The 144,179-nt window shown below is 31.8% G+C and overlaps 4 protein-coding genes and 1 pseudogene across 5 annotated transcripts; 2 read left to right on the forward strand and 3 right to left on the reverse strand.

The window, feature by feature from the left end:
- Positions 1–869: 869 nt before the first annotated feature.
- Positions 870–6,010, reverse strand: LOC112692981 (protein O-mannosyl-transferase 2). The gene is made up of 17 exons (XM_025567826.1): positions 5,708–6,010; positions 4,452–4,541; positions 4,277–4,361; positions 4,106–4,210; positions 3,929–4,037; positions 3,763–3,871; positions 3,540–3,699; positions 3,280–3,469; positions 3,092–3,201; positions 2,811–3,017; positions 2,556–2,707; positions 2,379–2,467; positions 2,115–2,263; positions 1,883–2,033; positions 1,666–1,812; positions 1,435–1,546; positions 870–1,065 (listed from the first exon to the last, which is right to left on the reverse strand). The coding sequence occupies exons 1-17, from the start codon at positions 5,770–5,772 to the stop codon at positions 960–962; spliced, it is 2,136 nt and encodes a 711-aa protein (XP_025423611.1). The 5' UTR covers positions 5,773–6,010; the 3' UTR covers positions 870–959.
- Positions 6,011–14,861: 8,851 nt separating this feature from the next.
- LOC112692927 (WD repeat-containing protein on Y chromosome) lies at positions 14,862–25,072 on the forward strand. The gene is made up of 4 exons (XM_025567750.1): positions 14,862–15,401; positions 17,158–18,444; positions 18,974–19,712; positions 24,915–25,072. Exons 1-4 carry the CDS (start codon positions 14,862–14,864, stop codon positions 25,070–25,072), a joined length of 2,724 nt encoding a protein of 907 aa, XP_025423535.1.
- A 1,400-nt stretch (positions 25,073–26,472) lies between these two features.
- LOC112692928 lies at positions 26,473–27,605 on the reverse strand. The gene is made up of 3 exons (XM_025567751.1): positions 27,470–27,605; positions 27,199–27,315; positions 26,473–26,576 (listed from the first exon to the last, which is right to left on the reverse strand). Exons 1-3 carry the CDS (start codon positions 27,591–27,593, stop codon positions 26,473–26,475), a joined length of 345 nt encoding a protein of 114 aa, XP_025423536.1. The 5' UTR covers positions 27,594–27,605.
- A 6,294-nt stretch (positions 27,606–33,899) lies between these two features.
- LOC112692984 lies at positions 33,900–89,441 on the reverse strand. Of its 2 annotated transcripts, none has more exons than XM_025567830.1 (15): positions 89,201–89,441; positions 88,893–88,995; positions 79,877–80,181; positions 46,473–46,752; positions 45,080–45,384; positions 44,866–44,988; positions 43,736–43,990; positions 42,810–43,066; positions 42,370–42,511; positions 40,071–40,216; positions 39,822–40,014; positions 38,846–39,274; positions 37,096–37,327; positions 36,027–36,340; positions 33,900–35,417 (listed from the first exon to the last, which is right to left on the reverse strand). In XM_025567830.1, the coding sequence occupies exons 3-15, from the start codon at positions 80,139–80,141 to the stop codon at positions 34,894–34,896; spliced, it is 3,465 nt and encodes a 1,154-aa protein (XP_025423615.1). In that variant the 5' UTR covers positions 80,142–80,181; positions 88,893–88,995; positions 89,201–89,441; the 3' UTR covers positions 33,900–34,893. The 2 variants fall into 2 exon arrangements, with proteins under 2 accessions (XP_025423615.1, XP_025423616.1); XM_025567831.1 differs by having other exon boundaries at positions 89,197–89,441.
- A 41,424-nt stretch (positions 89,442–130,865) lies between these two features.
- Positions 130,866–144,179, forward strand: part of LOC112692929 — a 20,869-nt pseudogene continuing 7,555 nt past the window's right edge.

The following is a 144,179-nucleotide window of genomic DNA, read 5'->3' on the forward strand; positions in this document are numbered from 1 at the left end:
ATAATTAATATGTAGCATTTAATTTTTAATACAGAGGTAAGTGGTACAGGTATAGGCTTATTGCAACAATAACCTTTAAATAATAAAATTGTTATTAAATGGTTCATACTTGTAAATTAATATATAAATAAATAAACGATTTGCGATTTTATTTAATTTTTTTATATTCAATCACAATTTTATTTACTTTGGGTATACCTGTAGATGAATTTTTATTTTGAAAATGGTTGTACTTTAAAATATTATAATACTTCAGGCTAAGCTTTTATTTATATATTAATAACTTTTAGTATTGAATTTGTATTATATATGTGTATGCATAAATAATTTTAAACTTTTTTGTATCAAATTTTGGCGAATTTTAATTAATTAAATTATAAAATTTCATAAAATAGAAAAGTTTACATATTGATAATTATTTTATCGTTAAACTAAGAATTTTTAATCAAACTCAATGACAAACCCAAGCTGATATTTCCTATTTTATCATCACTTCTCCCACTCTAAAGTAATTTTACATATATTTACACATTAATATTTATTAAAATTTAACTCTTACTGTTTTTGTGAATTTTATGTTTATAAAATATAATTCTTATTGATTTTCTTAATTTTGAGCTTTTACTTCACAATATTTGGTATATTTTCGAAATATTTTTATTATTTCTAACTTTATTTGCAATCATGATTTTGTTTTACCATTTTAGTAAATAAATAAATATTGAATACTTCAGCTACACTATAAATAATTACAATTTCATACAAAATTAAATTTTTAAATTTAATAAAATACAGCATAAAAAATACAACCATTGAATCCAATAATAAAATAATATAAAATTTAGACAACAATACATAAAAATATTTGTAAAAATAATACTGTTAAAAAATTGTAGGTTTACAATAAATATAAATTAAGTATATTAAAAAAGTTGCAGTCTTGTGTAAGTAGCATTGTTCTAGAATTCCCATGAATCAAGCCAACGTAATCCAAACATTGTACTGTTTTGTTCAGTCGATAATGGTCCTGACATACCGTAAGCAAGAGGAGAATATAAATAAAAACTGAAAAAAAATTTTAACTTAACTAAATACATTTGCTCATCTTTAAAAATGGTCACATGCATACATATGAATCAATGCTCGAATACAAAGTTTTTAGATGAATAAATGAAAAGTACATAAAATGTACATTAGTATTAAAATTAAATTAAATTAGTACAAAAATTGTATTTAAAATTACTTTAATATTATACAAAGACTGAATTTGTAAATTAATTCATATTTCACATTTTATTATGATGCTAAAATGTTAATTGAGCATATTAGAATAAAAAAATATAGATATAGAATATCAAAAAATATAAGATCCAGGATTCTAGGACTGAATATGTGTGCACTTAAATGAAATATGAAGTAATTAATTTAAATTACCTATAAACAACTGTTGAGTATATAATTCCCATAAGCACATCATAAATAGTTTTCCGTAAAAGGGTTGGTCTGGAAGTCTTAATAGTTTGTAATAAGTAGCTGATTGTAACGCCTTGAAATAATTTTAGTTAACAAAATTTTAGTTTATATTTTTGTAATATGTGATAGTTAAATATTCTCTATAAGCAAATCAAAAAGATTAAAATATTATTTTTTTTATTTTACACTAACCTGTTAACATTGAACTATACAAAAAGGCTGAAAAATAGTGATGAAAGTACAAGACTCTTCCCATAGCATAAAATGGTATATAGTGCAAACACCATCCAATAAATAACCAATTACTAGTGGTCAATAATATTTTATCAGAGTCCTCAACTGCAATTTTAAAAACATGTAGGTAATAATTTATATTATAACTATAAATAGTAACATTAATTATTCTTACCAGCAGTATTTTCACTATTCCTGCGTTTATTTACAATAGCTCTATAAATTGAAATACAATTAAATAGCACCATAAAAAATATATTTCCCCACCATATAACTGGATTTCCAAGCAAATAAATTTTATAATTGTTACCAGAAAAGAATTGTCCCTGCAAGTTAAAATTGTGTGTTATAACAACATTAAAATAATACTAAAAAACACTTTGAATTTATATTTAAACAAAACAAACCTTATAGTTAATAGGCCATTGCCATGGTTTAGATGTAACTTCTCCTTCTTTGGGTTTTAAACCAGCATTTCCTTGAAACATTACAGCATGAGATTCAATAAATCTGGCAAAGAAATTTGGAGAATATACTTCAAAACTGACATTTGGGACTAAAAATTGTAATAAATATATCATAACACTTTATTTTATTATTATTAGATCATTTGATAAAAATGTAATGATTTAAAGAAATTTTGAAATTTCATTAATAATAATTTTACATACGTTTTGGATTTATATTATCCTCAACATTCCAAAAAGAATTTGTGTCTCTCAGATTTGGACTACATGTAACCTCATGCTGTTCAAATGCCCTAAAAATAAAATAAATCAAGCACATAAAAATAAAAACAAAATATCTACCGATAAAAGTCGTGTTATAGTATAGAAATATTAAAGTACCATTTCGGTAATTGTTTATTGCTTGTAGTCAGTACACAATGCTGAAGAACATGAACTAATTTAATTTTACTAATTACAGCTGAAACCAAAGAACCATCTATACCACCATCAACAAACACTCTCCATACATCATTGTAATCACCAGTACCATTCTATGAACATAATATAATAATTGACTAATGAAATAATTTATATATTAAAATGATTTTTTTAAGCAAATAGTAAGCAATAATGGTAATCATTTAATGCTAATACCTCTCCATAACCAGTAACTTGATAATGTTTTTTTGTTATTGGAGCCGGTTCACGATGTGAATGCAAATTTCGTCTAGTTGGAACATGTTCTAGTCTAATCATATCTCCATGTTTTACAAATCTTACAGTATCATTTAACTGTTCATCATTATTGTAAAGTTTAACCAACCACCGATTGTTTTCATCTTTGTGTGCATAGGTAGTTATCTATATTCAAACAAAAAAATATTAATCCGATGTATTTTTATTGCTATAAATTGTAATATAATATTTTTACTAACTTGTTGTTGCCTGGCACCAACATTTTCTGGATAAAGATGCCAATGTGAATGTAAATATCCGCCACCAGTTCTATGATTTTTTAAAGTTACTATTGCTCCAAATGCTACATCTATACAATATATAAAAAATAGTTATTTTTGTGGTTTTTAAAAAAACTGTAGATGTATGAAAATTAAAATTATACGACCTTTTGGCATACTAGCGTTATGCAGGGAATTCCCTTGCAATTTTGATTGAAAAGCCGAACTATAGAATCCATCACCATTACCACTTTTATTGAGTATAACAAGGTGTACATAAAAAAATCCTACATACACTGTTATTGGTAAGATAATGAGACAAATAAATCTTGCAACAAAATGTTTCACTGTGTAGCTCTACATTAAAAGTAAAATAATAATATTATTTATAATAATATTAAACATTCAGAATGATTACAAATATTACAATAGGTTTTGAAAGTTTTCCAAGTATAAACCATATATCAGCTATTGTCATCAATCCAATAAAAGTTACTTGAAATAATCCAACAAATTTAACACTCACACAGCAGGCCATGGTTACACCAGTAAATATTAACCAAAACCACCAGTTAACACTGAAGTCACTAAAAAAATAAATCAATATTTTTAAATAAATAAGAACACAAACATAAAACTTTATAACTTACGATGCTGTTAGAGATCGAAACTTGCAAATTCCAACAAATGATGCCAACATGAAGAACAATAGTATAGGGTCCAGTAAAATATATTGAGTTAATGTTAATGTTCCAACATCTGAATTAATAACAGTCTAAAGTTATAATTATACAAATTAAGCTTGTAAATATTTACCGAATAAAACTAAAGTTGATGATAAAGTTGCAGCATTTAATGAATGTGTCATTTCCCAAATAGAAATAAAAGTAAATGGTATTAATGCTCCACCTAAAATTGAGCAAAACTGGAAAAAAGATATGTTTTTTTAAAAAAAAAAAAAACTTATAATTTTTATAACAGTTTTTTCAAAACCTCTCTCATTCCAACATAATTGACGCCTTCATATTTGTCACCAGGTTTTTCAAATGGAAAGCTACCATTATATCCTGTTAAAACTCCAGATAAAGCAATCAACATCTAAAAATGTAAGGAATTAAAATTATAGTGGATTGGTTTATATTATAAAACAAAATAAGTACTTACTTTACCCAGTGGAGGATGTACATCAAAAAAAAATGTTCTATTTATGTACCAACTACCCATTTTTCCAAAATGTGTTTCATCCCAACTAAACAATAAAAATAAAAATAAAAATAAATTACTTTTGGCATAATTCCGTTTCATTGCATGATCTAAAATTTAAAACAAAAATACTTACCAAACGTGATCTGGCTCTTTCACTTTATATAATCGGGTTCCAAATGAAATAATAGTTACTACTATAAGCAATATCCACCATGATGAATCTCTAAAAAAAAAATAAAACAAACATTTTTTAAATTTAGAATTAAAATGAGTATAAAATATTAAGATTTGATACTTCAAAATTGTTTGAACTATTTAATGATTTAAATTTTTATTTATAATTATGTACTATAAGATGCATAACATACTTAATCAGTAAGGAATAAGAAAAGTAAAAATAAGAAAAATTATAAATGCCTAGTAAACAATTTTTTTTCCAACTATGCTTTGACTTAATTTTCTTGATTATTTGAATTATTTATTTATTTATAAATATTTTCATCATAAAACAATTGAGAAAAAATAATAAAAGAATTTTATTTTTAAGAACAGAAAATATTTTTTTTTATAACGGTAAAAGCAAAAATTGATTCAGAAATAACTAATCAGTTTTTTTTTTAACTCATCTATAAAATCAATAAACAATTAGGTTTATACTCAGAGCCAATCCAAACTAAATTTTGCTGCTAAAAAACAATAATACAGTTGATTTGAGTTTGACAGAATTTAAAATTAAATAACTTTAAATGAGGAGTAAAAAATATAATTAGGTCAAAGGCTCATATTGGTATGTAATTTTACAATCAACCTGTAATGAAAACAATTATGTTGAGTATTAATTTAATCAATAATGTTTGTTTACAAATTACTGGATACATATACATATAAGTAGGGTTGTCAGTTTTTGTAATCTCTAAACTGAGACATATAATTAAATTACTTTTTTTATTTGTTTTCTGAAGTAATGCTCATATAGAAATAAAAATAAGTATACCCATTTTTGATTTAAATATTAATCACCTTATTCAAAGATTTATTATTATTGTATACAAGCAAGCTGATTAGATTTAATCATTTAGACAATATAAAACAATTATATCATAATTTGAGGATATAGTATACAATAATTTACTGTTTTATTGTTAAATGTTATTTTCTCTCAGCTTCTATTGGCTGGAACGAATGACAAGCCTAGGTAAATAAGAGTTATTGGTCGAAGAATCCGCTACGCATTGGAGTGTTGACGCATTGAACAGCATTGTCCATACTCAGATAGGTGAATTAATGAAAAACTAATGCGAAAAGGAAAAGTGCGTGGCGTATAAGTGGATGTATATCACCATCAAGGCGACCACCGAACAGCGCAGGGAAACGACGAAGACTATTTACCTTTTGGTCTTGTCCATTGTCGACGGAGGGACAGCGGTTTTTGCGGGTGATGACGCTCTTGCCATGGTTTGCGCACCTCGGCTAATCAACGTTGCTTGACGGTCGTCACGTGTAGGTATGAGTCGGCTACTAAGTAGGCTGTCGAATCCTACAAGACACGAACATTTCGGTAGACCCCGGACATTTCGTGGTGCTCGGATGGTTTTCAAATCGTCATCGATCGCGACATACTGATAACAGCATAACGGTACTCGGTGAAACGTCACAAGAGGATTGCGGGACCAACGCGAGATATTTTTCGGAGTTGGTTATCACGGATTTCTTATCATCTTAGGGTTTGCTACCATTAAAAATAATATTCATTATTGCAAATTGTAATACGCTATTTCATTTTCATTTCGTGAGGTCTCTTTTCAATACTCTAAATATATTTATTATATAATATTCCACTGCCCTCCGTGAGTTCATGCGCCCGTTCATCATTGGCAGACTTACCCGAAGACGTCTGTGTGGTCCTGAAGACTAGCCTGCACTTGATGCAAACATCCAAGCAGCGTCAAAAAGCGTCAGGAACGCTTTAGTGAACATGATATATGTCATCTTGTCCTCTAAGGAGGTGAAGAACGCGAAGCCGAAAGATACAGGGCATCCATGAACGCGACTTTCAGGCTGATGGGTTTTGGATACCGGGCCGTGAATAACTGGGCCACAACAGGAGTCTAGATCGTCTAGTTCTGGACACCGAGTCGAGAAAAAGCCATATTCAAAATTATAAATCGCCTTAAGCAATCTTGTAAATATATTGTGAGGCCATCGAGATCCCCACCGGATGCTCCTAGGCAACTAAGGTGTATTGGTTGGAATATAAATGGAACAATTGTAACGTGTAATTATCTTTATCAATAAACGATAGGGACTAAGTGTGCAATAATGTGATAAACGGCTCCCGATCGGTTCTCGGTTCAACCATGTAAAAAAATAAATGTATATTTATTATATGTACAAGGTAGTTAACAGTTGTTATGATTGTTGGTTTTCAATTTTAATATATTAGGTATTTATCGTGTACACTTCTAGACTATTTAATAGAGAGCTCTAGTTAGAGTGACTTGTTGCGTACCAAGTTGTTATATTCAACTCAACAATATTAATGCCGGATATAAAATAGAATTATAATACTAACTATTATTTACTTTAAACAAATGTTTTTAATATTTCACAATACTATATTCAACAATTAATCTTCAATAATACAAATAAACTGACGTCAAAGATGTATCTCTACTGCATAGCTGGATTGTCTTTGAATAGTGACTGCCCCAGTTAGGTTAGGTTAAGTTAGTTCAACCCCCTTATATATTGGTTGCAAAAATTTACAAAGTATTGGTATTTTTAAAGAAATTACCTATCAGTAGGAAAAATCAAATATTTTATTTATTATCTTTTTTAAGTTCACATTGAAGAATATCCAATTTCCTTTCTTGTATTTTAGATAAATTATTTGTAGGTGGGTACTTTTTGGAACTATTATTAATATACTTAAATCAAAACATATTTTTTGTCCCAACCTCAACAATCATTTTCCAGAATAACAATAATTATTATCAACAAAAATTTTATAAGTTCTGTATGCTTAAAAAAAAAAAAAAATGTTAGCTTCTAAGACTATTGGAATTATTTGTTTAACTCTTGAACATATATGTTCTGTTTAAAACTTAATTTCTTACCTAATTAAAATTATTTTTAATAAGCCTAGATTACATTGTTCTAACTAATTTTATTCTGAGTTTAAATTTTAACTTTTATTCAAAATTATGAACAGGTTTTATTATGTATGTATAAAGTTATTATTTAGTAAATTTTGGCTAACATATTGTATTAATTAAAATATTAAAAAAAAATTATAGTTTTATTATATTATTTAATCATTCTACATTTGGGCATATTCTAATAATAAAATTAATTTCTTTATTTATCTTTATTATAATATACTTATTTAGTTATAATCTATACTGTTTTAAGCTCTTAAAAATATTATACTCTTACTTTTTTTGTTAGATTTGTTAGATATATGTAATATTTTACAACCTATTATATCTGCATTTTTGATTCTGAGCCCTAAGGAAAATAATATAATGAAACCATAACAGAACATTAAAAAAAAAAAAAAATATATTCATCTCAATAAATTATAAATTATTAAAAAAAATTAAATTAAATTAAAAAAGTTTTAAATTGTATTTTTAAAACTGTATATTAATGATTTTTAAATTATGTTTTTATTTTCTTATAATTAAAATAATATAAGTATCTGGTATTTCTATCTTTTTTCATATTTCACTAGAAACAAATAGATATGATGACAACTGTTTTATAATTATATGGCAATACTTTATTTTTTAATAAATGAGTGTTTTAAAAGGTTGCATTTTATAAAACTTTTTTATTATTTTTTTACATAATTGACATAATTGCTAAGCTCAAAAGCCGAATAAAAATAATATTATTGTAATCGTTTTCTAATATTGTATTAAATTTAAAATAATAAAGAATAATTTAACTAACAATAAATTTATTTACATATATTGTAAGAGATGTGGTGTTGTATTAATTAATTTTATTTTTACTTTGAGATAGGATCCCCAGGTAAGTATTTTGTTTAAAACGATACCATGATATTTCATATTTTCAAATTATTTTAATAAAGTTTATGGTATTTATAAGCACTCAAAATCTTCCAAAAGTATTCTTTTTTTTTCCGGAAGGGATTAATACTTAGTTCAAAATTTCTTTTAAAAAAATTTGGTTTTACTATTATACAAATCATTTTTAAAAACATAAACTGATCTACTAGACCTTTTTCACATATTTTCTTGAGGTTTTTTCGAGATCAATGGTACTTTTCATGTAATATTAGATTGAAACAAGTTTAAAAAGTGAATGAACACTTAGAATTGGTTTTTCGATGGAAATCTTACAATAGTTTTATGTTTAAAAGAACAACAGAGAAATACTAGTCACCTATCCTTGCATCTTAACCGACCTAGAAGTCTCGCCTTTTTTTATATTTTTTTAAAAATCTTAGACCATTGAAAGCACAAGATATAAAGCATAACGAAGATTGATAATTTAAATTTACTTAAATACTAAGATTCTTACAATTTTTTTTTTACAATGGTTTAAGCTATTTGAGTCTATGTAGCATAATACAGGGTGGCGGAACAAAAACGACACATTTTGAGATAAGCGTAACTTTGAGAGGGGACATCGCACAATATTGCCGAACGTCTCATTGTGTAGTACGTGACAGGAAGTTTAGTTGCAATGCCGCAGTGGAATATTTAACATAATTAACGCAATTTAGTGTGCGCATGTTGGAAATTTTACAAGACCAATTTGCACTTTTCATGACATCGGACGAGGCTCATTTTCATTTAGATGGCTACGTTAATAAACAAAATTGCAGATATTGGGCACATGGTAATTCAATACAATTCCACCAACAGCCAATTTACAGTGAAAAAGTTACAGTTTGGTGTGCATTGTCAAAATTTGGAATAATTGGGCCTAATTTTTTTGAAAATGAAAGAGACCAGACAGTGACGGTGAATTCTGAGCGTTAGGTTGCTATGCTCCAAGATTATTTATTTCTTTACTTAGAGGAAAATGAAATAGACACTGAAAATATATGGTTTCAACAAGATGGTGCCACTGCACACACAGCGAGAATTTCCAAAGTTCTCATGCATACTAAATTTCCCGGACGTCTGGTCTCTCAAAACGGTGACGTTCCATGGCCAACTCGCTCCTTGCGACTTCTTCCTGTGGGGTTATTTGAAGTCAAAAGTTTATGTAAATAAGCCACGAACATTAGCTGTTTTACGAGATTCAATCAGAAGTGAGATCAATTACAATGGAAATGTTGGAGAAAGTGATGACAAACTTTGGTAAGCGCCTCCAAGAATGCGTCACCATGCACGGATGCCATTTATCAGACATTCTATTTCACACATAAGTTTTTTTCATTTTTAATAAAAACTTCCCGACATTTACTAAACTTGGGTTTTTTTTTCATCTCAATGACTCAAAAATTAAAAGTGTGGCGTTAATTTCAAATGTGGTCGTTTTTGCTCTGCCACTCTGTATAAAAATATGTTCAAGTAGAGAAATGAGAATATAATAAAATACATATATTGTAAATTTAAAGACAGTAATTATTTACAATATGACTGTCTATGGCAGTGGTTTTTAACCAGTGTACCGCGATAAATCTATAAATTGTTTTATACGAGTAAGTATGTATTTACTAATATTACTATTGATATTCAATGAAAACTGATCGAAGTAATCGTAGATACATATAATACTATTTATTGAAAGTATGCCCATCGCAGCCGTCTCAATCGATCGATTGTAATAATATATTTCACAATAATTAACCCTCTAATAGAGTAGATTATAAATATATAAAATATGGTTCCCATATTATATCGATTGGTGTGCCGCGAAAATTTTGTTGGAGATGAAGTTCGCTCATTGAGTAGCACTCCACGAGTGTGCCGCACCATCAAAAAGATTTAAAACCACTGATTTATGGCTTATTTTACTCAGCGAGGAAAGTTGGCTTTTGACCGATAAACTCCAACAATTCTAGTAGGTAATAGTTATAAATACACTAATTTGATTATCTCAATATAAACGATATTGTTATTATGTATTTGGCGGATTATTGAGTGGCATATTAGGGCAACACATTTTTATTAATTCATTTTTTTTTTTTTTTTTAGTTCATGCTATAGCATCAACAACTTAGGTTAAAGAAAAAAAACAGCTTAAAATATTAATAAAAAAAAAAAAAAAAAAAAAATAAAAACAAAAACTTCATAATATCGTCGAGATACCATGTATAATATTATATTGGCCCGTAATAAAAACAATTAATTACTCATATTAAAAAATATAAAAATTCACGCAGATACTATTCGTATGGTAGGTAACTAACCATATACTAACAACACAATAGTGGTTTTAATTATTTTGATTTTCAAATCAGTGTTAACGAAATTTAAAATATACTGAACATTGTTATTCAAGGCATTTTTTTCTCATCAAAATCGTGGTAAGATATAAAACCCTTACAACAATTGTTATTTTTGTTATTATTTATTCTTTCGAAAAGATAATAGGCCCCAATGAACAGGTTGTTGAACCCATAAGTTCATGATTTACAGTATTTTATAATTAAGTACCTATACGTTCATATCAATACAGTTTATATTTTAATTATCTTAGATTTATAAATATATAAAATATAGCTAATTGTAACTACAATTTAGGTAACAATTATTATTATAAAAAACTTACAGTTTAATAAAATATATTATGTAATAAATTAAATTAAAGATAGGTATAAAATATTTAAAATTTTATATTTTGTTCATGCTGCAGCCAATTACTATTTTTTTTAAACTAATTAAAGATATTTTGATTTCTACTGGTAGCATATTATATATTTTTAGTCTTATATATTGGCAAATAACCTAACTAAGAATTACCCAAAAATAACTCAAAAAACCCAAAAAAAATTATCAGCAATGTCGAGCAAAGAAAACTAAAAACGTTTCTAGATAAAGATAAATGATAAAATACTGTTTATCTGGATAAAAAAAAAAAAGATAAAATTGTTTTTATTTATTAATTAATCTACACTTTTTTTTTTATAAATTTATGCTTAAAAAATAATACTAAATTAAAATTAACTTAACTTTGATCTAATAGGTACCTCCAATATAAATAATGAACAAAAAATATTTATATTGTGTACGTTTTTGTAAGTACTTAGTTTAAAAAAAAAAAATTCTTTGTAGGTATATTATAATTTTATAAAACAGTTAATTAAAATTTTTATAGTACTTATTATGGAGTAATATTTATGGTTATAATATTTTAAAGTTAATTCAACCATTATCTGTATTATTTAATTATCTTTCTTAGGAATCAAATATTGTAAGAGTAGGTAACTAGAAAGTATAAATTGAATAGTATTTACTAAATATGTAAATAATTCTTAAAAATAATACTTATAAGCACACTTTAAATAATATATCTAAACATATACTGCAATAACACAACTTTTAAAATAATAGAAATTAATTATAAATTTAATAAATCAATAATATTAATAAAGTTTTCATTAATTTTAAATTTTTATTAGTTTTTAATTTTCAATTTGTTGAATTTTTTGATTAAATATACTCGTATTTATTTATCTGGATGAATTTCGTTATATTACTTAAGAATTCATCAAAGATAATTTATCAGATAATTAACTTTGCTTATTATCTTTATATGATAAACAATAATTATTATTTATCTAGATAATTTATTTAGATAATACTCAACACCGATCATCAGCGTAACAGACTAGTTTTCCATGTACCTTTAAGTCGTTTATTTGGTTAATTTGTATATTAAAATAGGATGAGAGAAAGATTGGTACTTCGAGATAATCCACATAAAGTTTGTTTTTCTAGACATAAAGAGTTATTTACTTGAACTTAATGTTTCTTATTTTTTAAATACGAGCTTAATAGATTAATAAATCTTAGGTTGGTCCTCTGATACCAAAATTGTGAAAATGATGTAATAATATACAATTTTTATAAGTGTCAAATGCTTTTGCTAAATCTATGTAGAAAGTTACATATTTTTTTTTTTTTTACTCAAATGCATTATATATATATATACTTTTTGATGAATCAACTATAGTTCTAAATTTAAAATTGACTGAATAAGAGTCACTTTAATATTAATAAATAATACATTTTTTTATTATTCTTAAAAATGCATAAAACTATTTATAATTTTTTATTATTAGTTACTTTTTGAATATTTGTACGTATTTTTTTTTTTTTATAAATGTTATAAACAAGACTAACATAATATGGATATTAAATTATTTATTAAAAATCGAGGAGGTATCTGCGTTTAGACTAGTGATGAACGTAAAATCACGTCGCCGTTACTTTGTCACCGTGACAACAGGGTTGTTGTTAGTCACTGCGACAGTTGCAAAAATTAATGGTTACTAGTGACTTTGGTGACTCTCCTGGTTACCTGGGATTACCATTAAAGTATTAAACAATAAACACTGATCAGTGGCACTGCTGGCGCTTGAGACTGGTTATCAGTTTTTCATTATCAATTTCTAAGCCAGAAATAAGTAACTTTAATAGAAAAAGCCTTGTATTGTATTGGGAAAATGAATTGTTACTATTACTTCCCTAACTAACGATCGGGGTTTGATACCCTCTCACTGAAAAAAGTTCTCGTTGTTTCCCTGTTGAGGTGAATTTACACTCGTTGTACCGGCTTGCGTACACTAAACAGTCAGTCCATATGTCTGTCCGGAGTACTTCGGGCAACTCACATAGCCGTTCGGCATCCATCTTTCGTTTTAGAAAGAATGACAGGAGGGAGGATACATCATCTTGATACATTAATTTTGTTTTACTTTTTAACAATTAGGTTGAAAATAAACTAATATAATATACTGTATTCTTGTAGTCTGTTTAGCAGTTACGTGATTTTATGAGCATCATTAAATTTATTATTGGTTACTGAGTAACTTAAATATATATTATGCAAAACAAGTAGTGACCTGTCATCAAAGCCAAAGCAAAAATAGTACACCAGACAAAATCAAATTTTGCCGCCTCTAAAAAAAAAAAAAAATTGAGCTCTTATTTTAACTTAGCCCCTCCCCTATTTTTTATGTGACATATTTACTTAAAAACTTTTTTTTATTTTATGGATAAAATTATATGTAAAAAGACTTAAAAATGATTTCTGTTACTATTACTCAAAACCCATCACTACCACGACTATCGGATTTGTGATTATTTATATTTTTTGAATAATTGAATATGCCCAGCGTAGGCCGTAATATAAAATAATATAATAACTTTAGACAATAATATTTTATTATATAGGTAAGTGGTTTTTTCGAATGAATTCATTTAAATATTTTTCTTATAAAACACCAATAGAACTAAAAAAATGTTTGGTCAATTTTGAAAATTGATTACTAAAGTGCCGCTCTAGGCAAGTGCCTAGCTCGCCTATACCTTGAGCCGGCCTTGCCTGTCACCATTAAAAGTCATTGTCACCCATGTCACAGTGACCAAATTTTGTCACTGTTAACCATCTATAGTTCGGACCGAGTGCTCTGTCTAGGGTGTTGGGAATATTGAGTTTGTAGAGTTCAGTGACGCAACCAGGGGGGGGTCCCCGGGTCCGGACCCCCACCTCCTTGAACCGTGTCATATCTTTCTAAAATGATAATGACTGGCAAAATTGAATAATTAATTCGAAGATTGATTTAAGAAATTCCACATCTGAAAGAAGATGCAATGGATTAGCTACTCTTAATGTCCACTACGAAGTTAGTGTAACACCTGAAGAAGTAATACAACATTTAAGCTATACAAAACATTGCTTAGATTTCAATTTATAATCTTGTACATACCATTTACCTTTTTTTTTACATAATACATTTAATTATCATTCAGTTTTACATTATAATTACAATATTTACATTAATCAAACTATAAAATAATAATTAAATTTGCTAGCTACTTTAAAATAATTATATTTTTAGAACCCTCCTTCCCCCCTTAAAAAAAATCCTGGTTGCGCCACTGGTTGAGTTCCTCTGTGTGCTGGAAGCGTTTTTTAAGGATATGGTTGACTGATAATTCGATACCGCAGGTAGTGCACATAGTTTTTTTCATATTTTGCCACGAGGTATCCATGTGTTAGTTAAGTGTGTCCAATGCGGAATCTGTTTAATATTAATTTTTCTCTTCTTTTTGTGAGGAAGTTAGGCCAACTGGAGATAGAGTTTTTAATTTTTCTGAATTTGGTATTTTGTATAAGCCAGTGTATTTGTTATTTGATTTTAATCAGTTCTTTAATTTGGGGATATCTGTGTATTTTATTGCTTTCTTAGTTTCTTAATCTGTCTTTTCGTTGTCTTTTTATAACTTGTTTATATAGATAGTTATATAAGTAGTTATAGTTTGTTTTTAAAACTTAATGAGTGATAATTATGTCCAGTTTTACACGTATAAAATTATATATTTTTATTTAATAGATGGAAAAAAATGATGAAGATAATATTTTAGATATTAATGGTGTAAATATATATCTGCACAAATTTTGGAAAAATTTGGATGAAGCGAAGTTGGATGATATAAAAAACCGATTTCAAATGTATAAAAAAGGGAGAGTGAACAAAAAAGAATTGCTTGATATATTAGAATCGTACATGATAATTTTGTCTGATGAAGACTTAAAACCATTGTTTGCGAAAATAGATAATAAAAAACAAGGCTCAATAAATTTTTTAGAATTCATTCAGTATTTGACATACGAGATAAAAACACATTATGAAAATAAAATATTTTTGAAAAAGAAAGAACCACTGTCAATGCCTAAATTATTAATTAAAGAAGCAATCGAATATGACAAGAATCTTCCGAATAATATCATCGGTATAGAGATCATACCGTTGACCAAACAACCATCGGAAACACTGTTCGACCACGATTTATACGTGCTTATTAATGAAAACGGAGGGTTGCAGTTTTACTCGCCAAACATGACTTTTATAAAGACTCATCAATTAAGTGAGGTAGTATAATGTTTTTTTTATGATTTACTGTTAAGAATTTAGGTTTAAGTGTTTTAGCAGAAAATAAGATACCAAGTATACTCAAATAACCGTAGTTGAAATAATTTTAAATAAGCTTATATCTTTATTAACATTGGTGACCACATAATCCAGAACCAACTCAAAGTCAAAGTCCTAGATATAAATTTTGACTCCAAAGCCTCATAAATCCCCCACATGTAACCTAAAAAACTCAACATGATAAAAATACTTATACATACCACATAAGGCACCCAGTCTCTTACCCTCTTGAAAATACATAAATAATTTATTCTCTCAAAATTTTACTACTGGACTCCAATATTTTTAACCGCCAAACCTTCCCATTTAAAAATATTGGAACCAATCTAAAATACGAGAATCCGACTTTCCATCGGTGAATTAATTCTAGCCCAATTCAAAGTATCCAAACAATAGCGGGCATTCCATTTCTAGCAGCTCAATGAGAAGAAAAAATGGCCATAGTAGCTTAAATTTCAAGACTTGGCCTGAACATTATATCTCATCCAAAATAAACACTAGATAATACACACAAAAAATATGGTTTCGATAACATCATTGCTACCGAAAAATCTTTATTTTTGTACACACTCCCCAAGAAACCAACATAACCTAACATATTTAAAATTTATTTAATGAAAAACTCTACCTTACACATATTTATTTATTTATTTATATATTTCACAATCCCTTACACAATGTATATGGACGCGTCTCTTATTGAAGGTCGTGTCGGAATGACTATCATTCACGAAGATAACCAAATCTAACGGAGACCCTCCGATAAATGTCCCATATATACAGCTGAAGTTTTAGCTATTCTCAAAGCTACGGAGTATACTATTTCAGAAATTAATTATCACAACATCACGACTCATAGTGATTCTTTATCGACCATCACAACATTTTCATAAACCTACCGAAATTGTTAGGATAATTCAGAACGTGCACTATAGAGCGCAATTATCCGTGCGCGCACACACAATTGCCAAACAAGCTCATTTATCCTCCGATACTCGTAACTCCCATATCTTCACCTACAGTGACATACACAATGTTATCAACATTGATTCACTATACTAATGGAGAAAAAATGGAATAAAGTTACTACTAAGCTCTATAAAATTAAAAAATCAATACTACCCTAATACTTCCTCGTTAACACTCCGAGAAAATATGATTCAGCAATCAACCGTTTCAAAATCAGACAAACACGACTCATTTACTTACATTTAATGATGAAAAATGACCCCAATATCTGTGTTTGCTGTTGGGTCCTCATTGCTTAACATATTCTCACTAAAAGTAGTCTATACAAACTATTGATGCCCTAGCTGAAACACATCAAGTCCAAAATTAGCCAACATCTTCAAACTCTGCCAATTTGTTTTGATAACTCACTTTATCGAGCTTGTGCAACAAACTACCATAAACCTTCCAACAATATGATTATATTTCAACCGTTATAAGCCTCGAAGTATACCACCATACATATATCTACACTTAATATATATTTATACACATATACTTTATTCTATCCGTAGATTATTAATTATTATACATTGTAAAAAAATAAAGAAATATATAAAACTATTCGTTCTATTCGTACGCGACAATTTCGTCAATCCATTTCGTTTTGCGAGCAAAATAAGTACGCGAACGCATATAAACGTGCACACCCGGTAATTATTGTCCTTATCGGTTATATAACAAAAAGGAGAATTTCTCGGTGAAAAGTATGATCGTGTTGCCCGACTACGACGTGATATGCGTGGCGTTGCTGTACCGGCTGAAGTTCTACGACCCGTCCAATTTCCAGCTGCGGATGACCGTGAACAACGTGCTGTTCACCTCGTGTCTGTCGTACGTGTACGAAAAGAAGAAGAGGTTAGGCCTGTCGCGGCTGGCCGTGGGCACGGACAAGGGCAACGTACTGGTGCTCGAGCTGTGGCCGCGCACCGCGGAGATGAATCCGTTTTACAAGGACGCGCACAAACTGTTCCAGCCGCCGCCGCCCGAGTACGAAGTCAGCGATATGCTCGACTACAACCCCATCGTCCGCGATAACTCCAACAACAGCCCGCCGTTTCGCGCCATCCAATACGCCGACCTGCACCCGGAGAAAGTACTCGGGGTGGCGTTCAGCGACGCGACCGGCCGGTGGTTCACGTCCGTGTCGGGGTCGCGACACCGGTCGATCGCGTACTGCCGTGTGGACCACAATGTCCATCACAGAACCGTGCAGTACGCGGCGACCACGCCGAACGGTGCGCTGTGCGTGTGCGTGGCGCATGTCGGCCACGCGGCCACCGGTGACCGAATGGGTCGGCTGACGCTGTGGAGAGTGCACGCGTTGGCCGTGCAGGCCATCGTCAGTTTGGATGGGCACCGGACGGCCATGCGTCGCGTGTTCTACGACCCGAAGGCGGCGCATCTGATCTCCGTGGCCAGCGACCTGACCGTGATCGTGTGGGATGCAGTCAAGCCGTCGCGGCTGGCCACGCTGGACGTTTGCGCCGGTCTCGTAGACCACCACGCGTACTCGGCCGCGCACTTCGACCGGACCATGCTCGCGTTAACTTTGGCCGTCGGCGACGCGCTCGTCGTCTACAATTGCGAAGAGAATTTCGGCGACCAGGAGCCCGAACCCGTGGCCAGCGGCCACTCACACGACGCGCCCGTCCTGAAGACCATGTACAACGCGCTGTTCCACGTGCTGGTGTCCGTGTCGGCCGCGGACTCGATGATCACCGTGTGGAACCCGAGCGCCGGGCGGCCGATCGTCCAGCGGCCCATGGCGCACACGCGCCGAAGCGAGTCCGACGGCTCCATAGTACCAGTCGAGATCACCGCGGCCGCGTTCGACCCGTCCCAGACGCTGCTGATCACGGGCGCCACGAACGGCACCTTAAAGTTGTGGAGCCCCAGCGATTTAAGGCAGCTCAACAAGTTCTCCATACCGTCCCGCAACCGTATATCGGACATAATCTGGACGCCTCATCAGGTATATATGCCCGGTGTGCACCAAATCTGTATGTCATATTGCACTTTATTCGTTCTGTAGACAATTCCTTAATAATTTGAAAAATATTAGCTAGGTATATTGTTAATACCAGTGGTTCCAAAACTTTTTTGGTTCGCGCATCCTAAAAACAAAAAAAAAATAAATAATCGTGCCTTCCATGAATAAATAAAACAACGGTTTTTTTTTTTATTATTTTAATAATAAGAACAAATTACTGTCAATCTAAAAGTAAATATATGATTGTGTAATAAACAATATAAATATTTGCCTTGCGCCTCCCTACAGAGGCGTATATCACAGCTTGGGAACCATTGGTATACACTCTACCTAATTATTACTCAAGAAAAATATAAACAAACTCAATTAGTTTCCAAAGTCGGGGTAAAGATGGTTTTCCATCGTTGAACTCGCTATTGAGTTCGTAATAAGTTTTAGTTTTTGTAAATCATTTGGAAGAAAAACTGGACGATATAATGAGAGAAATTGTGTTGCGATTGGAATGCACTAGCTGTTGATAATGGTCAGTAATCGGCGGGCGACGAAGATTCTAGTAACTTTCGAGTTGCGCCACGTGGTAACGTGGGACATGAAACGCGACGAGTACGTGTTGAGCATGTGCATGAACTCGCAGTCGAATTTGCTGGTGATGACGACAAGCGCAGGCTTAATAGTCTTTTTGTATTCGCTGAGTATCGAGAAAAGTTTGCGGAGAGAGCTAGGTAAAGGCGTCGGGGTAGCGGTCACGTCACGCTTCCTGCAGTCAAGACCCGAGGCCGTCGGAGTCGGTAAGCTGCTGTTAGCCACGTCTGACGGCGTGGTGCAGTTGTGGTGCACGCACGTAATGCCTGTGTACGTGGCGCAGTTCGTGGCCACGCACGAGCATGGCGACCACGTGACGTGCATGTCGTCGGACGTGCGCGACCGGTACCTGTTTACCGGATTCAACAGCGGCTACGTGAAGACGTGGCACGTGTCCGCCTTCGGGCATCCGCATCCCGCGGACACCGTGAGCGCTGATACGCTTCAGCTGCGCTTTCCGTTCCTGCAGAATTCGCCACGCATCGGACGCGCCGAGCGCGCGGCTGCTGTGAACGTGGCCGGGCCGCAGCTGGTCAACTCGTACCGCGCTCACACGCAGAGGGTGACGCATATCGAGTACGTGGACAAACTGGAACTGTTGGTGACCAGCAGCGTGGACCAGAGCATTCGCGTGTGGACGCTAGCCGGCCACTTCGTCGGCATGCTAGGTGAGTGCTGCGTCGCTGGGACATCCGTGGTGTGGTTGGTTGTGTGTGTGTGTGTGTGTGTGTGGAGGTAACTAGTTGTCGCTTGAGCATTGTCTGTTGCACAGTACAAATACGTCCATGTCACCGATCCCCTACCACGAAAACTTTAAAAAAATTTTATTCAAATATTTTGTACATGATTTATATGAATTTATACGATAGTTTTCAGAATTTGTACGACGTTGTTATTAGACATATATTAAAAATACTGAAGAGGGGCCAGAGACATATGTCTCCGGCCCTCCTAAGGTAAATAAATCAGTTTTCTTTTTTTGAATTTACTAAAACTCAATAACTCAATTTGTATGAATTTGTACGACCATTTCCGGAATTTTTACGCCACCCCCAATCCTGTAATATGCGAAAAACCTTTTTTCCATTGTTCCCGCCCATCTAAATTTGAAATCTAAACTTATTCTTTTCACAAACCATTTACTCATAATTTGTATAAATTTGTACGACCGTTTCCGGAATTTTTATGGCAACCCCTCTTCTGTAATACGTGAAAAAGAAGGTGACATACAAATTCTAGAAACCGTCGTACAAATGCATGTAAATCACATATTAAATATTGACGTAGAAAATTTTTGGAAAAAATTATTTTTCCGCGTAGGTGAGGCTGGAGAAACGTTTCCTCCTCACCGCTGATAGAAAATTGTTTTTTCCGGATAAACAGGTGCCGTACAAATTTCAGAAATGGTAATACAAATTATATGTAAAATATTTGAATACAATTTTTTTAAAGTTTTCATGGGGGAGGGGGTGATGTGGATATCAGTACAAATACAATAATAACTTTGATAGTTGTAACATCGATGCATCGATGGCAATAAATCGAAGGTCAATAAATGCCCCAATACTGTAATGCGTTACGAATGTGAAATTTTTGGGAAGCCATTCAAACTTTTTAAATTCACATTGGTTTTTTATAAATTTAATTTACATCTTAAATATTCTAACCATATGTATTGTTTTATCTATACTTACGATAAGATAATATTTTTTTAACACAATCCAAAAAAATATTGTATGTTTTTCTTCAAATAATTCTTGAATAGAAAAAGAATCATTTATTTATTTTGTTTATTTCTCAATATGGGCTTATCAGTTTTTTTTTTTTTTGGTCGTACAGTGATTACCGCTTATAGTGATCATATTCGTTCGAGAGAACTGTGATCATTATAACCGGAAATCACTATAAACGGTGACTCGAAAATACATATTTTTTACACTAATTGAAAGCGTGCCCTTACTTGTCATAATACAGTATACAACTACATACTATACAAACAGTACACTGAACGACGGAAGTAAACAAACTAAATATAAAGTGTAAAAATATCGGTGCTTGTGTGAACAAAAACGGTTCAAGCATGTACGAATGTACAATATGAAGTGTCGCTTATTACGTGGGTTACATTAGATAAAATTAGCTCGACTAAAGTTCACGATTAAGATAATTGTCATTCGTAATCGTTTTCTCCATACACAAAAAGAGGTGATATTATTGTAAATTATAGTTATATTTCATATTTCTGATCACAATAACCGAAAACCCGAACACTGTAAGTGACGAAAAATGCACTTATAACGGCTGTTTGTTCCGTTCCTGGCATTTTTGATCACTATAAGCGACTGATTCTTATAACCAGTGAATACTATAAGCGGGGACTACTGTATTAGTTAATAATGAACTCTAATTTAATCTAATTATTAGATTATTAATGTTATTGTTAAAACTTGTATTACCGGTCATATTGCGTGGTTAAAATAAATACCGATGTAAACCTCTATTTAATGACATGTCACAAATTTTTCGTGCATTTAAGAATATGATGAATTCACAAGATTCCATTTATGAATATATAAGGTGGTTCACATAATTTTGAACACTTTATATTTAACAGTTTTTGATACACGAAAAGACATAGATTTATTGATTGGACATATAAAATCAATTTTTATTTTAAATTAGACGAATCATATTTTACCTTAAAGCCATTGATATCGATACATAATTGATTAACTATGTTATAATATTTTTTTGATAGTTTAAAAGACACTCATCGAATAAATTGTATACACAAGTCGAATCTACGAATGTGTTGATGAAAAATAATTTTAAAATGTCAAACTCTGTATCCTCTGTACTTGTAGGCAAGGTTCCCGTCAGTTCTTTTGCACCAGAAAAACATTTTCGGAACACATTTATTTTAAATGAACTTAAACGTTTGTAGAAAACATATACCCAACTTGAACAAATCGAAAATTAAAAGCCAAAAACAAACAATATGTTAATTTTTTATTTAAGTACTTAAGCACTGAAAATACAATAAAATATTTTAAATCTCGAACAGCCACTAGTTACTTTATACAAACAAGGTTAAAACGATAAGCTCATTTGCCCACCGGTATACAATCAACTTATAGAGTTTACAATATATAACGTATCACAAAACCGTGAAGATACGAGTATACTCGTATTATATTTTTTTTTAATTTTTTTTTTTTTATTTGCTTTACACAATCTATAAAATTTGAGTACAATAAGCGTAAATGATAATATAGAAAAACAGACATTGAATTTAATTTGGAGAAGCCACCCATTGATGACACTTTTTAGGGCGTTATATTTTCCATTATGAGATTAATTAAAGAGAAGGTCACGGCACCATTTTCTTTTCAGTCTTTTGGAAGGGTTTCCAGGGATAAGTAAAGTCAAATATTTTGCGAGGTTGTTCGGATGATTTTTTAAAGAGTTGTGGTATCGAGTGTAATAATTTGTAGCAGTTTGTTTGATTATTTTCATTTTTAGGCCAGAATGTAATGTTTGATTTGTTACGTAGAATGGAGCATTAGTAATTAGGCGGAAGATTTTATTTGGGATATTTGGATTTTATTCAAGTTTGATTTTTTGGTGGATTCCTAAATCTGAATACCATATGTCTATATTGGTTTTAAGAGGAGCTTATAGAGATTTGTGTGAAGAGTAAGTTTCGACTTTGAATGCAGGATTTGTCTAAGTAAGCGTAGACAGGCGTTTACTTTGAGTTATTGGATATGGTGTGACCAGTTTAGTTTTTTACCAAAGTGTACTCCATGGTATTTCGTTGTATTCGAGATTGGTATTATAATATTATTTGATGTTATTGGTGGGCAGATTTCATGTTTGAGTGTAAAGGTAATATGCCATGATTTCGTTTCGTTAATTTTAACTTTCCAGTTTTTGTACCAAGATTCTATTTCATGAAAGTGGGATTGGAGATTTTCAGAAGCCGTGAGAGGATTTTCGTAAACGAAAAGAATGGTTTTGTCGTCAGCGTATTCAGCTACTAAGGTATTTGATGAGGTCGGTTGGTCAGCAATGAATGTATTAAAAAAAAGAGGGACAGCTATTGCTCTTTGTGGGACTCCAGCGTTGATTGTGGATAAGGATGATAAACTTGGCGATATCAAACAGCGAATTGACGTTCAGTGAGGTACGATTGGAAAATTAAGTAAAACGAAGGTGGTAAAATCTTTTTAAGTTTATAGAGGAGGCCGGCATGCCACATTCGGTCAAATGCTTGTGCGTTGTCTAGAAAGACTGCGGTACAATATTGTTTTTTTTTTTCGGCGTAGCTGCGATTATGTCCGTTATGCAACCACTAAGCTTTTCCACTTTAATATTTGTGTGGAGGATAGAGGTGTTATCAAAAATTGTTTTACAATTTTCATATTTTGCTAAGTTGACGAAGAAAAGCGGGAGTGCTATTTTGTATGCCGTTGTCGAACGTTCATTACTAGTAATATGTTGAGATTAAAGTTTTCCAAATCTGATTTTATATTTTTGCAGGTTGAAGAAGGGTGGATGTTGTGAATTACAACTCTGAGAGGCTTTTCGCCCTCGAGTTGAAAAGTATGAAATTGCGCATTGCTTAAATGAATAATTTGACGATAGTCGTCAGAAGTGTTGGCTTGAAGCTTTATGTTTTTTTTGAGGAGTCTTGCAATAAAAATCGTTTTTTTCGACAATTTCTATGAGTGATTCACAAAGAAGTTTGTAGTTAAGGCTTTGGTTTGAAATGAAAATTGGTGGTATTTTGACTTTTTTTCCCGTCTCATTTGATGCAGTCTTCTCTATAGGGTCGGTACGGTCGCGGTTATGTAATTCATTTATATCAGTATAAGTAGTTATATCGTCAAAATTAAAAGTACTTGTGCCTTGGAGAACTGTGTAACGGTTTGGTGACGAGAATATTTTCGGGGTGGTTTGTGGTGGATTTTTGTTGTGAGAGATTCGTAGAGAACGAAAGCCGTTTTCATCTTCGGATGAACTTTTTTTGTTACTCGGCTTATTTTTACTATTAGCGGAGGTACTATTTGCGTTGATTGCTTTGGCATATTTGTAATGAAAGCGGCAGATGTAATAGTAATATGGTTATGATTATTATGGTACGGTACGGCGTGACAGTGTATGTGTGCGAGCTTGTGGACTGTGCTATAGATAACGACGGGATGGTTTGCTATCGTTAATCGGCGTTGTGCGCCGCGCTATCGCGCGTTGGTTGCGTAATATTGTGGACTATTATAAGTGAATTGTTTTCTTACCGGTTAGTTAAAAATTTTTAGTTTTTATTTTTGAAGAGAACCAGGACGCTTAGAATAGTATAATATTCGAGTATACTTGAGTGGAAAATTAACTGGTTATTCACGTATACATTTCAACGGGTGAAGTGAACTCGAGAGCGAAAGACAGAGAAATCTGACAGAACGGTGAAAAACACGTGCATGTATGACGACTGTTCGTCGGAAAGTTCGTATTATATAGTAACGAAATAGATAAAAAAAAAAAAAAAACCAATGTGTGTTTATTCAACGCACTATAACGAGTGATATCGAATTGCCGAATCAATCGTATGTTTTTTAGTGTATACTACTGAAGAGAACGTTTCACTTAAATAATATTTTTACTGTACGGTCTTCTCGGTCGATTCGAGTTTTGGTACCATGAAAATAGTGCTCGAAAAAATTGTTCCCATTCTGGACACTAGAAACATCCCCTAGCCACTGGAGTGAACGTGACAATTCCGAACACAAATGTAGTCGCGCTGTCGGAACGGGTGTCGCGATTGCGCGTTTCGTCAAAAATCACACACCGACCGTAACTCTTCTCATGCACAGGTACCCCGTGGTCGGCCATACCGAAAACCGGGCCGGTTCATCTGACGCAATACGCCGCGCCCCCGGACATCAAGTGCGAAGCGTCGTACACAACGTTGAAAGTCTTGGAGGGCACTGCGGACTCGACGGCGGACAGTGAGACCGAGATAAGTGATTAAATAGTTAAATGTAATAGTAAGGTAATTTAGGGGCTTCTGGGTGTCCTCCCCCTTAAAAAGTCTTCCCTAGCAACCCACAATACACTAATAATTTCTCTCTTAGAATACGACCCTCAACACAGACAAATCTAACAAAAACCATGACCCTCCCCTTAAAATTATATTATTTTCAATGATGAAATACGACATTACCCTTTCTCAACACAAACAAACATAACGAAAACCATTACCTTCTCCTTAAATGTAATCGGCAATACATAAAATCCGAGTGAAAACCATGACCTTACCCTTACCCAACACAGACAATCATAACTATAACCCTCCGCCCTAAACTTCTTTCATGAATTTTTTGGTTACGTCTTGGTGTGATTCATTATCATGGAAAATAATTGGTTTTTGAGGTATATTGAACTTTTCTAGCAGATCTATGGGAACGTTTTTTGTAGTCTTTACGAATATTCCATAGCTCATTGGTTTGTGCTTTTGAATAGCTGATGTATTTTCGCCTTTGTTTTCCGTACATTTTACCAGAAGTGCTTCAAAATCTGCGTAAATAACTATCGGATGCCGTTGAGTCTTACTCCACCCATCAAACTCTAGCATTGTACTAGGCATCTGAAGTAAAATTGGTTTGTGTACTCCGCTTATCAGATTGTGTTAATCTAGTGCTGCTTGTCCATATAATGTATTTTTAAGGGGTTGATTATCGAATGATGTGAAGCATCTATTGCAGAAAAGAACTTTTTCTTTATGATACGTTTTTTGTGCTCTAACAAGGCGTGAGAAATTTGAAATGTATGTATAGTGATTTTATCTCCATCGGTAATCAGTAAGAGATCGAAATGATCTGATTTTTCCTCATCCACAACTTTTAATGGGTAAATAAAGTGATTTTTCTTATTTTGTTTTAGAACATACACATTTATTGAAACATTCAAGTTATTCTGGATAAATATTTTTATATCTGTAAAGGTGTTGGGAATTTAAGATCTGAAAAATCGTAAAGATGTTCTTCATCTATAAACATGGTTTGATTACGATATTCATCGATATGTTTTGTCAGTATTGCCCATTTAAAACATTGTTGGTTTGTATTTTGTGTATTTTTGTGGTATGACGAACTACCCATAGGTGTATATTAGTATACACCTAGAAGTAATCCATCGATACATTCGAATGTGAAAATGTGTAATATTTTTCAATCACATTTCTTTTATCTGTATCTGTGAAAATCTCCTTTGCTATGGTTTTGAATGATCTGTTCTTTGATGAGTTAATGTGGTCTTTTGTAAGTAGCTTCAAGTTTCATATTATATTTGATTGGGTGATTAACTGATAGTAATTAAGTATTTATTAATTCATCCGTTGAAGATTCGAGGAATATATGATAGTTAAAACAATTATCGATATTCTTCTTGTAATATCAAACTCTTACGAGCGTGTGATGATTTGGTTTCAACAAATCCCGATGTTTTAACTAGTTCCATACGAGCCTTTTTTTTTGCTTTAACCGCATTAAATGAATTTTCAATATAATTTGTTCATTTGCTGGTTGGTGTAATCGATGAGAATGGTTCTATAATATAACAAATTTAGATGATTAAAATAAATAATAGTATAATACAGGTTATTATCAATAGACTGTGAATTTGTGTAGGAGAATGCTTTACTTTTTTGTTTAGTTCGTCTTAGCACAAAGTTTAAATTAAGTACCAAGAGTTTGATTTTAAAAAATTACTATTTTACATTTTAAACATTCATTTATTTTTTATCTCATCTTTGCGGTGTTTTTAATAATTTATTTCTATAGACATTTTATTTATTTTTTTCTACTAAATATTAAGAAGCAAATATTGATATTTTTGATAAATATATTTGTTTTTATGATAAATCAAATAGAATAATAACATTTTTTTTTTTTTGTAAAAATATTGATTAAAAGATTAATTCTAGACTAGAATACCAAAAGTTTTATTTTTCTATGTTTTTGCCGTATATTGTTATTATAATTTGTTTTCATTAAAATTTGTTCGTTTTTTTTTTTTATAATTTTGAATTTTTTAGGGTTTTAGTATAATAAATTCACAGTCCTTATGATATATGTAAATATATGTAAATAAACCTACCATCATTACTGTAGAAGTTTTCTGTGTTCTCTGTTGAGAAATATTGATACATTTCATTTTCTTTGATTTCGCATTGAATGTTTGAACGTTTTTCAGTTTTTATTGATCGAATTAAGGCTGAAAAAAAACATTATAAATAAAATCATTAATTCGGTTGAGATTTAATATATTGTATTTATTATGTATACATGAACAACAAACTAGATTTTATAAACCTAGTATAGTATTCAGATTACATAAATTAATATATTGCTAATTAAATAATACTTACGATGTTCTTCATGAGTAGGTATGTCTGATGAGGTTATCTTTACGTGTTCACACTTGACGACAGGAGCTGCATATAAACTTGATTTTATTGAGGGATTTATCATTTTGATGTAAATTAGAACCATTTGTAAAGGATTTGGTATATACGGTGCAGACGAACATTATTAATTCGTTGAAATAAATCAAACGAGGTGCATTAACTCCAAAGAAGCGAAAAAAACTGAACTCGGAAAACACGTGTTTATCCTTCAAAGTACTTATACAGTACTGAATTTAAAAATGTGTGTACAGATTATATTATATGTAGTATGAACGAGTCAAAATCTGTGCGTGATCTTCTGTATATCGTTCGATGCGATGATAGCGCTCCTAGCAATACTGTATGGTACTATAATAATAACACTGTTATAGTATGATAGGGTAGGGGTATATGACCGACCAAATTCGACAGGTTTAAACCAAATTTGGACATGTTTCTACTGGCACTTAATTATAATAATGGAAAAAAACAATACTTGAACATTACTGTGATCACTGAATAATGTGATTTAAGTTATAATTATCCTTTACGCTATGTATGACGAATCTATCTTCACGAAATTATTATGACATTTGTTTTTTTTCCTCAAGTTATAGATACTTATGATTTTTCTTGATAATATATTATAAAGATCTGTATTAACTGATTTAACAAATCGTGTTTTGTATAGAATGTATATTATTGCAGTGAAATAATATTACATGTATTACCATTATCTTCGGTTGGTGACGCGTAAAGGGGCTGATGAGCTGTATTTAGGAGAGTGGCGTGTGGTTTGAAAACACTGTATAGGGAGGAGGGTTATAGTTAGGATTGTCTGTGTTGGGTAAGGGTAAGGTCATGATTTTCACTCGGATTTTATGTATTGCAGGTTACATTTAAGGGGAAGGTAGTGGTTTTCGTTATGTTTGTTTGTGTTGGGAAAGGGTAATGCCGTATTTCATCAGTGAAAATAATATAATTTTAAGGGGAGGGTCATGGTTTTTGTTAGGTTTGTCTGTGTTGAGGGTTGCATTCTAAGGGGGAAATTATTGCGGTATTGCGGGTTCCTAGGGAGAACTTTTTAAGGGGGAAGACACCTAGAAACCCTCAAATTACTCTACTTGTAATAAAATAATTACAAATTATTGAATAATAATACGTTCACGAATACTGGCCGCACGTTTACAGACTAGGAATCGCACCTTAACAGCGACTGTTGAGCCAGATGTGGCAAACGGAAAGCTGTCATACTGTTATTGGACATTAAAAAGAATACTTTTTGTAAATTATATTTATCATATGTGATTTGTATGAAAAAAAATTTTTTAAAAAATATACCGTACATAAATTACTGTAAATCTGACATTTGAGTGCTTAAAAATAATCCAAATTAAGAAATGTATATTTTTCTACTTTAATTAGGGTTAAATAGAAAATATTCTTAAATAAGATTTTTATGCATTTTCGTTATCATTAATGTTAATTAAGATCTGATGTAAATTGTTAATATATCACTTTAATTTAAGGGGGCTGTAGACGATACAAAAAATCACGTAAAACAGGTCATAAGCTAGACAAAACTGTGGGACTTGGGTTCGACGGATTTTAATTTTGAAAACAAATTAAAAATCTTGAACGTTTTTACTAAAATTTCTTCGAAGGAATTTTTATTATTACAAAAAATAATGGTGTACTTAAATACTAAAATACATAAATTTCTGTTTTTTTAAATTGTCAATATCTTATTATTTGATTACAATATAGAAAATTCTTCTGGTCAATCCCTAGCTAACATAGTGATTTAATTAAATCTGTTTTCAACATTTAAATTCATCAATCCCAAGTCTCCCAATTTTGTCTAGATTTTTGGCGTTTTTGACATTTTATTAGCGTGGTGTAAATTTTCTTCGTGTTCATTGACCTGCGCATGCGCGTATGGGAATCAGAACATTTCTAAGAATTTAGTACCTAGCCATAACATAAATATTAAATACCACCCTCATTTCAAACGATTATCAGTCAATTAGAACTAATGGCTACGGAAATGAAATAATAATGTATTATAACAATTAAAATCATTGTAAAGTATAAAATAGATCATAATAAATTAATTTATGTTAGCACAAATCAAATAGAACTAGTTGTTTTCAACTATTCAAAAAGTCAAGTTTAATTTTTCTCGTCAGTAATTTTTTTTTGAATTTTAAAATGAATAAAGACTGGCGTTTGAGTAAAAAAGGACGTCTCAGGCTATGTGCATTACGGAAAAAACCTAATTTTGCCAACTTGAAACGCAAAAAACGCGAAGATCATAAAAACAATGATGAGGTAATTATAATGTATATTGATTGATATATAGTGAATATATTTTTTGTATTAATTTACAAATTAAAATAATTTTGTAAGTTTATTTAGATTGATAAATTTATTGATTTTACAATGGTGTTTGTTTTTTTACTTTTTACTTATAACAACTTTATAACGTTTTTGAGTAGAAATAATGCTTTGATTTTTTACTTCAGTCCTTCTTTGAAAGGGAAAATTCATCTAGTTGGTACTTTGGGGAGTCAAAAGTAAAAGATCAAGAAGTTTTCAAAAGCGTTAGGAAAAATCACAAAAAAATAACGGAAAAACGTGAATTTTTATGTATAATCAGTTTTTGACAAAATCAAATTTTTTAATTTGCTGTACCTCAAAAACGAATCATTGTAAATACTTGAAATTTTCATCAAATGTTTACATTAGCCGTATTTATTTACGATTACATTTTCAAAATATTTTGACTTTTTTAAGATATTTATAGACAATTGAAATTTTTGAAGTTTTTTTGTGTCTATAAAAAAAATTTAGCTATCCAAAAAATCTTTAAAATTGAATAAAAGGTTTATTATAAGTTTTACTTATTGTAGTAAAAAAAAAAAAAATCAAAAATCGTTAGTTACAATTTTTGTTTATAAGCATTAAAGTTCAAAAGTATTTTCTTCGTATATATTGAATTGTGCATGCGCGTATGGACGCTAGAGCATTTCTAAGAATTGTAGTATTTCTAGCTATAACATAAATATTTTATCGTTTATATATCATAGTACCAAATACATTTTTTTTTTAAATTTTCTTTTACTGTATGCTTATAAAAAACGAATAAATTAAAACAATTATTTTTCACAAAACATAGACAAGAGAGTAAAGTATTCAAATGTGTTTTCAAAATTAAAATCAGGATTTAGTTACCGGATGAATTTTTCTTCAGCTTTTTGGTTCGAATTTGTGAAAAAACGACCAGCTCTCAGCAGGCTTAAATGGTTAGGTAGGTAATTAAATAATAATATATATGTATATATAAAATCTAGATTTTTACATCCCATTGTACAGTCCAAATAAATAAAGTCCATATTTATACAATCCAGATTTTAAATTCCATATATATACGGTCCAGATTTATATGCGCTCCCACAGTATTATTTATGTCTTATAGTACTATACTGTCCAAACTACTGCCTATATTGTAATAATATTGGATCATCAAAACGTGAAGTTGTGCAAATTAATATAATGTAAAGATAAAATGTTCATTTTGATTATTATTGTAGTTCCGGGAATTCGATGTACAGTGGTATGATAAAAGCGATAACGGATTAAAAACCCTTATGTTCATTTACTACTCACACATTGGCACAGCCAAAATGTTCATGTGATATAAAATTCCTCCTTAATATTACTCCTTAAAACATGCTACGCTCCGGCCCCCTTAAACAATTTTTTTTGTAATTAACTTAACTTATTAATTGAAATTAAGTTAACGACATTTTTAACTTAATTTATGCAATTCTCATGTAAATTAACTTAATTGAACATGAACTCAATCAACTTAACTGAGTTAAAAAATATCATTAACTTGCCCAGCCTTGGCTAAAATTAAGTTCATACAAATTTGGGGAATGGCATACAAATTCATACAAATTGCATACTAAATGTATAGTAAAAAAAAAAAATATATGAATTTCGTTGGAGGGGGGGACGTGTTTCAGCCAGATTAACAATCTACGCTCGTTGTATATTATTTTAAACCGTAGTAGTTCACCACAATTTTTAAATAGATATCGTGCAATGGTTTTGAGCATTATTTCATCAATTCATCTTCCCTATCATTTTGACATACTTTTGGTTGTTCGTGAGTTCCACAGGTTAGTTTCACAGGTATGATAAAATATGGATTGTTTTTTGTGCATGAAAAGTATAATTAAAATTATTAGTTAATTTTATTATTTTGTGATTAAAAATCCTGAACCGAATTGAAGTATCAGTTAATTAATTAATTTTTTTTAAATTTTATTTTAAATTAAGTTAAAAGTGTGTTTTCCCTTACAATTTTGAAACGCTCCGTCTTTGATCAATATAATTGTGACTGTTTTTTATTTGTATTTTATTAATTTATAAAAACTCTCTATACACTGAGTCATATTGTTTTTCTATAAAAGTTTGATTTTTATTATTTATACTCGCATTTTAATTTTAATTATGGAATGAATGTTTCTTACATTTTTTTCTTTAATACATATGAAATAATTTTCTTTATTTTCGCATATTATTCCAATAAATATATTTAACTATACAGGCAGGCGTGGTTTCAGAGACTTACCAAGGGGAGGGAATTTTTTTTTAGCTATCGCTAAATTGCAGAGAGGGCTTAGAGAATATACTAACCTGGAATGCAAGTTTACCAATAAATAATCTCTTGTATTTACACATTATACTTGGTTTTGTTTAATAAAATATTTTATATTAAAAACTCTAGCCTTAATAATAGTTGTTTCCTCAAATTTTTTTTTTTTTTTTACTAAGTCACAGAGTCCGACTATGTTCTGATATTATGATACACACCTTAATATGGTTTTAAGGCAAAATGAAATTGTCAGGTAAGTATCTAATTAAATAATCTGGATTTTACAGTTTACATGTTCAAAAATATATTAAAAAATTTACGTTTTTGAAAAGCCCGGAGGGATATGGCCCTAGTGTCCCCCACCCCCTTGGAGCCGCGACTGTATACTTGCTTAGGTAAGAATATTTAATAAATTAATAATCAGTCAGTCATCATTATTGATTATAATATAATTGTTTTTATTTCAATTTCAATTAGTACAGTGGCATACGGTTTCTTTATTGTAATTTTGGTTTTAATGTATAATAATATGCGGTTATATTTGGATATAATTTACTAACAAAACTACAGTCTTAGTACAATTTATAATTTTGATACCTAGTATAATTGTATAACAATAATTATCATAACAATAGTTTTAACGTATTCCTATAACTAAATTTCAATTAGTAATTGATTTCTAAATAAATAATTACAATATTGTTCAATAATATGTTTCAGAATAAAAGTCGTACTAAATTGATAGGAAATTAAATTATTTATATATTATTATTTGAATGCATTGAGTAATATACATATGAAAAGAAAACACTAAACTTTTATCGCAAACTCTATTCCCACTTGAACTTTCTAATTACCCGTCTTTCTGATATCAATCTTCTTGACAAACCGTTCCGTCGATTAAACTGTAAATGGTGTCGTTATCTTCTTTAAAAAAAAAAAAATAAATAAATAATAATAAAAGAAAAAACAATGTTAAGTGTACGTATACGAGTATGAATGTAACTTCTGACACAAAGCGTTCTATCACTGGATGGCCTCTCTCTGATATTTTTCATGTGTTTGCAAATTATTTTTTCATATCATCTTATTGTGCAATATCATATTTGTTAATTTTCTTCATAAATAAAAAAATAAAAATAAATTTATATAAATAAAATAAGTTAAATTTAGATTATAGATAGTGCATATAGAGTCATGGACAAATCTAGTTCAAACATGAAAGTGGATTTTTTATAATATGATATTTTTAAAAACAATTTTTATAAACATATATAGGTATAACTAGACATATCTAAGTTTATTCTGAAACATACTGTAAGTGGTATTCCATCATATTTAAATTTTTATTAAATGCTAAAGAGTAACTCTTCTAAAATATTTAACAAAAGAAATCTTTATCGGTATTCGGTAATACAGTGTAATACAATACATGAAATTATTAATTATAATACGTATAATTTTGAAGTATGGATATATTCGTAGTATATAGAACTTATTATGTAAAAAATACACAGTTGCTTAAATTATTTGATTGAAAATGAATAACGACACGCAAAAATCAAAAAAATATTACTGGATTACTGGGGTTCTATTATTCTATAGGCATTAAACTTAGATATCGAACGTCAAAAGTAATTGAACAAACGATTAATGAAAACTTTTGTTTTTATAATACATTAACTAAATTTTTTTAAATCATCAACCGATTTATAAATGCTAAAATTACGAACGGAAAAAAAAAATATTTTACTTGATATGTTAAATCTAATTGAAAATGAAAACCGTTATCGCATAATTTGACCTAATATTGATATTACAAAATTATGATAGAACAGGAGTATTGATGGAACATTCATCACTCAAAAGATATTATAGAAGTATAAATATAATATATAGATATATTTATAATATATATTTGTTATACACGATATCTGAAATATTTTTACATATACACACGCGCACACACACAAACACACGTATAAATGTATATATATGACCCTAATAGATAACGTCTTTACAACAACAATTAAAAAATAATAGAAATAACAACATTTAATTAGACAAGTCGAACGCAATGTGGCGATGGATCGAACATTTATAGTATATCATGATAATAATATATACGTAGGCATATAATATTACATCGGTCTATCTCTTCGAAATGGCAAAACTACGGGATTTTTATCGACTATGATCTTGATCATTCTTAATAGTATTAATGAATACATTCTAGGGACGAAAAAGGAGAAATTTGCGATAGTATTGAAAAAAAAAAAAAAAAAACCATAAAATATTAATTAAAACCATTGGCTTTGGTATATGCAGCTATGCCATACTATTGTAAAAATTAGTGGCTTATACATGGACGCAGTCGTCGACTTTAGTGTAATAATTTGCTTTCAATTCGATAAAACCAGGTTTTCCATTATTTAAACGATCGTAGCGGCACCTAGTGACCGCGTCCACGTAGGAGCACTAATTTTAACAATAGGACGGCGTACCTGTACGGAATTTTTAAATCGATGTTAAAACGTACATAGACTACAATCGTTTATGATGTGATTGGGTTCGAGTTCACAAAATGTTACGCTCGACGATTAAATACCTATGAAATCGCACGGGGTACACCAGACAGGGGAATATATGATTCTTATAAAATTATAACACATTATTATATTATCATGAACGTATGTTGTTTGAAATAAAAGATCCGTTTTGCATCGGCTCTCCCGGCCGATCACACGCAGCTCTCCGGTCCGGGGATACCGCGGTTCGTGATCGACGCCAAAAACTGTTTACCGTAGGTCTGTTGGATCATTATATCGGGTGCCACCGTCGCCGCAACGGTCGTACGGTCGTTGCCGTAGTCGTAGTCGTCGTCGTCATAATCGTCGCCATTCGACGCGTTCAGATTTGGATATATGTTGTTGCCTCGCTGCTGCACCTGTTGCTGCTGCTGCTGCTGTTGCGATAGCAGTGAATACTTTTTGCCGGTCTTATCGTCGCATGCCGTGCGATGGTGGTTGTTCGGCGCGATCAGATTTGTGACGATCGCTGTTTCCGTCGCGCTTGTCGACGACACCGATCTCCCGCCTTGTCGTTTCCACAACAAAATCAACGTGACGCCGACGATCGTTACGATCATCACCGTCAACGCGATTACTATGCTCGCCGTGGCACCATTGCCGCTGCCGCCGCCACTACCACCGTTGACCGATTTGCTTTGCCGGTCGTCGCTGCCGCTCAACATTATCCACCATTCTAGAAAAAGTCAAATATCCAACGATCGAAATCGACCAAAAGTTCGGTATCAGCAGGGGGAAAAAACGTTTGAAACCGGGTGGAAAGAAACGAGGAGGAGTCGAGGTGTGAAACCGTGCGGGATATAGTGGTCTCTGCATGACGGTAAGCGATCGTGCATCGTATTCGAAAATCGTTCCCGGGGCGATCCTTTTGAATCATACTAATTTATTACATTTTTGATTATTATTCACGAAATTAGATGCTGACGATAGTCAGCTTTGGGATTGCCGAATTTTTTTATGGCCTATAAAGGTTTTATTTTATAAAAACGATTTCCGTTCACACGTGTAGTAATATCATTAAACAGCGAAAGATATTCGTTTCCCATAAGTGGAAGTCAAAATTTGATAAGTTTTTTGAAATAATAAAAAAATAAATTAACTCAAAACATATTTTTTCTTGGATGTATTGAGATAAATGAGTAAATAACGCTAAAAAAGTTATTAAGTAAAACAGAAATTTTCTGTTCGGCGGATTTTCACCGAACAATAAAGTGTAAATTATAATATCAACTGTTTTTATTACATCCTTATTCATTAGTAGTAAACAGTAATATTATAATTTTACCGGTCGACGACGTGCCCACAGGACCTTTCGTGCTGCTCTCGTTGGAAGACTCACCGTGCCACCACCACGGATGGCTCAATAAAATCGCGTTATCGCTTCCGAGATAAGTCTGTAGACTTCGTCCCATGCGATTGGCAGCGTATGCGGATAGACTCAAATATTTTTTATTTTCGTTCGGACCAATTCTTAGCTGAAGATTCTTGCGATTCACTCGGTACTCGATAGAATTACCGTTCGCCGTACCGGTGATGTTATCGACAAGCCATTCGCTACGATATTTATTACGATAGTTGTCGGCTGTTTCTTCCGTCGATCTGTAAACAACATAATATTAACTATGAAACGCGCACTATATATTTGTCGGGCCCCATCCAACATCGTGTGATCAATCGTAAAGTTAAAATGACTAGCGATCATATTGCGTGCGAACTCAATTTCAAAGGAGCAGCTTGAGCTCAAGCTAAAAATAAATTCATCGTAAAATCAAATAACATATATTCTTCGAAAAAAAGTAAAACTGTACATCAAGCAGTTTTTTGTACTAAAATTAAAGTTTTATTTAAAATTTAGAAACTTTTAATCGAATCAAAATTTCTTTTACAGATTCATCATTTAATTAAATTATATTTTAAAAATATCAGATTTATAATAATTATAATTAATTATCTGCATGGGTTTTTAATATAAAATGAAAATGTAATTTTTGTTCTGCGTGTAAACAAAAGTATATATACATATATATATATATATGTACTTATTCTCCATTCAAAATAAACATAATAACAAATAAACATTGGTTTATTTGAAAAAATAAGATTTTCAAAACCAAATAAAAATATGCAGTTTATAATCCAAGACAAACCCTACTTGTATGAACCATTTCGCATGTAAATATAAAAACATACTTGAAGTGTTAATTTGAAATGCGGCATTCTTTATACAGGATTTGTGTCAATGAAGTCTATATCGATAGAATCATATGAAAATATTAATGATTACACTCAGTTACAGCGACATCACGGCGGGATGAGTTTTAAAAATTTGTTTAAATAAGTTTACGATAACTGACCCGTGAAACGTTGTTGTCAAAACATTACTCTCATAGATCTCCAGCGAGTAAATCACCGGCCTCACTCCCCCGTCGTTGTCGAAATCACAGGTCACTGTAGCTATGTCCATGTCTTCTGCGTTATTAGTGGTGGATGGCGTGCGTCGGTGATAATGTCTGTTACCGTAGCCAAAACGTCGTTCCTGATCTTTGGGCAATCGAATTGTGCAGCTTGTCAATGCACCCGGTGAAGCTGCATTTATAAATACAAAATACGTATTTTAATAATTGTTTGAAAATAACCGGTTTTTAAATTTTTCCTTTTTTTCTAACTTCTACGTCATGGTTTTAACAACCTTAGAGATGTACACATAATACAAATCTATGAATAGAAAATCCTAAAATTAGTAATAAAACCGTTGAGAATCTAAATAGTTACCACTATATACTACTTTGCAAAATCATTGATGTATACTAATTGACAATAACACTCGCTATGATTTAATTGCTATTAATCATAAACTTGTACTGAAAATAATTATTCGATTTCTGTTTGCTATACAAGTTTATATAACACAATGGCTAGCAGCCAAGTAGGTACGTATGAAATAGACAGTTATCAGTGAAGTATTTGAAATTTGCACTTCATTATAATTAATAAAATCTTGAATAGTTTAGTACTTCTCTGGGATAGTTTTAATTAGCATAGATAGACTTATGTACAAAGAAAAACTTACATATAAGAGTATATAATATATACTCTATATACTTTAAGTACAAACTTAATAATTTGAGTTGTTAAGAAGTAAAAATCTTGTTTAAATATTATAGTATAATTTTCATTGAATCAACAAGGATATTCTGAGGCCATTTAATTAAATAATATAAAAGTCGAAAACAAAAAGATAGTTTTCTTTTTAAGCATTGGTAACACATGTTATGTGCATTTTATAAACACGCAAAGAGTTCATGGATAATAACAAGTTATACATGTGGTATTATGGAAAATAATAATATAATATTGTAATAGAGTTAAATAGAAAAATTATTTAAATATTAAACGCATTTACACGTTGATATGATTGGTAAAACAACAGTATACCTACGTAGTAGTTACCCATCAGAATATTACGGTATCGAACACCGATTCAGTTCTATGGTAAATAACTGTAATAATTTTATATGGAATTAATAATAACGGATTATTTTGAGACAAATTTAAATTTCATAGCGCGTTTATGATTTGTTAAAATTTTAGGTACATAGCAAAAATAATAATTCAAATTGTTGCTATAATTGCCGAAGTATAAACGTAAAAGATTAAGTATACGAGCTAAAAATGGAACAGCATATGGTTTAAAAATATTGATTCTATTTAAAATTTAAAAGCTCTTAAGTTTTTATTTATAGACGAACAGCTTTTAGCGATTTTTGTGTTTATTCTATAATGCAGTGTTTCTCAACCAGGGGGTCGTGACCCTCAAGAGGGCCGCGAACACCTTGGATTGGGGTCGCGTAGGTCAAAAATAATAAACCACTGATTTACAAAATATACATTTTTACCTAATATAGATGAAGGAGGGGGGGGGTCGCGAAGTGATTGCCATATTTTATATCTATTTTGAGGGTCGCGACACTAAAAAGGTTGAGAAACAATGCTGTATTGCAATTGCTTTGGATTTTCATGGCTGCGACGAGATCCGGGCCTCGTGTAGACGCACGCGTATGTTATTTGAAAACACAGCCGTCACAAGACTTCGAATGCACTTACAGGCCGGCACTATGTGATACAGACACGGATTCTGTTGTCGGCCGACTGCGTTCGTGGCCCGGCAACTGACCGTATCGAGCACGATGGGCTTTCTGACGTTCGCCGCTCTGTCCACGTACTGGACTACATCCGCGACGCCCACGGTCATGGCCGGCAGCTCCAGTACGCCGATCACTAGCCCGGTGGCCGTGTCGTTGGGCGAGCCGGACATCGCGGTAGTGACGTAGTTGCCGGTGGCCACCACACTCGGTGACTGCTGTTGGTGTAGTTCGGTTGCCTCGGCCACCCCTGGCCACACGAGCCATTCGAACTGAACGCGTTCGTCGGCGGGGTCGGCTTTCACCCGGCATACGATGCGCACGTTCTTCTCGTTCTTTTCCACGCCCACTAGTTGCCGTTGATTTCCGTCATCGGCGCAAACGGGAGCGACTAAAAAAAAAAAAAAAAACGCGCACATTAAGTATTATATTTCCCAGATTTTCAGTCATTTCGAAAATCGTGTTTTCCAGCGGTTTGTAAAAATATTTTTCTTTTAATTTAGTTTAAACATTTATTAATTTATTATTATTATTAGTATTTTTTTTTTAGTATAAATGGTAACACGTAAATAATTATTTATCTAACGATCCGAAGTGTATTATGTTTCTCTGTTATCAGTGTTTGAAAAGGATGTCGTTCGTTCACGTGTTCAATTTCATATTTGGTGAACGACACCCGAACGTCACTCGCGTCTTTCAAATATAATGCGAACGTGAACGACTCGACGTTTATGTTTTTAATGAATTGACTTAGATGATTATAGACATATTTTAATTACATTAAATAGCTGAAAAACTAGGGTTAGATGGATAAAAAATTTTATATATGTAATTAACTGGGCTACTTGTATACCTTGAGATCGAAACAAGTCATATAATTTAAAAAGACAATATTTTTTCAATTAAATACTTATTTGGTTACCTTAAATTTTACTTACATTGAACGCGAAGAGTGACAGGTCTCGAACGACCCATTCCCAAGTCGTTACTGCACTGGCAAGTGTACCGGCCAGAATGGCGCCGACCTACGTTTCTTATGACCAAAGTGCCAGCACTTAAAAGAACGACTTTGATGTCAGAGTTTATACTAATACTACTGTTGCTGCTACCATTTTGTAAGATTGGATGACCCTACAGTAATAAATATGATTATATCACAATTTTAAATGAACTTAGGGAGTACTTACATTGTGATACCATTCAATACGATTTCGTTGTTTACCTTTTTCTCCGCCACCATTTAGTACCTTGCATTCGAAATACACGTCATCTCCTGTTTTAATTCTACTGGGATCAAAAGTGTGACCCAAACTCAATTTCACTATAGGTGGGTCTGTGAAAAAAATTCAATCAGAATTACATTCATCAACTTAAATCTATAGCCAATTATGATATGTTATCAAGAAAAGTTTTAACATCACTATTTCTAGTTTTTCACTAAGACTATATCGAGAGAAAACTTTTGATTTTTCATAATTAAACTCGACAAGTTACTAAATTGATCAATTTCATTGATTGAACTATTTTTTCATGGAGATTTTTATTTTTTCTGATATTTTTTCTGTTGATAAAACTAAATAATGTGATGAAAAAAAATTTGAAATAGAGAACAAACATAAAAAATGTGATAGTGAATAAAAAGACATTTGATACAGAAAAAATTAAGGAAGATAAACCTAACTAGTGGAGGGTGTGAAAAGAACCCGAAGTATCGTAAACTAATTCGCTAAGTACCCGATGAAGATATATATAGTACAGGTTAGATTGTAAGTGATTGCGATGCATTTCATATAGTTATATGAACCTGGAGTAGTTAAAAAATACGAGTATATTCTAAATCTGTTTATTTGTTCAAAGAGAGCACATAATCACATAACACGCATAATTAATTACAAGTGACAATGTAATAATAGTTTGAATAAAATATATTATAATTATTATGAGACACAATTATAAGATTATAATAAAAAATACAACAATATTATGCCTTTCCTGGATAATGTAACAAATGTATCTTAACATGATTGGAAATGTTCCTTAATGAAGAAGAATAATTCTATTTTTAGTCAATACCGGTTCAGTGGCGGTGCTAAAGTTTGCGAGGCCCTGAGCAAAATAAATGTTGGGTCTTATATATTATATTAATAAAATATTTTAAGTTCAATTAAATCAGAACCACGGGGCCTTAATTATAATTTAAGGAGCGGGACCCTGGGCAACTGCCCCAATTGCCCACCCCCTCGTGCCGTCCCTGTACCGGCTAATGAACGAAGTTTGGAGCTTTAAAATTAAAAATAAAACATTATCATTTTTGAATCATAACCCTATAGACTTCAAGCAAAATTAAAATATTTTGTTCAAACTCAAATCAAATGGTTTAAATGTAAAATTATTATCATTAATTCAGCTATTTAAGATGTATTTTTTTCAATTGTGATGAAGATAAATAAAAATTTATGTTTTAATTGATATCCGGTCACTGTGAATTGAGAATGATTTTAAAGATTTTTTCACACATCGTGTGGGTTATTTGATTTGTAAAATGTTATACAAAAATTTATATATTGGATAAAAAATAAAAAATATAGAGTATTTTTAAAGTTCATAATTGATAGATTTTTATACTGTCAGATATTCACGTTTTATAAATCACTCCTTGAATAATACTATAGTAGAGCTAGATGAAATCGAGATATTGCTATTACAAATATCAAAAAAAACTAAGGTTGACCTGTTATTGATGTTGCGACCTGATTAAAAACTAATCAAATAAATTGATGGTATCAACAATTGAATCTTCTAAATGTATTAATAGAAAACATAAACATAGGCTAGGCATTAACCACGAGACAATATTTTATTATTTACTATATTGGATAATAGATTTATTTTGAAAACTACGATAACGGATCCGAGATTTTTCAGAAACAATATATAGTTTGGCTTTTTGCCTACATTCGTTCGGTTCAACTAATATGTTCCTAATACCATTTTTACGTCTTATTGATGGGCTAGATATATAATATATTTTTATATGATTTTTCAATTAAAAATTAAGCACTATCGAAATATGTAGACATGCAATGCGGTTCATGTGCTTTGAATTATTTTATATTATATTTAAATTATGATTTATAGCTAAACAACAAAATTAAAGTTAAAATTCGATAAAGAAAAAAAAAAACCATCTGATTAAATGTATTGCAACACGAGTTTCCCAATAATAATTCAATACGTTTTGAAAGCTTTAAGAAATGTTTTTTAAATGAATAGAATCAGTATGATACATTAGATATTTTCGTAATATAGAGCACTTATAGGGAACCCAGAATATACAAATAATACATTGTGAACCGAAAACGAATTACTACGCGAATGATTGGTTAAAATTAATATAATACGATTTATATAAATAAAATAAGACCTAATTGCCATGAATGTAAATGCAATTTTGATAAAAAGCTATTTGTAATTAGTCAAACTTACATTGGACATACAGTAGTAAGGCTTTGTTTTTAATATCATCCTTCGTTGTGTTAATATCAGGATTCCAAGCTCGGCATCGTAAATATCGACCGTCGTCACCCGGGATAGGTCTAAATCGTATCCTACTGCTATGTTCGGTTTTCTAAACAACAAAGTTTATTAAAATAAAGATAAAACAATCGACAAAGTGAACACGGAACACGTATTGAATTGTTATGAAGGTAATACAATTATGTGTCTACTGCGACGAAGACATGTTCAACTCGACGATATTCGTCTAGTGTTTAATTTCGTTAGAAATAAAATAAAGCATCGTACAGCGTACCGTATGGAATATGACGTGTTATATTGTGCGGAATAAAATTAAAATTTGTCCGATCGAGATAAACTGAAAATATGACGATCGCATAATACGACGTTAATATTACGATGATGCTCACCTCTATTACTGTTATACGAGTCGTCATCGGCGATGAAGGTATTTCGTCAGCCAAAGTACCATTACCGTCAATGGACCATTCAATCGTAGCTCTGGGACTGGCACCGTCGGCCAAACACTCGCCTGTGTACCACTTGCCAGATATAAGATTCGTTCCTTGTACTCCTCCGCTATTATTGCTCTCCTCGTTGTAGTTGACGGTGTTTTCCGATTCGTCTATTTGACGGATGTCGACTATTCGTACACTTTGCACATTCACTGCGCACACACGGTAATACGAAATTAATTTTTCAACTGACTACGTGTTTATTACTAAGCAAACCATTAATGGATTAGTTTTTTCGGCTTCTACGTTTAATAGGAACCACCTATTACACCAACTCATTTTTATAAATGTGGTTTTTAATGCGCAAACGTGTACGGGAAATATTAGCCAGGTATACATCATATTATTAGATTCTTACAAGCTTTGTTCATTTAATCCACTTTCCTTGTTTCATGCTCGGGAAAAAATTAAGAAAATAAAGAACGATCACGTTTTTTTTGTCTTTAAAACTATAATAGTTGACGAAGTAAAATACTAACATTCTCTATGTCGAAATTTACGTCAAATTTATTGAAATTAAATATAAAAAAAATACAGTTTGACAGTTAGATAATACCTGCACTATAACGTTAGATATTATTCTTGCACGAACCGTTATTTATTATTCATTAGATTTTTTTTAGTTAGTCACTTGTCCAGAAAAATAAATCATTATTGAAAACGCAGGAATTATAAAATAAACTGTATGATACGGGCACTTATAAATGTGTTCAGTAATCTGCTTATTTTCTGCAATTATAATATTTATATAACCGTTTATCGGTGGCCACTACATAAATCCACAGAAACTTGGGTTTAAGACTTAAAGCGAATATACTTACGGTACATATTTATCACGACTGTCATGCGGAGGTTGAATTCCATAGTGTTGTCGTCGTTTCCCGCAAGACACGTGTATGTACTGTTAGCGTGACTCCGACTCAATTGATTAATTACGAGTCTTTTTGTTGTTGTCTCTTCATCGTTACTGTTGCCACTATAAGATCCTTCCTCCGTAAGATCCATTACCCTCATACTAAGTGATGAAGTGATTTTTCCATTCGCTGAATACCATTGCACACGTGGCTTTGGTTTTCCTATACGATAGCAAAGAAAAGCGAAGCCGGTAACAATTTGTGTATGACTCTTATTACGGTCGAAAATGTTAACGGTATTAATATTAGATATGCATTGATAACAGTTTATTACATTTGTTTACACATAATAACAATTATAACGTAAATCAACGATTTATTTTAATCATGAATATACGATCGAAAAACATACATCAACAATACGAATACAGTTGAATATAATTTTTTTAAATGCTTGGGATTAATCGTGGAATTAATATATTTATAGATAAAATATTCATATTCAATGGGGGGGGGGGGGATAGATTCGAAACATGACTGTTGTTCACGGATCTTGATGAAATAATGACTAACCGACAAGAGATTGAAAAAAGATTCCTAAGCAGGAACCTTAAGCTTTGATTATAATTAGATGATTAGTTTATCACGCGTAGTTTAAATAGTAAATTAACTTATAGTATGGTTTAGTGGTATGTAGTACGGTCATTTTAATAAAGTTTACTACTGTGTTGCATTCTAAAAAAGTAAATGATTACTAAACGAACGGTTTTGTAAATAATTAAGCTTACAGTTATAATTTTGACGGCCCTACGATGCGGTTCGTAGCAAAACAAAACCCTATGAACGGGTTTAATATTGGTTTTATAAAGAACTAACGGCGGTGTTTAGACGAGGGTTCATAAAAACTGTTAACGAGCGATAAGAAATAATATATACATCAGACGAAATAAACGATGGCTTCTGAGACGATTTAAAGTTTGCCGCGCGGCGGTGCAAATATTTACGGTTTTTACATCCCTTATGGACTGCGCTATACTATTATAGGTACGTATAAATAAGTTTTTACGGCAGCGCCGCGTATAAAACAGGGTCGTTACCTCCTTGAACTTTGCACACCAACACCAATTGGCTGCCTTCCGGGACCGGACCGACCACGTGGTGCGTTCCACCTTCGATTTCCGTCCCACCGTTGTACGCGATCGTCATCTTGTCGGGCGGAACTGCACATTAACATTACACGACATCGTACGTTAGAACAATAATAAGTACGTGTGGGCGACGAGCACGTAGCACACGCTCGTTCCGGCTCACCTATGACCCGCAGTATTATCCGATAGTTCTTGGTGGGCGAGTCGCGGAAGTCCACGCGGCACCTGTACGCGCCGGCATCCTGTTCGGTTACGTTCGTCACCTTGAGAGCAGCCCGGCTGCTGTTGTCGTACGGATCGCCGCTCGCGTACTCTTCCGGGGAAGGATGGTGATGCTGCTTGGACCATCTTCCCCGACCGTCACTGTTGCCGAGCACCACGAACGTAGCCCTAGGCCCGAACCCTCCGTAGTCCTCGTCCGAAGACCATTTGAGCGCGTGGGCCAGCGGTCTCCCGCGCACGTCGAAACTGCAACCACATTCAATCGATAGATCCGATCAATGATTGTAATGCATACGCGATGCGTGATAGACTTTTAAGGATTTTCATCGCGCGAAGAGGTGAACCGCGGGAATATTAACCTTTTTCAAAAAGCCGATGCGCGAACCGTGGCAAGAAGAACGTTTTACACTATAAAACATGCCTACGATATTACATATGGTACGCAATACATACATATGCGTACCTGTGTACGTATATCGTTCAATGGATTATATTGTGTTGCGTCTTACGTACAAAACGATAAGGTGAAGCCAAATGTGTTTTTAAGTTTTAATGAAACATCCTAAATATATATCGGTTCCTTTGTTTTTTGATAATACCAGTTAGTACCTACTTACTAGCGTTAGATATCAGTAGAAGTAGTTAACGTTTAATATTTAATTCAACGAAATGGAATTTACAACGATATTTAGCCAGAATGGCAAACAATTAATAGTGTCAAACAATTTTAAATATGAATCAAAAATAAGTGATAACATTAAATGGGAACATGCAAGACGCAACATAACATAATTAATTAAACGATATACATACATAGTTACACATAGGTAGATATATATGATTTAGGAAATGTATAGCATATAATATCGTAGGTATACAAAATGAATCGCTGCAGCTTACTTAAATTTGCGAGAAAAATTCCACCGGTATAGATGTTGAAGATTTTCCCGGCTCTCCGTTCCCCATGCGGTATAAGCGCTGTCATACAAGTCCATAATAGTTTGCCGACATTATTATTACCTGTTTACACTTGCATGCGTAATCTTATGTTGGTAAATTTTTTAGGAAAAAATTATGAAAAAATATCCATCACGATAGCGTGAATGCAATACCATGTACTCGTAAGCCACATGGTGAAAATACTATAACTATCACACACACACACACACACACACACACACACACATTCATTATTTACTATCAGCAATCACGCACACTTGATACTGTGAGTGCGAAATTAAAAGTGAAATTCGTACGGTGATACTTCCGCGAGAGAACCTTTCCCGAGAGCTACTGTCGTGCATGCGACAAACGAATAAAGTTAGACGTTATACCTGTACAACGGCTTTCCGCCCGACGACATTTTCTTGTTCTTCGATTTGCTGTTCCGATGACGGATCGTTGAATGTTGCTGATGGTGCTTGAACCACAACACCATGTAGGCTCGATCCTCTACCGTATTGGTCAAGTCTTTCGATTTGCCACCTTCTCCGCCGCTGCCGGTCGTCACGGATTTTTGTGATTGCTTCGGTAAGCCCTCGTTGTCACCACCGCCAATGTCACATGGTAGCAAAGCTATTGAACCACGAACTGCAGTTACTTTCACCGTGCTCACTGTAATAATATTTCAAATTATAACGCACGTACACGAGAATAAAATTATTATCTTTTTCAATACAAACGTTTATTCAGTTATTTATTATCATTAAGTCATGTTTATTGAATAAATACATACACAAATACACACAAACGTACACTCGTAATCGCGGTAAGTACGATGGACATCATTGAATGTAATAAACGACATTCGACATTGCAGTGTGTTTGAGAATCAAACCAGCTGTTACGCGTATCAATAAGATTTTTTTCCAACTACAAAAAGGAATTTTCTATGAAACTACCATAAAATGTTTCTATCAAAATAATTTTAAAAAACTTTATCTATAGTAAATATTATATAGTTTATTCAATATCAATAAATGGTATCCTTATTATTAAAATTAAATTTCAAACGAAGTAGCATCTGGAAACATATAAATCAACAATTACATAAACTCCAAATTATTTTATATAATAATGAATAAAAAAATTAAAATGAGTCGGATGAAAATTAGTCTTCAAAACATCATTTGTTTTGTGTGATAACTATAGATAAGAAGTAAAATTAACAATATTCTATATGACAAATTTGTTTCTTTTTTTTGTACGGTACTTCAACAGTGAAATAATGTGTATCTTATTTAAAATATAACTAAAAAATGGTCACAATGAGTAGAAAAATATACTTTTCTAAACAGTAACTGAGAAAAAAAGGCATAAATTAAAATTAAAGTATAGATATCTTATTCATTCAATTATCTCAGAGGTCGAATTGAGAATATATTACTGAATATTACATTTATTTTTAAGTTACATTTTCATAACATCCAGGAAGGGTAAAGGATAATGTAACGGATAATTTTATACTCGTATATCATGACAATAATATTATAATAATATACAGATACCTATAGTGTATATTATATTAGATTATGATTTAAAATATATGTTTGTAGGACCGCCCAACAAACAAAATCAGTCAAATGACATTACCATCACGCCGTCGTCTTCAAGCGAAAATATAATTATCATTAATATAATGAAAATTACGAATATATTATAAAACACTGTATGTGCGTAATCATTCGTCATTGTACGTCAGTATATATAATGCGTGGTGGCAGACTGCATAGTAATAATAATAATGATAATAATAATAATACTATCCGGTATCTGCTCACCTCGTCTCGAATATTTTAATAATTCGATTCTCGTCGACGGATTGTATATGTGTTTGTGTTTGTGCACGCATGCGTATGTATACAAATATTAATAATAATTCTATTAAAACTCGGCAGCGGCAGTGACGACGATGACGATCCCATTATTTTGTAAAATTAACATGGAGTTATTATAATAATAATAATTACTAATGTCATCTTGTTCGAGTAGCACGTCGGTGTTGCCCGATGAAAATAAGAAAAAATGGACGTTAAATAATACTATTATATGTAAATAAATATAAAATATATTACATGCACACACACACACACACACACACACACACACACATACGCTCACATATACATATACACATGGTCGGTATCATCGTCGTAACATAAACGACTTAGCCAACATTCACCACCGGCATACGCGATCGTTTTGATCAAATTGTTATTTTAGACCGGTCTATGACGAAGGGATGGCGGTAGACGACGGCGCACTGACGACGTGTGTGCATGTGTTCACGTGTATATGTGTGTAAGTGTGTGTACACCGCTTACCGGGTAAAATAGCCTATAGAAAAAGCAATAAATAACGTTGGTGGGGTAAGGGAGGCTGTCGTATTTAAATTGGACATTACCTCCGGTGAGAGTTAAAAAAAAGTGTTACTGAGTGGCGGCAATAGCGGCGTAAAATAAATAGTACAAACTATTTTACATATATACGTGTACAGTATATGGCGGCCGTACAGCGATAATGGCAGGGGGCACTCTTAGAACATCATGCGTACGAAGGGGGACACCCGCTGAACGACTTTGTGTTCTGCGGGTAATGTGTGTGTGATTTGACATTGTCTCGTTTTTCATCGGTGCGATGTCGAAAAGGAGAAGGATTGGATAAGGTGTACAAACGTGTATTGTAACTATGTACAAACACACACACACACACACACACATATATATGCGTGTGTGTCTTGGTGCGTAGATGTATATAGAGACTACAACGATGACGACGATTACGATAATAATAGTAACAGTAGAAGTAGTAGGGGTAGTGGTGTAGAGGTAACGGTTTAAAGATGATCGGGTGAAAATGGAAGGGTGGTGGTTCTGAGAGGTAAAGTAGCGGCGGACCGTGATGACAATCGTCGTTGTTGGTCGTTGACGTTTATATTTTATATATATACATATAAGTGTATGTATTTTATGTATAAATGCATACATTAGAAAAAATATACACATGTGCCGCACCTGTAATCGAAAAATAACGGATAAGAGGTGCAGGGGAAGAGGGGTTCTGTTCGAGGATAACCGAAATAATAACGATAAATAGAATAGGAGTCTTAGAAAAAAAAAGAAAGAAAAAATAAGAGGTGAATGCCGCGAATGCATATTATGACATGGAGAGGAGGGAGAAAGCAGAAAAGGTAACAAACGGTAGGTAAAATTTTTAACATGAAAATCGACAAGTAAAACATTTGGAAATAAATCAAAACATGTACGAGTACATCGGTAGGTTGAAATGTATAATCAAGTGAAATGTTACAGTTAACATTTAATATTGATAGGAGATTTTTGCTGGTTTTTTTTTTATCCTAATAATGTTGAAAATTACCGATAAAAAAAAATTAAAATTATAACTTCTCGACTGAGAAAATGTCATAAAAAAATTGTTTGCCTGAGTCATTATAGCTAATTATTTAATACTTACACGGTAATATTTACAACTAACCGGTTATTAATTAAGTTTATTATAATGTAAATAAAAAAAGTAAGCTTATTTTAATTAATCAATTTAACTTACTTAATGTACAATAGTGACGTATTAATTTAAATTAATCCTCAATGCTTTACTATAATATGACCACATCAAATGAATTCAATTCGTATGACAATATATTACATAGTCTGCTTATATTTATATTTTATGTGCATTTAATAACTATATTATAATAAATATAATATTTATGTTTATTACGCAATAAAACTATTCAATATGAGCGATTTAGATGAATAAATTTTTCGCAAATGGTTTCATATCTGCCTATGACATTATAATGGTTAAATATCATATAAAAAAGGTATGATATATTTCTAGAAAGTTTTATAAACCACAAAATATAAAAGTTAAGATGTATACAAAAATAATAACAAACTTCCAATTAATTGTCAATATTCAACAGTAACTATTTAAACAATTGAAATGCCCACATATCTATTTTATTCTGATGACTGAAATTGTTCGTATTTCATGAAATAATTCATATCAAAGCTTTGTTATTAAGAATCGAGTCGCTTACATATTGCTTGAAAATTGTAAATTAAAATTAAAAACTGATTCATAGTATATTAATTATTATAGCTGATTATCTATAACTCATTAAATCAATAAGCAGTTTTGGATCTACAATTTCCAATATAAGAAATTTAAATTAATTATGTGGTCTAGGCAAATAATTATTTGATTGTCATTAATGTAGCAAAACTGCCTATACAAGACGCCGTGCTATTACTGTAATTAAGTGTAATATTTGATTTTCAGTAACATCGATCAAATTTATAATCCTCAAAAAGAGTATATTCATGAGTAAATATTATTGGATTTAAATATTTTTTTCAATTTATGAATTAAATTAACAAAATAATATAAGTAAATATCGATTGGTAATGTTCAAATTTAATACCATTTTTGTATTATATAGTATTTGTAAGTCTTTAAATGAAATTAACAGGTTTATCTAAGTACTTAAAATATTCATACCTATTTTAAGATGATAAACTTAATAAATATTATCAAATTAAATCTAAAATTAAATCATAACAATATCTTCATAAAATTAATATTTTATATTTCACTGTAATTTAAATTTGGAACGTTCATAAAAAATAATTGTTTATGAAGATTTTCGAGATATTTTTTATATACTATAAGAATACGGTTAGTAGAATTAATTTTGAATTTAAATTTCTAATCTTATTGCGAAAATTAAAAATTGTATCAAAATAAATCTAAAATTAAATCATAATATTATTTTTTTGGCTATACATTAATCGTAATTTAAAATTTTGAAGTCTCCAAGAAAAAAAGTAAGTGTACATTTTCATAATACTTTTTTTTTGATTTTGTACTATTTTCGATTAAAATATTTGAATTATATTCTAATTCTGATGTTCTGGGATTCTGATACTGTATGCAATTTAATAAGTATAAAATGAATGCATTTAAATACACATAGTACATAACGCTTTCAGATGTTGTTCTACTTAAAAATAGATCAACTATTTACTTTTTCAATAGTTTTATTCAATTTATATGTAATTTACTATTATATTTATAAATTGTTAAAAAAAAAAAAATTAAAATTTTTGCTATCATTTATATTTTAAATAAAACCACGTCATCAATATTTTATTAGAAATAAATCAATTTACAAAATATATTTCAATTTACATGGTACTTGCTTAATGCAAATATGTAAGTACCCAAGTAAAATTTAATTTTATAGTTATTGTATAATTATTGTTTCATGTGACAGACGTAAACCTAAATTGAAAATCAAGCTCAAATACATATTAAATTTTGTATTAGAGTTGTTACGTTGTTGCGCGCGTCCGCGCATGTGTGTGCGTGTGCGTCTATTTCAAATTGAAAGGGTTGAATAACGGAGAAAAAGGTAAACATCATATCTGTTTATAAAACGCTTTATCGTAGCTTAAGTGTTTAGCTATATGGTTAACGTGAAGGTAAGTTAATTTAAAAATGTATTTTAATCGCATTTGTTATTATAATAAGACCATCAACAGTAACGTAATATTCAAAGGTCGACATTGTACTTTCAAGTGCTGATACTTTAGTCACATGGAGAATGATGTGAGCCTTTAAAATACATGACACTTGTTAGATTATATATATAAGCACACACACTTTTAGGTGAGTAGAGATAATGTAAAATAGGACGTCTATAATATATAATTGTATCAATGAATTATGACAATACCTTTCGTTAAAATTCTAAAGGTTCAATAATCATACTTTCCTCACCTTAAAATTATGCTATAAGTAGTAATGAATTAATTAGGTTTAGATTTGCATAAAATTGGTATTTTTAATCGCTTAAAATACGTGTATTTTTAATGACGACATATACTTTGCAAAATTCGCATGTTCGGACCATCAAATGTACATAATAATACATACGTGCATTTTGATTCAATTGTATGTTTCCTATTTTTACTTCGATGAGGATTGTCTGTTGATATTGGGTTCGTCAATTTATTCATATGTTTTTCTTTTTTTAAGGATATTATTGCATTATTGGATAAGATGTAAAAATTTCTTTGTCAACGCATATTATTGCGTCTAATTTTTGAGAATGTATACAGAGTAACGACAGTTGTGATTTTTATTGTTAGTTGGTTTGTTTCACAGTTGCAATAAATACGTACACTTAATGGAATCTATGTATGGTGTGCATATATACTTATTGTTTTAGTATTTTATTTGCGGTCGCGGTTGAATAATTTAGGTGATTTAATTTATTGAAAAATATAAGAGCGTGAAAATAGTTACTGACCACTGCCACAAACGTCATTATTTCGATGAATTACTTCACAAGTAGTGAAAACTATAAATTTTATTTATAAGGGAAGAAATGTTTATACAAATCACAAACTCGGGAACATGAAATGAAATAGGGTTTTTATCGTTATTGTTTTACTTTTTTAAAATGCAATGGTTTAATAATTTATTTCCACCGCGACGTACAGAAAATATTTATAAATTATTTTAAAATATGAGCTTTTCGATTAATCGAAGTTAAATTACAGCGATAATATATTTCAAATATATTTTAAACATACTTTAAACTCAAATGCAGTATCAATTTGTCAATGTCAATGTATGACATATGTGTATCGGTTTGTAAATTAGTGTCATCGGGAATAATGTCCCGGACGACGGATTACGGAATAACTTTTCTATGATCTATTTATAAACTGAAATTGCCAACATTTATGTTATACCGTGGTACTGGTACGTATTGCAGCTCAATCACGTGCCATAAAAATATTTTTTGTTACGTTATTCCATAACTACCTTATACACTACAAAACTTACAACTGAAAAACGTTCCATGTGCCTCCATGTAAAATAATGTTTTCGATATCACGTCTAAACCTGCCCCAGAATATATTTTGACGGTTAAGATGCCAGATTTGTAACAGTAAGACCTTAGAATAAAATTCAAGAGCGTCTTGCCTTCAAGGTACACGCACTTGCTAAGTGTGTGAAGTATATGAGGAATACGGCAAATAACAAACATTTTAAACCATCGTTCCACAACATTTTAAGGCCTTCAAAACTTACCGATGAGAAAAGAGATGGAATTTATCACATTTTCAACAAAATATATATATAAATATTAGCCTCCATTGTAAAAATATTAAGGTGATCATTTTACTTGAAATTTGATTTTTATGGGTATGTATTTGACGTTTCGATTGCAATTCATATTATCGTATAATATTTTATTTGGGCTATTTTCATAAGTCCGTTCGATAATAATAATAATAATAATAATGATGGGACGATACCGGACCAGTACCCTTTTATACAAAGAGCAAGTACCTCGGTTGCGGCGACGGTCGTCGATTACTTCATTACCTCTAATTATAAACATATAGTAACCGCTACACATCCCAAATACAAACTTTAACGTTTACAAAGCCCATATACGTGCATGCATATATGTATATATTCACATATACTTCTATATATGCACGGGAATCAAACAAGTTTGGCGTATAATTTATAGTCAAATACATATATACGGTGTGTACACACATCGGCAAATATCGCAGACGAGTGCAACAACAGCAGTATCGCGTATTATACGACACTCATCACACGTATTATACTATGTATAAACATACGAATAATGTACACACACTTTATATATTATATATACATTAACGTATATTTTACGGCACCGGTTATATTATAATATTGTTGTTGTTACGGCGGTGGTTGTTAAACGAAGTAAAGAGGGTCGATCGGAAACTCACGGCGTCTACGGGCCAACCCCGAGCAAGTCGTAAATAAGCGGATATATAATAACGATAATTGAGTGAGGCTTTTGCGTAGACATGGATATTATTTGCGCGCTCACGTTATGAATAGCGTGGCCAGTCGCCATCACAAATAGAGTCGTGAGTATGTATACCTGTAGTGTGCGTAAAACAACACAAAATAATAATCGTGTAAGCGCAACGTGAACAGAATATTATTATTATTATTTTATAATATAATATTAATATAGCATTATCGTCGAGATGGTGATGAGTGGGCGTGTTATTGTTTTACTTTTTTTTTCTCTCATTTTTTTTTAAACGACGGGCAAACAAAATTAAACCCGTTATCTGAGATAACAATGTCGATATCATTACAGCGGTCTTACCCGTAGTGTAATAACATAATTTTATCCCATCGTTGCTGCCACAGCTCTCTCGTCTAAATTGGTAACTGTCAATGTACCATCCCGCTCACGAACTACCGGCATCCATTCTAATCCCTTCCCACCACAGTCTTCAATAACACGGTAAACATTGTTCCTTTTTATTATTATTCTCCAAAGTTACATACATTTTTTCCACATATTATATATACATATTATTACATTATCGTTGTAAAAAACAACGATCGCTGTGCAGTTTTTCCATCACCGAAATTTCCCCCGCTATCGAATTATTCTATCGGCAGAATATCGGGACCGCAGTCAGTAGCTACATTATCTAGTTTTGCACATCTTTGTTATCGTAGTCACCAGCGCCGGATCAACGTATACTAAAACCCTATAACGTTCTTATAACGTATAGGAAGTACAAGCAAAAGCCTATAGCGATACATTTTAAGAGACATCTAGAAGCTGCTGTTTCCGAAAAATATATATTAATTTTTTCATGGATTAAAGATTAATGCATTGAATTTCATCAAAAACATCACCCAAATGTTTAACATAAATAGTATTGCTTGCATTGAAATACTTAATTATATATTTTTGTTCATTATTGTGTATTTGTGTGTCAACACAATGGATTAGAAACGATGAAAACTGTGGTTAACAACTATTACTCACTCACTTATTAATATTTACTTGATAATTAATATGAATTGATAATCAATACGCTTTTTAGTATTATAGCATAGCTTAACTTGCTGCGCGAGTAAAATTATTGGCTTTGGCTGAATTTTTCCTTAATCAGTTCCTGGTGGTCACCCCATCATGTTGATTGTGTATAAATTATGCATTTATGTCTCGTAAAACATATATATATATATATACACAACAAGTACATAAAATAATCACGTGGACAATACACGTTATATTGTTAAGCGATGTATAAAAATTGTTTTGTGAAATTATTATTATTACGATTATTTTATTTGTATTTTGTGATTTTGTTTTTTTCGACTGCTTGCTCTTTTTTACGATCAGCTTCGGCGATGACGGCGACGGCGGTTCTGTTTCGGACATACGGATTTTATTCCCGAAATTCATTTATAATGCGTCCCGGCTACATTACTATACTGCTGCTATTACTACTGTTACTACTACTGTTGCTACATCTACTACTAATACTACTACTACTACTAATAATAATAATATTATACCCTCCTGGCCAGTCCCTCCCGAAAACCGACTGTCCGTCTCTTCGCCTTCTCGTTCCCGCTTCCCTGACTATATAATAAATATAACTATAATAATAACTCAAATATACCGAGTAGTTATTATAATAATGACGCCGCGGTGGCACATTTCTACAGTAATAATACAATGCGTATTAGTCACAAACCCCTAGCTCAACGGCAGCAGTAGCGGTCTTAGGGGAAAAAGTCGAGGGTAGTGGGTTACTCCCAGCCACCCCGGTCCACTCCCCGTCGGTAATCATCTATCCACTACGAATTTCACTCGCAGGCAGCAGTGTATCCCCGTGTCCCCTCCGCTCATGACATTTGTAATGTGACGGCATTTATTATTAAAGAAGAAAAAATATAATGTTTAAAATGCATCGACGAAAACTCACTGCGACGGTGGGGTCTAAGTGCGAAAAAAATCGTATTCTTATTATTTTATTTAGTAGTCAGTACGTACTCATTGCACCGCCGCGGCGCGCTGTTCGTTATGGTACATGTTTGAAGAGAATAAATACGTTTTACACTCGTTAAAGTTGATATAAAGTTGAAAAGAGGGAAAAAAAATGTTTCCTTTATATATATTTAATTAGATATACATTGCCGTACCTGTACACGGATGAAAAATAAACATACCGACATATGTACACACATACACACACACATACACACACACACACACACACACACACACATACGGTATACCTATACGTATGTACGTGATACATAAGAACGATGTTCACACGCACGAATGTATCGGATTAGTTGTCACTTGTTTCCGAATGAATGACTAAATTAACCAAACAAATAAAACGAGTAATCCTAAGCTATATATATATCTATATACGCAAACTCAACTCTTACTACGACTTCACACGCTACACTTGGGGCTATCGTCACGGTTACCGCCTCACGCAGTTCTTTATATATTAATAAAAATCTCATTAAATTAATTAATAAAACTGATGATTACCGCATCGTATACACTCTCGCACGTACATATTTAAATATTTTATATTCACACACATACAATAATATAATAATATACACTCAAGACGAAAAAAATAAAAATAAAAGAACACAGACGCGTGTATATATTGCACTCGAGGGGTGTATAACAGCAAGAGTCTATTTCTACAACGATAAATTCACGTACAAGGTACCCAGATGTGTATCGAACATGTACTAAACTAGAAAATGCATGCTTTCATTAAGTATATACACTTAATGAAAGCATGCACCTGGTCTACCAGAAATACTATTATAATTCCCGAGTGAAAATCTAGGCTTAAAATTAGGCTTATATTATAGTTTATGTTTACAAAAGTGCGATAAGACACTATGATATGGTCGTTGACTTTTGCTATGGACTCTGATATGAGTGGATTGATGATCGGAAGCATGTTACGCCTATTTTCGATGTCAGGTCTGAAGATTGCTACATCGATTTACATATCAGATGACCGGTAGTTTTCCAGCGTCTAACAGCTGATAAGACCACAATATTTATGTGAGATGTATACAAAAGTATTCAGTAGACGAACGTGAATTCTAACTGGAAAATGTTTATAGAACTCGATGTAATCAATAATAGTTGATGACCGATTGAATTAAAAAAAAAAAAAAAAAAAAAAAAAAAAAACACTAAATATTTTTCTACAACTTGAGTGATCAAATGGTCTTTAATACTTTAAATAATGAAAATTGTGTTGCTGCATTGATCTATATTATGCTGGGTTCTATATTACAGGAACTGGTGAAATGATATATTTTCTATGCCAACATATTTTAGAAAAATATCTAATCAATTAAGATTTAAACTGCGCTAATATGACACTTAGTTATTGTTAATTTTAATTGTACTTCTGTAATTATATCAATCGGAATAAAATGTAGAATTTAATTTAAAATATGGCATTATTAACGTAATATACAACTTGGATAGAATACTGATAATAAGTAGGTACCTAAAGATTTTTTTTTTTTTGCAAATAAAGAACCACTATATAATTCGAGGAAAAGTGACAGCCACCCAAATATTGTGCTTTTATATCCACAGCTGTTATTGAAATAAAATAAAATCTTCCTGATAAAGTCAAAACGTTGGTCTAGTTTAATCAAAACGTCTAATTTCACATGTGCATCCACAAGTTCGTAGATCTTTTACGTGGTGTACACGTGTACATTGGTCGTTTGGTCGTAGACGAAACCACGGTTATACCTATATATTTATACGTGCATGTGTTGCACACAAACACACACACACACACACACACACACACAGGCGTATCGTTGGACAATTTACGCCCTAAAGCGAAAATTGTACAGTCGCTCTTTATCAAACGCATTACCAATCGGAATTCTAATACGATGTAATCTAGTGGCACAGCCAAAGGGGGGTATGAGAGGTTGCAGCCCTCCTCCCGAAATGTTAAGAAAATTATATTAATGGTCTATAAAAATCGCTAAAAAAGTAAAAATATTTAAAAATTTAAGTATTAACACTTTACAGCTATCATCTGTGATAATAGAGATATTTAATGCATATAGTATTGCGCGTCGGTCGTGAATCGCGAATTCAACTTCAAGGTCTAGACTTGTCGGACTTGCATTATTATACTATTCATTATCTATTCATACTGACATTGAAATATCAGATGGTCGAATATTTGATACATTTGTAAACAGCAGAAAGGCTTAAATGTTTAAATTAAGTTTATTAAGTACGGGTTTGTTTTTTTTTATATAAAATGTTGGTCCATCATATTATGTCCTATTAAAAAAAAAAAAATAATTGCTTTATTATTATTATTATTTTTAATAAGTAATACGTGTAAAATAATTTATTTTATACTACTATAAAATACAATACCCAAAGTATTTAAAGCATACAAGAGTATTATTAAATCGATACATGTTAAGGGTTACAGGAACCAAAATCTAAAATACAACTTTGGCACCCACATGTTAAACTTACGGCAGAACATGTTTAAACCACCGCTGTGTAAAAATTGATCCCTCCCCACCGAAAAATATCCTAGCTACGCCACTGATGCAATCATTCGCAGTCACATAGATCTGTTGGAACTACGAATTGTCGTGAATATTAATTCGAGTCGCATCACGGGGTGATCATCGTCGTGTAAAATGTCGATATTTTTTTGAAATTTTATGCCCCCCCCCCAAGGAACACATGACTTGCTCGGGCCCTAGCGACGGGCCTACACGCGGGCAACGACGACGACGACGACGACAGCAGTGAGCAAACCACCACCACCACACACGGACGTACGTGCAACGGAACACTAACAACGGTCATCATCGCGCGCGCATCGTACACGCATCGTAATAATGATAGCACTACAGCCCGAGAAACAATAATAATTATTACGTTTCCGGTAAAACGGTTAGGTAACGACCGCGAGGCGGCGGCGCAGCGTTAATTGTACCGCAGCGTATATTTGTTTTTCTCCGTCGCCACCGGCGCGTCGCAACTTTTCTCCATCACCGCTCGTCGGCGTCGCCACATTTGTTGGCAAACTCGTTACGTTCGCCGTACCTACTTACCTGCTCTGCCTACCTGTGCGCCACCCCGACCGTCGCGCGCAGTTTACATGTCGTTTATTCCACCCCGGCGCCGCGGTGGCCGCGTCCGTGGAAATTTCCGCACCGATTTGTTCTTATAAATACACAAGTTGTGCTTCCTCACTCTTTCTCTCTCTCTCTCTCTCTCTCTCTCTCTCTCTCTCTCTTTATCTCTCTCTTTCTCTCTCCTTCCCTCTCTTTCATCCGTCGCGGCTTTTATTTTTTTTTTTCGTACACACTCCTCTCGCCCACGATCTCTTCACGCGCCGCTCCTCCGAAATCAGTGGCGTCTATTAGCGTGACAACCGTACCGGTAACCCGTCGTCACCTCGTCTGAAATGTATATTTAGCTTACATAAAATACAAATTTTGATGTATGATAAACCATTATCCAAACGATAAATTTGCACTACACGTTACCCGCATAAGTCTATACAATTGATAATTTGATAAAATATTATCATGCACATTACTTAAGTCGATTTATTTATAAAATTATACAGATATTTGTCTGTATTATTTGTCATTATCGAACATTCATTTATTTTACGTTCGACTGTGGTTGAAAGTACACCAATCATTTTAAAATTATTTTGCGATAGACATTGTATAGCATGGAAACTGTAGATGGAGTTAAGCATAAACAAAATTATTTCAATATCAATAATCAAATAAACATTTATATTCTAAAACTTAAAATATTAACAGTAAAAAAGGTTTTGTACATTAAAAATACTATAAATTAAAAGTAACAAATAGTAACACTTGTACCATTTATTTTTCATTTAATGTATACATTAATTAATTCTAATAACTTTCGCTTGCTTTTAATTGGCTACCTGGCTTTTATTTGATTTTTAGCATGTTCCAGTAGTGGTATGCAAACAATTAATTTCACATATGAAGATCTGTTTAATATGTTACGTGGAATAGGCACATTAAATCCTCTTTCTGTTGGGTTAAGGACATTTTTACTTAGTAAAATTTGTAAAAAATATAATGGGCAACAATGGGATTTAGAATACGAAGACCGAATTCGGTATTAATACGTTCTTATGCAGTAGATTTAAATCGAAAATGGTTTCAATGCAATAGAACGATTTCAATTTTTATGAAAATACATCCTATTTGGCTCTAAAGATAATTTATTCTACCTACTTATGAGTCTCAAATATGTAGTAATCATGCTGGGCGTCCGAAAAATTTCAATTCTTGTTCTGAAAGAGTAAAAAAAAACAAAAGTACAGGATATTATAAAATCTTATACTTCTCCGGAATTAAAATATGCTGTGACATTTAAATTGTTTAAATCTGAAAATAGAGAAGTGTAGCATTACTTATAAAAAAGATTACATCAACTCCTAAACGTGCTAAGAAAATTCGAAAGTCATTAAAAAGTAATGATATATATGTTCCCGTTCAATACACAGCTAATGAAGTCTTAGCATTTCTTATTGATAATCGCCTAACGAAAAAAACAATATTGTAGCATTAGAATTGATTCTAAAAATCGAAAGTCTAATATTTATCCACCATATGAAAAAGTTCGTACTGCTAAAAAACAATGTTATCCGAAAATATTATTATAACAGAAAATAGCACAGAAATACCTCTCCATGATTTGTTAAACCACACTGTTGAACGTCTTTTTAAAATGTCAACATTAAATGATATTAATATAATAATAGGCGAATATGAATTGTTGCGAAAATGGAGGTGTGATGGGAGTAGTGGCTAGGCTCAGTATAGAATTAATTTTTCTACATCACAATCGGTAACAGACAGTGAACTGTTTATGTTCTCATTCGTACCACTGCAGATAAATTCAGTGGCGTAGCCAGGATTTTTAAATGGGGGGGGGGCTAACCACTTTTTTGGATAATTAAGATAAGAGAGGATATAAGAATTCACCCTTAACCCCCCCCCCCACCATCTAACACCAAGTTTCTAAACTTAATTCAAGCATTTTAGTATAGTTTTAAAAATATTTATTAATATATAATTTATAATAATAATAATAATTTTGGTTTTAGTGTTCAGTCCCTTGCTCCACTCTGACAGCTGCATCCTCTTAGGCGAATTTCTGGCAAATTCAGTTATTATTTCACTTTCATCGAATTGCTCTTTTTTTATTTAGATAAGCCATAGCTAACCCATTCAGTCTGTTTTCCGATATAGTGCTTATTAAAAAAATTTTTAAGCGATTAAGTGCTGAAAACGTTCTTTCCGGAGTGAAAGAGGTAACTGGTAACGTGGCGAATAATTGTAAAAGTATTTTAATGTTAGGTCGAAGATTGGTGCGATGAGAGAGTGAATCAAGAGCAGAATTCGGTTTTGGAATAGTATTTTGACTCTATTGTTGCCTCCATATGAACAGGTCAGCTCTGATTGTAGATGAAGTATCATCATGGAGATCTTGGACATATATTTTAGCAGCTTTTATAACATTTTTATCGTCATACATATTTAAATTGGCCGGAATAAGTCCTTCAAATGGCATAACATCAATAAGCCTTTGATTAAAACGAGCATCCATTGATTCTATTAAATAGTCAAGATACATTATACATATAAACACGGTCCATGGGGGGGGGGCTATAGCCCCCTTAGCCGCTCCCTTGGCTACGCCACTGGATAAATTGTGTACTGCTAATGATCAAAAGATCATTACACGGCAAATTAATAGATGTACTACGATTAATTAAAATTAAGACGCCTACACCCATTGCCGGTATAGGTGTATAATGTATGTGTTATAATAATAATGTTATTTGCTCGCCGTACTCAACGATGTTCGGCATCCAAGTCGTCCAACTATGTACGCACCAACCCACCCATTCAGCCACCCTCGGCGAGACCGCACGCGATCGCACCCCTCGGTAACCCGTCCGGGCACCGCTGGTCATAACTATGGTTGTAACCGTAATGACTACAGCTATAACGCAAAAAATAATTTTCACGCAAGCCAAACATACATTTCGGACCAATGGCGTCGGGCTCGCACACGTTTTACGCGTTTTCGGAAGGACGGCGCGGCACGTATAACACCGCGGTCGTGTGGGCGCGACAAACACACGCGTACACCGGACGCGAAACGTTTGCAGCGCGAGATGTCACGCGTGTTATCCTGCGCGCGCGAGTTATTATGTGCGGTCTAGGCATGCCCCCCCCCGCCCCATACGTGCGCACGTAATTCGTGGGAAGTGCCCGTCGCCGCGCGACGCGAACGATTATTTTATTGTTCCGGTCTCCGCGCGGTTTACCGCGGCCGTCCCGTGCGCGACGCCGCCCGCGACACTTCCACTTTTACCGCCGCCACTGCTAATAATAGTGTTACAACCACTTCTACCGACGGCGACGACTATTGCTCGTATTAAAAGCGGTTGTCAACACGATATTACAAACGGATGGCGCGACACCCCCGGAGCGGTAGGTGCAGCGCGCGAGGTGAGGGACTTTTTCTTCTCGCGGTCGCGCATTACACACGCGCGCGCGCGCGCACGTCTATTGTTGTCGTCGCGCGTTAAACGTACGCAACGGGCGCACATACACACGACTGCCGCCCGGCAAAAACACGACGGGGCTACATTGTTATTCCGAGTGCGGCTACGAGAGGCGGCGGCGGCGGAGGAAAAGTTTCCACAAGTCGTTAATTATAATAATTTGCACACGCCGCTCTGTTGCTGCGCCGGCGGCGGCGGCGGCGGCGGCGGCGACGCTAAACTGTTGTTGTTGTTGCTGCTGCTGCTGTTGTAGTTGTTGTTGTAGTTGTTGTTGTTGTTGCTGTCGTCGTCGTCGTCGTCGTCGTCGTAAACTCGACGACGTGTAACTTCTCCGCAGCACCGCCGTCGCTCGTCCGCCCTCGGTACACGCGGTGTCGCACGCGCTACTGGTTATTAAACGACGGCGGGTCCTTGTGTAAGGTGTACACACAAGTTAAACACTCTTGTTGTTTGTTGTTGGCTTTATGTTAAAACTTGATAATAATGGTGGCGGTATCTTTTTTCTCGTGTGTAATCCATGGGTAGATGATGATAATTTACCGCCGTCGCCGGGGCCCCGCTGATAGTGTTGCGCGCGCCAGGGGGAAATGATTTTTTAAGAGATTAATTGCGCGCCGCCGTCACCGCCGCGACGAACTTATTGTGTACGTGTGCACGCGCGAACGGTAAAAGTGCTCGACGTACAAACGACGGAGGAATACGCGAGCAACAACAATGGTGCGCGCGCGCGGTTTAACGGTACCGATAACAACAACAACGACGACGACGATTATAATAATAATAATAACAATAATAGCAGTAGTAATAACGCGAGTACGATAACGCGACGAGTACTCAAACGTGCGCGCACACGATTCCCGGGCGCTTCTTTTCGTCCGATTATTGTATTACACATTTTTACAAACAAACATCATCCGCCCGTGCCGATATTGTTTTTATTTTTACGCGTTTTGTACGTCAAACGCGCACGGCTGCCGTTGTGCAACGTGCACGAGCACGAGTTTAGTAAGTGGTTTATACCTGCATTACGAGCGCGCGTATAATACATTATTACATCACGCACGGGTAGACCGGTAAGGAGGGTTTAAAAATGATGTTTATAGTAATACGAATACCCTATAAATGTACGGGTATAATAATAATACGACAATAATGACGATGATGATCGTGATGATCGTGATGATGTATTATGATTATTATAATATACCACGAGTGCTGTCTTTAATTGTTTTTTATTTATCGTCATAACGATAGTATATTATTATTATTATTATTATTTTTTTTTTTTTTTTTTTATTAATCGTTCTCGTGTTAAACTGTTTATGCGTACGGGGTATTATTACGGTATTAAAATATATTCCTGTTCCAAACATTAACCTCTCGTGCGCAAAAGCTCTTCACGCATGAACGCTGCACAGCTACACATACATCGTACACACTCCACTACGTATAACTGTACTACACGCGCTCACGTTTGTCGTAGGTTCATCTCCGACACACTTGTCCGACGTACGTGCGTTACGCTTGTTTACACGTCCGCAATCCGACGGATATTTCATTTCGCGTCTGCGTTTATAACTGTACCTATGCCCCACTATTTCCTGTCGCAGAAATAACCGTTCTCGTCCTCCGGACCGCTGCGGACATCGGCTGCGGCTCACTCGCCGTAGTAGTGGTCCGTCGAGCGCAATCAAAAAAATAACGTCGACTCAGTGCCGCGAGTACTCGTACAATACATTTCATCCGTTTCAAATGAAGTTTTCTACCCGCACTGCCTTTGTGCGCTCTTTTGGGCTTTTTTTTTTTTCTCGTCCATATTTCCGATAGTGCACCGCTTCCGCTGGATCTCGAAAACCACCCCTCGTATATAAATCATTGGCATTAATCCAAAGGGTGAGCCGCTTAGGGTACTGCTCAGTACTACATCCGAACTCAAAACAGCACCCTTAGTACACGTATGTATTAATGTAGCTATCTCACATGGTGTTAGTGACAATTGTTATCGTTTTTGTTATCTTATTTTGATTTCTATTTTTTATTAAAAATATTTCAGCATACCTGTGTACGTAAATGTGAAACAGTGCTACTTATATTTTTCTTTTTTTTAATCATCCTAAAGATGAATACTCGAAGTTGTGCCCAACACTATGTGCGATCATATGCAATATGATTTAAATCCGTTTGTAATAAAAGATAAATAATAATATGATGCTCGTCATTTTTCCCACTGTTGTTGAGTAATATGTGGATCAGCAGATTGATAATTGGAATATATTTTTATACATGTTCGAAATTATACTAAAACATGGTTTTGGTTTCATGGACTTTGAATAAACACCAAAGTAAATAATTTTTTTTTTTTAACTTGATTAAAATCAAGTTATCGAAATTATTAAACAATATTCATGTTATTTTATTCGTTATAGTTATGCATCAAATAAAAAAAAAAAATAACGTTTTTTTTTTTATTCATTCGGTATTATGGTCGTTTTTGTCGTAATTGGTTTTTATTCACTGCAGTCAGATATTTTATGCCGTACACGTTATTCGCCCGTACTAATAGTATATCGAATTTAGATTTTATACTCGTGGAAATAACAAAACCAGAAATACTATATTACGTTACGTAACACGCGTGTGCATGGCGTCTAGCTGTTATTTCTAATTAATATATACGTTTAATTAATTCCATCCGACCACGATTTATAATAATATATAATACGGTCTACCACAAAATTCAGTTACCACTAGTACCGCTTGTGTCAAACTACGACGATGCACGAAGCCGCAAGTTAAACTACTTGGGGGCATTGCAGCTTTCGCGACACGCTAATGTTACCGCATTCATAACGGACACTGAAAAATATCTGACGGGATTTGGAATTCGATAAAGTTTCACGCCGGATACAAACAAGGTGACCTACGAACGTTTTTACATACGTCTACAACGCGTAACTACATATTATACTGTTCGTATATATAAAACACCATGACTTTCAAACGGACTAGATGATATCGCTTAAAACGTTTGAAAGAAAACGATAATGTTTTTCGATTTTCAAAATCCTATTTTCGATTTTTTCCCTCTACGTTTTGACAAACGATACACCTACGTAACATACGTATGAATGTAATAGCAGCCGTAAGGCGCGTTTACATACGCCTATTGTTACTATTATTACAGAATACGGATCTTTGTTCGATAACAGTCGCGTATCGTTTTATTTAAGGGTCGTGCATTATTGTTTGTTTATTATCCATCTACCTGTTTAGAACAGCAAGAATAAACATCTGCAATATATATATGCAACATATATCATCAAATGTTATCATATTTTGTGTTACCGTAGTAAAATTTTACATATATCGTCTGAATCAACTGATATTCATGCAAAAAGTGCCAGTACGTATGCGTTGTGTTATCTATTTATAAATAGATTTTGTGATAAAAAATGTGTTTAAATAATAATTATAAACTCAAACTAGTATTGTTTTAACACGAAAAACTTGCTATCGTTTTTCAAAAATACTTTTATTCTGAACTCTAAAATCAAAACATTAAACCAAATCACGCTATTTGTTCAAATTAATTACTTCGGCTTGATAAAAATGAACTTCGACGTACATGGTCACAGTAGTAAAGAACGGGGAGAATATAATAATGATAAAATCACTAATTGATTTAGGAATATAAAAAAAAAATACAAAGCAATAGCTATTATCCTCGGAGTACAACCGATGTGAATGAATAAAATAGTTCTTTAATAAATATTAATTGAAACCGCACTGAATGAAAACGCGGATAATACGAGTAAAGCTGATGTACGTGTATCTACTAGTCGATGTTCGTAAGACGTTCTCGCCGCGGTATCATTGTCGTTGTACACGCGAATTTCGCAACAGCAAGAAACAAAAAAAATCAGCTACTTGATTGACGACCATCGGTACACTATTGACAGTGTAATTATGAATAATAATAATATACGGAGTGCATAATGCGCATAGTAACGATGTATAAGAGTGTACACATAATATTATAATGCGTGTATCTCGACGGATAGTAGCTCGTTATTTTTTATTTAATTCTTTCTTTATTTTTTACTTTTTTTATCAGCACTGTTGTTTCAGCGACACGCAACGACAATAATCGGCAATATCATTGGCGTTTCGTCGTCACCGTCAGCGTTTATCTACAAATAAACCCATCCCCATCTCGTCCGTCAATCGACTGTTTATTGGGCTTATCGTCACTGGTTCTAGTTAAAGTCTCTTGGCGGTTGTCGTGTGCGCAAACACGAAGCGGCTTTAAATCGACCGAACCTCATTGCAGAATCCATATCGCGATACATTATTATTAATAGTGTGCGGCGCGTATAGAAGCGCAAGATACGAGCCGCAAAGAAAATAACAATATATTATATACATATAATATATGATGTATACATACATTACTTAACACAGGGTGGCCCCTCGTGGTTCATCTATTTTCTAGCATTGGTTAACATTATACAATTTTTTAAAAAATTGAGAAAATACGATAATTCACCCTGTATATTATAGCGAAATAATTCATTGTAACATATAATGTATACTAATCAGACTAAAGCGGTATTAAAACATTAATGACTATACTGTCTATTATACGAAGTAGTATGGTTTTTAAAATTATTTTTAAATACCTATAGCTTGTTTTCACACACAGTCTAATTAGTATATAATAATGAAATTTAAGTTTGTATTGTCGACTAAACGGTAACGGGTATCGAGATCTTCTCTGAAAAAAAAAAAAAGAAACGCTTAAGTGTACGTGTATAAACGTTTAATCTCCGTCATAGAAGGTTTTATTACTGAATGGTCACCCTTCTCTTATATTCACTTGTTTCTAAATTATTTTATCTTATTGTCTTATTGTGCATATAGCAAGGATTGTTCATTTTCTTAATAAAAATACGAATATATATTCAGTCATATGATAGAAGTTAAGGAAAATAGAGTGAAAAATCACCCCACTTATAAGTTACAATAGACTAGATATTGAAAAAATGTAATTATAACATTGATATACATCACTGAATGTAATCATTGGCAAATTGGAAAAAATTATGAAATCGTCCTTAGTTTATATGAGTATACTTAAATTGTATATAATATATATTTCATATCATTGTTGCAATAATATAATCTTTACGTGATAAGTGTATCATTTAAATTCGTCATAATCGGTTCGATTACTTATAATGCTCAATTCGAATAATATTCTATTTCGTTTAAAATTAATAAAATATTTATGTATACGAATATGTATAACTGGTAATTATTATATTATAATATAATATTAAAAAATCGTGTTTTTAAATTCTTTATCTAAATAAAATGAATGACATAAAGAATCCGAACGTAGAAAGGGTGTCATTATATGAATTGTATAGATTATTTCTTTGAATAATAATAGTATTGCATTTTTTATTTAATTTTAATAATGTGGTTTACATTTAAATGATAACGTAAATTATGTACGTCTAATATTTTATCATGAATATGAATACAAAAAGTAATTATTGAAAAACAATATTAAACAAGTGTAAAGTAATTTACGAATGAAAAATATTACATATAATATTATATTTAAAATGATTATACTCTACAATTTTGATTATTATTTTCTAAAACGCTACAAAAATATAGAAAAAAGTGTTTTTTCTCCGTTTTATATGAATTTGATTACAAATAAATCGAAAATTGAATAAAGTATTGCTATTGTTTATTGCAAATTAAATATTTGTCTATTCTAATATCTTCTCATATTTTTATGGCAATAAAATTGTATCATATAAAACCTTTGGATGGTAGATCATTACAAGGAATTTAAATATGTTCTTAATTGAGGGACCGTTTGCTACTGAGAAAATAAACTTTTCGTAATTTATATATGTGTTATTCTGAGAAATTTAAAAATATTTATTATTCAGAATGTGTTTTAAAAGTTGTGCATTAATTGAAATTTTTCTATACCAGAGGTTTACATTTTTGGAGGGCCACAATGGGAATTATAAACATTTTCGGAGACCATCAAAATTCAAAACAAATGATTTAAACATATTATATTATAATGGAAAATTGTTTCGACAAATTATTTATGTGAAGTCTCATAATGACGTTTAATATTGTAAACATCATGCAAATCAAACAAGCAAGGCAGCGGTCCGGTAAAATAAAACAGTATAATTCCATCCACCCAGGCAAAAGCTGTCTGTTTTCAAATTCAACTTATTTTTTTCTTATCCATAATCAAATAATAAGAAAATAAACACGAATATAAGTTAACACGAAGCAAGGAACTACGTAATTACAATATAAATTGAATTAACGCCGGTTGGCAGTAATTGACAGACTGACGTCGATGTGTAATCGACTCATTTATACAATTCCGTAGACAGAAACTTATTCAAATTTTAACCCTTTTGTTCATTGGATTATTTTTTTTTTTTCAAAATTTGTATTTGTGTAGGTCTATAAAACACATATACCAAATTTAAGAAGTAAATATGAAAAATTGACTTATTTATACACCATAAAATATAAAATCCTTCTATAAGTATGTCAGGAAGAAACAATATCAACACATACAAATTATTTGGAATAGAAATTAGTTTTTTATTGCTATCAAAATGACTTATACTTGTATGTAAATTAAAATTCTTAAAAATTGTACACATAAAATTTTCTTAAAACATTTTTATTTTTAACAAATTCTTATACAAAAGGTCTTGCTTATCACCTAGAAAAAACTTATTGCACTAAGCATTTCTCCACGTTAATTAAATCTCCACAGAGTTTCTCTATCAAAGCTAGTAAATCTAGTTGATTTTTGTAAGTTATTCCAAAATTGTTTGCATCAAGTTTGTACTCAGACAATAACAAAACACAAGATTAAACGTATACTTGATAGTATGATAACATAGTATAGCAATAGAACAGAACGACACCTTTGGTTCCTAACTAACTTGTGGAAGTATTATAATTTATCAAACAAAAAGCCGGGTAAACAACTGACAGAAGTTGCTAAGACATATCTACTGGTGTGAAAACATGTACAAATACCATATGAACTGGAAAAAAAAATTCTAGAATTTTATTTTCAGATTCATTGATACAACGGCCAAGGGCGTATTTGAATTGAGCCTATGAGGGGAGGGTGAAACTAATTTTTTTTCAATACAAATTTAAAAATAATTTACAGTTCATTACCTACAGCTCATATTTTTATTATAATAATGACATATTATAATGATAGACTAGAAATTTATATTCTTAATTATTTATACATTACATTTTTTAAGTAAATCAATGTATTATATTTAACAAAAATACGAGCCATGGGGGGCGAATGCCCCTCCCCCCTCTAAAATATGCCCTTGACAATGGCAAACTCAAATAAGTTGTAAAATAGTAAGAATAATGAAAATAGGTGTACGTAAACAAACCATAATTTCCAAATGAAATTGATTATGAACATATTGTGTTGAGTATTTTTATTGTTTCTTAACACGTGTGTTTGAGTACAATTTTGATAATGATAACATATTATTTATATTATATTTTATTTCCTTAACTCTAATCCTCGGAGGAGTATGTCAGTACTGAACAGGTTGATTTATTAGCGATAAAATATGTTTGTGCACTAGTTTATTTACTTCCTGCGGTGAAATTTATAATCGATGTTTCCTTGCTTGCTGTTCGATTTTTGATCTCGTGCCGCCATTTGGTAATCGCTGCTTTATATTATTGAAAAAAATATTGCCGTATTATGTTAACATATATAGTGTTTCAGTATAATTTCTACTATTTAGAACCTCATTACTATGATACGTGCACTTTAATTTTCTGGTTTGACAATCTCAAATTAGTAATGTGTACAGTAATTCATAATTTAGGTATTTTATAAGATCATAAAGGAAAGCCAACACTTCCTTTCCGTTATTGTAAATTGACTCTCGGATATTCTTAAATTTCCATTTTTTCTATACTTTTAATTACCTTCACTTTTTCAACTCTCTAACGAAATATATCATTTAGATTTTCTTGTTTTAATTATTCGATTTTTGCGAACTTCATTATCTCTTTTATCTATATTGATTAATCTATTTCATGCAACTCATCAGCGATGTACACGGTAGGTAAGTTTATTAATTTTATTGCGTCGTTTTATTATGTGTATACATATATATATATATATACAATCATCATTAATATCTCGTCTATGAATTTTTCTTTTTCTTTTACTATACTATTTATTTAATTTACATAATAATCAAGCTGTAATACACGATTTAATATTTTTTCAATGATGAATCGTAAATTTATATTTTTTCCTGGGATATGCGTGTATTAGATTCCAAACAACACTATTTAACTACGGTGTATATTTTAATTTTCCTGTGAACAATGTGAGTGATTTCAATGAAAGTAATCACTGTTATACTGCAATTTACAAAAGGTATGACTTATTAAATCTACCACCGGCGTACAATCAATTGTAAAAACATTATTTTTATTATAATATTTCTATAGCCGTGTTAAACTCGATATATTACTGTTGTAAAGATTACATTTATAGTAATTTTTTTAAACATCGTCGAATTTATGGTAAGTTCGATAGCCGTTTTGAGAGTACTCCGAAGCGTCAACGAATTTAGGGTGATGACGGTAGTGTGTAAGATGTTCGTTACAAAAGTAATAACTCCTTTACTCGTTTACAATATACGTTCGATTTTTTGAACATTTAATTATAATATAATAATCCACCAACCACTCCGGTAGAGCACAATATCGGTATGCGAAACGACTACCTACACACGAATTGGTGAAGTACTCAATGGTCACCATTCATTTTCAGAGCTACGACCCATCTAAATGTTGTCTAAAAATGTATACACCGGACAACACATTGAACCAAATACAAACGGAACATAAAGCAGCACATAAATATTTGATATTAAGTGCATTTTTTCATGTCACATTATCCTCGTGAACACGGTTCACGTTTAATAAAACCGAAGGGACTGTTGTACGCGCATGTATACTTTAAAAAGACTACGACGACAATAGTATTATGCATTGCATATTATGGGAACGTAGTATATAGTATATATTATATGTGTGTATAATATACTGTTCTCGATAAAAGTGTGTTTATTTCTCGTCGCAGACAATCGAAATACGAGTAGTTTATTTTACCGTAGGCATTGCAGTAAGACGTACTCGTTCACTTGAATGATCCTCAATCGGCGGCGGTAAACGATGTCGCCACTCTTTACTCGACTGTCAATTCAATTCCCTCCCCCACACACCACCCCTCGAAGCGACCACCATAGTATACTTCGTTTAAAAAATAAATACAACAGTCGCTGCTGCTAGCGACTAATCATCGATTACCACTGCCGCCCGCCCGTCACGATATTCGTCTATCTTCTCTTTTTTTTTTTTATTATACGTGTACGTATGTATAGTAAGTACGTAAGTGTGTCGCACACACGTGCGCGAACGATATGCGGGTTGCCTACACGCACCGCTAAACCGTCGTCGTCGCATCCGACTCCGCCACCAGTAGCCCGTAGAATATAAATTTTACAGTCCGCGGTGGTGGTGCGTCTATGCGGGCTATCGAACTCTTGCTCTCATTGAGCGACATTTCGCACTAATTCACCGGCCGTCGCGCGGTAAATCCTTATTATTCGTTCCACCGTTGTTTCTAGACGGGTTTCGTTACGGCGGCTGCGGCGATGGGTACAAAAACAAAAAACCACCACCCCCTCAACACGTTCAACACCGCGATATCATAAATATCTCGCGAGATGTCTGGTCGTGACGGCGAGGCTGAGCAAGAAGGGGGAAAAAAAAAACCAATCAACGCGCCCCCGGTGATCGGTGGTAGACGTGAAGTTTCGGAGCGGACGCGGTTTCCGGCCAAAGCGCCGCACACAGCTACGGACTATATTACGCACGTGTATGCGCGTACAACGTTTCTTACGACCGGACATTATTATTATTACGGAACTCTGCGGCGGTGCGTGTACATAGTTTCCGCCGCGGTTTTCGGAAGTTTCGATTTTTTGTCAGTTCCGCGTGTTCCCGTAACAAACCGTCGACTGTACTCCGTATTATTATTATTATTATTATACTACGTAGTGTGCAGTTAAACTGTCGAAACAATCAGCGGTCTAACAAACCGCTCTTATTCCGAACACGGCTTTCGAGGTGGCAAATAGTCACCGTACACAGCGATGTCGTTTTTGCAGCAGTTAACCTCCGTGCGCGTGCGCCACGAGAAACGAAAAGTTTTCTTTGCTTTCCTTCCACCCTTCCTGCAACTCGCTGCTTCCGCGAGCCCCGCCGTTGCACCACCGTGCCACCACATCGTGAATACTAAAACGTCACCATCATCACTGCCGTATGAATATGAAAACTTCACACACAAAACAAACAATAACCGAGTAAATACGGGAAAACAGTCCTATTTTTTTTTTTTGGTATACTCTTCTCTCGCCGTCGGACATAGTTGACTAAATCGTGATAATTTAAACGACGCGGCGCGGGCGGCCGTCGGGTTTTAATTTACCTCGAGCGACAACTCGCATAGCAGCAGCAGCAGTTCTTATTGTAATTTATTTTAATTTTTTTTTTTTGTTTTTTTTTTCAACAACAAACGTTCACCGCCGGTGGTGATGGTGAATTCACATATTATTTCTTTTTTCGTGCATCACCGGTTAAACATGTTCCCGCGCGTACGTTTTCCACGTACGCACTAGTGCGTTCCGCGCGCATACCGCATTAGCGTCGGGCCCCGGAATCGAGGTGGCGACGGGGGCGGGCAGGACTCGGCAATCAAACGGCCGCCGTCGACGGTGATGTAGATCGACGTAAACTAACCTCTCCGCCGCTCCGACCGTCGCCGCCCGTTCCCCTCGTCGTCGGCGGCGGCGGCCGCGTATACATAACGTTGTCGCCTACGTTTGATTTGATCTCCGCCGCCACGTGTGTGCAGCAGCGCACGCACATGAATATGTTACATTATGTATACACGCGAAACGCTAAACGTGTTTACTCCGTTCGGTTCGTCACCGCTACCGCCACCGCCTCCGGTAGTTTTACCATTATTCTAGTAGTTTACGATGCACACGACAGCGGTTCGTTTAACAAACAATAATCCGTTTATTTTTCATCGCGCGCGCGCCCGCGCCCCCGTACCCGCCACGTGCGCGATATTATAACGTCGTATTGACTTCTTCCGTCGTCCCACTACGGTACACATGTACATGTGCTATCGCGCGAGATTTCCGTTACGGTGTTCGATACTTATGCACACCGTCTTACGTCATGCGGTGTACGATAAGCGACTTTGTGCACCGCGTAATGCGCTGTAAAACAAGATATTGTTCTGCCCGTGACCGTCCGTTTGTTTTACCGTGATTTCGCTCCACGCAGTGGCGTAGGAAGACTCGTTAGCGTCCCCCGGAAAAAGTTAACTTTCTAACCGATTCAAATCTGAAGTCGTGATATTTTTTTATTTTTTTTTAACCTTTAATTTCACTAATGTTTTTAAGTATACAATTTATACTACTCATAAGTTATCATTATCGCTTTACGACTGGCGAACTCATCGATAATGTCTTCGTATGAATTTTTTTTATTTAAATGTCCTGTTTTCATAATTTTATCATTAAATTCAAGCGTGTACAAACAGATAACGTCTGCGTATTTCAAAAAGTACAATGGAAGATTTTCGACTTAATTGCAGGATTAAAATACGACTTTTGCACGATTTTGCACCCCTTTACAATTCGCGCCCCTGGCGTAGGCACAGTGCGCCATACCTTTGCTACGCCACTGGATCCACGTCGAAACATTGATAACTTGTTCGCGACTTGATGAGAAAAACAATCTGTACAGATTTCGCAAATATATATGTTATTATTGAAACATTTATTCCGTCGGACACTCTTGCTTGTTGCTTTTGCGCACGTGTAATAATGTAGTAAAATATGCTGTCCACTACGATGTTTACTCCCTTCACGCGGTCCGGATTTTCTAACAGGTTGAATATCATATCTTTAAAGGAACGCGATACGACTATCAACTACTAATTAGTCGTCAAAGTTAATTGAAAAAATTGGTTTCACAACTATTGGTAGATATGTGAAATAAATGAATATCAACAATTGATAGCACTACGATAATACGACGTTTGCGCGTGTAGTTATTACACTATTATTAAATAAAATATGTGTATAATTATGCACGGCTTCAACAGTGTACATCTAAAGGGTATGCGCTGTTATGTTATATTCCCGTAGGTTTGCTAATTTAATGCGAGTATCAAGTATAAGAACAGCAGGAACGCCGCATGTTATTACACACACACACATATATATATATAAATATATGTATATACGTACTAGGTTGAAAGACAAATGTGAAAACAAATTATTTTCAAAAGATATTTGTATAAGCCTTTGTGCTATGTTTTTTATTGCGAGATTTTGGAAATCCGGTATTATGTTTTTAGTTTTTACGAACAGAGAGATTATAAATTGAACTCTAAATGTTTAGAGTTTTTATATAGTATAATAATAATTTATAATTATGCATATACGATAAAATCGTTAACATTTTTACGTTCTCTGAGATATCCTGTGCAAAAGCTGGCTACTGAAGTAAAAAAATCACAAAAACATTGAAATAGTTTCCATTTATTATTTGTAATGTATTTATCATGTAATGAAGTTATCGATTTTGATTTTAATTTTGATTGTTTGTATAAATCAAAATTATGTATATTTAATTAATTGTATTTTGCTAACTGTATGTCTGTTATCATATAAAATAATTTTATAATAATTATTAAACCACTGTACTTTTACCCTCTGCGGGTGTTAATTAATAATTCAATAAAATAATAGAATTATGTAACTGAACACCTTTAATATTAGTAAATTCTTTTATTGCATATTTATATCATATGTGATGAAAAAATATATTAATCAATGCGTATTGTAGATACCAGAAAATTTAATATAATTCCAATAAAACTTCAAAGAAAAGCTAAAAGTAAATTTTAAAATGAAAATGTATGATATTTATTTACTATACATTTATCTTATTTCGGATATAATAAGATGTATAGAGTTTAATGATAGTTTTTTTTTCTTGCTTTATCTATAATATGTATTTTAAGTCATTAACGTCAAAAGTTTATATAAATATTGAGGTTTATTTTGTTGTAAAAAATATTTTAAAATATTGGTGAACTACGACTTTCAGTACATAGGATGGTAGTTTTATATTTATTGTATAGGTATTAAACTAATAACATTGGGAAAAAAAAGAATCAGAATAATTGATTTGCCATACGGCATATACTATAAATATTTCGCATCAAATGTCAATGCGTGAAATATATGGTGTATAAAATAATATGTTAATTTATTGTATAATGAATCAATTATCATATACTGACTCATCACTTTTCCACCACTATTACATTTTATATAGGTTGGCAAAAAATTGCAGAGCACGAGAACATTTGTTACATTTATATTTGATGAATGGAATCGTAAGTTTAGTCAGAACATCTGGCTGCAACTTGTTTGCGCACAATCTACCATTTTTACCTGAAATAGCGTAACTAGTTTGCGCACAATCTAATATTTTTATTTTATTTTTACCTGAAACGGAACTTTCCATTAGGACTTCGCTTGATTATAAGTTATAATTATTTTTCAATACATCAGGCGATTATCACAGCGCAAATTTAGTCTAATGAGACAATTTTCAGCAAGCAGAACGTATTGTACAACTTAATATTTATAATTTTTATCATGGATTTCGTATTAAGTGATGTGTTTGAATCGCGTCGTGGTAATAAATTGTAAGTATAAACCAGAATCGCTCGAAGTTCTAGTTTAGAGTTTATAACAATATATAATACAAATATATTTATGTTTTTAATTAAATTATCCATTTGACTATTCCTAAAATAAGTAAAACACACTTTATGTAGAGTATCGCATTAATGTTTCTATTTAACCAATTTTTTACGTATTTAATAATTCACGTCTATCGTCGTTTTATTCAATAATTACCAATACTGCTCTTGAAGAATATTTACTCAGTTATAATAATGAGTGTAATGAGTGTGTATATGTATATATTTATAATACGAGTATATATATTGTTTTTCTTAAATAAATTATCTATTAATCACTAAAAACTGAGTTCAATAATTAGTGCCAGATCTAAGGGGATAAGAGGGTTTGCTTGCCTCAATCGCTATATGTATGAGGGCGCTCTTAAGTTTATGAAAATAAAAAGAGTCATGAATATACTCCGTAATTCCACCTAAATAAGGGCGTTACATTTCTATTAGCCTCGGGCGTCAGTTTTTCTTGATCCGGCAATGTCAATCATTATGTTAGAAATTATATGTCCATCGTAATTATTAAAATCTAAGAAATCTATTGAAAAATTATTCTATTTAATCAATAAACTTAAAATGCTTGGTTTAATTCGAACTTAACAATCATTTTAAACGTGAATTTCGGACAGTATCGTTAATAATTAAATATTTTAATGCATTCTAATGGTGTTTTATCTGACCTGTGAACAAGGATGTCCATCATATAAAATCCATTGGAAGGACATGTGTGATCGGTTCCTTTCTGTCATTCGGTGATCTTTATTAACAGATTTATAATTAGTAGGATTCGGATTTCAATGCATTTGCATCTTTCTTTAGAATGTTTTACACAAAATGTTAATTAAATTTGACGTTTTTTACATTTTTTAGACATTATTGTCTTATTTCTCGTGTTATGACTTTAAAATTTGACTTCATTATACAACGTATGATAATATAAATTATTTTCATTTTGAGCTTTATAACATCAGGCAATCTGGTTTTAAATTAGACAAGACTGAAATTTATTTATATGTCAGACCAATCAATTAGTCAATTTAATTGCATACGAAATGTATTCGAGTATATTCTCTTATCGAGCTTTAATACTCGTACCATTGGGCCGTGTGGCCGATTGTCATATAGAATTTAGTCATGTTGCGTATTACGTCGAATATACTGCAGGTACGTTTCAGATACTACATATTTTACAAATGTTTGTGTTTTTTTTTTTTTTTTGTTACTAATTAAATTAAAATCTATTTAGTAAAACTGCTATTTGATTAGATCAAATTGGTCATTTTCAGTATAAAAACTTGTTGACAGACAATCGTCGATCATTTAAATTTCAAAATAGTAAAGAAGCTCTCATGATTCAATGTAATACAAATATAATCTGTGAAATAAAATTTTTCACTTTTATTTTTTATACTTGTAAAATTATAAATTATAAGCATACCTACACAATTTTAAAATGTTAAATTAATAATAACTAATAACTATATTATTATATTATTAATAATTAATTAATAATGATAATGAAATAAATGTAATGTTAAATGCATTTTTTAAAAGGTCATTTTTTTTTTTTTTGTATTTCTTTTAGAATTTTTATGTTCTAAATGGATTTTTTACAGGTCATTCTATTTTTTTCAGGGAATTGAAATCCAAATGTTAATAATTAGTATCTATGATTTCCAGAATTCGTTTACCCATGGTAAAGTTTTGTCCATAATAGATGAGATCAGATAACAAAATAAATGTAATATATATTTAATATAAATTAATAATTATAATATTTTATGTATAAATGTATAATAAATAGGAAAAACCAGGGGTGACATGGCCACCCTTGCTCCCTCCCCCCAATAAAGCGCTTGCCTGTGAAGTATTAATACTTCGGTTCTATGATAATACTTTGGTTGGCGCAATCATGTAGTGTAATGGTTAATATATTATTTTATAAAGTTTAATAAAAAAAAAAAAAATGTTTGATTTTTTTGATTTTGTTTTTATAATCTAGATATACTTTCACATAAACTGTAGTTTATGCGAAAAAAATAAAAAATATAAAATAATATATTGAGATAATGTGTATAACGTATAAAAAGTATATAACAAATTTTATAATCTCTATAAGTATTTATATTTTATTATATTAGTTCACAGCTACTTTTTAGAAAATACATTTACTACCAATTATATTTTTCTCAGAGTGTTATCTATTTGGATTTGGATATTATATTATTATCAAGTTATTACGAATTTGGCACCCATATAACTCATTTGATTAGAGATACCGATTTTCGATATTTATTGTTTTTCTTAGATTTCTATAAAGAATAATTTTATATTTACCGAATTTTTAAAAACAAAAGAATAATTTTACTTTTTATTTAATATTAATATTTTAGAAAGGGTTAATATCGGTGTACGCTGATGATAACCAAACTATATAACTATTTTGTTTTTGATATGAAACAACCCGAGGCTTTTTGTTTATAATGTAATTAAGTCTTTTTTTCTATTTTACGTTTATTACATATTATATGTATAAATAAAAGAAAAATAACTATTTTCGGTCATCAGTAAATCTGACAGACATATGGAACATTCGATCAAATTACTCATAGTTTCCTCCATATTATGCACTTATTTATTTTATACATATTTCCAGCCAGGAACGTCCGGACAAGAAGGCCAGTGGGGGCTATCACCCTTTCTGAGATTTTTCATGTCAATCACAAAATGTTTACAAATTTTATTTAATATATAAATGAATATTTAACAATTACTTTTTTATTAAGTTTCAGCACTTTACGTTTAAAGACATGGATTAGGAATAGGATGGTAAACGAACGACTGAGTAGTTGGGAGTTAATGAATATACACCACATTATGTATGATGAGAAAAAAAATGTTATCAACAAAATGATGATTCGATCAATTCATTTGCTTCTAACAAAAAGAGATTGTTATTACGTTTCGAATAAAATAATTAAATATGATGTACATTCGATCAAATAATTTGAATAGTGTGCTACCACTCTAGACAGAAGTGTTCTTTATTAATATTTAGCAGGTACACACTTCTAGAATCCGCAGTGCACACTTTGTGTCGGGGTTCACTAAAAGTATAATGGATGCACGTTGTATGCAAACGAAATCTCTGGTAAAGTTCATGAAAATAGAATTCGAGCGATCCTAAAAGCGCGTTATTACGGAATCTCACGGAACTGTTTACCTGGATCGTCCTGGTCCAGTTGGTCTTCGTGTTCTTGTTGTTGGAGGCCCCCGTTCCCGCCGTCGACGTCGTCACCGTCTTTGTAATCGTCTTCGCCGTCGCCGCGGTCGGAATCGTAATCCCGCGGTTCGTCCGCGTACGTTTCATGACCTCCTCGGCCACCTCCGCCGCCGGACGCGGCCACCGATCCCAGCAGCGGCCAGTCGATTTCCAACGCGAAACACGTCAAGAGCACCGCCGTCGCGGCCGTCGCAAAAATCATCATGACGCCGCGTTTATTTCGGCACCGTAATCGTCGTGGACACCTGCAATCAATACAACACGTGCACCCATATACTATCGCCGTATACACGTACACAATATCTCGTAGCGGTACGACGTGACATTACGTGCGGAGAAAAAAAAATTGTTCGAAACGCAATAACAAGCCGATTTTATCGGTAAACAACCGTTTTTTGGCCACTCGCCAACGACCCCCGCCGTCATTACGTTACGATAGGATCCCTCATCATGCCCCGGCTCCACCGCCGCGGCCATCCCCGGGTGCCCTGCCGTCATCACCGCCGCCGCCGCCGCCGCCGTCACGCAGCTTCTATCTAACCGGCGGCCCGACCGCCGGTACCCCGGGAGGCGGTGTGCGCGCGTGCGATTGCCGCGCGCGCGGCAGGTCATTAGCGGCGCGGGAGGCGTTTGGACCGGACATCGCAGAGGATATGAGTACGGGGCGACGCACCACACGCGCGCAACACTTCCGTGTTAAAACCGCTCTCGCGCTCCGACGCTATCAGCCATCCGTGTGCGGCGCGCACGAAATATATAACGGGGCATTAACGCGCGCCGCGGCCGCATTCGTTTGTGTTTTTGCGGATAGATACCGCGGGGCCGGTGTGCGACGGAGGCGCGAGCGCGTGTCGTACACGCATTGTGCACAGCATGTATAATGCCAAATGATTACCGCGCGAACGCGTCATCGCGATTGCGACATGTCACAGAGCCGCTGAGATATCCGCCGCGGCCACGGTTGCGGTGACTGACGGTGCGCGGGCATGAAATACGACCCGCTCGCGTCTACACGTGCACGTGCATTTCTTGTCCGCCGTTTTGCGTTCGACTCGCGGAACTTATTAAAACGCGTCGTCGGACGAGTTGACGATTTTATTTCCCTTCCGATCGCAATCGGTTCGATCGAACCGTTTTATTGGTGAACCGTTGGATGCAATCAAATCCGTTCACTCGCGATCCGTTTTTCTCTGCGTCTCACTTCGTTCTTTCGATGATTCCTTATCCCAACGTTTTCAGATTACGAACAGCGATAAATAACGCAGAACTATAATAATCATGGTGTACGCGTACGTGTAATCCTACGACTACGATCAACTAAAACGCTAGAATATTTATTTTTTGTTCCGTGCATTATCATCAAAATATACGTCTGCTGTTGCCGTTGTGTAATACGTGTTCAAACTGCACGTTTATGGAATTGTAATTCTATTACATGAATTCATAAGGATTGATAAAATTAAAGCATTTATTTATTTCTGAATATTATTGCATGAGCCATTAATTAAATATACATCATGTTGTAATTTTCTCAATCAAATTCAATTTTAATAAAGATTATTAAAAAAATGATTTTTAAAAATCAGTCGGTCTGTAGAACTTTCATGTTAGTTTAAAATTTATCTCAACTGGCTATAAATCATTATACCTATTTAAGATATGTACTAATTTTGTTGGCAATTTTGAAAAAAGTTTTTTAGATATAATAATATATTTAATGTTTTTTTACATTCTATCGTCAAATGGAAATTTATCTAATGTTTACTAACAAAAAATAAAGTACAGAACTATTAAGTGCCGTGGTTAGGTTAATACGGGATAAATGGGACACATTGTATATATTATAATATATATATATATATCAATTTATATTTATATATAAATACTAGATGACCCGACAAAAGTTGTTTTGTCATATAAATTTATTTTTAGAGAATATTTTGCTAAAAAATAAATAACTAATTTAATATAGGTGTGTAAGGATGTGGTATATAAGTGGAAGATGTTTAGAGTGCTGTGAACGGCGACGGAATATAAAAATGAAAAAATATCAAACTTTTATTTTTTTAATAATTTTTTAAAATTGATCCTTTAAAATTATAAATATCGCTAATTATGACGATATTAGTAAAAAACAATATTAATCCATTAATGCAACAGAGCGTACAATATATTTTTTTATCCCATTTTTCGCCTATACAAACAAACTGGATGGTTCGAGAACACCACGTATAATTGTCCGAGTGAAAAACATGATGTGCTCAAATCTAAGCCACAGACAGACATCGTTTGGCCTTGAGACTTATTGATAGTCATTGCAAATGCCAATCTAATTGGAAAATGAAGGCGTTTTAATTGTATTAGCACATCTGTGGGTATAATAGGGATTCGCGGTAATAATATATTCTCACCTCAGAATTTGCCATTTAAAATTATGGCTTTGATAACATTTTCCATTAATTTTTTTAATGACTAATCGCAGGCCGTTGCACAACCGTGGTGGGTTCAAATTACGAAGCAAAATAACCGGAGATCCAACCTTCAGTTGTAAATTATGCGGTGACATGTCTATTAAATCCAATGAGTTTAAAAACTCTGTTGGATAATTTACAGCATCGCAAACTGTATCAATAGATTTGTATAACACCAAGTCTCCTGGTAACAAATGTTGTATCTTGAGATTCAATTCGTTGACGTCCACATTTTTTGCTGCTAAAATTGCTCTTTCTGCCAGCTACTTATGATATGTGTATTGTCTGTGTAAATTGGGAAATATCTGGTCAATAAGACCATCTTGCGAATCAATGATTGTGCAGAAATCGGTCGGTAATTATATGCATCCCGTTTCATCTGTAGTATCTTTCTCATCACCGATTTTTAACAATTGTTTTGAGAATATTTCGCACGCAGCTTTTTTTGATTGAATCACAAGTATCGTAATCGTTCGCTCTTTATTTTTACATACATGTCGACCATGAATTGTTGACAAAGCTCACGACATCAACCGATATGCATAATAATTCTTCGAACTGAAATTCTTGATTGTTTTGGCACCTGTTGCGGAATCTTGTTATTTAATATTTATGCAATACCCATCATTTAATAACAAAAATAAAAATAATAGCTTTTAAATAGTTTTTAATAGTTTTTTAATAGTTTTTTCATAGTATCATTTAATAATTCATTTTCAATTGCGTAGATATCGAACGAGTCAAAAATTATTAAATTAAACTACAATTTATTAAACAATATCACTTAAGAGTATAAAAAATAGATAAAAACCTATTCGCAGACCTACCAAATGTATACACAAAATTTCATTAAAATTTGTTAAGCTGTTTTGGAGGAGTATAATCACAAAAACTGTGACACGATATTTGTATGTATATAGATATTACATATTTGTGTCAGCTGTATGTATAATAATAATGGTATATGTTTTCTGTATTCAGCAGTGAATTGTAAATTAGACATTCTTCCAAACAAGAAATACTATTGGTTTTATATTGAGTGTCCTCACTCCTCCGCTTGTAATAAAATGTTTTGCCTGAAAGCAGTCGTATTTTAAAAATGTCAAAACTCACGTCGAGTATGAAATGAAAGTCTAATGTGAATGCCTAAAGATGGCCGTCAACGAATCGACTAGGAACTCGGAATAATACTTTAAAAAAATTGATTTTATACAGACCATGATAAATGTTTGAAGAATACGGTTTTAGAATAAAATCATCACAAATCACTGTTATTAATTTGATTAGAAATTGATAATTAAATTCACAAACATTTTCCATAATAATAAAACTTATTATTTTATGAAAAATAAGCGAATTCGAATTAAAATTACATTAAGTTTAACACTTATACTTTTTACATAAATCATAACCATATTCCTATTTAAATAAAGTTACAGAGGTTTTAATTGAATGTTTATATTTATTGTAGTTTTATATAAACTTTATAAGTTCAATTATATTCGAAGAAAAAAAATCATTTTTAAGTTTTGCAATCTTGTCGGTAAAATAGGAAACAGCAATTCAACTCGGAATCGTTTTTATGATTCCATAATAATAGCTTTTAAATTAATAAGATAATATACCCCCTCCAAGGATTTTAATGCTGAAAAGATATTTGTTTCTTTTTTTTTAATCATTGCCTTTAATCATTGCCTCATTTTCTTTTTAGATTTATAAATTAAACCAAACATTTGAAATTAATTATTCTTAATTATTTTATTTTTATTCAAAAATGTGTATAAAGCTGTTTTATAATTGAAAAATTGAAAATTGAAAATTTTCAATAAAAATTGAAAATAATGAATATCATGTATATATTAGAGTATATTAATGTATACACAATTTAAATCATACCAACTAGTAGTCATCTTATCCGATAGGTATCAGTTAATATTTAATTAAGTTGGAATGGTTCTAAATGTATTCCAAAATAATATAATTTTGTATATTTTACCTCCCGAATTTCATTTTAGGGACTACAGTGTGTAAGATTAGTTTTATTACAATATTCGTTGCTGTGGTCGCTACCCCACATATACAGGCTCTCAGTACGATACCACCAAAATTCCACAACCACGTGAGCTGGTTTCCACTCCATCCTCCGACTCTATTGCATTTAATGTATTAATGTTTATAATAACAACTATAAAATAAGGTAAATAATATTAGTGATGGTCCCCCGAGAGTGCATGCGCGCTTCGTGGATTATGCGGTTGATACTCGTAATTATTATTGTTATATTATGCTTATGCTACTCTACCAAAGCAGCCATATTACGACTAAACCCCATATAACTTTATCCCGCCAACGTGAATTTGAACACGTCAATATTCTTCGGAGTGTATTTTTCGATTCATTATTACTTTGATTGAATGGTTAACTTGGTTTGAAAATAAAGGGAAGCATGACGTATATATCTTTTGATATTCGTATGTACGTATATAATGTTAATTGTATACATTTTCTAGGCGTTCGATGAAATTGAATTGGAGGGTAAGTTTACGGTGGCGTAGCAAAAAACCATAATATAATAATAACAATGATGGCAGTAGTAAAAAAAAGTACTAACAACAGTAGCAAAGGTAGTAAAATAATAATCGTAAACATAGTAGTACCATAGTAGGTCTTGTATATTCGGAGAGTGTGGTGAAAAGTAAAACAAAAAGAGGAATATAGACAATGGAGGTAACATTAGAGCAGAATAACCGTTATTCAAGTGAAAGTTTTTATATTTGTGACTAAGTCCAAGTTATACTAAAGGTTGTTACGTATTCGAATAATATAGTTAATATTAACAACTTACATGCAGGGGCACGTATTTATACGTTTCCCGCTTGTTGGCCTATGAAAAATTCCCACTCTTAATAACTAAAATATTAGACCAAGTTATAATTTATTTACTAAAAAATATATATTAATTAAGTAACAAATTGTATTTAAATAATAAAGCATAATTTCTTAAGAGTTAAACATTTTTATTAATAATTAATCATTGCATACAACAGATAAAATAAATTCTTCAAACTTGGATATGACAATTATTAATTATATCGGTCTATGTCGACCAGGGGTGGATTGGCCTATTGGGAAATCGGGAATCTTCCTGATGGGCCGGTCCTTGTTTGGGCCGCTCTATATTATTATATAATTACCAAAAAAAAGTTTTTTTTTATAAAATAAATGACAATCATTAAAAAAATAAATATATATTTAAAGATGCATAAAGATCAAAATTCAAGTTCAAGTTGGAACTGATTAATCATGTGACTTACCCAAAACTATTATAGTTATAACTATAGTAAAGTTATTGTAAATTTTACTAATTTAGGGGTGAAACTAAACAAATTTTGAAATTTATGCAAACATTTTTTGGGAGGGAGGATGGGTAAAATAGTTTAATTTGCAGTTCATGGGCCCGTTTGTTTCATATTTTCTGGGCCGAAAATAATTGTCAATCCACCCCTGATTTCGACAATTAATAGTAGCAAAAGTGTTTAAAAAGTGATCACAATTTTCAAAATAAAATTAATTTAACATGTCATTCTTTATTGATAACAATGCAAATTTTTTTAATTTTTCATCAGTGTGAAATGATCATAGATAGTCGAATAAAATATTAGTCAAATGACTAATTATACCACGTAGATTAACTAACTAGTCACGCAGTACTACTAAGTCGGTAAGAATTAGTAACTTCTGCCCATCACTAGTAGTCGCTATAATAAAATACTAAATGGAGTAGAAAAAGCTGTATTGTCAACAAAAATCTGTAAATTTGTGTTTAATTTTAAACAATTTGCAAATTATCACTTTATGGTTAGGCAATTGTTTTATATTGGTCACCGCTTAACAGCTTTCTACTTTTCATCACAAAAAAAAAAAAAAATATAGTAAAAATAATCAATAAATAACAATAAGTTAGTAAATAAAGTAAAAAGGAAACGATTTACGTACAATAGATTTACACACTCGGTATCGTACACAGAGACTGAATTCAGAATAATTCTTTATTGCTAGATATTTTATTTATTAAAATCATCGATAACGATTTCTTTCATAAACATCTTATACACATAAAAGACGATAAGAAATTCTGAAAATAAATATCTTGTTAACTGTTAGTGGGGTAAGCTATTGTCTACTATTTTTTTCATATAGAAGTATATATAATATATTTTACAATATCAGAAAACCTAAAAACGTATATAAATATAATAATACGTAATACCGTAAAACGTATAACTTTCAAAAATTTGTCGTCCTTCAACATTTCCGCTATAGGCACGTGCCTATATCCTGCATCTAAATAAGCCACTGCTTACATAAGTTATAGTATACATAAGTTATAGTATCTTTAATTGAAATTTGTATGCTATTTAAGTACATAATGAGTGCGTCACTAAAAACTTAAAAACTGAAAACATTCACAGTACATTTTTCTGTCTTATTTGTATAGCATCACATTTTAAACGAAAATAAGTTTTACTCTTGATAATATTGTACATATTTAAATTGTATAGTGATTTAATGAAAACTAGTCATTAATAATTTATAATTATATCACCGTAGACAAAATTAATACAAACGTTTTATAATTACAATAATATTTTATATTTTGTTTGCCCGTTTTCCAAAGTAAATACATCTAAAATTCTAAACTAAAATAATACTATTTGCAAAATAAATTATAATTTTATATTAAGCAAATATCTATTTTTACTATTTGACTACCATTATCTATTTCCGAACTCCAGAACCAGATCATTTAGTAAATCCACAAGTTTCATAAAAAACTATATAATCTTTTATTAATAAACAGTATGATAATAAATCTATTATAAACTCTAAATCTAATGAAATGTTTGAAAGGCAAATCAAAATTATTTAAATTGGCATGAATATGAAACAACTAAACAAGAAGACACGGAATATTTAACCATAACATTATACTAAAATAGAAAAACAGTAGGGAAAATGCCTTATAAATTTAAGCAGGGGAACTCACAAGTTGTTAAAAATTGAAATAATGTATAAATGGATCTCCAAGTAGGGTTTAAACAAGATATATTATATTACTTCTTATATGAAAAACCCTTTTATATTTTGTTACCTAATAACGGCTTGAGGTATTCATTTCTTAACAGAATTTTGTATCTCATCTGCTACTATTTTGCACATTTAAACAAAAAAAATCAACAAAATGATGTTCTGACTACAATAAAAAAAAAAAATCACAATAAGTTATACGTGTTTGATTTCAATGAACATTTACATTTTTAGAGCATAAAATATACTGCGTTTTAACCAAATATATTTTAATTTATGTGCTTTTGTACGTTGTTTAATGAATTAATATCATTATTATTATTATCAAAAAACAAATTTAAAACATTGTTATTGCAATGAAAAAATTTAATTTAATTCCTAATACCCAAATTCATCTGAAAAATTTGTTTTTTTCTTTAAAATGTTCTTGGTAAATAATATGATTATACTTATTTCATTAAAAACTTTCATTCTTCTTAAATAATAAATACTTTATTATTACGACCAATTCAATATTCACTTCACTTATTTACTTTCAAATGTTAATAATTAAGGTGAAATGTAAATTAAATATTAATTTAACAGGTACTTTGTAATATAATAGGAAAATCCCCAACATTTACACGATTCAATATCAACCTTAATATTATTTTTAGGAGATATAAGACAGGAGAGGATTCAATTATGACGGTCAAATGATTATTATTATATTTGTCTATAAGTTAACGTTGTAACTAGGTATTTATTTATACCATCACGAATAAAATATTATACTGACCTCCTCCACTGTTATTTTATTATAAGGTAGCTAGTAATAGCCACGTCCCGGACGTTGCGATGTCGAGACCGGGAATACTACAAAAGAGAATAATATAGTAGCTGTAATACGAATACGTCGCTAGCCTCCTTTTATTTATTTTACTTTTGATTTTTATTTCTTTCTCTTTTTTTCTTCTTCTTTTTGCGGGAGCGTGCGCTTTTATTATTATTATTATTATTATTTATATATATATAAATAGTAGGATGCAGCGGGAAATACAGTAGTAATAATAACAAGTGCGAATCTCTACTGCGTGTTTCCGTCGTTGCAACGATAATAGTAATAGTAAAGAAATAAAAGAAAAAAAGTTTAAAAGAAAAATAATAATAAAAAAGTTTTTATTATTTTTATTTATTTTTTTTACGTGTCTAAGTATAAGGTACAACACGTAGCAACAGTAATCGGCGCGCGGCAGTCTTTGGCCGGTAGTAAACGTAGTCTTCAACGGTGTGTGTAAAAATCAAAAGCAGAAAAACTCTATTAGCCTACTACCCGTGTTTGATAAATATTTACACACGTGTAAGTGAGCGTATATGAAAGCGATCAAGTATAATAACGTATATAATATTGAACTCACTTTAACTACTGGTGTGCACGGACTAATGATGACGTTAATCTCGTATGATTTCTCCACGAGGTCGTCCGTCCGCTTCGATCATTTCGTCTTTCGTGCATGAAATCTAAAATAACACATCGATCACGTCAGAACATTATTACTTCCATCGTTGGTGTTTTTCTATTTTATTTTGTTATTAAGTATTGGTTGATTATTATTTTTTTTTTTTTTCACTAGTCTAAGGTTTCATCGACTATCATCCAAGTTGATTTACCCCCGTGAGTGGTGTACCTATGTACTAAAGTTTTTTTCTATACACACGTACGTACATGCCACGTAGTTATTCGATCTGCCAACGAGACGTGCACGATAGAGTAAATGCATACGATATTTATATATTATTTTAATTCGACCGACGCAATGATAACGTTATACACGAGAGACGATATCGTTTGCTGGACGAAGTCGACGAGTGGGTGCAACGTCAGATTGTTCTCGTAACACGCGCGCAACACCACACGGCTTCGTGGAGGAACATCGCGGATACCTGCAGGCTGTGCGGACGGACCATTGGAGGGAACTGACGGCGACGAGGACTGCGATCGCGGACACGACGACGACGCTGCCGCCTCCCGGCGTTGGCAACACAACCACCGGGGACGCCACCCCGCCGAACGTTATCGTCACCGCGGCCCTGCTGGTCGGTCTCCGCCGAAGGATTCGCCGCTTCAACCGTCGGCGATATGGACTTAGCCACGTGCTGAAGGGGGCTATATAAACGGCGTGCAGTTATAATCGTAATGTTACACGTGTGCAACGACCAACAACCGTACAATAAGCTTTCGGATTTCACGCGACCGTTGTTTATTAGGACTGTTGCTGTGCGCTATTTTGGACGTACTATTATGCTCGTTGATTGACGGGTGTTGCGCGACAAACGAAGGTAACGTTTCAGGTGCACACGATTAGACGAGATTTAAGACTTGGTTTGTAAAAGGGCTACAGACCCTTTATGTTACTATTAACATATGGCATCTTATTGAAGAATACTATCAACGGTAGTAATTATTTAGCACAAGTTATACGAATAATTATAGTATATTAATGACTAGTACGGTAATAGTAAATTAATAACCAAGTACTGAAGAATTTAGTAACTATTGAGTGGTTTCATAGGCAAATGTTCAAGATTTCTAGACCCCTTAAATTGTACTATAACGTTATACCGTCAAGCGGACTAAAAATAATCTGCGAGTTCAGATAACCGTTAAGATTATTCGGGAAGAATTTAATTCACATATACTTGGGAAGTTAATGTCCCATAGTGTTCATTGTCCATAAATATATCTAAATTTTGGTACAAACCACTCGGATGCAATCACAAACTTCTAACCGACAATACGTGACCAGGACCGTAACGATTGCGAGGCTGGTTTGCAAACTGCAAGCTTTTTTACGAGGCTTAAAATTGTTGTTCAACAAGTTATATTATAAGTGTCACGAATGTCTAAAACGGATGATAAATACTTTAAAGACAGTAGTTTAATTTTTTTTTTTTTTTAATACATTTTTACAATCTTCAAAACTAGAATAATGCATATCTATGCGTATAATAATAGGTACTTTATAATGGGCTTATTTACTAAATTAGTTTTTTTTCGTCGATAGCCGCCTCTATATATTTATTTATTATTACATTTTTCTGGAATATTGTTAGGACCTAAATCGGTTTGAAGATCTAGGGGTAGTTACGTGATGTGGTGCTCATACATATTAAGTCACGTTAAATAAAATTAATTTTTTTAAAATTAATTTTTCTACGAAAAATGCAGATGTATAGAGGACGAAAATAAATCTGTCAAGCTCATGGCTGAAACTTAAACTTAAACCGAAACCAAACATCATTGTTTCAGGATTAGTGAACGTTTTGTTTTTGTTACACGAACAAGTACCCGAAAACCCGTCGGACGACCATTTTTGCGTTTTTCCGGTTACAAATGGCTTCTTCGACGTTCAGGTGCCTGCGTCGCGACGGTGGCGAAAAACGTCCGTTGTTAATCTCGCGACAAGAACGATTGCGACGATAACGCGATAATTATTATTGTTGTTATTACCGTTATTGGACCACCCGCCACAACCGCTAGTGATCGAAAAACGATCTCGGCGGAGGTAGGTATACACGGGATAGGTGGTACATAATCGACGGTGAAGTCAGAATCAATCTAGCCGGGCTCCGGTCGAAATCGCTTAAATAAAATTGAAGCGTTAAACTTCCGGACGGTTGTCGTCCAAACGGCAAACCACTAAACCGACTCGGTTGTTTGACAAATTAAATTCAACCACTGCATAACAACAACGATTCCAGCAATCTAAATATTAATAACAATAACAATAATAATAATAATAATAATGCGTTTAGGCGTATTTATATAATATTATTATGCGATACGGACGCGCGACACTTTGTCGATACCGTAATAAACGACGCATTATTATTATACACTCGGCAACGGCACGGCCGTATTATAAATGACCGTTACTTATATAAATTACTTTGCATAAACCGTAAATAATTATGTACATTACGCGTATACGTGCACACACGCGCACGCGCGCACGCTTACTCGGCCTGCTCTGGTGCCGTTTCGTCGTTTAACGTTATACGTATTAAACGAATGTATCGTAAATTTATCTCGGTTAAACCGTTTCGAACTCCCGCGCTCGATTTCGCGGACATGTCGTGCATTAACCAGCGGCGGTACGGCCGCCGTTAATTGTTAACGCGATCGAATCGATGGACAATATACAACCGGCTTCGTCTCGACCGGGCGGTATTCTACGGCGGTAACGACGGTTGATACGACGGAGGCGGCGGCCACTAGGTAAATATAGTGTAAAACGGTTGCGGCGGCTGCGGTGGCGCTTACCCGGGACGCGGGTAATTAAAAACCAATTAGCGCCGATGTCAACCGCGTCGGCGTGCTCATTATTGTCAACCGAGGAGACGCGTCGTGTTATCGCCGCATCATCGCAAGTCGTTTGTGAACTATGTGTTTATTGTTTGTTTCGTTGATAATAATAATCGTAATCGTAATAACGCTGTGCGCCGTTCGCGCGCGCGCCCCATACAGCGTGTGCATCCAGAATCTAGTGAACCGGAATCGAAACGCCCGTTCCGCGAACAATTGGCTGCTTTTATCGTCTAAAATAATACCGCCATTGTTTTATTTACACTATTTTCACTATGAAATCATTTAAATATGCCCGTGTATTATAGCGGTCCTTTTATGTAATCCTTACAACGTTAGACGCGTGGCGGCGGGACAGATGAGTTCGTAGTGGCTCCGGGCCAACACGGCGGATTTGACGAAACGGTACCCGCGCACCAGTAACATCAACGAAATGCACAAACTATCGTGCAATACGCTCGACTCAATCGTATTATATGATGGTACAGGGATCCTCAAACTTTTATGAACACTGTATCCCTTTTTATCGATAAACATTCTTGGGTACCCCTTCTTGGTTAGAAAAACTAAAATAAATATTAAAATTTTTAAAAACTTCATTATATTTTTATTTCATTAAAAACTAATACACAAAAAATATTAAAAACAAAAAGAGCTTACTTTCAAAAAAAAAAAAAAAATAATGAGAAGGGTTAGCTTGTTTTTGTTGGCGCAGTTGATCAATATTGGATTCTAATTTAGTTAAATACTATCTTGAATCATTTTCAACATTTTACTTGTTTCTATATTTACTTTTAAATGTGGAATAACCATTTCCACATATATAATTTAAATTTAAAGATTTTTTGGCCAGACTCGTGCCCCTTAAAAAATCTCTAGTACTCCCAAGGATTTCGCGTACCACAGTTTGAGAACCACTATGATAGTACATTATACCATTGAATATTATAGGACATAGAAATTCGCCATTCTGTTGTTATGGACGCAGTTACTATAATCGATTTCATTATACTTAACCAGAACAGGTTTTCATAAATAGAAGCTTTATGTTTACACTGTTTCTATTATTAGAAACCTGTTTTTTTTTTAAAGTTTAATACAATTGATAACAGAGACGTCTAGTGGCTGCATCCACGTAGATACTACAAATTTTAACAATGATTTAGGACATCAGTTTTTTTTTTTTTTTAAATCAATGGTTATATTATTATTACACTGTACTTATGATAGGTATACGTGATAATTTTCCGATATTAATTAATATACAGGCGAATTGTTATTATATTAGCTATTCCACCACCAACATAAAAGGCCATTCGGATTCTGCATTACGTCAGTGTTGTTCCGATCGTAATTTGCAAATGTAGGTTCTCGTTTAAATTTTAAGTTACCACACTAATGTTTTGTTTTTAATTAGTAAACAAAAAATCGACCTCAAACATTTTTATAATTCAAAAGGTGTTTTTAAATATATTATTTTTTTAATTTTAATGTTCAATAGGTTAATTAACCATTCATATACAATTTGAAGGACTTACCGTGTGCCAGCAGTGTTCCTTATATATGTAATAATTAGTTATAACGAGTCTGAAAGTTAAATATTATTTTACTCTTCAAATTTTTTAATATGTACTCCGAAACTATAAAAATATATTAGTAAATAATTTGAATTCTAGTTTTTTGTTTTAATTACCACACACATTTGACTGAATTATGCTATGTTTAAAAAACACATTATCGAATTATATATATATTATTGAAAATTAAAAAATCTATGGGGTCAATGACTTAAAAAAAGTATTGTTTGTTATCCCAATAATCCAAATGAGAACTCCATCGCAGTAAATATATAAACATATATTGTAAACGACTTGATAGTTTAAACGAATTTAAATGTAACAAAATAGTTACCAAAACATAACCCGCAGACGGGCAATGTATTATTTTGATGAAGTAGCCCAAAACTACATCTGAATGAATTGTTTGCGTCATTTTAATCGTACTCAGTATTACCGAAGAACGAAATTAATCCACCTTCAATTATCACAAGCCTCAAAAAATATTCAAATCTTTCCAGTTTCAATGAATTCTAAGACTGTTGGAATAAATCACAACAATATGGTGGCGTACTTGTAGAGATTAAGATATAGATGCACTAATTTCAATATTAAACGTGACATGAGTATTAATATATTGCCGTTTCTTGTTTTACGTTCAAACACCTTTATGGGAATAAAAGCACTAAAAACATTTATAAACCCAAATACGTTTCTAGACTTTTTTTTTCATATTATTCTCTCGCTAAAGTATATTTATCGTAAGTTATTGAAAAAATTTCCCCGAAAACCGTCATTTATAGGGTTCTAATAACTTACGCGAATACGTAACTGGTTTACGAGATAATAATAAATAACTATAAGTGATCATATACATTATAATCAGGTACGCTATGATCTATTTGGCCACTCATGTAATACACACAAATTTGCTGCCCCCTCCCTCACCAAATTTCATATCTGAGTTTTGTTAAACTTTAAAATTGTTTTTAAAATTATTTTTAGTTACTGTTTAAAACATGTTTTAAATTATGTTTACGATAAATCAGGATTATACAAGAAATTGTTATAATAATTTTTTCTGCGATTTTATCTGTAAAGTCGCGCTAAATCTTTCGGCCACCGTTGTTTTTCGAACACCTTGCACACGTGGCCCTGATTGATAATCGTCTTCGATCAAACATAATATGAATATAACACGAGTGGCGGAAAAGGAAATTAAAAAACGTTGGACCCTTTATTTCAAAGCAATGTTCACATTATATTGTAAATATTCCTGGTACACGCGTGCGTTCTGTGGTATGGCTATCGAACACATGCACGTGTTACAAATTCATTCGAGAATGCGTGAGTACTGCGAGAGAGCGAGGTCGTAGAAACCTGCCGTTGGAACAAATACTCTAAGCTCTCGTCCCTCTCCCCCGCCCTAGAATGCCGAGAATTTCCCTACGCGCTAGACTCCCCGGTCATCGGTTTTCGATAATTATACATTGTTCCGCGCCTCCATACACGTGCGTCGACAATGCGTCGAAACGGCCGTTCGTCCAGGACTGGCAGGACACGTACAAAACTTAACCCACTCACATCAGTTGTCACGGTACACACACGCGCGCGCCGACAGCGTGCGAATGCGAGTGCGTTTGAATAACACATTGGCGCACACGTACGCACGCACGCGTACACACATAGACGTGTCGGGAGACTGTATGGCGTCGGGAGGTGAAACAAATTGCTCGAAGCCTTTTAGTGTGCTGTACAAATGCACAAGCCCGCGCGCGCGCGCGGACGGCACGACGTTAAATGTATCAGAAAATTGGAAAATACCAAAACGCCCGGGACGAATGAACAATACTATATGTGGCGTACCGTCGTCGCGCATTGTACGTACGCATAGACGTACGTGTATATATAGATTTTCGGAAAATAAGAAAAAAAAAAAAAAAAATAAAAAAATAAAAACTTTTAGTAATGAAATGTCGGCGAGAAAACTCGGTAAGCGACACTCGAATCGAGAACGCAAACGTACCGCGCGTGCACGCTGCAGCAGCGGCAGCGGTATTTTCTGTGTCGGCGGTATTTATTTATTTTATTAGATTTTTTTTTTTTTTTTTTCATCGGTACACACAGTGTAATCGATGTCAACGACGTAAAGAGACAGAAGGGTGACGTTTATTATTTTTCATTTCGTACGTACACACACACATATATATATATAAGTAAAAAGTAATATAGAATACGGGTGTTACTGCGCGAGTCGCTGACAATCCGCGAGAGCAACTATACGTTTATTTCAATATCGATTTTTCTAAAAATGTGTATAATATAATATATTATAATTCAAAGTGCCGCCTTTCGCGATCGTATTCTTCTATACATATCACACACATATATATATATATATATACGTATACGTATTGAGAACAAATAGTGTGCCCGTCGTCGTAGTATACTCGGATAAAAAACAGACATCATTGCCATACCACCGCGGCACCAATGTAGCCACCATCACAGAGACACATAAACAACAGGCAGCAGCGGTACGTATACAGTTTTGCGTATCGTGCAGATCGCCGCCGGTTCTTGTTTTGTAATTCCTTAGCGGGGAAATACAAAAAAAAAATGTATACTAACGATGTAAAAGAAAAAGCAAGAAAAGAAGAAATACGACGATATCGATAGAAGGGGAAGTTATGCGATTCATCATCCCTTGGAGGCAACGGCGGCATCACGGGCGACACGCCGACGCCGCCAGAAACGACCTGCCGGCGACGCTAAACTTTTATCACCGTCCCCATCTTCCCTTTATAATTATAATCGAATAACAACGCACATAATATATTAACATATTGTGTAATACGTAATACACATACAAACACACACATTTACGTGAATTCCCAACGAATACGTGATTACACGTTTTGTCTATAAGTCACACAATATAACAATATCGTATTCCAGTAATTATTAACAGAATAATACAATTTTTATGAAAGAGACCAAGTCTCGATGGCCATTTTGTCTTATGGTTTGGTCATTGTTATATACGTTATCCCACAGTATGTTGTACTGTTAGATATGCCACGTGAAAAAAAATATTTTTTATATACTCCTTTAAAAAGTATTCGAAATTACTTTTAAATACTTTCTCCCGAAGTACTTATATTTGTATTTGTGTACTTTTTTAAAGTATCTTTTTCCAGACCGATATTTCAAATGCGCAATGTTTAACGATTTGAAAATATTAAAAACATTAGCCGCTATTTGATTTATTTTAACTGTCCCATAACTTTTACAACGAACTAGGTCTTAGCTAGATTAAACTAAGGACAGACCGTTAGAATAGTATAGTTATAGCTTTCTAGAGACGTGGAAAAAAGTTTCATAAAAAGAAAAGTATCTAACAAAAAAAAAAAAATAACAACAATAATAATAATAATAATAGTATTAGTTATATTGAACTTATTCGAAAATTATAAGAGCTTGTTACAGAATAGAAATCATGTTATAATGCGTAGTATGTTTGTATAATAACGCTCCGTGAGAAATAAGTTCAACGTATTGTATGAAGTAATAATATACTATTAATAATAAATAATTATAAGCATATTACCTTGTGGCATCAATTAAAAATAGGAAGTGATTTTTGAACATTTTTTATTAGAGAAAGTTATTTGAACAAATTTTTACTATAACATGTAAATAAGTCTTTCATCGAAATTCTATCAACAACAATTAATGTTTGAAAAACATTAATTATTCTACTGTTCTTAAAAATATATTACCAAGAAACTAATAAAAGAAATATTAAGAACAAGAACATATACGTATAATTTAAGTTACATTTTTAAATTTTTTTCATGTACTCGGCTGTGAATTATTTTTAGAAATATTTCAAAACTTTTTATTTGTGTATAATATTTATAGTATATAATCCACGTAAGCTTATCTTTTTTATTTGTTATCGAACTGAAAGTTTTTTTTCATCTAAATTCCTTCTGAACAAATGGCTATGGCTTTAGCTATTGAATGTAAATACCTTGATCCGAAGCTGAATCTAGTCTGAAACTGGGCGGTTATTGAAGTTTTTATCGGACGGTCGCCAGAGATATAGGACAGCAAAATAATCACTGGAACAAGAAAACGGTTAGTCAACCGGTCTGATGTCGCATTAGTGTTGCCAATGACAGATTTCAGAGGTCAATTCGGGTTTTCAATACTGCTACCACTACTGTTGAGACACCCCCACCTCCATCTTTCAGTTTCAGCCACCCAGAAAAACCGCTTATCAAACGCCGCAGGCTATTCATAAACATAGAACGATATTTTTTTCACAAGTTTCACTGCCGTTAGTTATACAATAGAAAGCTGATATATTTTTAAAACAATATATTAGCCTATCCGTAGTCAGCCATAAAAAATGAACCGACCATACAAAACATACAGAATCCTTGTGAAATTAATATTTCGCAAGACGCAAAATTTATAAGTTTAACTCCAAACATTTATATAGTTATTAAGCTGTGTAGTAATCAAATAAATAGAAAATATTTACCTTCACTCATATAAAATAAATTTTCAAACTAGATGTTTATCATATGTGGTCGAATTAAAGAGTTTCAAATTTTAAAAGTTTTCACAATATTTATTCAATAGTTATATGTAGTCAATTTTAAATGTATTTACTTACGATAATTAATATTTTTAGTGCATCCGCACAAAAAAATTTATTGGTTTTATCTCTGCAATTTCATACATTATTTATGAATAGTTTTGTACAAAAATAATCAATTTCGTACTAAAAAAATAATTTTAGAAAAATTAATACACTCTGAAAATTCTGTTTTGCCCTAATCTTAGCATGTTGCAATTTACGTTACTTGAAATCATTAACATTTTATTTAACTAAATTGTATTTTTCTCACCGTAATGCAATAGCAGTGAAATTATAATATAAATAATAAATAATTCTTATAAATTATTTTCATCTAAAAAATAGTTTTAACTGATTTATAAAACTGTATTTAATATGTATTTAATTTAGTTATTATACACAAACATAATGTGGTAATGATTGTTGCGACTTCTCTAAATCGTTTATAATGCATATCCATTAAGCATGAAAATTGAGAGAGAATGTAATGTTAATCTAAAATATTATTCTAGGTAATACTATATATCCATTTGAATTTTAACTTGATTAATTACTGACTTATAAACTTTACTGTTTAGATTCAAGTTGTTGAAAAAACCGTTAATATTAAATTATGTGTTTAGATCATAATATTATTATAACGTACGTATTCGTGTTTAACCATTTAACCTATTTATGAAAAACAAAAATATTAATTTTTCTTTGTTAAAAATCAATATAATTATTATAATAATTGTTATAATAGATTTATTGTGAATATAATTATATTGACAAAATCTTAAACTAAATATTGACAATATAATGATAATGAACTACCCTTTTTGCAAAAAAAAAAAAAAAACAAATTATAATGTTTGAATAACACGTACTAAAATTCATACATTAAATTAATTTACACACATATGTATATAATATTATAAAAGAGTTTTGTGTCAAATAATTTTTATTATATATACATATGTATAACGACAATTTTATATTCACAATTTTACTATATAGCAATCTAACCATTAATTAACTAAATATCGTATCATCTATTGATTTTAATTGTGTATATCATTATTTTAAGTCATATAATATTAGTTTATTTATAAATTATTTTTCCTTACATAAAAATTATAGACAATGCAATTTTCCCATGCTAAATAAAATTACTATACCTAATAATTTAATGTAAAATTTTAATATAAATTTAATAAGATATTATTCAAAATAATAAAAAAATTATTAATTTAAATATACGCAACAAATATTGGTGAATTATATTTGTTTCAGCTTCATTATTAGTGTATATAATTATATTTTATAAACTAATTATGTATAATTATTTCATCCCAAATCTCGATTTTAAATTGGAATATTGATAACGGTTTTTTTTGTTTTTAATATGACAATATTTTTCGAGAAAACCGCGACAAATCACTATAGCTAATTGATTAATGTAACTAATCACACTTAACTTTATTGTCTAAATATTTATAATCTTAATGTATCCAAAATTATTTGTTAATTATACATCACTATATTTACTGGCTACATTAAAATGCCAAAAACAACAAGTTATTTATCAAGACTTATTCAGTTAATTTACTTTTTACGTTCTTTATGATCGTCCTTAGGTCAGAGATGAGCAGGGCTCAGGACTTGGGCTTCGTGCTTTTTGCTTAAATTTAAGACCTTGTGTTTGTAAAAGTAGTAAAATTGGTTTTAAAAATTATTTTATTTCTGTGGTAATGTAAATTGAATGTTTTTTTAATTATTAAATATCAAAAATAATATAAAAATAGCGAAATAGATTCAAAGTAAAAACATTGAAATATCCAATAATAACATCGTAAAAATAACAAATAATGCGATGTAGGTAGCGGCCAACGACTGAATTTTTGTCGTATTGTTATTATAGATAATAATAGTTGGTTTAAAAAAATCGGTACTCAAAGAAAAATATTTACAATAATAATATTTATTGAGAAAATAGTATGTAAACCGATTTTATTAGTAGCAATAGCCTTTAGTAGAGATGATTAATTATAATTTTTTTTCAGTAGTAATAGCAGTTGTTACCGTTAATGTAAAAGTAACAGTGAAAATAATAGTGATTGCTACTCATGCATTATGCCAATTTCATAATAAGCCGATATTAATTATTCAACAATAAAATCGCATTATAGTATTATAACAGTGATTGCTATTATAATATCATATTTACTATCAGCCCTATATATGACAAACAAAAAGTAGCAACTACTGGAATTTCAGTATCTAAATAGCAATTTGTGACTGCAACATTAGAATCACTGTGAAAAATTCACTTTTTCTGTTATTTCATGTCATCACTAGTTTTTAGTGTGTGTTTCTTTGCTGTTCCCATCGAGAGTGGTTAATACAATACTATTATAACGATTACGTGATAAATATCAAATATTTAATAGATATGATAAAATACAACAACTTGAAATTACTAAAGAACATCAACATAAACGTCAAAAAAACTTTTTATTACATTTTTGAAGAAAAAAAAAACAGAAGGATACTATAATCAAGAGTTTTTAAATTTAAATTCAAATAAATGTGAATTTTCAATTCAGTGATAGTGACGATGATAATTTTGAAAGTATTGGGTGTCTATTAAAGCAAATATGAATAAATATCAATAAATGACGATTGATGAATAAATAAAAAATAATCATGTTATTTAAATCTATTGTAAAATTATGTTTATATAATAAAAAATAACCCTTATTTTAAATTATAATTAGTGAGTTACCTACCAAATTGTTTGTGTCGTATAAGTTATTAATGTCCTTATATGTTTATAAGTAAATATACAACTATTATTTTCACTCTGGGCCTCATAAATCCTAAGAACGGCTCTGTCTGTATGTATGACGATTTTCGTCCAAGTGATTGAGGTACTAAAGATAGTATGTTTCTTGCCATTGTACTCATTATGTACTTTTAAAATTATCCCTCGTAACTAAAAAATTATCGATAATGATGTACGACTGTATGGTATGAGGATTTATTTATTTTTTTTTTATTTATGGTATGAAGATATTATAATTTTCAATCGTGTACACGATAATATACAAAAATTTAAAATGTACAATTGGTATTTACTATTGAATAAAAATTTCAAACGGAAATGCATATAGTTCATACCTAGGCTTTAACCCTTTCTATTTTAACTTAGATGTTTTACGAACGTGTTCAATTTCGATCGCACTATATTTTACAGTATAATGTACTTTAGATATTCGCACGCTTGTTTTTCTTCGTGAACACTAACGTTTTTTTTATCAAATCACTGGCGCGCACAATGTAAACATATGAGTATAGTCAATCGATAAACAGTTCGTCATTGTCAATTTGACTAACTATACCACCACCCTAATTAATTACAATGATACCATGGTATGTGCATTATTATTACAGGTAAACGGATTGATACACATGAATACACACATCAAAACACATAAATATACATATTATATTATACGCTAAACGGTTTTCGTGTATTATTAATCGATTATAATTTGTTTTTTTTTTACGTATTAATACCCCTGCCACAGCAATTGGCAATAATAAATGTATACACGCGTCGTGCTACGCATACATACAGCAATGATTGATTCATATAATAATAATAACCATAATAATGTTTTTATGCAAACAAAAAGATAAAAATGATTCGAAACGCATCAGGGACAGCATCATATCAAAGTAGGTGTTTGCTTAATGTTATGATAATCTCATTGAAAAATGTAATGGCTGTCGATAAAACAATTGGAAAATCATTATACTATTGGAACAAGTGTAACCAGCTGTGTCAGTGATTATAAGCTATTCAATGGTTCGATGATGGAAAAAATGTAGTTTTCGCAGCATAATTTGATACACTCGTACTGCAAACGCACAATGCAATGTAAAACACACGTAGTTTCATGTCACTATACCATCGACGCACTCAGAATTTGGTACAGAAATTTACCAACATATATATAGAAATATCCATGTAACATTACAACTCTGTCGTGGTTATATGAATTCGTACACCGTTTAATATTAATTCCAAATCGTACCGTAGACGTAAAATGATTACGTTACACTATTTTAGAACGGAACTTCGCAATATTACTTACTTTTAAATTAGGAATTGGTTCGATAAATTGTTAAATTTTAATTTCTCTGTAAACACTTATTTATTTAAATAAATATCGCAAGAATGACAATTTATATCAGCATAATGCGATGATGGTGAGTCGATTTGATAATGAAGATCAATTTGTATAAGAGTATCCTATTAATTTATATTACATAATCATATATAGATCTTACGTACGATTATAAATTCAAACTCATTAATTGTTGTAATACGTTTAATTCGTTATCATTAAATAAGTTGAAAACTGTTTACTCTTCGCAAGTAACGATGACTTAACCGGATACAACAGTTTGAATTCAACGCCGAGAAAATAATCGAAGTACGAGCACTAGAGCACGTATAAATACGCTGTACAGTAGCTGTTAATTACTGTAAACATGTGTGTAAAATTGGTTTTTTTTTATAAGTTAATACTCATATATGTGGAATAGGTACATGTGGGGATAGTCTTTGAATTTGATTTTGATAATTCCGTTAATAAAACGTCAACGAACGTTAATTCCATCGCAATCAAGAGCCCACGTCAACAATTGCGTGTGCAAACAAAATGGAAATTTTACGTTTTATATTCATTCAAACAAACACAAACACACACACACACGTACACATAATCGTACATACAAACATAATCGTGTCGATTAGGACAACGCTAATCAGTGGCAAAAAAAAAAAAATGTCACGACGAGTACTAGGAATCCGTGACTGAAGCGTTTCGGTTTTTATTATTGTTATTATTATTTTTTTTTTTTTTTAGACTACGAAGAAGGGTTTCCGTCGCGCGGCGCATAATTCGGGAGGGAAGCCCGCGGGCGTCGAACACCGGTGGGTGTGGGGTCGTTACACGAACGAACGATAAGTGGGGTGCAGGTGAGGGTTGACGAATCCGTTTTTTAATTAATTTGTTATTTACGCGGTACCGCAAACCATAAAACGACGTGCGCGTGTACGTACACGTTGAACACACACACACACGCAGGAAACACGGTCCGATCGTGTACATGTGCGCGCGCGTCACGGCGGTGATAGGTGCAAGGGAGGCGGAGGAGAAAGAGAAGGAGAAGGAGTAGTAGTAGGCTAGACACGGGATTTCGACGGATTCGATTTACAACAATAATAATAGTGCTGCGTGATGCGCACGCGTTGTTTACGACGACCGTATTGTTGCCACGTCCGCGTATTAATTCCCTCGCGCGCGCGACCGTCCCGTTGCGGTCATGCATAACGAGGGAGACAGAGGGAGACAAACGGTGATAAAAAGAGTACATCACGCGGCCCGCGCACCTGAACCCGTGTCCCGGGCACAGTTCTCGCGCACACGCGTCATTACAGCGTACGAACAGCGCGCGGCGACGTCGTCGGGTCCTCGTCTCGTCACGTGTCACGTGCGAGCCGAGCAGCGTACGCGACCGACGCGCGCGTAAAGCCGCGTCCGCACAAGAGCGCGCGCGCACCGATCGTGTGTGCTCGGTACAACAAGTTTTCGCGCACAACAAGTGCTCGGTACCATAGCGAGCAGTGAATATAGTGATTACCACCACCGTCGCACCGATTCGGCTCGCGTTCGCTGTTCGTCGCAAACGCTGCTCGTTCGACGTAAACCGTTCGCGCACCGGATGAATTTGTAGAACGCACAACATGCCGCCGCACACGTGCCCCCCCCCCCCCCCCCCCCCCCGCGGTCTGCGCGTGCTCTGGCGCGGACGCGGGCTTAAGAACGCATCCGCGGGGCGTGCGGTGCGGACGGTCGATCACGGCGACGGGGCGGTCACCGGCGGACGGTGGTGGGAACGCTGCGGGAGGGACGGGCGGATGGATCGCTGATGGCAGCGCGTGTGCTGATTGTGGTCAGGTTAGACCGTCCCGCCGTGACCGCGGGCGGTGTCGCTTGACGGACGTGTGCGCGCGCGGTGCATTCTCCGCGTGTACATGTGCGCGCGCCCGGGCGGCGTATTGCATCAGCGTTTAAATCGACGGCCGAACGGGTAGGTTAACGTAACGCGTTAGCGGTCAAATGACGGGCGACGGTGCGGAGGTGCGCCGACCGCCGCGGACCAGGTAATTTCGTGTCCGACCGACCGCCGCCTGAAACGGCGAAATCGTCGTCGGCCGTTTCAACCGTACACCCGTACCGTGTTGTACACTACTCGAAAGCTAATGTCAAACGCATCAATCTGCGCGCGCTACGAATAACATCGGCGGCTACGAACGTTTACGGATTTGGCGTCGAAAATGTACCGTCGCTACGTTTCTTAACGTCTAGATGATATACGATTCTTGTCGACGGACAGGATTTCGATGATTCGCGACCATACATATCGTAACATTACAATATAAATAAGTTTCTAGAAAAGAGATTTTGAGTGAAAGAGGTCGGGTGCAAGAATTTACTCTTCTAAGGATGGTTGATATAGAAATAGCCAACGGTTTTGTAATAAGGCACAGGTTTAACTATTAATTGTCAGTTTTAAATGCTTATAAACAGTACATATTTCAAAACTTCCATTCGCCATATATCTGAAAGTTCCGAAACACAATTATTATACTGTAATAATTATAGTTATTATTACTATAGATATTCAATTGAATCGATTAGAATCATCTCCTTTACCTTAACGATATTTAATCTATTATTCAAATTTGTATGACGCTTAGATAACAATTTTTTTTTTTTTTTTGACTAAATATTACTTTTTTATATAAATGATAAACGTATTTCTCTTCTTTTAAACCAATCCTTATATTCAAGTGGGTATTAAGTTTTCGTTAGTCGACGATCCAAATAAAAATCTTAAGATTAGTTAGAAGTATATGGAATAACTTTATTACTGTTGGCATTTATCAATGTTGTCAACGTTTCTCAAGCTCTGGTTCAGATTTGGATACTAACCTTAAGAAGAACATTTTAAAATTTGCTAGTCAAAGCGTAAATAAATTTTGAAGATGTATGTAATATAAATAAAGTCTGTACTTTTTTTTTGTCCTTCCAGTCGAAAATTTTATTCGAAAACCCAATTGTAGAATCACAATTTATAATTGATCGCAACAAAAAAACTAAGAAAGGAAGAACTTACGCCTCAAATTTCTGTTAGCCTCCCAATTCAGTACTATTTTTAATTTTTTCAATATTGAAAAAATCATAATTTGAGAAATTTTTTCCCTTAACAATTACTTCTAGAAATAATTTAAACAAAACATTGTGAAGAACTCCAGATAAATAATTTAAATGAAAAAAATTAAAAGTATTCATTACTTCAGTATTAAATAAATACTGTCTAGTAGTTAATATTAGTTGATCGTTAATTAAACTCTTTTTAAATGTGTAAAATAGTGGTCTTCAACATTTTTAACAATGCGTCAAATTACATCCTCCTACAAAATATTTTTCGGCACACCAATCCATATAATATGTGAAATATGTTTTATAAACGCATAGGTACACTTTTTACGGTCTACTCTTATTAGAGAATTAATTATTATGAAATACATTAATACAATCGTTCCATCGAAACGGCTGCAACGGCTAAACTTAAATAAATAATATTAAATGTATCTATGATTAGTTCGATCAGTTTTCACCGAAAATCGATAATAATACTGGTTAATACATACTTATAAAAAATTTATCGCGGCACACCGATTAAAAAACATTGGTTTACGATATATACTTTACAAAACTAAATATTATAGTTTTAAATTATAACTTAAAAACTGAAAAATATTGCTGTGTATAAATTGAACGTATTTTTACTTTTAATGTTGAGATCTATTTTAAAATATATTGACGAAAAAAAATTCGATCAATTTGTCCAGAACTACAATCAGTTAAGAAATAAACAAATTTTATATATTATACATAAGCACGTCCATATGCAGTGCATATTATGCACTTACAATAAAATCTATACTTTATATTTAATTGATCAGGTTTTATAGCGTCCATACACAGATTATATTTATATTATTGTACTTTTATTGTACAGATATATACTATTATGAATTTATGTCGAATCAAATCATTTAATAATAATTTAAAGTCAGCTTTTGGCAAGCTAAATTAATGTTTACGACCACTGTGTGTGTTCACTTTTGGTTGTTGCGACAACATATACAAACATTTTTCTTTATTACTATTGACCATAAGCAAAGACTGACAACGACTACGGATTATAATAATAATTAATAAGGTCATAGCATCTTGTGTTCTTTCGTGCATGTACCTTGGCCCACCAGTAAAAGTTGACGGGAGTATAACCATTTGGCCTAACTGATTAGCACGCAATTTGGCTTGGTTGTTTTTGATGTAATTTAGTCTTTCAGTTTCAATTTTGGCGTATTCATCTACCAAATATTGACTGAAAAGAGAACGATAATTAACTAAATAGTTGTCTTCCCCTACTCTGACCATTATTCTATATGAGTAAAAACTTGATGCAGAGACAATTTTTTTAAGCGGTAACTTGGTTTTTGGATCGCGTTGTGGTATATTGATTGCATACCCATCATCCCCCCAACAAAACATTAAAGGATACTGCAGTGCGTCGTATGTTCGATGTATCTCACTGATACGGTGAAGTGAGTTACTTCGGTTTTCGAGAATGATGTCTCTTCGATCAAACTGCTGATCTACTAACACTAAAGCAACTTCATTTGCCGTTGGTGCATTATACCTGCCTCTATGTTCTTCTGGTGGTTTTTTATCTGCATGTATTACAACTTTAAATGACTCTGAAGGAGGTATTTTATCGATGGTAAATTGTAATGATCAATTGTAAATTATGCGGTGGCATACCTAGTAAATCCAATGAGTTTAAAAACTCTGTTGGATAATTTACAACTTCAGTAGCATCGCAAACTGTATCTAGATTTGTATAACACCAAGTTTTCTGGTAACAAATTTTGTATCTTGAGATTCAATTCGTTGACCTCCACATTTTTTACTACTAAAATTGCTCTTTCTGCCAGCCACTCATGATTTGTGTATTGTCTGTGTACACTGGGACATATCTGGTCAATGAGAGCATCTTGCGAATAAATGATTGTGCAGAAATCGTTCGATAATTTTATGCATCCCGTTTCATCTGTAGTAACTTTCCCATCTCCAATATCTAACAATTGTTTTGAGAATCTTTTGCACGCAGCTTTTTTTTTTTGATTGAATCGAAATCGAAGTATCGGAATCGTTCGCTATCTATCTTTATATATATTTCGACCATGAATTGTTGACAAAGCTTATGCATCGTAAAATAACTTAGTCCTGATCGCGTCTAATCATCAACCGATATGCATAATAATTTTTTGAACTAACATTCTTATTTGTTTTGGCACCTGTTGCGGGATCTTTTTGTTTAATATTTATGCAATACCCATCATTTACTACCAAAAATAAAATTAATAGTTTTTAAATAGTTTTTAATAGTTTTTTAATAATTAGCGCAGTTATCGACCTGGTCAAAAAATATTAAACCGATTTCAACCCTTTAAATTCAAAATTTCGAAAAATTCTTTCTCAGCGCATGTCTACATCATAATAGCTATTTGTATGCCAAATTTCAGCCAGATCCGTCCAATGGTTTGAGCTGTGCGTTGATAGCAGTCAATCAGCTTTTTGTTTTATATATACAGATAATAATATGTAATAAATAAGTTAAGCGAATAATAGTACACATATTATAATATTCAGTACCATGTAACATATGAGTCTATGGCGATAGATTAAGGTGACACGGCCTCAGGTCGCTTGAGATTTTTCCTCGGTTAGGTGACCGGTTACGGTTGTATATTGAGGATTCGTTAATAATCGTAAAAAACAAAAAAGTAGATTTGCTAAAGTGTATAACACAATTAACAAAAAAAAAAAAATAAGATGAACACCGGTTGCGAGTGTGCTTCGGTGACGGTAGTGAAAAGATGACAACGACAGGTGTGGCTTCCACGACGGTCACGAGCGAAAGTTTGAGACTTGAGACGACCGGTCGGTACGTTGCCACTGGTTCCGATAATTTTTCCCACCTCTGCCCGAATTTCCGTGGTAGGCGGATAGTATCGGGAACGGTATTGTCGTTGCCCGGGTAGAGAGCGGGCGCGGCTCCGCGATAGTGGTGTACTTAATGTACCTGCACCACAGCGGGACCGCATCAAGGGGTGTTCGTTTTATTGCAAAGAACGCGTCTATCTGATCTTATCGATAGGTTTAGAGGGTTTTTTCTAGAAAATAATTAAAGACAAAATTATTTTTAATAATTATCAAAAAACGCTTAAAAACATAAACACGTGTTTGTACATCACCATTATCAATTGCAATTTGGTCAAATAAAATATAAAACCTTTATACTACATCACATACACATCTGCAGAGTAATGTAACATTGTAAATATACGAGTTAAATACATTTATGTTTAAGAAATGTAAAACTACAAATATTTCCGACGTTACAAATTTAATAAAAGGCTCTTGATATATTGTTTCAATAGCAGTTAGAAAATATTAAAAATACATAGGCACAGTTTCTTTTTTATGACCATTTAAAGTTCAAATTTCAACAAAATTTATCAAATTGAAAATTTAGTAATTATTTTCTAGTAAAAAATTTATAAAATTTTCAATTTTTATAGCTAATGATTGAAAATTTTAAACAAGGTTCCACGTAAATTAATTACTTTATTCATAATAATATCATCAATTAATATAATTGTTAATCGGCTTGGATAAATTAATATAAGCTGACTGACATTCGCTCAGAATCGTTTTTCGTATATAATGATATTATATTATTGAATTTAAATTTAACACAATCGGCCCTCTAAAATTAGCTCTCACATGAAATTCTAAATTGTAGTTGCGGCACTTGGCCACTTTTTTTTATCAAATTTATATTTTTTAAATATTTATTCATATTGTTAAAGGGGAAATAATAAAATATGCCTTACTAGACTCCGGTCCTCCCTACATATTAAAATTATTATTTCTTACCAGATGACGAAGACAGTTGATTTTCAACTAAAGAATTAAATTTAAACGGAACTGCCTTAGGTTTTTTTTTTTTTTTATTGTACATATAAATAAAATCAGCCAGGCTTAAATGTTCTTGACAAAGGTATCTACTGTATAACTTTTTCACATCCAGTGAAAGTAAACTAACATTTCCTATTAAATAATTGATGATAATTAATCAAGTTAGTACCTAATTTAACATTCTAAAATTAATTTAAAATAACTTAAAAAACTTTAATTAATTAATAATAACTTGTAAGTATATTATTTACCAGAATTTATTTCCCAGATTTCCGATATTATTGTGTCTTTTGGAAACCAAAACATGCTTAGTCCAGGACACACAACAGTAATTTTAAAGCAATTAAAATAATGGTATTTATTGCCAGGCAATATTTAAAACAGTATAAACCTCAAATTAAAAATAATAATGATGGATGGTACACGGAAACAATATAATATTTTGTTTGAGACATTATACTACGAATGTCCATTTGTGAACTGTAAATTGTATACAATTGTTATAATAATTATAGGCATTATAATACTGTACTAATACATACAATTTATTAATAAATAACGTAAATATTGAATAACAATGTCGTCGGTCATCTACGGTCGCCCGCCGAAAAAACCGATACTATGGCTAGGTAAGTTCCTCATCGAGCTGAAAGCAACAACAGTGCTCTGCCGCGGCTGACAGCACGGAATCGGTTGCCACTATTTAATACAACATTGTTTATCTGTACATTTTAAAATCAATGAGCATTTATTTATTTATTTCTATGTATAAACTATTATATTATATTATATTATATTATACTATAAAAAATATGTCTGCCCGTACTGGAGAACACTTTACATTTAAAAAATAACCATCTATATTCATAACAAACAATAATTGATAATTATTATCAAGATTGAAATCTTGGTTTCTTTTTTTTTCTTTCTACTACTAATTTAATTATTATCTTTATTTTATTTTATCTATATGCATATATATTTTAAGCAGTATAAACTATGTACAATTTTATTGAACAGTAAATTGTGTCATAAGGCAACTCACAAAGTGAGCAGTCCGCTATATTTATATATTTATATCAGTAAAGTTCTGTATATAATAAACTATTTTTTTATTTATTTATATAAGTTATGAATTAAAATACCTAATTTGATTTGTTACTAAATTTATTTTTAATATATTGCATGTATTAAACATCTATGACACATTTTAATATTTTATAAACAAAGTGGTACATGCTTAATTCTTCAAAAATCAAAATACCAAAAGCCTTTAGCACAACATTAGGAAGTTATTTTAATTTAAGCGTATTAAAACATCTATATGTATCGAACATTAAATTTGTAACTACCTTAAAATCATATTAACTCATCATTATAAATATTTATTATATTCACATTGAACAACATGCAGAGTTAACTAGTTATACATTGGTACAATATTTGGATGTGACATAGATTGTGATTTATTTATTATTAAAATTACATTATTTAAGTAAAGCATTTATTATAATATAAGTTAAGATTAAATAAATGCAAAAATGTTCAAACAATTATCCAAACAAAGGGATAAGTTATATATTTAAAAATATACAAAGGTATAAGTTAAGTTTGAAGTTGGATATAAAATAGGTATATTAAAAATATTGAAGATTATTTTATTCAAGCTGAGACATCTCTATTAGTAGCTCGATTAGTTAATATTGTGGGTTGACTCTACCGGCCTATGCAACAGTGAAATCAAATATTTTAAGAGTTTCTAATAATCAGTATAATTTTTTATATAAACAATCTACTTTTTTTATTATATTAAAATATTTTAAACTATAAAATATGCATTGGAAACATGTAAATTTAAATTCCTATTGTTAAAATAAATTTATTTGATTTGATACTCATAATCTACTATACAGAACTTACATAATTTTACTTGAGAAAGGACAAATATTTCATGTTCAATGAAATATTCTCAACGACCGACTATTTCCATTCATAAAGAAATTGGCATACAACTGATATACAAAAATTATTAAAAACATAATTATAAAAACAATAATAATAATAATAAAACATAATAATATTATTATATATAGTACACAAACAGCTTTCCAACTTAATGAAATCTATTACTAAATCAAATCAAATAGAATTAAACAGGAAAACGTATTACGCAGGAAAAACAATTTAAATTGTAGGTAAAAAAAATTTTTTACCGTAGCGTAAACTTTGAATAAATATTCTTTTACATCACCTACTTCAAAATATAATAGATTTTTTTTCTTCACATTTTTGATGTTTTTAGAATAAAGTACTCAATTTTATTGGAATGGTGTAACGTTTCGTAAGCATTGTCAAAATATGGAATTAATATTCTTAGTTAGAATTTGTCACTGGGAGATTTAGTATTATATCATTCACTTTATCCTCCTTTTCTTTTATAGAAGTTAATAAGTTAGCCAATGAAATTTTATTTGTTATTATCTGTTAATTGCTTCTAGTATTATTCGTCAAATTTTTCATAACTTAGAAACTCATCCAATTCATGAAAATATTTTCTGCTTTCGTTATAATATTTATAATTGTGGTAATTCTCTACAATTTATTTATTAATATAATTTACAACGAATCGTCTTATCCAGAAATATAGTGCGTAATATCACTAGTTGATTACATTTTAAACGTTGTCCAAATCACGGCACTTCTAAAAATGAGCGTATTGGGCGAGAAATCGTCATGAGTGAGAGCGTCATAAAGATATTCTACTGTACATATCTACTTTTTGAATCATTTGTTTTCAGGTTGTTGAGGATGGTTACGAGTTCTTTGCTAAGCAGCAGTTAGTCACTGTATTTTCAGCTCCAAATTACTGTGGGGAGTTTGATAATGCTGGAGCAATAATGTGTGTTAATGAATCACTGATGTGCTCATTCAAAATTTTAAAGGTAGCTAATTTTAAAACTGAGCTAATTATATAAGTAGTCTTATTTTTAAAATTACTTATTACTTATTTTTAAAATACGAAACTATAATTAGGATGTAGCATATAAATTAAATGTAAATTATTTAGTTTCACTAAATAGTTCAATCATAAATTAAATTTAATTAAAGGTTTTATTAATTTTATCCTATCTTGATAAATTATTGTCTTATTCAAAGGTTTTAAAACATAATAAATATAAAATTAAATTAAATAGTTTTAGACTAAAATATGTATAATGCATATTTTAAACTTATTATGTATTTTAAAATAAATAAACTTTAAATAATGAAGTTATTAGCTTCTATCTGGTTGCACAAAAGTAACATAATAATTGTACATTATGTAATTTCCGATTGTTAAAAATGCAACATTACCTGTTTTATATTCAATAATTCATATGGGTGTTAAAATGGCAAAATCAATTAATTTTGTCAATTTCTATGAAAACAATTATTTTGTATAAAATCTATAAGTAAATAGTACGGTTTCAACGGTAAAGAACCATAATTAAAGTCTTATATTATTTTTATTATGTGTAAATACGGTTGTATTTGTAGCCATTTTTTTATTTATTTTCATATAAAATAAATAACCAATAATATGCCAATTATATCAGAGCAATTACTTTTTTATTTTTTATATCTGAATGAAGAAGAAAAATAAAGTATAGTTTTAAAATGCTTGTATGGATAATTTGCGAACCATAATCAAAAGTTCAATTATTTATATTGAATAATACTTTTATATGGGAAATTAGAATTTATGATTTTACACTTGTGTTTTTGTTTTATAAACTGATAAATTAAAATACTGAAGATGCATTCAATTCTATGATGCTTAACCATATTTTTCATTTTCTATTTATAAGATGTAATTTGGACAACATTTTAAAATCTTTCCTATTATTTTTAGTCTTATGCATCTACATAATTTTACTGCTTAAATTATAACATGGTAAGCCCGATTGCAAGAACTCACACCAATGCATTTTTATTTTTTGTAGTACTACCAAAAAACTATTGTCTATTCTTACACATTTTGTAAACTTTTTAACGTCATTTTTAACAGCTTATTAGATTATAAGATTTAATTTTTTATAGCAAGTTTGAAAAACGTCAAATTTTAAAATTTGTTGTTTAATTTATACTACGAATGAAAGCATTTAAAACTAATTCAACCAATTCAAAAAACTTTTTTCTTAAATATCAATTCGAAACAATTTTTCAAAATCACTTCCTCGAAATTTTAATGACAAAAATGTCCAAAATATTTATGAAATGTCTTAAGATTTTTTTTAATCATTATTAAAGATAAGCCATCACTTAAATATAATCTAAAAATAACTCCACTTGAGTTCATGAATTAGATCATAAGTTAAAGTGACTTTGCAAATTAATTAACAATTTAACTGTATATGATATAAAAATATAGTTTGAAAATATAGTTTAAATAATAATGTATGTGTATTGACATATAATTTAAACCGTTAAATACCATCCTAAATTTTTAAATCTTTTTTATTAAGTTGTAAACTGGAATATTTTAAAAAAAATAATATTATTGATATTATAAATTGCACTTACATTTTAAACTCATCAACAATTTTTTTAATTTTCTTTTTTTTAGTTAAAATAAAACTAATGTATTAAGTCATATTTTATTTTTCTTGATTTAATTTATTCCATTTATTTAAAGGACGTAGCCTGTTTTGACCAAAAATGATCCTGTCCGTTTCACCCACGTACGATTTTTCTCAACTCCTTTCCAAGCTATCAGACTTATAAAGTAGAGGGGGGCTAAAGGCATGCTTAGCCCGCCACCAAGGAAATTCAAAACTAAAATTATATCATACGTTTGTACTTCGTTTGTAATGGTTTGTGCTTTCGATCCCGTCGTTTATGCTAGACTCCTTTTTGAGGGATACAACTTTGAAAGTTGGGGAATAAAATATGTATCCCCAGTTACTTCCTTTTGTAAAAATAATTTTTTTCTTCTCGCGTTTCTGATGATAACTGTTCCCATAATTATTTTTTCTCTTTGGTATATAGTCGTAAACTATTTGGTGTGACCAGTGGCGTAACTTTAAAATTTTGGCCCGGGAACGAAGTATATAATTTGTATTTTTATTCATATAAGAAATGAATAGTCTTAGATGTAGATTAATCTATTATATAGAAAAACATTTTTCAATTCCCCCCTCACAAAATAAGAAAATCCTGGATCTGCCACTGTTTTTAATGAATAATAATGAAGACTATAAACTTATAACATTTTCTGGACTTCTTATTTGGTAAAGTAGAAATTATATCTGATGTTTTAATTTCTTTAGTAATTTTCTTTTCTATTGATAGTATAGCTAAATTTGACAAACGAATTTGGGATATCATACTTCGAAGATAGTTTTTATTTATTTTAAGTTTTTAAAAAGTTTTTTCTACATTTTTCATTGTCACTAGTACTGTCAAAAAAGGAAAACAAACTGTTCATAAATCTAGAAAAATTGCCGCTATTAAATAATTGTCTATAATTACCTAATAAATATCTACAATTATAAATTATAAATAAAGTCATGATTTTGAAATTTGATTTTGAATCGATCGTTTTAGTTGAATAATTTAGATGATTAAATACATTGTTAAATAATTTTCATAATTGCTTACTAAAAAAGTAGTTGAATGCTGAAGTTCATTTTCATTCATTGAACATATATTTATTCGTATTTTTGAAGCAAAAAGTTTTATTATTTGGTTCATTCTATTAAAACCGTGTTTGAGTTGTTCAATAATTATATCCAGGGTACGATAGTAAATTTGTGTTTTAAAGTATTGTTTGACATCAAGGAGACGTTCATCTCTACTAAATTCATCAAAATCTTTAGTAGTTTTTCTTTTTCTTATATTATTGAATGTTGGCTGAACTTCCCACGAAGTTGCTATTTGATTAGCTTCCTTAAATACTTCTTCAAAATTATCACTCATTTCTTTTATTTTATTTAAGGCCATTTGAAGCAGTTTAAAAGCTTTAAGTATGTATCCGATTTTTATAACAATAATGATAAAATTTGTAATGAGTTAAGAATTTTAGTTTCGATGACAATAATATTTAGTTTAATAATATATTATAATAGAAAAAAATAGTTTTTTATTAATCATTAATAAAAAAAAAATTGTATAATTTTGGATCCCTTTGTGAACCGCACCGCACTCTCTGATTCTTTTTAGTTACGCCACTAGGTGTGTAGTAAAAACCAAATGAGTTGTTACAATCGAACGAGGGGGAAGGATTCACTTTTCGACGACCAAAGACAAAAATAATTATGTGGACAGTGATCATCAGCGACGTGAGAAGAAAAAAAGTTATTTCTACATAGGGAAGTAGCTGAAATACATTTCACTCCCCAACTTTTAAAGTTGTATTCCTCGAGAAGGAGTTGAGCACAAACGACGGGATTGAAAGCACAAACCAGTACAAATGAAACACAAACGATTAGTGAAAGTTTGGTTTTAAATTTCCAAAGTGTGGGGGTCATGGACATGAAACCTTGTAGAGCGCATACCTACTATGATAAATAAGCACCATTTCTTTTTGTCGTTCGATAAAATATAATATTTGACTGAACCATTGCCAACTTAATTTTAAACTTATCTAAACTGGTCTGGGTGAAACGGGAATTTTATAATAAAAAAATTTGGGCGAAACAAGTCCCGCTCTATTTAAAACTTTATACTCGTACTAATGATTATCTAACAGTGGCGCACGCAGGGAGGGTTAAGGGGTTGTATGCCCCCTCTGAAATTTCCTCCGATGTCTAGGTTAAAATTTAAAAATTTTACAAGTTTGAAATATGAAGAGCTAGTATTGAATACCTAGTATCATTGGTTATAGTTATAGCTATTCTATAATCAGTGCTATTTTTTAGTCAAAATATATTAAGAATTTGCATAATTTTGTTGATTGTAAAATGTGTTAAATTTTTACCTTGACCCCCCCCCCCCCCCCGAAAAAAAATCCTATGTACACCACTGTTATCTAAGAAAAATATGTTACCGTTTATTTGTATTTGTTCTGAATAAAATAATACAGAAAAAAATATTGTTCATTTTTACGACTCTTAGATTTTATATTATAATTGAAATGTGCATAAAATAATTGTTTCATAAAAAAAAGTTTAAAGATTTAAATCTCTTGTGTATATTACATTTGTTATTAGTTTGATATTATTTCTTGTATTTAGACTATACTTTAAAACTACTATTATATAGTCATATTGTAAATTATAAATAAAAATACCGAATCCGATATAAATTCTTTATTTTAATTTTTTCATCCCGTCAGGCATGTATTAATATTTATAATTTATAAAATATTCGTATATATACATATTTAATAAATATATAGTAATTTTCTAATTAAAACATTAGACTTAAATTTTATACATAATTAAAATATAACTTAAGACTTAATTTTATTTTGACCAATTGAAAAAAAATAAAATTGATCGAGAAATTAAAAAATAAGTGCAACTATAAATATTTTAGTAATATAAATTATTAAAAATACTCTAGATTATAAAATAATTAAAATTATCACTAAGCATTAAAGTGGAGATTAGAGGTATAAATTTTAACCAGCATATATTTTTAATTATAAAAAAAAAAAAAATGCAATTTTTGTTTTATATTAAATTATAAAATGTATAAACATATATTATATAATATACATATTTTTTTAAGGCTTAATTGTTGCATATCAGCGCTAATATATAAAAGTATTAAAATGTTTATATTAGTCATTGAATTATTTAATTAAATATACAATAATAACGTCTTTGCCGTATATACAAAGTGAAAAAACTAAAATGAAAAATATTTATAACTAAAAGACTAAAAAAAAATATGTCTAATTCAATCTGTGACATCCAATCTGGGTATGTGCTTCCTTAAAATTACATATAAATTACTGGGGCGGCACAACCTATCATTGCAGGGTAAAACTATCACATATTTCTTTTTATTAGTTTAATTTGATCGATACATTTTAATCCTGACGTTTGTATTCATACTCTAATGAACTACATATTATATCAGCAGTTATATTTCGGAAGATTAACAAAAGTCCGAAAGTAGTATTCTGCTATTAGTTATGTACAATAGTGTTGATTTTTGAGCAAAAATATTGTAAATTCAACCATGCGGTATATTTTAATATTTTTTATGTTATCTATTCTGATATAGGTAAGTCGTACTCATTATAGATATAGAAATTTTTGAAATTAAATTATATGTACTCGTGCAATTATTTAAGTACTAAAAAGACTTTACAACCAAAAAAAAAAAATAATAAACATTTTTATTTTATTATAATAAATATATTAAATTTATTATAAATAAATAAAGTAATTTAAAAAGAATAATTTTAGTGGTCTAAAAATTGTTGTAGAACAATTGCTTCCATGTTTAAATATAAGTCGTGTTTTACGCTTGACATCATATAATCACACACATATATACACCGTCTGACAAACTATACCTATAGGTTAGGTATACCTAAGATACATGCGTGCTATTTATTTCATGCGATTAAAATAAAAATTGGGAAAAATTGTTTAAGGTACAAGTTATTAATATACATGCATATAAAGTTTATGTATTTCTTAAGATGTTTGTATTTTTTCTATGGAATTGAAATTTGTTTTAGAGTAGTTTATAGGTATGAAAAAAATAAAAATATATAAAATAGTAAACAGAAATAATTTTCTACTTTGTTATTTAAAGTTTAAAAAAATGTATTATTATAATTTATAATGTAAGAATTTAAATAAATGTATAAAAAATCTCATAAAACCTATATTAATTAAAATAAAAGTAATTATATCAAATTTAATAGATTTTGAGCCAGATGTAATATGTATACACAATGTACAACTAAATAACTAACAACTTACATATTGTGTGGAGTTATGTGTTATATGTTGTAAATTATGTTGAAAGAATTAAAACAGAAAATAAATTATATTAATTACGGATTTTGAAAACAAACATATAATCATCACATATTTGCAAAGGAAATTCTGATTTAATTGAAGATACATTTTTTTTTCCATTTTATATCACACTGCTAATTGTCATGAATGGACTAACGAAAATGGTATAACAAGACCATTTAAAGACACAATTCAGTCGTTCAGTGTTCGTATTATCAATACTGGACTATAACAATAATACTAATAAAATATTAAAAAAAACCAAATTATATTTTCTAAACCATTACGACGATTTGCTATAAAAAAATTCTTACATTAAAACTCAAAATAACTGGAAAGATGGTATAATGTTAAAATTATTGATAGAACTGAAAAAATAAATTTCATTAAAATAGTTCAACGTACAAAAATGATGTATTACCAACATTCTAAAAAGTATTTATCGAACACCTCGTTCTCCATATGAAAAATTGAAATTGAAAAGATATTCATGATTTACCTAAATATATGTTACAAATTACGATGATTATACCTAATAACTCAATTACGTATAGTATATATGTTAAAAATATGTATATATTTCAATTAAATTATAGTTTTGTGAGGGTTTCTCTTCTTTAGATTTATTTAAGTTTCTACACTATAATTAATCCTAATAACTTACTTATTAGTTTTTACTTAAATAACAGAATATAATATTATGTTTACAATATTTTTGTTTGTTATTTTATAGGTTTTTATTTTTTATCATACCTATAAACTACCTTGAAACAAATTTCAATACTTTAGAAAAAATACAAACATCTGAAGAAATACATAACCTTTATATAAATGTACATTAATAACTTATACCTTAAATCAATTTTTCCTAATAGTTATTTTAATCGCACAAAATAAATATTACGCGTGTATTTTAAATAGGCTCGTCGGACGGTATGATTTCTGAGGTAGCGCATGAAACGTGACTTATATTTAAACACGGAAGAAATTGATAGACAATTTTTAGACCACCAAAATTATTATTTTTTAAAGAACTTAATTTTTACACGATAAAACAAAAATTGTTTTAGAACATGTGTACAATTATATTATAAAAATACTGATACGCAAAAAGACCGATATAACGTGTCTGAACAAAAGATATTGCTCTAAATGTTGAAGAGATCTGTTTTTATCTTGAATACCTACATCTAATTATAATCATCAACTCCTTATTTATTCTGAAATATCTGCAACTGTAATTCTCAGAATCTCTTTTGTATAAGCTTATTGTACATGCAATACGTGTACATGGATTAGTACTTGAATTAACTAACTATAATTACACTTAATATAAAATTAATATTTATACAATTTATATCAAATAATGTGTCAGAACATCTTCAATATTCCTTTTAACTACGAATAATTGTGAAGCCTTCAACTCCAAGTTTAATAGTATGTATGACTTGGCACACTAGAATATATTCCAATTCATACCTAGATGTTTTAAAAAATGTACATGAAAAAACTTACATTAAACAACGAAGTATTCGTATAACTAAAACAGACGGATGAGGGTATATGAAAATAGAGATTATTTTATTTAAGATAAAATATGGCAAAATATGAAAGTGGCCAATTAACCCGTCTTCATTATAATTAAGTTTTTATCAGTTTTTTTTTTAATTTTATATTTATAATTTTCTTTTATCATTACTTATTTTAATTATAATATTACATTCCTCTAATTTAAACCTACACATTTTCATTTTACTTATTTTTAAGAGCATAAAAACGATAAAAATCAATATTTTTAACCTTCCGAAATTCATAATATGGTATCGACAGTTCTAAATCGTATGAAATAGAAAGGAAAATAATATTTTTACGTTGGGACGCAATTCGTGTAGTCGTTAAATATGGTTGGGACACAAACTTATGTGGAAAAAGGATTTCGGGACGCAATTCATGTGCAGTGGTATATAGTTTACTATACAGATATACATATTGCATAAATAATAAATATATATTTACATAATACTATGTTTCTGTACTTTTTAAATTCGTACAACTGTCTTACGAAACCCGTTTTAAACAACGCGATATCCGAAGTGCGATCGAGACAAATCCGCCCGTACGACTTTAAAGAGGGTGGCATTAAAAACGAGGGATTTGAATGACTTATGAATTTCATTTCGGAACTTATACATATAAAATAAAGAAAAACGAAATCAGCATTCGTTTAATACTAAATTGATTGAGGTAATTAAAGGGAGTATTTTCGAGATTTTTATTTATTATGCGAAAAATATTTGAATTATTGTAATACCGCGATGAATATAATATAATCTACATAAATACATACGAAAGACGAATATCTTGAATATATTTAGATTTAAATAAAATAATTAAACTAATATCCAGTAATAAATTGTAAAAAAAAGATATACATAGATTAATGTATCTAGATTATGATCAATTAATTAATTAACTGTAACTCATCTCCAGGTTCATTGTTACGATTGCCGTTACTCTATAAAAAATATTAATCCACTCTAAAATGTTTTTTGTAGGTAAACTAATTTTTTTAGATTTCTACCTTCACAATTATTTTATCGGCATTCAGTTAGAATTATATATGCTGCAGTTGATGTGTTCGATAACAGTATTAAATCTATAGTAATTCACCATCAAAACAATATACACGAGTTTAGACAGTTTTGGTACATACTGTTGAGTCATCAGTGTAATAATTAGTTATATTTCATGTTGTAGTAGTAGTAGCAGTTATAATGGTAATAGTGATGGGAACAATGGAATGATTTTTATTGAGAAATTTAAAAATCACTTGTTTAAAAGAATCGAGAAATTAATATTATTGATTAAAAAATCTGTCTATAGTCGACTCATTAATATAAATAAAAATTCGGTCAATACATATTATAGTACCTTATATTATTTACCTATATTAATAATGGTCATCCACATTACACCTATCATATCATCATATCATAATAATAATAATATTATAAAGAGGAAAGATTTGATTGTTTGTTTGTATTGAATAGGCTCCGAAACTACTAAATCGATTTAAAAGAAATTTGGTACATAGATAATTTAGACACTGAGAAACGACATAGGTTACGTTTTAATTTTAAATTTTTAATTAAATTAAATTTTAAATTTTAAACACATATGTGTGAACTGAATTTGGAAAATCTATGCTTCTCAAATGGACAGCTGTATATGGCATGCTCAAGCGTCGAAAAACTTCTGATTTATTTGTGTACGCACCAGAAGGAAGAACAAATAATAATTTGTATCCAAATGCACTACAATAAATAAATAACATTCAATTAAATACTTGATTTGTCAGACTTTTCTTGATAAAACGAATAAAATTACATAATGATAAACTCAATTAAATTTCGTTGTAAGATTATTACGTAGTATATTTTAACAGTTATCTATCTATAAGTATAAAAATATACTGTTAGCATAATCACAGATAACGTAAATCATAGGTAGGAATTAACACACAGTTTGAGACATATGTGAAGTAGGATTTTTAAGGGACTACGAAGTGAACGGGTTCAGCTAGTTATAATAAAAACAAAACAAAATACTTTTTGAAATAAAACGCTTATTTTCGTTAGAAATAAAATTATTATCTATTTATATGATTCGAGATTGAGTTGATAATTATTAATCAATTATTTTTGCGTTCTATGAATTCAAGTGTAAGATCTGAGATGTTTATGATTAATATATTAGTAGAATAATACATAATAATCGATGTAAGTTGTATTACACATTAAAATTCGTTAAAACACATTATAACACCCTATTTTCATAATCTCATAATTAAATTCACACGTATTGTGTACAAATAAACAACATCTACGTATTTCAAAAAGTATGATGGAAAAATGTCGATTTAACTGTAGGATAAAAATACGATTTTTGCACAATTTTGCGCCCATTTGCATTTCACGCCCCTGGCGTAGGCACAGTTCGTCATACCCTTGCTGCGCCACTGATCCCTGGTATACAGCACACCACTGCGATATATTTAAATATAACAATAACAATGGTGATATGGGCGCACAATGTCAGGTATACCGAAACAATAATTATAATTATTATAATATTATCTGGTACGTAAGCAAGATTGTCGGGAAAATAATCGCACGCGCGTAATATCGTACAGTGCTCTCTGCGTGCGACCGAATCCTCTGCAGCGCACGCATGGCTGCGACGGCGATTAGTGCGCGTAAATCGTAATAATGCATTTGTCGAGATTACGGCACGCGCGCCAGAGCGAAAACTATAAAATTACACGCGCACACGCGTTTGATCGACTTTCAAACGCGGAACATCACCTATCGACATCGGCAAACTGATCAGACGGATCGTCGTACCCGAATGTCATACAGTTCGAGGGAAGAAGAAGAAAAAATTAAATCGTTTCTTACCGTGTCTGTTCGGTTTTTAAGTATATGAATTCTTATCACAACGGCAATTTTTTAAATAATGTTTTTTTCTTGAAACACATTTCGACGCAAACATTGAATTGTTTCACTCGAACACTTTATAGAATCGTATGCAAACACTTATGGGACGAAACGTCTCGTCGTCCAAACTACTCTAATCAGACAAACCCGTACAAACGAAAGTGGGTACATGATTTCAACCGCGTTCTGCGGACACCTGATTTGAAAGACCAATCGTGCATCGTCCAAACGGTAAAATATCACAAATAATTTACTTGTAAGTAATTAACCGCATAGCTTACGCGGGTCGACTTCGGTTCTGCCGTAAAGAATACAAACAATTTGTATTTTGAAACATTATACTATCTTTCCGTATGAATATCTTTACACCATACGATGTACGGTGTTTAAAAAGTGATTTAAAATATGTATAGTTCTAATATGTTTAATCTGCAATAATATTAGCTAAAGGGTATCACATTTAAAGTCGCACTCCCATCGCCAGAAACCGCGAGCCGCCACTGTACAACAAAGTATGTGCGGTCCAGGATTACCAATGCATATCGACTTTCGTTTTTTCAGTTTGTCGAGACAGCGTGTACATCCAATACGATTGTCAACAAATCAAATAAACCCCGTGCGATTGTGGGAAAATACTTTATTGAATTCGTCACGCATCGACAAAATAATTTCTAATCAGCCATTATGCGTGTTTGCCATAACGAACTTATCACGGTAACGGAATAATAAAAGTAAATATGTACACAGGTGAACAACACGTACGAATAAATCAATTATGCAAACACCGCGACAGCGAGAAAATGTATCAAACTCATTACTAACGTGTGGGGGTCTGATGCAACAACGTTAAAATATTAATAATAATAATATTAATAATATTTATAACAATGATGATACTAAAAACAATGATTATGATGATTTATAGTAACAATAAAATCACTGATCCATTGAATTTTAAGAATTTGATATTAGGTTTTTTATATGAGTCTTTACTATAAAATTACATTGAAACAAAAAAGTTAATATTTAAGGTTATATTTTCATCGGAAATACATGCTAAGCCACACTGCATAAATAATACTTCATCATTTATGTAATCAATATCCATAATTAACTACTATGGTTTTCCAATGAATATCCATGAGCGTACAGAGTTCTTCGATCATCGGTTAGTTAGGCTAAGTAATTATCAAACGACGAATCCATTAGTACCTGACCATCGATTAGCTTTCGTACCATGTCCCTGCGATATTTATATAATCGTAGTTAACATGAGGAAACGAGAAATATCTTTGATATATTGTACACAAATTGGAAAAATTTAGTTAAAAACCGTACGTAAGTTATTTTAAGCGGTAAGTTAAGGCTACAAATCCGATAGAAACACACTCATTGCATTACATAAACTGTAGTAATTTACGAATTCGATGATGTGGCTTGACTACGGGTTGACGTGAATTCAGATCAGGTGGAATAATCGCTTAAAATGGAACTAATCTGTTTTATAATAACATGGTACTATACATAAACCACCGCTGTCTGTATCCACGTTTGTTATAAGCGAAAATCAGTAATTTAAATCTAATAGTATAGAATTTTTTTTTTTTTATTTTAATTTAATTTCGAATAAGTTGTGTCAATTTTGATTTTGAATATTTCGTCGTCGAAACACCTCATAGAAATAGTAACTAGAACAGAAGTATGGGTATGACGTTTTCAAATACATGTTTAACATGCGAGTATAGTTGATATAATAAGTGTATTATATTATGTGTAATTTATATAAACTTACTTCTTTTAAGTTAAAATTATACTTTTTATAAAATCAAATGAAGATTAAGGGAAAACATTAAAACGTGTAAAATAAATTATAACATTTTTAAAAAATTAACTACCTAAAGAAGGCGTTCCAACTCCAAAAAAGGATATTTACATAATTAAACCAATACACATCATACGTTTAGAAGTATGTACTGAAATACGTATTGGAATTAACATAATCCTCTGAACATCACAATATAAACAAAACAATGCAACATGCGAAAAAAAAATGTATCAGATATAAAATATTACATTTCTACACTATTTGGACAAAATTAGATTGTATAAATCCATACATTGCCATGGTCTAGATAGTAGAATAGTTTTCTATTGTCGTCCAAGATTCTTTCGAATAAGGGTCATAATAAATATTTATTTAACATAAACGCTTCATCTGCAGCGAAAACAAATGGTATGGGACGCTATCTTGATCTAAAGGTAAACAAGAATTGTTTAGAAATTGATTTTATCAGAATATAACTTATTTCCGAAGTACCATTGCTTAAAAAAATATTGCTAACACTTTTTTCCCAAAAACAGCTCATATCGATCACAAAGATAAAACCAGCAAAAACCATTTCTATATGATTATAGGAGAGCTATCGTTGTATTTTGGACATCGCAATCTTATGTTTATACCATCAATATAGCGCAATACAATTTAGAAATTACATTTTATTGTCAAGACTATAAGTTATTTGCAACCAATTTTCTACTATAGATGAAGCTGTTTCCATCTGAAATACATTCTATAATACTCCACGGTTCAAGTATAAAAATTATTATAGTTGTGATTACATAAAACAAATTAACGAAATTAAAATTTTGTTTATATTCTCTAAATATTTCCAAATAATAACAATAACAATAAGCATTTATCAAAAAAATGATTAACTTTTTTTTACAAAAAATCATTGTTTTTTTATGTGATAGAAAACTAAAAAACTGGACAGTATTTTTAATAATTGTCGACTTTAATTTAGTCAAATACTCAAATACTCATTTTTACTTATATTTTATAATTAGCATAATAGACTTCGGAATTTCTAGATATCTATACGAATATTATTTGTTTGAATAAATGTAGTACTGATACGTTTTAACTTGAAATGTATTATATAAATGATAGCCATCACTATTGAATATTATGAATCTTTTAATGTGCACTAATCCCATTGATTAAATGTCATATTTCAATAATTAATTATATTTAGGTACCATATAAATGTAATCAATGTAGTTGTAGCTATACTTCCTTAAATTTAAATCGTTAGATGTTGAGGACGTAAAATAGCCTGACCAGATAATACATAAATTTATTCCGGCTGTTACCTTAATATAATAATCATAAATGTTATTTAAAATTCCCTTTTTAGCAATCAAAAGATCAACCCAGTAGCACTCTTTGTTTGTTTTTTCAACGAATTAATGGCGTCAACAACGGAGCTGCTAAATTAATTTTTTAATGAGTAATTTTAATTAAATTAAAAAATAATACTTAAGCTATAAAACAACCATCCGAGATAATAATAAATTTGATTAAATTTGATATAGTCAGGAGATTTAAAACATAAATTCGAAATAAACCAAGGAACATTTACGAAAATTTATCTGGGCTTCATCATTATATTGTATGATCGTCAATTACCGTGATCGCGTTATAAATCCATACCAATACGACATATCTCATGGCCGTTACTTGTTATGCACAATATTAGTTTTATACCACGGTAAATAAATGTGATAGTAAATAAAAATTAGCCTAATAAATAAACCAGCTAATATTTCGCTGACCTTAAATTTTGTTTTACGTTAATTATTACGTAACCATTAGATATAATAAAATATTTTATAAATAGTTTGTATTTATTACATAAAATTATTTCAGAAACGTATTAAAATCCTACTATTTAGTGTTGTTTTCACTGTGCTAATTGATATTATATTGATGTTAAAAAAAATGATCTACTCATACATTTTTACTCGTTCAACTTATGAATATCTATTCCACTGTGAAATGTGTTTAATGACAAAAATAGACAAAGAACATTTACCATATAAACATTTCATTCAGTATCAGGAAATAAAAATTTATCACTTCCTTGAATTATATGTATATTATATATTATTATATTATATTATATATTATTAAAACTATAACAATAATATGTATTTAAAGTTGAATATTTTCTATCGAGTAATATATATATGTATATATGCGTATGAACATTAGGATGTTCATAAAAGGTAACATTATTCGTGTCTAAATCGATCGATAGACAAAAATAAAGACAGTTAAGACGTATATATCTAATAGCGCGTTCAAATAATATATATCTACGATATACGACTTTAATATCTATGGGTATGTGATAATAAAAAAAAAAAAAAACGATATCGAAATGTACAGGTATATAGTTTATATTATATATATATATATGTGTGTGTGTGTGTGTGTGTGTGTGTGTATGTTTATACGAGCATGAATGCGCCAGATCAGTTAATAATATCAGTAGGCTATACGCATACTCACTGCACGGGCTCGAGACTTGTTCCTCGTCTCCTTAGTTGTTACAATATCCAATACCGCAATGGCCGCCTTTCGCCTACAACAATATATATATATATATATATATATATACCTATATATATTTTATATATATGTGTATGTGTGTGAATCATCGTCACCGCATTCGCACACAACTTTCACCACCTAATTCCTTTTCCCAGCCCGTCATACCATAACACATCGGAGCGCGTGCCAGTGATTTATTTCTACTGGCAATATTGAACGGAAGAATACACCACTAATTGTATTATTATATAGAATCAGCCGCTAAATGTCACCGCTAAAATGTTGTTCAAACTTTTAAAAATAAAAAATAAAATTATTTTATTTTCAAAGTTTTTTTTATCATATTATATTTATAAATGAAGTTGTGCAATTTAAATTTACAAATCAACTGAACCAACAAGATGGGCTCACCTCAAATCATCTCCCAGCTACGACTGCGGTGAAAATATGTCCCTTTCCTAAGGAATTTATTATGTGTTCATATTTAATAAACACCATTCGTCTTTCGTTTTTTAATAACTAAACCAGAGCCAAAACCCTTTATGTAAAATACGACAGTTCATCCGATCAGAACCGATAATATTATTGTTTAGATTATTTACTGCTGTGATAATAACTTATAAATTAAAACAAGTTATTTTAAAGAAAAGCATCAATAACCTTCATTGACACGAAATAAATCGAAATTGATTAAATCGTATTTTCTAAAACATGCGACGTCTCGATCCCAGTTTCCCAGAATGAGCACCCGGTGATTACTGCCATATACTTAAGAGGGTTGCCAACCAGCTACCGAAACCTTATTAGGGACCAGAGTACCTGAATTTTTTGTAACTTATAAATATTAACAGAAAAATTGAATTGAAAAAAAAAAACGAATAAAATAAAACAGTGGTTATTGTAATAGAAGAAAATGTATTTTAAATAATAAATACATTTTTTTTAAAAAAAAAAAAAAAATTAATTAATTTTAATTTAATTTGGAGAAAACTCGGCAGGCGTATAGTAAATATTGATAGATAAAAATAATGAACTGACAAAAAAAGTATTCTATTCTATTCTATTTCTATAAAATATTCTATTTAAAATACTTTCTCTCATATCTTTAAAAAAAAAAAAAATATATTTTTCTTAATTCATAAAATTATTGATTTTTCCTGATTTTTCTAATTAATCCACAAATCCCTCCCCCCCCTTAAGCCTGTCTCTAAATATACCGAATAAAGCCGCCCGGAGAGCGAACCGTCGTCATAATCGGAGCCGACGGTGATTGCTTCCATCGAATGACTACATATGCGGCCGTTCTCCGAACAACGTTGACGCCCGTGAACAACAAGAATTCCAGAGAAACCAAACCCAGACTCCACGAGTGACAGGTGACTGGTTGTATGTATGAACTGTCGCGCATGCACATGGAAGTGAAATTTTTACTTTTCATTAGGTCATCGTGGACGGTGGTTTTTACATTTTTACTCGAGTAATCATTTGATTTTGTTTTGCAAAAACGTTTGGAATGTGTACAATTTGTGAATTCTGTGTATGTATATGAAATAATGCGTGTCACTCATTTTTTAAATTTTTTGAAGTTTAAAAATTTCAAAGCAAACATTTTATACATGGTCACTCGGAAACTCGAAATCGAAATGCGCCTGTTAGTGGAAATTGCTGAACACTTGCTGCAGGCGTGTGTTATCTAAAGGTTCGGTAACGTTATATAACTCAAGAGTTCTGGAATTCCTATTCCAATCCTTTTATCCATAGTACCTGTATGCATAGATCCAATACTCAATATATTTATAATATACCACCACCGCAGCCGCTGTCATCGTTTCTGAAGTGCTCTGCGAAGAACGAGCGGACGGTATTTAGTTGGCGAGTGGTATGGATAGAAAACGAGATGAGAAAATGATAACGGCGAGGTAGTGGCCGTAAAAAGGGTGGATCCTAATATAAATCTCATTCATCGGTAGTAACGGCATTATATTTTACAAAGAAATTACCGCCGCCGCCGACTAATCGACCGAGTAGATATGCCACCACCGCCGGTAAAAGGATCATATATGCACGAGTGTTTATATTATGTACGTGCATATAAAGCTGACTCAGCGGTGGTTGCGTCGGTTTCGCGAGTAAGGAAAAAAAAATGTAAGGAAAAAAATCATTCGAGTATATGAGCAGAGCGATGAGACGGCGGAAACACGACGATAATTTCAATGTAGTGGACGGGAGGGTTTTATCGCAGCTAAATATATATGTATACATAATATACACATGTGTATATATTATTTATATAATGAATGTTAAGACTCACGAGGAGTCTCCGACGAAGGCGATATTCGTTTTCACCCAGTCAGGACACCAACGATGGCGTCGGCGGTTTATTATTATTATTTAGAGTATAAATATAATGATGAGAAGATTATTACACTGCGCCACGTGCGCGATCACATTTATATATATATATATATTTATGTGTGTGTACAAGTATATACAAGTATGTAAGTTGTTGATGGGGTAAAGGCGATTAACGACCGTGATAAAATGGTAAATTATTGATGCGCAAATATAATCGCGCACGATGTGAATTAATATTTTTTTTGACGACTCATAGGCCAAATGGATAATATTCGAAACCGATTTTCTTTTTCAACATTTATTGTTTATTACTTAAAGATCGTTACATTATCAAAATGAAAAAATAAAAACAAAATATATACGCAAATTAAAATAGTTTATTTATACTGATAAAAACCAACATGAATAGAATTTAGAGTTTAATAGAACTTAAATATATACGTGTAAAATACATAATTTCTATATCCGATGTATATATATTTATATTATTGGTATACCTACATACATTATGTATCGATATTTGTTAATAAAAAAAAAAAAAATATATTTTTTATTAAAATTATTGATCACCCTCCTCTATAGAGACGGTATACCGTATGCACAGATTAGTGATTCTCAAATGCAATATATTATATTGCATTTGTCACTATATTTTACTGACAATTATAATCACGGTCTAAATACTGAACTTGGAAAAACTATCTTTATTTACAGCGGTTATTTGCGTAATTCGTGAATACTTCTGCATTAAACGTGTTACTACTAGAAGCTTGACGAAAGGATATTCGAGAGGCTCTCGCTTCTAAGTAATTTAAATGGTGGACGGGATAATCCCTGTTCTCTTAAAGTGTTATATACTTATAATATCATGTATATTTATACACTATACGACGTGCGAGCACTTTTAAATCTGATTGATTACAGCAGTGGAACAACCTGTATGGTCGAAGGAATAGTGACGATGAGAACGGCTCCAACTCCTGAGAATATTTTCGAATTCACTACGACATCGATATATCAGAGCGATCTATGATAGTACATGAAAACCTGCATACAAGACTGCCACCCTTTCGTATTTATTCCACAAAATACGGTAAAACAACAATACGAATACCGTCCCCTTGGGTAAAGCTATTAGGTTGTAGACATTGGTAGATCTCTTCGTTTCGAGTCTGTAAATGTATTATTTAGTTGCGAATGATTTCGGACGGTCGGCAAGTTACGAGTTCCACGAAACCGCCGTGCCGGTGACTTTTCAACGACCACACGTAATTACGCCATTGCTCAACAGCATACAATAATGATTACACAGGCCGTTTTCGACGACACACAGATAGGACCGTAACCTCACCGACCAATACCTATATAAATGAACCGATGACCATTGCAAAATGGGCGTTTATTGCACAACATAACGTATATATTCCAAACATGCCAATTATTTTCGGTGGAGTTGATGAAGACAACGACATCATGACTAGTATGGCCGTAATCAGGGGTAAGGGCTCCGGGTACGACCCCCCCTCCCATCACCGAAATTGAATAGAAAAAAATATTTAAACTGTCTTTTCTTTATATTCCTGAAAACGGTGAAAAAATATGTTTTTATCTAGATTTTCTTTTAATTTTAAAGTCAAGAAAAGAATAAAATTACGGTAAGTACGTGACTTTATTTTAAGGTTTTTAAATGGAAACAAACTCAACGTAAGATAATATTTCATTTTTAAATATTACAACTTTAGACGTTGAAATTTAATACTATTATTTATTATTATTCAAAAGTAATATGAAATATATATTTAAGAGTTTTTTTATATTACATGGTATTTTATTGAGATATAGGTATTGTTTTAATTTTGATTTCTATGAGGATAGAACATCTAGACCGAAGGGTACGTACTACCAATCAGTCTTATAGAAGACAATTTTCTAAAATTGTATTTAGGTAATGTAGGTTATTATTTTGGATTTATATTAATTACAAATATTGTCTAACAGTGTACTGAAATGAGGAAAATTAATTGTGAGTATTTTATTTTAATTTTTTGCATTTGCAAACAGCTTTATAATAAATAGTTGAAGACACTCGTTTTCAGTTTTTCTCTTTAGAAAGAGAGGTGGCTAAATTATGTTGCCCCCCAACCGAAAACTGTTAGTTATATGTTTCATGTTATTTTCATCCTTATGAGTATACATTACCCTTAATCAAGTTTTAAGCAACTTTAAAGAAGAAAAACTTCTTTTTGCTGTTGTGATAGAAATCCGCAATGCAACTAAAATTCTAAGAAATTATGTATTTATTGGATAGTAGTTTTGATCTAAATAATTTAATGTCTTACGAGCAAAATTTATATTTTCAAACTCAAAATTTTCTAATAAAGAATGATTTTTTATTCCACCTAAATAGCCGAGACGATGTGTCTTTTGATGAGTGACCACGGATATATAGTATATATAGATCTTCCCAGTGAATACTGAGAATAGCAATGAGACAACCGTTATCACTTATCGGTAAACATTTATTGATTAAACTCAATAAAAGTACGGATTTATATTTATAATTCCATTACTATATATATTCCGAAACTGTGTAACGGCATGCAAAACCCACGCTAGAGAATACCCTTTTCGAAAATGTACTAATTTTTACAAACGTAAGTTATGAATGATGAAACTTTTTTAAATTATCTGTATTTTATCTATATAAACATGTAGTCATATCTTTTGTCTACTATCCAGATAAATATTTAAATAGTTTTCTATTATCTTGTCTAGATCAATTTTCAATGAATTAACCGTTATCTTGTATAGATAATTTTTTTGTTATCTATGTATAACACTTGTACATACAAGAAGATATAACCGATTCTATACGACGTAAATTGTTTGTATTATTTTAATGGTGGACGAAAAGTTTAGGGTTCTTAAACGATCAATAAAATGTAAGTGGATCGCTTCTATTTCATTGGAATATTTATTTTTTATACCATTGACCGGGTATGACGATCTTATTTAAATCCAGAATAATTCGCATCGATCATGAACGTGTTTGGAAAGTGTAAAAAAAAAATAAGTGATTCGACTTTCGTGGAATAAAATCCCTTCGGTTCGGATGCTCCGTTGAACACGTATGAAACATCCGAAAGCGAGCCGCTCTCCACCGACCCGTCAAAAATTAACCTTTGCGGCGCAACCGTTTCTTCGAGCGTACGCGGGTCAGTAGTGCCATAGCGACGGAACGGTGGCGGTGGACGGCACCGGTGGCGATCGCGCGAACGCGTACCCGGCATACGCGGCGGACGAGGCCGGACGAGGAACATCTCTGCCGCCCGCGCGCTTCACACGGATATCATTGTATTCGTGTACACATGTGCACGTGCGGTATGTACACGGCGTACACGCGGCGCGGACAAAGGCGAAACGGTGCAAAGTTATGCTGCCGGCGGCGGTACGGCGTAACGGTCTCTCGAAACTATGCGGCGGCGATACCGTTTCTCGTGGCGGGCGGCGGAGGGGCGCGCGCGCGCTCGGGAAGAATCGCCGTAGTCGTCAATGCGCGAAAACTTTATACGCGACCGTAGCCCGTCGTCGTCGTCGTCGTCGTCGTCTTTTGTGTTGCACGACCGCCGTCGATGCCGTTTACAAACTATTCGTTGTACCGGAACAGCGGACCGCGCACAAATAAACGTAAACAATAACAGCGTGCGCGTGTGCGCGTCCGACGACGACGTGCGCGGCGGAAACACGACGGGAAACGGTAAACGGAGTTGAGTGTACGACGGACGCGGAGGCGCGGACAACGGGCCGCCGGCCGTGGCGAACGGGGAACCGTTCGTGGGGAACGGGGGGGGGGGGAACCGTCTTCACGCGCGTACTCGGCGAGACGAATAACACGCGCGCGACGGGATCGCGACTCCGGTGACCCGCGCCCGTATTCTGTGTCGCCGCCGCCGACAACCGCGCTTGTTTGATATTATTTTCGATGATTGCTTTTTGATTGATATGAAGGACGTAAAACATTTCTAAAACAAAATACGCGACATTGACCGTTGCCATTTTTAACATTAAACGCAAGATTTTCATTTTTGCGTTCCCCCGGGAATCGCGCCCGGAGCGTGGGCACCTCTCACCACCCCCTCGCTGCGGCCCTGATATTAGCCCACAGTCGTCTAAGTAGTATTCTCCGGCGGCAGGTGCTCAGCACTCGTAAATAGTTTTTCTTAAAACTGTAATTTTGATGTTGATGGCTTTTTTTTTATTACCCGATACTTTCCAGTGATGTTTTCCGATAATGCGCAGATTCATTTTTTTTTTTTTTTTTTTTATAGAAAAATAATAATTTTACAAACGATGAAACTTAAAATGATCTGTTTTTTATTTAAACATAATTATCTTGTATCCTTTATAAATATTTAAATTATTATCTACTGTCTTATTAGATGAATGTTTAATTAAATTTATCCTATCTAGATAATTTTTTGGTTGTTTATGTATAACACTGATACTTTCTAACAAACTTTCTGGTAATCTCTAATGTTTTCATCATTATACAATAATTACACTATGACGAAGTAGTGCATCTCACCATGCCTGCAGATCAGATGTAAAAATTGTAGTGACGACCGAATATAAATCGATGGAGTTCTATGGCATTTTTTTTTCTCTGAAATATTTTGCAAAGTTTATTTTTGGATTTTCGGATAAAGATTATTAAAGAAAGTTATAATTTTAAAATCATCGTTCGTAAGAAAACGAGAAAAATTCAATTTCATATAATGTTGTTCTCCTATAAAATGTATTCAATCGCGATATTATAAAAAAATCCCCTCGTTATACTCAAATTCTTTGAAGGCGTATCGATAGGTAGTGCAAAATATCATAATATTATTTTGGAACGTATTATTTACCATAAGAATAAACACGCAATAAAGCTGTAACAATAAGCCTTCCTGAAATACATTCGGATGTACAACATTGTACGTTTTATACTATCGCTGTACTTTTACAATATTTTTTCATCAAACAGTGATATTAAAAGTCACTAACTTCTGCACCTTATTTCCTTTATAACTATTTGTAATACACAATCGCAAGAAATAATTAAATTGATAGAAATTAGTTTTTTTTTTTTTTTTAATGTTGGTCACAAACTTAAGTATTGTAATTTTACTTATTATTTTTTCTTAAAAAAACTAAGACATATTAAACCCAATCCATAATTTCCATATTTCCAAGACATAATAACGCTAGTTAATTATATAATCATATGTATATTATAGACAATATATTTGCACGGTATAGTTATAATACGTTTAGACCAACTAAATGTAATTATTACATTTTTTTTATTAAATATTTCTGAAGATATTTTGAATAAATTTTAAGACCTTGCCAGGTTTCTTGCAAGTAACATATTTCTATTATAGCCTTTATTTTTTCATACATTTTCTCGCAATTAGTAACATTCAAATGTTTTTACTCACTACTATAATTATAATCATGTAATGAATTATGATAACTTACATAAAGTTTTGATATATAAATATTTTAATGAGCTGTTTTATTATTTGACCTCTAAAAGTTTAATTCCGAAAGTCTTGTTATATGTAGTATAAAAGTTATGAATTATTAGAAATGTCAGTATTTTAATGGAATATAATGTTGTATTATATGTATTACATATACATAGTTATTGTAAATGTTATTTTAACAATTGTTCATAAATTCTAAAGTTAATTATGTAATCTGAAACTGGAATATGCAATGAGTTCAAAATATTGGTACATATTAAAAACATAAGAGTAGATGAATAAAAACAAAATAATTATCAACCTATCAAAGGTTTAAACAAATCAATACATAGTTATTAATAAGAAAAAAAATCTTTATAAATCTATAAACTGGAATCTGGAAGTTTTATCTATGCACAACAGATACAAGTTGCCATCACTTTAACCATTGGTAGACCATAGAAAATATTTTATAATAAAATAAAATTCAAATCTTTAATTATTCTCTCAAGATAATAATTTGTACTTTATAAAAGAGAATTTCAACGTTACAATTGTTATATTTAACATTGTATTATAATTTATGGCAAAACTTATTTTTGTGTTTCCTTAATTTGTAACCATCATAATAAATTATAATATTACATAATTCATTATAGTAGAATATTTTTTTGTAAATTTTTTATAATTTTAATACAAATTAAAAAATATTTAGTCAATTTCCAACTTAAAATCAATTGAAAATGTAAACCCTTTTAGGATTTTTTAAATATTAATAAATAAAACTAGACTTCTTCTTCTTCTTTTCTTCTTTTTTTATTATTATTTTAATTTGTTTTCTATGAAATTATATTTTTAATCCGTGTCATAAAAATGAGAAATATAACGAATGGTTTTGGTATATTATATTAGATATATAACAAACAGAGACATCCAAAGTATGAAAATAACGTTGCAATACGACACTTAAAACACATTACGGAATTTAATTAAAGCTGTATGCAATTTAAAAAATGTATGTTATAATTATAGCGGATTAGTATTTTGTTTACTGCTCTACCCATGAAGTTCATATTTTAATATCATTAAATTAATAATTACTTTATTGAGGTCAACACACATACCTACCGACGTCGAATAAGTAGTGAATAAATCGTCTAGGCGAACACGTCTTATAGCCAAATTACTGTACAGTTGCTCGTCCCTACAACCTCATTAGAGTGCATTGAAGAACTTTAAGGTTTCTATTCGTCAATATTTAATATTTATTATGTGCCAAGCAGAATTGTTCTATGAAATTAAATAAATATTTTTAACATTTTTTTTTTATTTTGTGTATTTAGACGGTTATATTGTCGTGTTACATATCGGATAAATATTAAAACTATGCACTCTGTGTATGTGTTCGTTTAGTAAGTAACAAAAAAGTTATTAACAAAACGTATAGAAATATTGATTACTAATACTAATTACTGACACGAATGTTTCATATTTTACGTACCGGACACGGTATCTAAAATATACCTAACAGTTTATATTATTTGTGGATACACTATGGCCAACCACGGCACGTTGCATCATGCCTACGTACATAATAGTCAAACGTAGGTAAATGAATATATTCTATAGAAATAAAAATAATGTACTGGTTCAATTCAGGTTCACCGATCGATCATACGTATGGAAATGCTGAAATACGCAATTGACAAGTAATAGTAATCGTGCAGTTCAAAAGATAACCGGTGTAATGTGATAATATGGTTCTTATATCTTATGGTTCCCGTTCGTAGAGTACGATAGATCCCGACTCTTAGGGTAAACGCATAAGGTTTTAAAAGAGGCATTCCCGTGTACGGTCACCTTTGCGTATTATACAAAAACGTATTGCTGCAACGGCAGTCCTTGCGCGACGGACATGACGTTTCGAGTAAAATTCGTCAGACAAATGAAGATCGCGGTGAAACGGCATTCGAATGCGAAATTCGCTGAAGACAAACGGTTTTTGTGAACGAGTTGAACAAAAGTGTCTTTTGCGTGCGGAGCGCGGCGGCAACAGTTCGGCGCGGGCGGCAGGTAGTCAACGGGAGCGAACACGACGTGCGAACGGGGTAAGTACCTAGGCGGGTGGCGGGTGGCGGTGAAGGATGAACCTGGAGGGCGGATGCGTGCGGGAAAAATGTTTCGTGGCGCGGTGGTCACGCACGCGGATCGGACGGGAGGCGAGGCGGTGTTTGTCGACGGCGCACGGGTCGGATTGGTCGTCCGTATAATTGGTCGACGGCGTTGAATTAATTACCGCACTGCAGCGCGCGATAATATCCGTTACCGTCGGTCTTATTAGGCGGCCGCGGTCTTCGGGGGTTTTAACGGTACCCCGGTGCCACACTCCCCCGCCCTCCCGTCCCGTCACTTCGGTGTTATTATTACAACGGTATCGGCGCGTGGGCTTATTGGGAAACGCGGTTAAGTGTTGCCCTGGCACGTGCGCCGCCGCCGCGAAGAGATTGTTGTCTAAATTAATTACCGTCACCGCTCGCGAAGTGTCTGTTTATTAATGCGTATTACATCGCGCGCCGCGACAGCAAGTACAAGTGGCCGCGGTCGTCGCGCCCGACCACCACAGCCACACGACGACCACGACGTTTCCGACGCGGTACCCGGCACGACCACACGTCGTGGACGCGCGCGTACGTTTCGTTCCCGGGGACCCGTTGGCCGTGCGCGGTGCCCTTGGACGGTTTTCACCGTTTCCGGTGCGCTATTAATAAAAGTCTGGCCGGGGCTTATCTGCCGCGTTATTAATAGGCCAGTGTGTACAGTAAAATTAATTTCGAAACTTAAATAATTTCAAACTCGGCTGATCATATTGTACGATATCTACCCGCGGCTACGTGCAACCATTATGTTCGCGTCGTCGTGTACCGCGCGATTCCGACGGCACAATATATCATGTTAAATTAAACGAAAGTCAACCGTGAACGTACACAACTTCTGTAGTTTTCGGGTTGGAAATAGTTTTAAATACGTTACGGGCGGTACACCTATACATTATCACATTATAATACCTGTACGTCCCGCTAAAATCGATTTCGGTACCTAACCGGCAAACCCGGAATAAAGGGGGTGGGGGTCAGATGGGGCCGTGGTCCCGGGCCTACAACGGATATCGAATAATAATAGGCCCCTGGTGAATAGTACGTTTTTTTTTCCTATTAAATCACAAATATTTGTATAAAATACATTAACGTTTCCTATAGGCTATACTACATCGATAACGGATAATAGATTATGCTATCATCAGGGTCGGCGAGAACTTTTGAGGGCGCCAGGGGCGATCGGTTCCAGGTCCCCTTTACTTGCACTTGTTTGGCCAAGATCATGGGCGCCTGCAGAAAATTTATCAAGGGGGGGGGGAGCATAATAAAATCAAACACTAAAACGTATGTTAAAAATTGTATTCTTAGCAAATAATAAAATATGTCAGAGTTATTCACACATAAATCGTTATTAAATAAAAACCGAAGACTTCGCGATTTTTTTTTTTCAATTTGAAACCTTGTTATTAACTGTTCAATTAATTTTTCCAGGGTGGGGCAAATGACCCGTCTTGCCCCCCCCTCTGGGCACCCATGACCAAGATATTTGGTACATACTTTAGTACAATAAAAATATTGTATAAAACACTGAGATGACAAGCCCTCTCGGACGTACAGACCCCGGGGCTCTAGCTTCCTTGCCCCACTCTCTCACCAACCCTGGCTATTATTATAACGTCAATATCGTCTATTTTTAGCAGGATGATAATGGTAAAAATAAATTTATAAGAAAACTCTATTATGGTGAGTACCATTGATTATGATTACAAATTTACGACGGATGGATACTACTAGGTATTTAAGATATAGCTATAAAACTATTTTTGATTATAAAATATATACCTACCTATTTATTTATTAGTTATTAATATAGGCCCCTAAAATTGGTATGGCCCCAGACTCAAAATTATCCTAATTCGAGCTTGCCTTACCGGTACTGATGTATGATTGTGGTTCATGATATTATAGTATTATCATTTAGTAGACACGTGTGTATAATCCACATGTCGATTTTTCCATTCGAAACATTGCCGAGCATAGGCTACACAGACTCCTATTTCAGATGTGGCTTTTATTTTTTTATCAACCACCCATCCCCTTAAAGAAATAAAATAAAATAGTCATACAAAACATAAGTAAGGAGAAATAAAATGTATAGTTAAAACTGATACCCAGTACAATTAATATAAACATAAAGTGAATTACAATTATATCTTACAATTTTTTAAAGTACATGTGGTAATCTTCGTTCTCCTGTTAATCTAGAATTATTCAATTATTTCATCATAATTGATTGAAATAGTTACCTTTTGTTCAACAAACATTTATAATTACGCATCCAATCGTTATTGATTAAAATCGATCATAGACCATAACTTTGGCTTCACTATACTCAATTCTGAAAATGAATATTCACAAAATATTATTTATTGTTGCCAGTTAGCATACTTTAGATTTAATTTGACTCTGTCACAAACGCACAAATCTTCATTTAGAAAAGATATTTAAAAAAAATTATAAATAATTATCAGTAAGAACTAAAATATAGGATTTATACTTTATAGTCACTAGTCTAATGCAAATAAAATAAAACTTAAATCAAATAATTTGGCATATATAAGTTACTAAATATAGGTTTATGATAATGGTATTAAACTGTCAACAATTTAACAGTGAAAATATAAAACTGATAATAGAATAAACGCCACAGAGCCACAATTTACTAAGCTTACCATAATTAATATATTTTCTATAGAGCTTACCGTCTGGAGTATAATAATACTGCAGCACGTCCATAGATAATAAATTCAATACATTTATTATCAATATTCGCCAGTTAAGTACGACAATTTTTATGATAAAACTGATGAAAAAACTGTCTGATTTTCCAAAAATATTAGATATTTGTTCTGTTTAGCTAAATACCTGGTATCAATGACCTATCTAAAAAAAAAAAAGTCTTGAGTTTGGCTATTGCCCTATAAGTTGTAATGTTCCCATAGGGTATACTACATAATATGTAGTACACGCCGTAAACTCTCAACACTATTTTGAAAATTCACTGGAATACCACGTACACTCTCAAGCCCTAAGCACCTCGGGGAAAAGTATTAAATGTTATTAATTTTATAGGTATTAATTTTAGTATTATTTTATAATTTTTTTTCCCCTGATGATTAGTACATTACTATGAAATAATTATTGACGGTACACAATGTATTTACGATGGCATAAATTTATTTAAATAATTTTATCTACTAATTTTTGTGAGTAATTAAAATGTATACATTTCAATTTTTTGTTAATATTTACAACCCTTTCCTACCACTACCTTCTAAGTCATAAAAATACCCATGTTCAAATAATTGTCAATGCAATATACTTTTTAAAAAATTGATGAGAACATCAAATGCCTATACCAGTGCGCACACCTATGCTAAGTATTGAATACATCAAAAAAATGTAAATATTAATCGTGCTCTTTCTCAAATATTTATGGACAAAAGTACATGATTATTGAAACGAGCACATTTAGATTAGCCTATACGTCTAAAAATGGTTCATATTATTTAATTAGTGCCTTCATATATATACCTGCATTAAATATCTTATAAGTTCTCAATTTTCGAAAACATGTTGGTAGACGCGATAAAAAAGTAAAGTAAAAGAACACATCATGGTAAAATCAATACATTCTTCGTTTCACTCAGAATCTATAAAGGAAGATATGTGCAAAAATGATTCACGAAATTTTTGAAGTACCTATATGATAGAACGATATGACGCTGTATAATACGATATTATAATCTATAAACTTTAATAGAAAAAACTAGTCTAATACAGGTTAGGGAATTGGGATAGTCACCGAGACTTGATCTTTATATTTAAGAGTAATGATAAGTTATCGCGTTCAAAAAACAATTCCGAGTGAAACTTGGCTTCTTCATACATTGTAAACAAAACTTAAGGTCTCGTAAAACAAAATTGTTACTCATTGTTTTGAATTACAGCTAGAAAATATAAAATTAACTGGTCTTAAAAGTTTAAACTACTAGTCTTATAAAATAAAAATGAGAAAAAACTTTTATAGTGTATAAATTTCTAAATTTTACCAAAAGTTTTAATTCTCTTTTAACATTATACTACTCGTACATGTGTATCTACATAAACCTTAGAAATTCAAAGTCTAATAATTTCAAAAGTTATGATTAATATACTATACAACAAAAAAACCTAAATCGAATATTAAATAAATTTCATAATTTTTCCTTTGGCTTAAATAAATTATGGGAAAACTCGAAAAAAGTTTTAACGTTTAATTTACTAATTACTTAACATGTTTAATGAATTTATTGACCTTTGTGAAAGTTTTAAATTACTCCCACTGCTAAAATCGGATAAATAGTTATTAGTAATACATTGATTAATATCCTAATGTAGTATTACTAAAAAAAATTGCTTTTTTAAACCCATATGCAACTTATTAGTGACAGATTTATTACACGGGGTAAATCACTTAAAAGTACAAAAGGATTTTAAAATAAAATAAAATGAAACGTACGATGTTATAACGACAATTCGCAACGTACCTGGAGTAATATTAAACTAACGTTAATCAAAAATGATAAAAATAAACTTTATGGTTAACCGATAACCTAGTGGTTGGTTGGACACACGAAATCCATAATACTTAAACCGTGAGATTAAATAGCAACAACGAGTGATTACCGTCCACGTATTAAACAATGGACCGCAGAGACGATTATTTTGAGTTACGTTTAATAAGGTTAATAATTAAATGTTTTGGGTAATCTCTGTGATATAAAGCGAATGTAAAATTACACACATATATTTCTGTGTGTTATGATAATATGCAATGATAATTACTAATGATAGTTACTATGTACCTAGTTGATAAATACGAGTATAGGGGTATTTTATACCATCTATTATTAGAGTATATTAAATTGTTCATTAAATGTTCAACTAGATATTATTCGGATACGAATTGTATGAAAACAATACGTTGGTATACCATTAGAATGGTTCTTTTAAATATTAGATAAAACCGTCCGTACAATTACGGAATGTCCAACGTGATTAAATAAACCTACGTATCTTGTGACTTTTGGAAACAGTTACAACGCCAATTTTTAACTATCAATGGGTTCAATATTTCATTCGGCAAAACTACATCAAAGTAATTATCGTAACTTAATATTTTTGTCTGTAAAGAAATAACTCTGAGCACTAATTATTTATTTCTGGATCATTCCAAGAAATTCAATATTATAAAAAAAAAACTCAGAAATGACTTGTACACGTGTGAGTAGGTCATTTAAATTCCAAGTTCATTTCTTGTTTTCAGATAGAACTCAGAATGCATTACAAATACGTATGATGTATAAATAAAAGTAAAGTATACAATAAATATATTTGATTACTATTCTCGTACATTTAGTTGGCATTTGCGAATGAAATTGAAGAATGATACCTTCTTAAATAAAATCTATATTTTTGGAACAAAATATTATATATAATTGATTATATTTTTTTCTCAATGTTACTAACAAATGTAATAAAAAAAATGTGAAAGACAATTTTTTCCGAATGCTTGATACAAAACTATAGCTTTCTTGTTTTAAATCAGTCTAAAAATTAGGTTTTATTTTTCAATTTTAGATATTAAATAATAACCAAAAATAGTCTTCAATGTCATTGATACGACATGCTTTATTTGTAGTCGCAAAGCTGGATTTATTTCCAAATATAGTCTCTAACATAAGTATTTGTTAAGCAATTAACTCATATAAAATGTACTTATACCTAGATAAACAAATGCACTTTTTTATCATATATTTTTTTATCAAAACAAAAATAAAAATAATAAAAAATATCCATTTATGCTTATACAATTTTTTTAAATAATTATTATTTTTGAATGATTACATATATATATAAAATAGAAATAATATTCATAGATAATATGTTAAAAATTTACAAACTCCATAGTAAATGAGAACAACATTAATGATTTTTATGTTTACTACTTAATGATTACTCGAATGCTACTAAAAAAGGAAAACAAAAAGTATTTTACTTAAATATTATTTCAATGTTGCATAACTCAACTTTGGAACATATTTTATTTTTTTATTTTACAACTTAAAATACTAAATACATCAATTTAAACAATCATTAGAAATGAAATATTGTTTATGATATAATACGTGATATAACAACCGATACAAATTAGAACATACAATATAGGAATATTCCGGAAACTTCAATTTAAGGTCTTAAAACCAGGTATGCCATTATAAACGATTTTTTTTTTTTTTGTATATATTTACATATATTACATACAATTCATAAATTAGTAAATACGGTTTACAAAAGATACACATAAGTAATATCAAAAATACAAGGTTTCTCAAGTATGTATTAATTAAGAGCCAGAAGGTACAATGGATTCACATTACGTCCGTACTTTTAATTAGTAAATTTACGGAAGACAACGTATAGATCGTAGTGTTCATTTTTAGAATGTACCTGTGGTTTGCCTGTTGGCAAAAGTGAAAATCAATTATATGATAACCTAAAATTAATTTATTATCTAAATACAATAAGTAAGTTTGTATACTGATTTATTTGTCTAAATAAAATAGTTATCTACTATACCATTTATTAACTTTAATGTCGATTATTGAATTAATTTAAAAAATGATAGTGTTAAAAGGTCTAATTTAGGCTATAATTTATTTTACACATTAAAATGTCTTATCTATTGCGTTTCATTTTTCATTTTATAGGCTCCTAATTTAACTCTGATTTTGTTTTTACTAATAAAATAATTTTATATTCGACATTAATATTCTTGGAGATAAAAATAGCTGTATTATTATCCTCATATTTCATTTATTAATTCATTAAGACTGTAGACATTAAACATCAACTTCTATAAGTTCAGTCGATTTTTTTATTAGCTCCCAACTCAAAACAATTTTAACACATTTTCGCTTAATGTCATGAAATTAACTGAATATTAATTAATTGAAAATTAATTTAATATTTTTATTATTTTATATTTAGTAAAGGTTTTTTTATTTCATTAGTCTATATTTTTTAAATTAATGAAA

This window comes from Sipha flava, unplaced genomic scaffold, assembly GCF_003268045.1.
Source record: "Sipha flava isolate LNK unplaced genomic scaffold, YSA_version1 79_pilon_pilon, whole genome shotgun sequence".
NCBI classification, from domain to species: domain Eukaryota; kingdom Metazoa; phylum Arthropoda; class Insecta; order Hemiptera; family Aphididae; genus Sipha; species Sipha flava.

Coding starts and splice junctions, on each gene's coding strand:
- LOC112692981 (XM_025567826.1), bottom strand. CDS start 5,772: ATGGCAAGAGCGTCATCACCCGCAAAAACCGCTGTCCCTCCGTCGACA. Junction 3,202..3,279: donor TAACGCTAGTATGCCAAAAG/GTCGTATAATTT, acceptor TATATTGTATAG/ATGTAGCATTTGGAGCAATA. Junction 2,264..2,378: donor GGATAATATAAATCCAAAAC/GTATGTAAAATT, acceptor TACAATTTTTAG/TCCCAAATGTCAGTTTTGAA.
- LOC112692927 (XM_025567750.1), top strand. CDS start 14,862: ATGGAAAAAAATGATGAAGATAATATTTTAGATATTAATGGTGTAAAT. Junction 15,402..17,157: donor AGACTCATCAATTAAGTGAG/GTAGTATAATGT, acceptor TATAACAAAAAG/GAGAATTTCTCGGTGAAAAG. Junction 18,445..18,973: donor TAATCTGGACGCCTCATCAG/GTATATATGCCC, acceptor GGAATGCACTAG/CTGTTGATAATGGTCAGTAA.
- LOC112692928 (XM_025567751.1), bottom strand. CDS start 27,593: ATGGTTCTAATTTACATCAAAATGATAAATCCCTCAATAAAATCAAGT. Junction 27,316..27,469: donor ACCTACTCATGAAGAACATC/GTAAGTATTATT, acceptor GTTTTTTTTCAG/CCTTAATTCGATCAATAAAA. Junction 26,577..27,198: donor AAACTTCTACAGTAATGATG/GTAGGTTTATTT, acceptor ATGCGGTTAAAG/CAAAAAAAAAGGCTCGTATG.
- LOC112692984 (XM_025567830.1), bottom strand. CDS start 80,141: ATGATGATTTTTGCGACGGCCGCGACGGCGGTGCTCTTGACGTGTTTC. Junction 43,991..44,865: donor GGTGTGCAAAGTTCAAGGAG/GTAACGACCCTG, acceptor GCTATCGTATAG/GAAAACCAAAGCCACGTGTG. Junction 40,217..42,369: donor CTTACTACTGTATGTCCAAT/GTAAGTTTGACT, acceptor TTTTTTTCACAG/ACCCACCTATAGTGAAATTG.